The 115,682-nt window shown below is 55.3% G+C and overlaps 2 protein-coding genes across 10 annotated transcripts; both read left to right on the forward strand.

The window, feature by feature from the left end:
• Positions 1 to 868: 868 nt before the first annotated feature.
• Positions 869 to 99,491, forward strand: RGS12 (regulator of G protein signaling 12). 9 transcript variants are annotated; one of them, XM_089911443.1, is made up of 21 exons: positions 869 to 994; positions 3,241 to 5,218; positions 19,733 to 19,849; positions 51,441 to 51,462; positions 54,291 to 54,385; positions 77,617 to 77,758; positions 77,943 to 78,112; positions 78,558 to 78,650; positions 79,366 to 79,509; positions 80,265 to 80,444; positions 80,796 to 80,949; positions 81,372 to 81,431; positions 82,731 to 82,807; positions 84,698 to 84,892; positions 85,256 to 85,329; positions 85,767 to 85,893; positions 87,762 to 87,858; positions 89,283 to 89,362; positions 89,708 to 89,861; positions 91,201 to 91,641; positions 99,265 to 99,491. In XM_089911443.1, the coding sequence occupies exons 2-21, from the start codon at positions 3,341 to 3,343 to the stop codon at positions 99,489 to 99,491; spliced, it is 4,527 nt and encodes a 1,508-aa protein (XP_089767569.1). In that variant the 5' UTR covers positions 869 to 994; positions 3,241 to 3,340. The 9 variants fall into 9 exon arrangements, with proteins under 9 accessions (XP_089767569.1, XP_089767570.1, XP_089767571.1 ...); XM_089911444.1 differs by having other exon boundaries at positions 80,796 to 80,934; XM_089911445.1 differs by lacking the exon at positions 81,372 to 81,431.
• A 2,102-nt stretch (positions 99,492 to 101,593) lies between these two features.
• HGFAC (HGF activator) lies at positions 101,594 to 110,509 on the forward strand. Its single transcript, XM_022554755.2, has 14 exons — positions 101,594 to 101,793; positions 102,352 to 102,535; positions 102,684 to 102,780; positions 103,008 to 103,087; positions 103,734 to 103,856; positions 103,936 to 104,067; positions 104,206 to 104,316; positions 104,393 to 104,567; positions 104,812 to 104,897; positions 105,632 to 105,896; positions 107,471 to 107,610; positions 107,990 to 108,130; positions 108,232 to 108,380; positions 109,270 to 110,509. The coding sequence occupies exons 1-14, from the start codon at positions 101,683 to 101,685 to the stop codon at positions 109,450 to 109,452; spliced, it is 1,977 nt and encodes a 658-aa protein (XP_022410463.1). The 5' UTR covers positions 101,594 to 101,682; the 3' UTR covers positions 109,453 to 110,509.
• The last annotated feature ends 5,173 nt before the right edge of the window (positions 110,510 to 115,682 follow it).

The following is a 115,682-nucleotide window of genomic DNA, read 5'->3' on the forward strand; positions in this document are numbered from 1 at the left end:
TGGCTGATTAGATGATGTCTTCGTCTGCTCCGCTGCTGTAGCAGAATCCCCTACACCGAGGGGCTTAAACCACAGGCGTTTATTTCTCCTAGTTCTGGGGCTGGAAGTCCGAAATCAAGGCGCTGGCAGATCCGGAGTCTGGTGAGACCCACTTCCTGGTTTCTCACATGGTGAAGAGCAGAGCGCAGGGGCTCCCGTGTCTCCTCTGGAGCCACAAGGACACTAGTCCCATCGTGGGGGCTCCACCCTCATGACCTCATCCAACCTGATCGCTGTCAAAGGCCCCGCCTCCAGATCATCCCACTGGGTTAGCATCTCCACGTATGAATTTGGGGACACAAACATTCAGCCCGTAGCAGACGGTCTCAAGTCGGGGTGTTGCAAGTGCTGTCACCCACGTGTGGATCACCTGGGCCGTGCGCAGTGGGTCGGGGCTGGCCTCTGCTCAGAGCTCGGAAGCCGGGGCCTCTGAGCGCAGGAGCGAGAGCGGGAGCCCGGGTGGCAGACGTGCTGGGTGAGGTTGGAAACTAGCACCCAGGGGTTTCTTCTGAATTTCACTGTCTGTTCCACCAGTTTTACTATTAACTGATACAGTTTAAGGAAAAATTAACCTGTAGGTTGGATTACAAAATGTGATTATTAGGTATCAAGATATTACTAGTATGAATTAGAAACTATTTTTAATCGATAGAAGAACATGACAGTAAGAGTCTAATAGAAATGTTTGGGTAAACCACCTACAAGACTGTCATTGAATATTGTGTCACACAGTGTTGTGACTCCATGGTGGTCGGATGAATCATGGAGTAATTCTGCATATAAAACGGGGAAATTATTTTTTTCATACAGGCAACATCTGTTACTGTTTGGAAGAGAAAGCCGGGGGTTTTCTGTTCCTGGAGGAACCAGGAGGGCCTCGCTAACCCTGTCCCAGTGAGTTCACGGTGACAGCCTACACTGCCGGGAGCCAGACGCTGTTGTGAGCATTTTTCAGGTGGGATGTGTCACGCGTGCACCGCATCCCCTCTCCCCACCAATAGGGCGATTCCCCTTTTGCGAGTTTTCCAGTGGTTGCTGAAACAAGTGACCACAAACTCAGTGGCTTGAAACAACTCAGATTTACGCCCTTACAGTCTGGGACCAGGAGTCCAGAATCAGTGTCGTGGGCGGAGGCCGGGTGCGGGCAAGGCTGGTTCCTCCTGGAGGCCCCCGGGGAGGCCCCTTCCCCCACTTCCAGGCCCGTTGCTCTGCTCTCTGACTCCCCCCTCCCACCGCCCTCCCATCTCCCTCTGCCAGGACCCTGTGATCACAGCCCCCTCCCCGCCCCCGGCGAATCCAGGGTGACCTCCCATCTCGGGACCCTTCACTCCATCACATCTGTAAGGTCCCCTTGGCCACGTGAGGTGACAGGTTCCAGGGATCTGGACGTGGCGTCTCTGGGGTGTTGTGTAGCCCACACCCCTTTAGAAGATCCAATGAGAAGACCCTAAAGCATAGTTCATGGCAGACTTTAATATACACATTTTTAATGGTGAATATTAAATAGTTAAATTCCAGTCCTAATATTTAAATGATTAATTTAGCATCACTTAGATATTGAATAACACGGTAGTTTATAAATAAATTGTCTTTCCACTCTTATTGTCGTGAAATAATTCTACTCAAGCGTGCGTCCTGCATGTCAGTGTTTTGTCACTTGCAGCTGCTGCTGGAGTCATCGAATAGCATACTGTCCATTTCGTCCAGTTCTTTCACTTTTTGGTGTGCATACATCAGTTACTCTGAGTTACGCTTCTGTTACTGGAAACTTTATCCCAAGACGTGAGAATTTCTCCTGACAACTTTAAAACAATTATTTAAAAAACATATACTCTTTAAAAAACATGTTCTCTTATGTTTTGGATCTTCACGATACAATCACTGTATTGCTTTTCAAAGTGATCTCTAAAGGGTTTTGTGGGGAGAGGAGTCCTCCCAGCGGGCCTGGCTGCTGCCCTCTGCGAGGCCTGCGTGCGGGGCTGGCCCTGGGCTGGCGTCCGGGAGCTGGGGTGTTGGGATGGGGGGCTCCCTGGGCCTCCCCTGCTGTGTCTGTGCTGACACCCTTCCCCCCTCCCCGGGGCTGGAGTTCGGTGTGTGCCCGGCAGAGGGGCCTGCGGAGCCTGCGGGCCCGCAATGAGAGCCCCGGTTCTGAGTCTCTGACGAGCTTCCCTGGGGACAGCGTGTCGCTCGGGGGTGGAGTGTGGCCCGCGTGACTCCACGGGACGGGGTTCTGGAAGCTAGTGCCTGTTTCCTCTGGACCTTGCCCCCAGGCCCTCTCCCTTCAGTGGTTCTGCTTCACAGCTTTTCACTGTGATGGATCAGAGCCTTGAGTATACGTGAGCCCTGCGTGTCCTCCTGCTGGAAACCCAGCGGTGGTCTTGGGGATCCCGACATGGGTTTTTTTTCAGTGACAACCAGTACTTTCTATTGTGAAGTCATCCCCCTGGAACAGTTAAGTTTAAATTCCTTTGCTCTTTTTGGTTGTTTCCTCTGTGCTGTCAGGCAGCCTCTATAGTATCAGGTTGGCCAAAAAGTTCCTTTGTGTTTTTCTGTAACATCTTATGGGAAAACCCAAACGAACTTTTTTGGCCAACCCAATATTTCAGACTAATGTGTTTTCTCCACACGGTGCTTTGTTCAAAATAAATTACTTGAGCGAGGGTGGTGGATATGAGGGAAAACAAGCTGACAACCCTTCCTGGGGGAGAACTTCGCGTGGAGGGAGCTTGTGATCAAAGACGGGGCTGGACTAGGGGTCACGCAGCTGCCTTTCCACCCTCGGCTCTGCCCCTGGCTCAGTGCATGGCAGGGAGCTCCGGGGAGCTGGGCACTGGTCCTTGGACCACACCCTTGAGTGATTAGGGTCCAAGGGCTCTCCTCTTTCCATCCAGACAGGGAGGAAGCAGATTCTGCGGGAGTCCTGTGTTCCTCAAACCCGGGGTGGGATTAGCCTTGGCGAGATCAGAGTTGGGGAGGATACCAGCCCTGGGAAAGGCCTTCTGCTCTGGAAGATTTCTTAGGCTGACTTTAAGATTTGCTGCACAGAGGTAGTGTGTCTCCTTCACGTTGACATTTGTGTGGCAACGAGAGACTCTTCCTGTGATGGTTTTGTTGTGAGTTATCTTTTTATGTTTGGGTAGTAGCAGTAAGCAGTATAAATATGAGATCTTTAACAACGAGCTCTTTATTCTTCTTCCTTAGGGCATTATTTCAAGGAGAACTATGGTAGCTTCCAGCATTCCCTGAACCACGGATCCGCCGGTGTAGTGAGCTATGCTCCTGGTCTCGGAAGCACTTTGAGATGTACAGAGCAGGGGACCTGGGGGAGCGGCCGCTGCTCGGGACGGCGCCCCCCCGGATGCGGAGCGTGGAGGTGGCCAGAGGAAGGGCAGGGTACGGATTTGCGCTTTCCGGGCAGGCGCCCTGTGTGCTCAGCTGTGTCATGAGAGGCAGCCCTGCGGATTTTGTGGGCCTCCGTGCTGGCGACCAGATACTTGCTGTCAATGAGATCAACGTGAAGACAGCATCCCATGAGGACGTGGTGAAGTTAATTGGGAAATGTTCTGGTGTCCTGCACATGGTGATTGGTGAGGGCATCGGCCACCTGGAGTCCTGCTCCAGTGATGAAGAGGTTGGATTTTATGAAGGAAAAGGCTGGCTGAAGCCCAAGCTCGACTCTAAGGCGTTAGGTATAAACAGAGCAGAGAGAGTCGTTGAGGAAATGCAGTCCGGAGGAATTCTCAACATGATCTTTGAAAACCCCGGTCTTCGAGCAAGCAGTTCAGAGCCCTTGAAGTTGAAACAAAGATCCCTTTCAGAATCAGCCACTGGGCGATTTGACCTTGGCCATGAAAGTGTAAATAATCCAAATACCAGCCTGCTATCTAAGGAGGAGATACCGGGAGTTGTGAATGATGATTCTGTTTTCAGCGTTGGGCTGGAGACTCATGAAGACTTTGGGGTGGACGCGAGCATTTTGAACGTGGCCATGGTTGTGGGCTACTTGGGCTCCATCGAGCTGCCGTCCACCAGCTGCAGCCTGGAATCGGACAGCGTGCAGGCCATCCGGGGCTGCCTGCGGCGCCTGCGGGCCGAGCAGAAGATCCATTCGCTGGTGACCATGCAGATCATGCACGACTGCGTGCAGCTCTGCACGGACAAGGCCGCTGTCGTGGCCCGATACCCGGCCGAGAGGCTGGCATTCAGCGCCGTGTGCCCAGACGACAGGAGGTTTTTCGGGCTGGTGACCATGCAGGCGGCCGACGACGGGAGCCTGGCGCAGGAGGAGGAGGGCGCTTTGCGGACATCCTGCCACGTGTTCATGGTGGACCCGGACCTGTTCAGTCACAAGATCCACCAGGGCATCGCCCGGCGCTTCGGGTTTGAGTGCACAGCCGACCCTGACACCAACGGCTGCCTGGAGTTCCCTGCGTCCTCGCTTCCAGTCCTGCAGTTCATCTCCGTGCTGTACCGGGACATGGGCGAACTGATTGAGGGCGTGCGGGCCCGGGCCTTTGCGGACGGGGACGCAGACGCTCACCAGAACACCAGCAACAGCAGCAACAGCGACAGCGGCATCGGGAACTTCACCCACGAGGACAGAAGCAGCCGGGTGCTCGTGCTGGACCTGGGCGCCAGCTCGAGCAGGCACGGCCCCAGCGGCAGCGCCTGGGAGGGTGTGGTCGGGCGGGGCTCCCAGCCCTGGGGCGGCCCCTGGAACGGGGCCTTCGGCCACGACCCCGAGGGGGCCCCGTTTGAGGCCACTCCGCAGGCCGACAGGTGCCGGGACCTCGGTAAGCACCTGGGGCCCACTCCTCACGTGGAAGGCCCCCCGGCATCCTTGCGGTGCTCGGTTCCTCCTTCCAAGAGGGGCGCTGCGGGCCCCGGTGGTGGCTTTGGCCAGCGGTGGCTCCCGGTCCACGTCCTGCAGGAGTGGCAGTGCGGGCACACCAGCGACCAGGAGTCTTACACGGACTCCACCGACGGCTGGTCCAGCATCAACTGTGGCACGCTGCCCCCTCCCATGAGCAAGATTCCCGCTGACCGCTACCGGCTGGAGGGCAGCCCCGCGCAGCCCGTGCCCAGCACCCAGAAAAGGGACTGGGCCAGGAAGGCTCTCGGGATGCAGAACATTTTCGGCCCCCATCGAAATGTTAGAAAGACTAAGGAAGACAAAAAGGTAAGCCTGTTAGGGGAGGGTCAGGAAAGGTGAGCGTGCTCTCATAACTCGGTCAGTTACTGATGTGCGACGGCACCTTCATTGCCCAGTTCCCAGTCCTGCCTTCCTCTGGCTGCCCTGGCGGCCTATGTTGGCTTCAGGGCACGTCTGCCTGGATTTGCCCTGGCTCTGGGTGGGGCGGGGCGGGACGTCAGGTGGGACAGGTGGTGGTGGAAGAGATGGTGACCTCCTGGCCAGGGGGAGGCCCTCCTCCCCGCTGCCCACCCTTTCCTGCTGCCGTGGGTGCTGGAGGGGCCTGTTCCGGCAGCCCCTTTGAAGCCCACTTCGTCTCTGGCCCCAGTGGCTGAGGCCTCAGGCCCTTTTGAAGCGAGAAAATTCTGAAGCACAGAGACTGGTCGCTTCAGGACGGGGAGCTTCACCTTGGTGTTTCCTTCATTGAGAAAGTCCTTCATTGAGAAAGTCCTGCTACGAGAAAAACGCCAGCTGAAGTTGGCAGTGGCTCGTGGCTTGAGCATCAGACAGCTGGGGGCGGGGCCAGGAGCTTGGTTCGGAGTCGGGGGAGGGACTCAGCACAGCAGGAGGGCTGGCCCTGGCAGGCTGGGGCGGTGCTGGCATCTGTGCTGGCAGGGCAGGCTGAGACGCAGCCGCGGGTGAGAGGAGGGCTGGCCCTCAGCTCGGCTGGCTTGGAAGGAACCGTTCTCAGAGGACCTTTGTGATTTAAAACACCTTTTCTGCGTTTGTTCACATTTTTGTTCCCAGCAGCTGAAAATCCCACAGGAAAGCCCTCCAAAGACTGGAGGAGTGCTGTGGCCTGGGCTGTGGAGTTTGTTGAACGTTTTGTTCAGGATCCGTCCCCTTCCCAAGTCTTACTATTTTTCATCGTAGAACACATCAGAGAAAACTTAAAGACGAAGGAAAGGACAGGTCTCCCATAGTTTTAGCTCCCCTAAACGACCATGTAACACTGTGATGTATCTAAGCATAGATTTGTGCTTTTGTATAAAACACAGTTGTAGTCACGCAGGTTTTGACTGAATTCCTACAGTGGCCGGGCTAGCGGGACTTCTGCCCTTGTGCGCACCTTCCCTCCCGTTCCCTCGGTGGAACTGCATGGGCTGGGGTCTCCTTTCACCTGCGGTGTGGGCAGTGTGGGCGGCGTGGGCGGCAGCTTTGGCCTGGGCTTCCCTGGCTGGGGGAGGGCTTAGGGAGGGAAGGCCCTGGAAGGTGGCTAAAATGTTATCAGAAATTGGGGAATTCACCACCTCTTTTAACATAACCCACAAATGGGTTTTCTCCATTGCCACTGTGCATGTGAATTGTTACACTGGCAGGAATAAATGGTGTTTGTCTGGCAGACTGCGGTGCACCCTCATGCCCGTTCACTTGGTGGCAAGTCTTAGACTCCCCACAGGGCCTCTGACCTCAGGAGACCCAGAGACAGGGTGCCGTGCTCCCTGCTCTCCAGGCGAGGTGACCAGTCCTTGAGGGCTAAGTGACTTGTCTAAGGCTCAGCAGTCAGGACGAAGCAGGTTCATGAGTCAAACCTTGCGCTTCGTCGTCTCTCTTGACTTAAAGACTTTATTTTTAAGAGCAGTTTTAGGTTTATAATGAAATTGAGAGGAAGGCACAGAGAGTTCTCTCTACCCTCAAAGGCGTGCAGCCTTGCCACCATCAGCATCCCTCACCAGAGGGTACCTTTGTCACAGTCAGTAACCCCGGAGTCCATAGTTTATGTTAGGGTCGCTGTCGCTGGTGCGCATTCTGTGGGCTTGAACAGATTATAGTGACGTGTATTCACCATTGTAGAATCAGACAGGGTGGTTTCACTGCCCTAAAAGTCCTCCGTGCTCTGCCTGTTCAGCCCTCCCCTGCTCTCCCCCAGCAACCACTGATTTTTTTCCCTGTCTCCGTAGTTTTGCCTTTTCCAGCTGTCGTATAGTTGGAATCATACAGTCTGTAGCCTTTTCAGATTGGCTTCTTTCACTTCGTGATATGCATTGAAGGTTCCTCCATGTCTTTTCATGGCTTGATAGCTCATTTCTCTTTAGCACTGAGTACTATTCCGTTATCTGGAGGTACCACAGTTTATGTATCCGTTCACCTTCTGAAGGACACCTTGGTGGCTTCCAAGTTCCGGCAACTTGAGTAAAACTGTTATAAACATCTGTGTGCATGCAGGTTTTGGTGTGGACATAAGTTTTCAGCTCCTCTGGGTAAGTACCAAGGAGTGGGGTTGCTGGCTCGTGTGGTGAGAGAATGTTTAGCTTTGTAAGAAACTGTCTTCCAAAGTGACTGCGCCATTTTGCATTCCCACCAGCAGTGATGAAAGTTTCTGTGGCTTCACATTTGGGCCCCAGTTTGGTGGTGTCAGTGTTCAGCGTTTTTGCCGTCCTGACACGTAGGTAGTGGCATCTCACTGTTGTTTTACTTTGCATCTCCCCTGATGACATGTGAGGTTGAGCATCTTTTCATATGCTTACTTGTCATCTGTATATTTTCTTTGGTGAGGTGTCTGTTGAGATCTTAGACCTATTTTTAACAGATTGTTTGTTTTCTTACTGTTGAGTTTTTTTTTTTAAGAAATAGGCCTTTAGTTCCTTTTTTTAATATAAATTTATTTATTTGTTTTTATTTTTGGCTGCGTTGGGTCTTTGTTGTTGTGTGCGGGCTTTCTCTAGTTGCGGCGAGCGGGGGCTACTCTTCGTTGTGGTGCGCGGGCTTCTTATTGCGGTGGCTTCTCTTATTGCGGAGCACGGGCTCTAGGTGTGTGGGCTTCAGTAGTTGTGGCACGCAGGCTTCAGTTGTTGTGGCACACGGGCTCAGTAGTTGTGGCTCGTGGGTTCTAGAGCGCAGACTCAGTAGTTGTGGCGCACGGGCTTCGTTGCTCCACGGCATGTGGGATCTTCCCGGGCCAGGGATTGAACCCGTGTCCCCTGCATTGGCAGGCGGATTCTTAACCACTGCGCCACCTAAGTTCTTTGTTTATTTTGAGTAGCAGTCCTTCATCAGATGTGTCTTTTGCAAATATTTTCTCCCATTCTGTGGCTTGTCTTTTCATTCTCTTGATATTGTTTTTCACAGAGTAGAAGTTTTAAATTTTAATGAAGTCCAGCTTATCAATTCTTTCTTTGGTGGATCGTGCCTTTGGTGTTGTACCAAAAAGGCATCACTAAACCCACGGTCATCTGGGTTTCCTCCTGTTCTATCTTCTAGGAGTTTTATGGTTTTTTATTTTACATCCGGGTCTATGATCCGTTTTGAGTTAAAGGTCTGTATCTAGATTCACTTTTTTTTTTGCATGCGGATATCTCTTGTTCCAGCACCGTTTGTAGAAAAGACAATCATTGCTCCCTTGTATTGTCTTTGCCCCTTTGTCAGAGAGCAGTGGACTATGCTTAGGAGGGCCTTGGGCTTCTTTTTAATGTTCTTTAACCTTCAACAAAAATGTAGTGAAAACGAAGGTATTGGCTGTTATTGCTTATACTGTAACAAAAGAATGAAGTACTGGACGTGGGACTGATACCGGTGCTGGAAAGTAGCAGTGTAGCGTTCAGTGTTTGCAGCGTGCTTTATTTCCTTATTTGCCCTATGACCTCATTATCTTACTGACAAGGAGAGTAGGGTTTATACCCATCGAGCGACTTGCCCACAGTCAGGTGGTGTTCCTTTCGTGACGTGATGGGACACATGATTTATCTAAAAATAAGTAGTAATAAATTGTATTGTATTGTGTTCCAGCTCTAATCTCTGGAAGTGTATCCATTGGTCTTTGCTAACTGGGTTCCCCTGCATTATTAGTGCAGTCTAATCCCACAGCCCCTGCTGGAGCGGCAGAAGCTTCCAGGGTCCTAAGGTGGGCCTCCTGGTGTCCCTCCTGGCCTGGCTCGAGCTGGCTGGAGGCTTGTCAGGATGAGCGGAGGACAGGCCAGGAAGGGATGAGGAAGGAAGTGCTGGAAATGCGAAGAGGAAGAGGCGTTAGGAGTAGGATGGGGAGGGGCCAGAGGCTGTGGAAGGTCGAGCAATCGGTGTCCGGAGTTACTGTCAGTTCCTCTCCGTGGTGACAGTGGCTTCAGTGTCTTACTCTGTGCAAAATCAGGCTGTGTCCGCCAGGATCTGGCCAGGAGACAGAAAACACACCAGCGATTTGAACAGGGAGACGTTAGCCTGAAGAATCGGTAGCCAGACCAGAGGTGGCCCACTGCCAAGCGAGCGCTAACGGAACCCCAGGGAGGAAGCGGCAGAGGGGCAAGGGTGGCAACAAGGCGGAGGCTTAGCACCAAGGGGAGGAGGCCGTGGGGCTGCAGCCAGGGCTGCCCGGGGAACAGGCTGCCGGAGAACGATGGCCCTGAGCAGGATGCGGGCACAGCCTGCTCCCGCCGCCCGGAAAACAGCCCGACGGGAACCAGCGCAGCCCCGCTGGCAGAGCCGGCCGTCGAGCCCGCGCCGGCAGAGCACCGTCTGCAAGGCCCAGCTCCAGGGTCCGGCGCTGGCAAAGAGGTGTGCGCTGGGCGCTAAGAGGCGAGAGACTCGGCCGCCTGGCTCAGCCCAGCATCTGGCGCCCTCTGCACACAACATCTGATCTTCGCGCAACCCAGAAACTCAGCAGGGCGCCCCGCGCAGCATGCAGCTGTCCTGGGAGCGGAGATGCGCTCTCCCCTCCTTGCTGTTTGTTGTTGTTTGTTTAGGGGCTTTTCTGAGCAAATTCTGTCCGGTGCATTCTTTGTTGTGTGTGGCCACGAGGTCTCGGCTTGGTTCGCTTAGAGGTCAGCTAGTGACGGACGGGGCAGAGATCTCCTTCGATGCCTGGAGCCGGTCCGTCTCGGTCTTTGCCAAGCGGCCTGTGTGTGTGGAGCCTTCAGTGCTCAGCCAGGCAGCTGATGGCCCCGCTTGGGCCTCCACTCCTGCCGGTGCAGCCGCAGCGCTGCGCATGGGCACAGCCCTCCATGGCCTTGTGGGTTCTGGGGAAACCTTGGAGCTTTTCACACCCCTAGTGGACTTCTCACCCCCCGCCCCCAGCTTCTCCTTTTAAGCCAGCCTTGGCCGCCTGTGCCCCTGAGGGGTGTTGCTTGTGACCAGTGAGGGGCAAGCGCACCTGATCCCAGGCCTGGGGAGCGGCCACTGCCAGGACGCCCTCCCCATAGCGCCCTCTCTCTCTTCTCTGTTTTTGTCTCTGTCTCTCTTGCAGCCCTAGGATGGTCTTTAGTGGTCTCTGTGTTTATGATTGCTTCCATGTTATACTTGACAGCTCTTTGTATTAAATGTTCCCTTTGAAAGTCTGGCACGCAGCCTTTCTGTTGTGTATGCACGAAGCAAGCCAGCTCTTAGAGGGGCTACACCACTGCACTCAGTCACCAGCTGGTCTCTGAGTCCTACCAGTTCTCTGTCCAGTCAGTCATCTTTGCAGGATGCTCCTTTACGAGGGCTTTGTCACTGTCTTCTTGGTCCTTTATACCCTAGCTCAGTCCAGATCCCGGCTTTCTGGGACCCCTCAGTCCTGTGGAAGCCTGGAGGGAAACCGGCCAAAGAGAAGGCCCACTTTTGCCACCTCCTCCCAGTCACATCCAATGCTCTGACTCCTAGTGCGCTGACCCGGGCAACGCTCCTGAACTGTTTCCTCCTTGGGGAGCCCTGAGATACTGGGCTGGGGACTGGGAGGGCATCACTTGTAGACTTAGCCGAGTGTATGACATTGGTGACGAGAGTTAAATAATGTTTATAAATGGATGCTTTTCCATTTTATTAAGTTTGTTAAGAGTTTGGGTGGGGCTGCCCAGGGCTGGTGTGGAGGCTCCCCGTTCATCAGGAGCCAGGTTCCCCGGCTGTGCCTCCACTTGAAGGTGCAGACGGAGACACAGCTTCCGCTACATTCCAACCTGCAGGAGGGGGGAGCCTGCAGGAGGAGGGGGGAGCCTCAGGAGGAGGGGGGAGCCTGCAGGAGGAGGGGGGAGCCTGCAGGAGGTGGGGGGAGCCTGCAGGAGGAGGGGGGAGCCTGCAGGAGGAGGGGGAGCCTCAGGAGGTGGGGGGAGCCTGCAGGAGGAGGGGGGAGCCTGCAGGAGGAGGGGGGAGCCTGCAGGAGGTGGGGGGAGCCTGCAGGAGGGGGGAGCCTGCAGGAGGGGGGAGGGAGTGGTGGAGGGGGGAGCCTGCAGGAGCGGGGAGGGAGCAGTGGAGCCCCAGCAGAAGCTGCACAAGCTCTTGCTGCTTCTCATTGTCCAGGCCTCGTCACGTGACTGCACCCTGCTGCAAGGGGGGCTGGGAAGTGTGGCTGCACAGGCAGGTGTGCAGCCCAGATGTCCATCACTGAGAGGGGACTGTGGCTCTGGGCTCTGCCATGGTGGGTGGCGTGGGGTATTACCCATGTGGAAAGCTCCCCAAGACGCCCGAAGCAAAAAAGCAGGTCACATGTACATATTTACTATGATCCCGCTTTTGTGTAACGTATTTCAATACCCTCCAAATAAACCTATGACATTTTAAAGCACGCATGTATTTATATGTAAGTATACAGAAACAATTAAAAGGAACTCCAAACAGACAGTAGTAGTTACCTCAGGTTAGTAAGTGAAAACTGGGAAGCGTCCAGGACACTATAATTTTATTTTGTGTTGTTTTGATTTTTTTATTATGGGAATCTGAACATATTTTACTTACTAAAAATAATGCCTTCGGAGAAACAAATGAAAATTACTTTCTTAATTCTTTTAATGAGAGCAAAGTGAGGATTGGTACTGGAAGCTGTAGCGGTATTTCTATGGCATTGCTAATGACCATCAGCTATCCAGCCAGGAGAGTATTGGATTCAACAGACAGGTCTTGCGCAGTTTTTCTGGTACAATGAGAGGAAGTTTTAAAATAGATTCTAAAAAAATTCTGGAGAATACTAAAAAGGCCAGGTTAGGGCCCCATGATGTAATTCCCTCTAAGAGCAGCAGCTTTGATCTTCGCGCCTTGTAAACAATGCCCTTGGGCAACATTGCATCACTATCTGCCCAGGCGAGAGGCAAAGACGAGGAGAACAGTGGAGAGAGAGCCAGCGGTCTGGGGAGACAGCACCACCGGGCAGGGGGCCGGGGCCGGGCTGGGAAGGGCGCTCTGGGCCCCTTAGCTCCCTATGGGCTCGCTCTGCGCAAGGCCTTCCTTCTGACCGTGTGCACTGAGCGCTCTCTGGGGGGCTCGGTGCTGCGTGTGGACCTTGAGACCCAGGCCGGTGGAGGCGCTAGGGGGAGCAGGGGAGAAGCGCTTGGGCCCTCCTGGAATAGGCAGGGCAGGGCTTCCCAGAGCTGGACGCAGTCTGTAGGACGGAGAGTGGGGGACACTGAGGTGAAGGAAACGGGAGCAAAGGAGCAGAGACACAAAGCAATGCCACCCCTTACTGTTCTTTGGTTTTGTATAGTTTCCAGGAAAAGGGAGAATATTCAGAGCTAAGTGGCCACTGCCAGAATCAGAAGTGTTTGAAGTGCTTGAAGCCCTTATTGATTAGTTTTGCTGTTTCTTCAGCTTTATAAAAATGGCTTTATAACACAGTCTCATGCAACCTGTTTTGAAATCACTGAATATCATTTCAAAGATTTATCCATGATACCATCTGCAGCTGCAGTTCATCATTCTAACTATGTAACATTCCATCGTGTGAGCATACCACCATCACACACCCACGCGTGTGCGCGCGCGCACACACACAGAGCCATTAACAAAATGACTATGATGCGTTGGTGAACATTCTCGCACACGTCTCCAGGCGTGTATATGAAGGCATTTCTCAGGGTCTATCCAAAGAATGGAATGGCTGGTTTGTATCAGGGCCGGGTGTTAAGCTTTTGGTCTCTGTATCCGTTCATATTGACAGCAGACAGGTCTCTGGAGCAGACACAGCTTTAATTACTGATGTACAACACGACAGTGGTTCCCCCGTGCCCAGTCCTTGCCCTGGACTGGAGCAATGAGAACCACATTGGGTATCACCCCTCAACTCCCCAAACAGGGATCCAGGAGATTATACACGTGCTGCCCCCTTCCCCTCCTTAAGGGGGAGAGAAACCGTTACTCTAAGCAAATCCTCTTTCTAGACAGGGGAAAAATCCTGGGACTCTCCTCTCACCCTTTGCAGTGCAGGTGGGTGTCTTCAGGAGGGACAGAAGATCAGCCTCTTTGGGAGGTGTTCCAGGCCTCATTCCTTTGAAATGTCAGTCTCACCTGGAGTTCTCACCATCTCTTTGGTCATAATTTAACTGCTGAGTCCCAGGACGTGGAAACTTTTAGTACAGGTCCCAAGTCTCAGTAAAATTTGCTCAGAATGCTGTAACTGTGCAGGAACATGCTGTTTTCCTGGCAGTCCCGTACCAGCTACTGTAAGAACTCAGATCGCTCCACATCCTTGGCGAAGCTTGCCTTCGCCAGACTCCTCCAATTTTTGCCAATCTATTAGTTGTAAAATGGTATCTTGTTGCGGCTTTAGTTTGCATTCCCTCGAGCACAGAGATTTGATTTCCTCTTTGTGAGGGACCTACTGAAAACTTTGCCCATTTTTCTGTTGGGTTGTCTTTCTCTCTAATTGGTAGGAGTTACAGATTTTGGCTATTAACCTTTGCCGATTGCAAGCGTTCCATGAATGCCCTTTCCATGTTCCGTGTGCTGTGGCATTTTTTTTTTTTTTTTTTGCGGTACGCGGGCCTCTCACTGTTGTGGCCTCTCCCGTTGCGGAGCACAGGCTCCGGACGCACAGGCTCAGCGGCCATGGCTCACGGGCCCAGCCGCTCCGCGGCATGTGGGATCCTCCTGCACCGGGGCACGAACCCGTGTCCCCTGCATCGGCAGGCGGACTCTCAATCACCGCGCCACCAGGGAAGCCCTGCTGTGGCATTTTGATGAACAGAAGTTATTCACTTTAATGTCATCCAGCTTGTCAGCCTTTATCTTGCACTTTTGACATAACACATTCACTACTACCCTGAGGACAGAAAGATTTTCTCCTTTTTTTTCCCCTAAAATTTTTTGGAGTTGATTTTTGTGAATGGAATAAGGTGGGTGGCAAGTACATTTTTTCCTCTATGTGGACGACCAGTTGTTGGAGCACTAAATTCAGGCTCTCACGAGGCCCAGTGGTGCCCTCTGCCGTGTGCTGTGTGTTCACATACGTGGGTCTCAGTTCTCTGTCCTCCACTGTCAATACCCCAACTGCACTTTACCTTCAAAATTGTACCTTTGTAGTAAGTCTTCGTATCTGATAGGCCAAATCACCTTATCTGATCTTGGCTTTGCTTGAGCCTTGCTCTTTCATATAGATTTTACAATCAGCTAATAAATTCTCCAAAAAATAAAATGCTGTTGACTTTTTTATTGGGAGAACTGACATATGTAGGATATTGAGTCTTCCTATCCATGAAAATGGTACCTCTCTTCATTTATTTAGGTTTTCTTTATTTTCGTTCAGTAAAGTTTTATAGCTACCTTCATAAATGTTGTTAATTAGATTCTTTTCTTAGATTATTTGGCCAGATTTAGTCCTAGGTACCTTATACATTTTCTTACTATTGTAAATGGGTACCTACTTAAAAATTGTAAATGTTAACTTTTGTGATATATAAAAGTACAATTGATTCACTGCTTTCTTTGTGCAGCTGCCTTGCCAGGATTACTTCTGTTCGTATTTGTTAATACTTGTCATCATGAATGGGTGTTGAATTTTGGCCTTTCTTTTTTGGTTCTTTTTGTGTTCATTGGGACAATCAAATGGGCTTCCTCCTTTAAAATGCTAATGTGGTATATTACACTGATAGAGTTTTGAATATTGAACCATGCTTGCATTCCTGAGATAAGCCTAACTTGTGCTTATCTTTTTATACACTAATGGGTTTGGTTTGCTAATATTTTTGTAAAATTTTTGAATCTGTCTTTATGAGTAAAACTGTCTTATAGTGTTCCCTTCTCTCATTGTTTTTGTCTGGTTTTGATATCAAGTTTATTCTAACCTCATAAAGTTATAAAATCAATGGTGGCATTTTTCTCCCCCTTTTCCTCCTCTTATTCCTCACTTTCTTCCTTTTTGGTGTATTGAATCTCTTATTTAAAAGCCCTATTAGGGATGAGATCTATTTTGTCTGTTATTAACATAGCTACACAGGCTTTCTCTGAGTCAGCATTTTCTGTCCTTTTCTTTAAACTTTTCCATTTCTCCATGTTCTAGGATTGTTACTATGAGTGGCAGGTAGTTGGATGTTTTTCCTGATCCAATTTGACATTCTGAGATTCAAGAGTAACACTGTAATAAATTGGCAAATTTAGTCCATTTATATTTATTGGGATTACTGGCATGTGTAGTTTTGGTTCCATGAGGTTACTGTGCACTTTCTGTAAGTCTGTTTTTTCCTAGACTCTCTCCTCCTTTCCTGCCTTTGTTTGTGTTTTGTTTTCAAGGCTGTTGTTGGTTTTCCTGCTTTCTTCATCACCTCCTTTATTGGCTTGGAAGTTTTGCCACGCACCTTGTTTCTGTCTTTTTAAGGTTTTCACTCTTGATGACTGCCTGGCTCTTAGATATTTATTGAATAAACAAACATATTCCTTAATTTTCTGTCTCGAGTTGGATGTCCTTTCCTACATACTCACCCTTTTCTTCCTTGAGCAGGACACCCAGTCTTGGCTTCTTTCTCGAGAAGGTGATTCACTGTGACCAGGAGCCCTTCTTCAGCCCCCACACGTTATTCCAGAGTCACCGCTCTGTGTTTGTCCAGTGTTGTGTTGGAAATGGAATTTTGTTGATTTTAAAATTGATTTGATTTGGGGCTTAGAATTCTTCCTGATATGGAGAGTTTTGTAGCAACCAGATCTCACAAGCTGTGCTTGTTACTCAGCTGTTGTCCCTCAGCCCCAAGCCCGCCTTCTGTGATGGGCTCTGGGAAGGGGGTCTGTGCCCTCTTCCCCTTGCCAGCTGGGTCCCCACCTGGCTCTGCTCCCAGCGGCCAGGTGAGAGGAGGAGGGTCCTCCTGCCGCTGCCGCTGAGTCCAGTTTGCGGTTTCCCCGCCTTGTCCGGGGCCTTGTCACCCCCCCAGACACCAGCCGTTGCCTGTACCCCCTCTGAGGTCCGAGGTCCGGGTCCCACCTGCCCCTCATCTGGCTGCAGAGTTAAAATAAGTCCTCCTCTTCCCATACTGTCCCAGCCCCGGGGGTGCAGCCGCTTCCCGTCCTGGCATCTTGGAGTCTCTTTCTGCCCTTTCAGTTCTCTGACTCCTGGTTAGTAGTTCTTTGTGGGAAATTCTCTGTGGACCAGTTGCTGTGGTTTTGCTTTCTGACTGATATGACGGGAGAAGTAAGTATGTCAGCGGGAAATCCTACCCCTCGGCTTCTCTTGGGCAGCCTTCAGACGGTCTGGCCTCTGTTGTAAGCTAAATGGCATCCTTGGTTAATTTGTTCAGTAAGTGTTTACTGAGCACCTGCTGTGTGCCAGGCACTGTTGAGGGGGGACACAGCCCTTGCCCCACTAGGGCTTCTGGTCTAGTGTTTATACCCTTAAGTTAGGAGTTTCTGGTTCTGACTGTGCTGCAACGAGATCTGGGTCTGGACCCTGCTGGCCGTGTGGGCCCGAGCAGGCCCTTCACTGGCTGCCGGGCTCTCATCTGTAGGTTGAGGAGGCTGGACTGGCTGGTCCAGGTCACTGCTTGTGCTAAAATGAGACCTCTCCCTGGGCGGTGGGCAGGCGGGCAGGCGTCAGCGGCCCAGTTCTGCCCTCACTCCATCTGCTGGCTGTTTCTCGTCTCGAAGGCTTCCCGCAGGGGCCCCCTGCCCTCCTGTTCTGAGTTGACCATCCAGAGCAGGGTACCGGAGCGCGAGGGGCTCACGCTGAGGTCCATGCCGGCAGCTGGCCCTCGTACGGGGCGCTTGCGGGCAGAGAGGCGGAGCTGGGGCAGCCCTCAGCCCCTCGCCTTCCCAAGCAGTTAAGATGAGTTGTTTGCGATTTAAGAAGTGGAGTTGACTTTGAAGAAAGCGGATTTGTGGCCATTTTTGCCTAATCGCTACTGTTTAGTTCTGTCTGGGGAGAGTGAGTGATGTAGTGCCAGCAGGGGGCGCCAGATCAGCGGGAATTTTCCAGCAGTTTATTGATGCACAGCCGTCTGCATACACCGGGGTGGGGGGCAGGGACTCTCGCTGAGGAGCAGCCGGAGAAGAGCTGAAGCTTCTCCCTGTTGGTGAAATGTCACCACAGGGTCGATTCACACCTCTGTAGGCGTTATTCCTCCTCTGAGGCCCCAGTCCCGCAACGCGCCCGTGCACGGCCACGTGTAGACGGCTGCTTTCCTTCCAGCCGCGTGGACCCCCTGTCCCCAGTGATGGGCTCCCTGTTACTGGGCGCCCAGGCCCCCACGCAGTTTTGCTCTGGTGCGTTCTCTGAGCAGATGCCACCCGGCCAGGCAGGTGGTCCCAGAAGGGAGCACACACAGAGCAAAGGCCCCTGCTGCTCCCAGGGCTTCCAGGCAGCTGGGGAGATGGTGCAGGGGGGTGGTGCTGGGGATCTGTGGTTCCAGTTCCTGCTGAGAGTGGAAGCCTCGGGACCCCCCCCCCCCCACAGCAAGGGGCTGAAGCGGGCTCTTGAAGGGGGCTCTTGAAGGGGCACACCGTGCGGCAAGGAGGGGCCCTGGGGCAGGGGTGAGGGTTTCGAGAGAGATCGCTGGGCTCCAGGTACATTTTACACATAGACTCAGCTTTGGGCATATTTTTTGAAAAAGATATTTCTTAGACAAATCTTTCTCGAGAATATGTCAAATTTAGTAACTTGCTAACAAGGCCCCGCAGTGAGCAGAGGGTGCTGCTCGCGGGGGGTGGGGTGGGGGCGGAGAAGGGGGACTTGGACACAGATGTGGGGAAGGGTGTGGGTCTTGACAAGGCCTGAGTGGGCTTGCCAGTGGTCACAGAGCAGCCCTGTGGGGCGGGGCCTGGGGCGCCTGTCCCCGGGAGTGGAGGCACAACTGGAACCACAGGCTCACCCAGCTCGGGGCAGGGGTGGGGTTCTCGGAGGCCAGGCTCCGAGCCACACTCGCTCTGTAAACAGGCTTTTCCTCAGCTTTCGAGCGGCAGTGTGACCGTCCCCCGGGCCCATTTGGGGACAGGCAGGTCGTCTGTGCAACTTGATTTCTTAGAGGCATCCCGGCCGAGCCCTAGCCCAGGTGCAGCTTCACCTCTGCACGGCTCCGTGGCCATTGTCCCTTTCAGAGTGACGCTCTCGAGCCCGTGGGGGTCTGGCTGTGGCCAGGCACCCTCACTGCCTTCTTCCCTCCAGTGGCCCCCGCCTGCCCTTAGCCCCAGCTCCATGGCAGCCCCGTGGGGCGTCTGTGTTGCCCTCTGTGCTCCCAGCACCCTCTGTGTCACCCTTGTTTTCCGCCACCGGCCTGGGGACTGCGGGTGGGCAGGCTGGCGGCACATCACCGCCTGGTGTGGACACGCGGAGACAGAGGATGCGTTTGCTGGGACAGTGTGCACACGGCTTCTCTCTTGGGCTCTTGCTGGAATGCTAGGGTTTGCTGAACACATGTGGTGACGTGATACTACGCCCGGGGAGCCCTTTGCTGGTGGTGACGACGCATCTGAGATGGAGCCTTGGCTTGTCTCTGTGTCTTCTCTCCCTGAGTCAGCTCCTTTCTCCCTGTGTCTACCGCTCTCTGTGTCTCTGTGTCTCCCTCCCTCCCTCTCTTTCCCTGTTAGTTCTTCTGGATCTTTCTCTCCCTCCGCTTGCTCTGCAGGGGGTGGTGTCTGCGAGGTTGGCTGTGCAGAAGCTTAGCCCAGAGAGCTTTATAAGGGAGTGCTGCAAGGTTTTGTCTTTCTGCAAGATGCCCGGGTCCCTATGCAGGTGGGGAGCAGAGAATGCCTGAGGCCTCGCAGTCTTTAGAAACCCCCGTAGCTTCCTTTATGCCTGAAGCCGGTCATTTAGGATTCTGAGTACCCAGGAAGTCAAAGATTTTCAGCTGTGATGCTTTTTATTTTTAAAATGTGATGACATTTGCTGGAACCACATTTGGGGAGATGTCTGGCATAATGACAGTGAATTAATTCTGGTCGTTTCCCAGAGAAAGAATAAGATGTTTTAATGGCTGGTTATTTCATGCATTTGGGTTGGTTTGGTCTTCAGACACCAGCTGAATGTCTAGAGATTCTTTAATTTCCTAAAATGCTTCTAAAATTATGTGAAAGCACGAGCTTGCTGAAAACCAGCCTTTATATTACTAATGATTTCCTCCGCCCACTTGTGCGTTCCCAGACATGCGCACATGTTTTTCCGTTGCCCTTGGACGAGGAGTTTGAGGCTGGGGTTGTCCTCTGGACACATAGTTGGAAGTGGCACAGCAAACACTCGGGGGCCCTGGGATGACTCTTTTTTTCAACTTTGCGTTTTTGGTTGTGGTGACTCGTTCGTAATGTGAGGTTGACCTGGACGACCTTGAGGCCTCCTCTCCTCCGGTCTCTCCAGGCGGTGTGTCAGGCAGAACTAGTGTCTCCTTCCAAGAGGGTAATGACGTCTTTTTCTTGTTTTAGGGCTCAAAGTTTGGGCGGGGCATTGGACTCCTGCCACCGGCTCAGCGTACCTCTGCCCGGAGATCTTTCGGGAGGTCCAGGAGGCTGAGCATCACCCGCTCCCTCGATGATCTTGAGGTAACTTCATTTTAGGGTTTCTTCTTTCATTCTCCAGGTTTTAAAAAATGATACATCTGAATCTCCCTTGAATCCCACCCATTTTCTACCACCTCTCCCTCTCCTGTAAACTCAGTCTTCAAGTGGGGCTTCTATGCACACCCAGCCCCTCCCCTGCCCCACCCGCTCCTGCCGCATCCGGACCCTCTTCCTCTGCTCCTTGGTCTACAAAGCATCACGGTGTGTCCCGTCCTCTCTTACGTGCCAGATGCCGTAATAGACACAAGAACCCTCTGGGGGCCTATCATTGCCTGTTACCAAATCAAACTTGGGTCCGTTTGCCCAACGCACAGAAAAGCTAATCTACTGACACTGGGTTGTGGGGAAGGAAAGTACAGGTACCAGACAAGGAGAACGGGTAGCTCATGCTCAAAAGACCCAAACTCCCCAATGGATTTCAGGGAAGGGCTTTTAAAGACAGTGTGAGATGGGGGGTCATGGGGTATGTGGTCGGCTTGTGCACAGTTCTCTGACTGGTTGGTGGTGAGGTAACTGGGTGATGTTTCAGGAAGCTCAGCCATCAACCTTCCAGCCGGTTGGGGGTCTACATGCTGGTGGGCAGCCTGCATAACTTCTTCCACCTGGTGGGGGTTTTCGTATCTGCAAAACAGCTCAAGGACACAGCTCAGATGTTATCTAGAGCCCTCGAGGAGGAGCTAGAGGTCCTTGACACTGTTCAGTGGCTAAACTGTTATTGTTTTGTCTTGCTCGACTGTTTTCTTTTGATTCTGCATTTTCTCACTTCTCTGGTTACATTTGCAGTTTGAAATTTGGGGAGGGCCTAGGAGGCTAAAGCTTTGCTACAAACAAGAGGTAGGGGGAGGTACTGGGGGATATGTCCCCAGGAGGCCCCCCAGGGACCTGCTCTGTTTCATACCCACTTTATTTTTTTTATTATTTAAAAAATATTTATTAATTAATTTATTTATTTTTGGCTGCGTTGGGTCTTCGTTGCTGCGCGTGGGCTTTCTCTAGTTGCGGCAAGCGGGGGCTGCTCTTCGTTATGGTGCGCGGGCTTCTCTTTGTGGTGGCTTCTCTTGTTGCGGAGCATGGGCTCTAGGTGTGTGGACTTCAGTAGTTGTGGCATGTGGGCTCAGTAGCTGTGGCTTTTGGGCTCTAGAGCGCAGGCTCAGTAGTTGTGGTGCACGGGCTTAGTTGCTCCACAGCATGTGGGATCTTCCCGGACCAAGGCCCAGATCTGTGTCCCCTGCATTGGCAGGTGGATTCTTAACCACTGTGCCACCAGGGAAGCCCCATACCCCCTTTAAAGATATTATATTGATCCACACATATTGAGAGTATCCTCTTGTGTGGTTCTCTTCTTTGATCTGTAATCCTTAAAAAATTAATAGACTTTACTCTCAGAGCAGTTTGGGGTTTACAGAAAAGCTAAGCAGGAAGTACAGAGAGTTCCCATGTGCCACTGTGCTGGGTACATGATTAGTTTAGGTTGCATGGAGGCCACTCCTTGTGCTGTACATTCTAAAGGTTTGGACAGATGGATTGAGGTCACACAGCCACCATCACAGTGTCACACAGAACATCTCAGTGCCCTAAAATCCTAGGTGCCCGCCTGGTTGTCCCTCCCGGCTCACCCTGGACCTTGGCAGCCGTGGTCCTTTCACTGGTTCATTTTGTGTGTTTTAAAATTTTATACACCGATGTAATCATACTGCATGTCTTATTCTGCCACTTTTATAACGTATTATACTTTCAAGCTTTACCTTGTAGTTTTAGTTTATTTTACTTGTTAAGTAGCATTCCATTATGAATATGTCACACAGTTTTATCCGTTCTGCTGTTCCGGCCACGCGATAAAAGGTTGGGAACAGACCCCTCAGGGCGGAGCTGCAGCGGACAGTGCCATGCAGGTGCCCGTGTGCACAGCCGGGGCTGTGAGAGCGTGTTCTGGGGAGTCAGTTGCTGTGACAGTCTCATCCGAGCCTCACCCAGGCTCTGGCCGGCAGCAGGACCAGGGGCCTTGCTACCCTGCTCACCGACACTTGGTACTGTCAAACTGAAATTTTCCCTGTTTCAATAAAATGCCAACTCATTTTAATTTGCATCTCACTGATTGTGAGTGAGACTGAGCATTGCATCACGGGCTCTTTGGCTGTTCAGGTTTTCTCTTTTATTTATTTATTTATTTATTTTTGCGGTACGCGGGCCTCTCACTGTTGTGGCCTCTCCTGCCGCGGAGCACAGGCTCTGGACGCGCAGGCTCAGCGGCCATGGCTCAGGGGCCCAGCCGCTCCACGGCATGTGGGATCTTCCCGGACCGGGGCACGAACCCGCGCCCCCTGCATCGGCAGGCGGACTCCCAACCACTGCGCCACCAGGGAAGCCCAGGTTTTCTCATTTTTGAATTAGTAGCCTATTCATGTCCTTCTTGTAGTTTTTAAATTTTTATTTTATTTATTTTATTATTTTTAAAATAGATTTTGTAGTAGTTCTTTACATTTTGGGGATACAAATCCTTTGTCAGATAAAGGTTTTGAAAATATCTTCTTTGTGGCTTTTTTCTGCCTTTGTCTAGGGTGTCAGTAGATATATATTTTAATTGTAGTAAAATAGAGCATAAAATTTACCATTTTTAAGTGTCCAGTTTGGAGCAATAAGTACATTCACATCATTTTGCAAAAATCACCCGTCAACTCCGGAAGGCTCCTACCTCCTACAGCTGAAACTCGGTGCCCATCACTCACTCCCTCCCCTCCCCTCCCTCAGCCCCTGGCACCCACTGTCCTGCTTTCTGCCTTCAGGAATTTGACTTTTGTGTCTGGCTTTTTTCACTTAGTAGAGTATCTTTGCAGTTCACCCATGTTGTAGCAGGTGTCAGAATTTTTTTCCTTTTAAAGGCTGAATAATATTCCACTGTATGGATGGACCACATTGTATTTATCCGTCTGTCTGATGATGGACACTTGGGTAGCTCCCACCTCTTGGCTAATTGGCTAATGCTGCTGTGAGCATGAGTTTGCAAATACCTGAGTTCAGTAATGTTTTAAAAATTAACCATAAATTCTTACAAACTCAATAACAATTTTCTGGAATAAATTGACTTCGGGTTTTTTTTGCTTAAAACAGTAAGTTCATTTGTGTTCTGTTGCTAAGCTGGACCCTTTGGCTGTTAGAGCTGGAAAGGGCCTTGAGGTCACCTCATTATCCACATGAGAAGGGGGCTGATTCCAGAGGGTTTCTCTTTGGCTGTTAGAGCTGGAGAGGGCCTTGAGATCACCTCATTATCCACATGAGAAGGGAGCTGATTCCAGAGGGTTTCCCTTTGGCTGTTAGAGCTAGAAAGGGCCTTGAGGTCACCTCATTATCCACATGAGAAGGGGGCTGATTCCAGAGGGTTTCTCTTTGGCTGTTAGAGCTAGAAAGGGCCTTGAGGTCACCTCATTATCCACATGAGAAGGGAGCTGATTCCAGAGGGTTTCCCTTTGGCTGTTAGAGCTGGAGAGGGCCTTGAGGTCACCTCATTATCCACATGAGAAGGGGGCTGATTCCAGAGGGTTTCCCTTTGGCTGTTAGAGCTAGAAAGGGCCTTGAGATCACCTCATTATCCACATGAGAAGGGGGCTGATTCCAGAGGGTTTCCCTTTGGCTGTTAGAGCTAGAGAGGGCCTTGAGGTCACCTCATTATCCACATGAGAAGGGGGCTGATTCCAGAGGGTTTCTCTTTGGCTGTTAGAGCTAGAAAGGGCCTTGAGATCACCTCATTATCCACATGAGAAGGGCGCTGATTCCAGAGGGTTTCTCTTTGGCTGTTAGAGCTGGAAAGGGCCTTGAGGTCACCTCATTATCCACATGAGAAGGGGGCTGATTCCAGAGGGTTTCCCTTTGGCTGTTAGAGCTAGAAAGGGCCTTGAGGTCACCTCATTATCCACATGAGAAGGGGGCTGATTCCAGAGGGTTTCCCTTTGGCTGTTAGAGCTAGAAAGGGCCTTGAGGTCACCTCATTATCCACATGAGAAGGGGGCTGATTCCAGAGGGTTTCTCTTTGGCTGTTAGAGCTAGAAAGGGCCTTGAGGTCACCTCATTATCCACATGAGAAGGGGGCTGACTCCAGAGGGTTTCTCTTTGGCTGTTAGAGCTGGAAAGGGCCTTGAGGTCACCTCATTATCCACATGAGAAGGGGGCTGATTCCAGAGGGTTTCCCTTTGGCTGTTAGAGCTAGAAAGGGCCTTGAGGTCACCTCATTATCCACATGAGAAGGGGGCTGATTCCAGAGGGTTTCTCTTTGGCTGTTAGAGCTAGAAAGGGCCTTGAGATCACCTCATTATCCACAAGAGAAGGGCGCTGATTCCAGAGGGTTTCTCTTTGGCTGTTAGAGCTGGAAAGGGCCTTGAGATCACCTCATTATCCACATGAGAAGGGGGCTGATTCCAGAGGGTTTCTCTTTGGCTGTTAGAGCTGGAGAGGGCCTTGAGATCACCTCATTATCCACATGAGAAGGGAGCTGATTCCAGAGGGTTTCCCTTTGGCTGTTAGAGCTAGAAAGGGCCTTGAGGTCACCTCATTATCCACATGAGAAGGGCGCTGATTCCAGAGGGTTTCCCTTTGGCTGTTAGAGCTGGAAAGGGCCTTGAGGTCACCTCATTATCCACATGAGAAGGGGGCTGATTCCAGAGGGATTCTCTTTGGCTGTTAGAGCTAGAAAGGGCCTTGAGATCACCTCATTATCCACATGAGAAGGGAGCTGATTCCAGAGGGTTTCTCTTTGACTGTTAGAGCTGGAAAGGGCCTTGAGGTCACCTCATTATCCACATGAGAAGGGAGCTGATTCCAGAGGGTTTCCCTTTGGCTGTTAGAGCTAGAAAGGGCCTTGAGGTCACCTCATTATCCACATGAGAAGGGGGCTGATTCCAGAGGGTTTCTCTTTGGCTGTTAGAGCTAGAAAGGGCCTTGAGATCACCTCATTATCCACATGAGAAGGGCGCTGATTCCAGAGGGTTTCTCTTTGGCTGTTAGAGCTGGAAAGGGCCTTGAGATCACCTCATTATCCACATGAGAAGGGGGCTGATTCCAGAGGGTTTCTCTTTGGCTGTTAGAGCTGGAGAGGGCCTTGAGATCACCTCATTATCCACATGAGAAGGGAGCTGATTCCAGAGGGTTTCCCTTTGGCTGTTAGAGCTAGAAAGGGCCTTGAGGTCACCTCATTATCCACATGAGAAGGGGGCTGATTCCAGAGGGTTTCTCTTTGGCTGTTAGAGCTAGAAAGGGCCTTGAGGTCACCTCATTATCCACATGAGAAGGGGGCTGATTCCAGAGGGTTTCCCTTTGGCTGTTAGAGCTGGAGAGGGCCTTGAGATCACCTCATTATCCACATGAGAAGGGGGCTGATTCCAGAGGGTTTCTCTTTGGCTGTTAGAGCTAGAAAGGGCCTTGAGGTCACCTCATTATCCACATGAGAAGGGGGCTGATTCCAGAGGGTTTCTCTTTGGCTGTTAGAGCTAGAAAGGGCCTTGAGGTCACCTCATTATCCACATGAGAAGGGCGCTGATTCCAGAGGGTTTCTCTTTGGCTGTTAGAGCTGGAAAGGGCCTTGAGATCACCTCATTATCCACATGAGAAGGGGGCTGATTCCAGAGGGATTCTCTTTGGCTGTTAGAGCTAGAAAGGGCCTTGAGGTCACCTCATTATCCACATGAGAAGGGCGCTGATTCCAGAGGGTTTCTCTTTGGCTGTTAGAGCTGGAGAGGGCCTTGAGGTCACCTCATTATCCACATGAGAAGGGGGCTGATTCCAGAGGGTTTCTCTTTGGCTGTTAGAGCTGGAGAGGGCCTTGAGGTCACCTCATTATCCACATGAGAAGGGGGCTGATTCCAGAGGGTTTCTCTTTGGCTGTTAGAGCTAGAAAGGGCCTTGAGGTCACCTCATTATCCACATGAGAAGGGGGCTGATTCCAGAGGGATTCTCTTTGGCTGTTAGAGCTAGAAAGGGCCTTGAGGTCACCTCATTATCCACATGAGAAGGGGGCTGATTCCAGAGGGTTTCTCTTTGGCTGTTAGAGCTAGAAAGGGCCTTGAGATCACCTCATTATCCACATGAGAAGGGGGCTGATTCCAGAGGGTTTCTCTTTGGCTGTTAGAGCTAGAAAGGGCCTTGAGGTCACCTCATTATCCACATGAGAAGGGCGCTGATTCCAGAGGGTTTCTCTTTGGCTGTTAGAGCTAGAAAGGGCCTTGAGGTCACCTCATTATCCACATGAGAAGGGGGCTGATTCCAGAGGGTTTCTCTTTGGCTGTTAGAGCTAGAAAGGGCCTTGAGATCACCTCATTATCCACATGAGAAGGGGGCTGATTCCAGAGGGTTTCTCTTTGGCTGTTAGAGCTGGAGAGGGCCTTGAGATCACCTCATTATCCACATGAGAAGGGGGCTGATTCCAGAGGGTTTCTCTTTGGCTGTTAGAGCTGGAGAGGGCCTTGAGGTCACCTCATTATCCACATGAGAAGGGGGCTGATTCCAGAGGGTTTCTCTTTGGCTGTTAGAGCTAGAAAGGGCCTTGAGGTCACCTCATTATCCACATGAGAAGGGGGCTGATTCCAGAGGGTTTCCCTTTGGCTGTTAGAGCTAGAGAGGGCCTTGAGGTCACCTCATTATCCACATGAGAAGGGAGCTGATTCCAGAGGGTTTCCCTTTGGCTGTTAGAGCTAGAAAGGGCCTTGAGGTCACCTCATTATCCACATGAGAAGGGGGCTGATTCCAGAGGGTTTCCCTTTGGCTGTTAGAGCTAGAAAGGGCCTTGAGATCACCTCATTATCCACATGAGAAGGGAGCTGATTCCAGAGGGTTTCCCTTTGGCTGTTAGAGCTAGAAAGGGCCTTGAGGTCACCTCATTATCCACATGAGAAGGGGGCTGATTCCAGAGGGTTTCTCTTTGGCTCTTAGAGCTAGAAAGGGCCTTGAGATCACCTCATTATCCACATGAGAAGGGCGCTGATTCCAGAGGGTTTCTCTTTGGCTGTTAGAGCTGGAAAGGGCCTTGAGATCACCTCATTATCCACATGAGAAGGGGGCTGATTCCAGAGGGTTTCTCTTTGGCTGTTAGAGCTGGAGAGGGCCTTGAGGTCACCTCATTATCCACATGAGAAGGGGGCTGATTCCAGAGGGTTTCCCTTTGGCTGTTAGAGCTAGAAAGGGCCTTGAGGTCACCTCATTATCCACATGAGAAGGGGGCTGATTCCAGAGGGTTTCTCTTTGGCTGTTAGAGCTAGAAAGGGCCTTGAGGTCACCTCATTATCCACATGAGAAGGGGGCTGATTCCAGAGGGTTTCCCTTTGGCTGTTAGAGCTGGAGAGGGCCTTGAGGTCACCTCATTATCCACATGAGAAGGGGGCTGATTCCAGAGGGTTTCTCTTTGGCTGTTAGAGCTAGAAAGGGCCTTGAGGTCACCTCATTATCCACATGAGAAGGGGGCTGATTCCAGAGGGTTTCTCTTTGGCTGTTAGAGCTAGAAAGGGCCTTGAGGTCACCTCATTATCCACATGAGAAGGGCGCTGATTCCAGAGCGTTTCTCTTTGGCTGTTAGAGCTGGAAAGGGCCTTGAGATCACCTCATTATCCACATGAGAAGGGGGCTGATTCCAGAGGGATTCTCTTTGGCTGTTAGAGCTAGAAAGGGCCTTGAGGTCACCTCATTATCCACATGAGAAGGGCGCTGATTCCAGAGGGTTTCTCTTTGGCTGTTAGAGCTGGAGAGGGCCTTGAGGTCACCTCATTATCCACATGAGAAGGGGGCTGATTCCAGAGGGTTTCTCTTTGGCTGTTAGAGCTGGAGAGGGCCTTGAGGTCACCTCATTATCCACATGAGAAGGGGGCTGATTCCAGAGGGTTTCTCTTTGGCTGTTAGAGCTAGAAAGGGCCTTGAGGTCACCTCATTATCCACATGAGAAGGGGGCTGATTCCAGAGGGATTCTCTTTGGCTGTTAGAGCTAGAAAGGGCCTTGAGGTCACCTCATTATCCACATGAGAAGGGAGCTGATTCCAGAGGGTTTCCCTTTGGCTGTTAGAGCTAGAAAGGGCCTTGAGGTCACCTCATTATCCACATGAGAAGGGAGCTGATTCCAGAGGGTTTCTCTTTGGCTGTTAGAGCTAGAAAGGGCCTTGAGGTCACCTCATTATCCACATGAGAAGGGGGCTGATTCCAGAGGGTTTCCCTTTGGCTGTTAGAGCTAGAGAGGGCCTTGAGGTCACCTCATTATCCACATGAGAAGGGAGCTGATTCCAGAGGGTTTCCCTTTGGCTGTTAGAGCTAGAAAGGGCCTTGAGGTCACCTCATTATCCACATGAGAAGGGGGCTGATTCCAGAGGGTTTCCCTTTGGCTGTTAGAGCTAGAAAGGGCCTTGAGATCACCTCATTATCCACATGAGAAGGGAGCTGATTCCAGAGGGTTTCCCTTTGGCTGTTAGAGCTAGAAAGGGCCTTGAGGTCACCTCATTATCCACATGAGAAGGGGGCTGATTCCAGAGGGTTTCTCTTTGGCTGTTAGAGCTAGAAAGGGCCTTGAGATCACCTCATTATCCACATGAGAAGGGCGCTGATTCCAGAGGGTTTCTCTTTGGCTGTTAGAGCTGGAAAGGGCCTTGAGATCACCTCATTATCCACATGAGAAGGGGGCTGATTCCAGAGGGTTTCTCTTTGGCTGTTAGAGCTGGAGAGGGCCTTGAGGTCACCTCATTATCCACATGAGAAGGGGGCTGATTCCAGAGGGTTTCCCTTTGGCTGTTAGAGCTAGAAAGGGCCTTGAGGTCACCTCATTATCCACATGAGAAGGGGGCTGATTCCAGAGGGTTTCTCTTTGGCTGTTAGAGCTAGAAAGGGCCTTGAGGTCACCTCATTATCCACATGAGAAGGGGGCTGATTCCAGAGGGTTTCCCTTTGGCTGTTAGAGCTGGAGAGGGCCTTGAGATCACCTCATTATCCACATGAGAAGGGGGCTGATTCCAGAGGGTTTCTCTTTGGCTGTTAGAGCTAGAAAGGGCCTTGAGGTCACCTCATTATCCACATGAGAAGGGGGCTGATTCCAGAGGGTTTCTCTTTGGCTGTTAGAGCTAGAAAGGGCCTTGAGGTCACCTCATTATCCACATGAGAAGGGCGCTGATTCCAGAGGGTTTCTCTTTGGCTGTTAGAGCTGGAAAGGGCCTTGAGATCACCTCATTATCCACATGAGAAGGGGGCTGATTCCAGAGGGATTCTCTTTGGCTGTTAGAGCTAGAAAGGGCCTTGAGGTCACCTCATTATCCACATGAGAAGGGCGCTGATTCCAGAGGGTTTCTCTTTGGCTGTTAGAGCTGGAGAGGGCCTTGAGGTCACCTCATTATCCACATGAGAAGGGGGCTGATTCCAGAGGGTTTCTCTTTGGCTGTTAGAGCTGGAGAGGGCCTTGAGGTCACCTCATTATCCACATGAGAAGGGGGCTGATTCCAGAGGGTTTCTCTTTGGCTGTTAGAGCTAGAAAGGGCCTTGAGGTCACCTCATTATCCACATGAGAAGGGGGCTGATTCCAGAGGGATTCTCTTTGGCTGTTAGAGCTAGAAAGGGCCTTGAGGTCACCTCATTATCCACATGAGAAGGGGGCTGATTCCAGAGGGTTTCTCTTTGGCTGTTAGAGCTAGAAAGGGCCTTGAGATCACCTCATTATCCACATGAGAAGGGGGCTGATTCCAGAGGGTTTCTCTTTGGCTGTTAGAGCTAGAAAGGGCCTTGAGGTCACCTCATTATCCACATGAGAAGGGCGCTGATTCCAGAGGGTTTCTCTTTGGCTGTTAGAGCTAGAAAGGGCCTTGAGGTCACCTCATTATCCACATGAGAAGGGGGCTGATTCCAGAGGGTTTCTCTTTGGCTGTTAGAGCTAGAAAGGGCCTTGAGGTCACCTCATTATCCACATGAGAAGGGGGCTGATTCCAGAGGGTTTCTCTTTGGCTGTTAGAGCTAGAAAGGGCCTTGAGGTCACCTCATTATCCACATGAGAAGGGGGCTGATTCCAGAGGGTTTCTCTTTGGCTGTTAGAGCTAGAAAGGGCCTTGAGGTCACCTCATTATCCACATGAGAAGGGGGCTGATTCCAGAGGGTTTCTCTTTGGCTGTTAGAGCTAGAAAGGGCCTTGAGATCACCTCATTATCCACATGAGAAGGGGGCTGATTCCAGAGGGTTTTCAGAGAGTCCTGGGTGGGTGTTTTTGTTTTTTCTTGCAGTACGCGGGCCTCTCACTGCTGTGGCCTCTCCCGTTGAGGAGCACGGGCTCCAGACGCGCAGGCTCAGCGGCCATGGCTCATGGGCCCAGCCGCTCCACGGCATGTGGGATCTTCCCGGACCGGGGCACGAACCCGTGTCCCCTGCATCGGCTGGCGGACTCTCAACCACTGCGCCACCAGGGAAGCCCCCTGGGTGGGTTTTGGGGCGGCGGGGCACATGGTACTGGGAGGTGGGAGCGGGAGCGGCCGTGGGGCAGCCCCCGGGGGCCCTGAGGCCGGAACTGGCCCCTGCTCAGGGCCTTGGGGGTCCGGGGTGCCAAGAAGGGGGGTCCCCGCCAAGCCTGCATTCTCCCTCTGGGAGTTTGGCCAGGTGTCGTCTCTGCATCGTCCTGGGAGAAGGGTCTCTGCAGGGGCCTGAGCCCCCGGGGACCCTGAGCCAGCACGTGTGGCTTGGTGGTGGCTCGAGGTCTGCTTCCGGACAAGCGCTCCAGGCCCTGCGGTCACCGCTTACTTCTCGTCACGGCAGACACCAGGGGCCTTCTGTTACCTGCGTGGCTGATTGAGAGCAGGCCGGACCTCCCCTCCCCTTTCCCTCTGAGTGTCCCCATTTCACAGATGAGAAGCCACGTGCAGGCACAGTGTTCTTTAGACCACGGACTGCAGGGCACACGATCTTTCTATCACCTGTGAACCTCTTTTGTCTAAATAGTATGTTAGAGACATGGGACTCAATCTTTGCGACCTTTTTGCCTGAAGATTTCAAAATGTAGAAGCACAAATAACTTTAACACTCGCCTTTGGGAGGCCTGTTGAACTCCCTGTCTGTCTGTTCTTCCCTCTGTTCCACACTCTTCGGCAGGTGTGCTAGGCGGCCTCTGGGCCATCCCCGTTCCTGGGCCTCACACCCTTGTTTGGCCCCCTCCCCAGAGGCACCAGCTTTCACATCTTGCCTTTAATTGTCCCTGCCGGGGCCTCTGCATGCGGCTGCCACCAGCCTGACTCCTCTGCACGAGGCCAGTTCCGAGTCCATTTCCTGGGCCCTCGGGACACCGTGTCTTAGGCTGAGCCCCTGGAGCAGACTCAGACGGAGGGCCCTCTAAACGCTGGGCAAGGAGGACCCAGGAAGGACCACACAGGACAGGGCGAAAAAGTGGTGAATGTATCAGTCAATCCAAATGAGTGGTGACTGTAAAACAAGAGGAATTGTGTTTTGTTTGGTTTGAAAGTACATGAAATTAAATTACAGCACGGCAGGATGAGCACTGGCAGAGGGGAATGGAGGTCAGCTGTTTCTGGGAGCTTATCTCCACTAGGAAGAGGACAAAGGTGTGATGAAAATTTGAGTTTTATAAGGTAAGGATGCATGTTGTAATCTCCAGGGTAACCTAAGACAATAAAATAATAAGTAAATTTTAAATTAATAGAAGGAAGAAATGGAATAATAAAAAATGTTGAATTTGAAAGAAGGTGAGACAGGAGGAAAGGAGAGACAAAGGGCGGAGAGCAGGAAGGACAAGTAGGCAGCCTCCGTGAGGGGGTTCAGTCCAGCTGTGCTGGTAGTTACAATAACAGTAAAGGGGTCAAATATCCCAGTTAGAAAGGAGAGACTGTCAGGGCAGCACTGAAAGTCTGGTTACGCTGTTTGCTAGGGACACATCAAACGCGAATGGAGGAACGGAAGAGGAGACAATGTGCAGTACTACTCAGAAGGCTGGTAGCGGGGCTGCACTGATCGCAAAGTGGCCTCCCAGGCAGAGCGCCCCACGGGTAGACAGGAGCCTTCGTCATAGTGAGGCAGCAGGGAGCTGCAGTTATAAACTTTGTCTGCATTCAGTTCCACAGTCTCAACATGTCTACAGCAGAAACTGACAGAAGTAGGAACAGAGCTGGACTAACCTGTACTCACAGCAGGAGATTTTTTAACTCCTTCCTCAGTAACTGGCAGACTGAGCAGGAGAAGTTCAGTAAGAGGTAAAGGATCTGAGCAGCTTGACCTGCTGGACTCATGTGTGCGGCACCCAGTAAATTCATCCTTTCCTCCTCGTGGAACATGTAGGGAAGCTGACCATGTGCTGGGCCATAAAGCAAGTCTCAACAGGTATGGACGTCTCTTCACCCAGAGTCTGTCCTTGGCCACAGGCAGGTGTAGCAGAAACCAGTGGCAAAGAGGAGATACCGCACTCACATCCAGAGTGAGAGGCTGAGTGATCTAGAGTTCAAAGAATCACTGGGGAAATTAGAATATATTCTGAATGATAAAGAAAATACATCTAAGCCTGTGGGATGTAGCTAAAAGTGAGCTCAGAGGAATATTTGTAGCTTTACGAGCGAATGTTAGACATGAAGGAAAGTAGGAAGTCACCTCAAGAGGTTAGAAAAAGAACTGTAAAACAGACACAAAGGACGTAGAAGCTGGACAGTGATGAAGGTCACAGCAGAAATTAACGAAACAAACCTATCAAAACAATCAGTAAAGAGGCATTACTTCCTAACTCATTTTATGAGGCCTCGAAAACCTTGGCACCAAAACTGAGACACCTTAGAGGAAAGGAGGGTTATGGGGCAGCTCGCTGCCGAGAGAGGTGGGAGGTCCTAAACTACATGATGTCTCCTGGGTCCAGCTGTTCATGTTTGTTCCAAGGACAGTGCTTTTCTAACATTTGAAAATCAGTCAGTGTAATTCACCACATTAACCAAGTAGAAAGGTCATATATCATCTTAACAGAAGCAGGAAAGGCACTTGGTAAATTCAATATCTGTTCATGGCTAAACACCTTAACACGGTCGGGGTTAAGGGGAGCGCCCTAACCTGATAAGGACATGGAGAAGCCTACTGCATGTGTCAGACTTAAGCTTCCCTTTGAGATCGAGCGAGGAAAGATGTCTGCTGTTACCATGTCCATTTAAATGTTTACTGCAAGTCCTAGTCAGTGTACTAAGAAAGTAGAACAATGGAAGTTAAAAAACGGGGCTTCCCTGGTGGCGCAGTGGTTGAGAGTCCGCCTGCCGATGCAGGGGACACGGGTTCGTGCCCCGGTCCGGGAAGATCCCACATGCCGCGGAGCAGCGGGGCCCGTGAGCCATGGTCGCTGCGGCTGCGTGTCCGGAGCCTGTGCTCCGCAACGGGAGAGGCCACAGCAGTGAGAGGCCCGCATACCACAAACAAACAAACAAACAAAAATGTGCAAAGGAAAATTCTCCCATGATGTGATCGTAACATGGAAAAATGCAAAAGAATCTATGGATTCTTAAAATTAATGACTACGTTTAGCAAGGTTGCTGGATATATGGTCACTATACAAAAATCAGTTGTGGACACAGTTTGAAAATGACATGTAGGTTCAATGTAATTTTAACCAAAATCCCAACAGCTGTTTTGTGGAACTTAAGATGATTCTAAAAATTTTGTGGAAATGCAAAGGGCCAAGTGTAGCCAAGATATTCTTGAAGAAGAATAAGGTAGGAAGACTTCCTCTATGAGCTGCTGAAACTTATTATAAAGTTAGAGAAACGTAAAACTGTGGAAGTGGCGGCACACAGATAGATGGATAGACAGATAGACAGCGGAGTAGGAGAGAGAGCAAGAAACAGACCCAGCACCTGTGGACGTCAGGCCGTGTGTGCAGAGCAGGGGTGAGTGTGGTCTTTTCAGTGGTGCTGGGGTAAGTAGGGGTCTACGTGGAAAAAGAGAGTGAAAGAGAACCTGATTCTCCCTCACGCCGTGCAAACGCAGTTAATCCAGCTGTGCCGCAGATCTCCCTGGGAAGGGCAAAACGCGAGTTAGTAGGGGTTAAAGTAGATGCACATGTCCGTGGTGTTGGGGAGGGAAAGACTTTTTAAGCTGAACACAAAAAGCACTAACCATAAAGACCAAGGCTGACTCTGACTCAGCGAATACTCGGAACCTATGTTCATGCAAGCGCACCTTCCCTCGAGGGCAAGGACGGGGCGGGGGGACACGAGTGCGGTGACCCACGGAGGCTCCTCACAACACCTACCAAAGCAAAGTGGGCAAGAGATTCAAACAGGCCTCTGATGAGAGATGATCCACAGTGGCAAATGCGGCCTTGGAAAGGCTTCCAACCACATTAGTCACTAGGGGGGGCAAGTTGCAGCCAGTGAGGTCCACATCCCAGGAGGTCTGGAGTGGAAGAGACTGGCGGACGGCGTGAATGTTGGTGCAGACGTGAAGCAGCCGGACTCTTGCCAAGCACGGGGGAGTGTTTGCTGTCACTAGGGACACTGAAGACATAGGTGTCCCGAGACTCAGCATCCCTCGTGTCTGAGACGGCACCGTGTGGACCAGGAGACAGGCAGCAATTCAAGGCGGCGTTGTCGTGAGGCTCCCAGACGAGGCCACCTCTCCTACCCACAGTGTGATTGGCTCGTGCTAGAACGCCCTGCGGCTGCCTCGTGGTGTGCAGGTGTCACGGGAGCAGATGGACACCAGAGAGCGCGTCTGCACAGTTCCATCTGTGTGGCCGTGGCTCGTGGTGGCATGTCCAGTGCAGAACCGTGGAGAGAAGCGGCGACATGGCTACGCTTTCCCTGTGACTTGGTGGGGCAGCGTCGCGGGGGACGAAAGGGGAGGGAGGGGAGGTGAGCTGGTGACAGGTGGGGGGAGGTGGGGGCCGTGGGGGGCGTCCTCCCTGGAGGGCTCTCGAGACGGGAGGTGTGCAAGCGTCGGGTGGGTTTCTGTGAGTTTTGGTCCTGCTCACGGCGGACGGTCGCCAAGGAGGGCGGGACCTGAGAGGCGGGGCAGGAAGAGTGGAGTCTGCACTGCAGGCCCGCCTCTGCCTGCAGTGTGTAGAGCCGGTCTCAGAAAGAGCGCCTTGCGTTTGTGGGACATCTTCAAGGCTCCCAGGGCCTCGAAGTGGGACCTGGGTGCAGGGGTCCCAAGCTGAGCAGTGCAGGCCTAAAAGGGAACAGTGCCCCAGCCCAGTTTCCGGGAGCTGCCCCTCCCCGTCACCCACTGGAGGCTGTTGACCCATGTTGTGCGTGGAGCTGTCTGAGCCACTGCTGGCCGTTGGCAGGAGTTTCTCCGTGCCTGCCTGCTCCGGCCGTCAAAGGCAGCCTGTGCTGGTTGCTCTCACCTGAGCGGGCCCAGGGGTTGTTAGCAGAACTGGCAGTGCCCGGCCTGGACAGCAGGGGGCGCTGAGGCCACGCGGTTCCCTCCCTGGCCACTTGTCCAGACTTCTCTGCTCTGGAGGGAGAGGGGGCTTTGGGGGGTAGGGGACTTCGCCTGGTCCCTCTGATGCTGAGGCTGAGGTCGAGTGAGCTGCTTTGCACCAGCTCCCTGAGCTGTGCTGGGCTGGCCCCTGAGACTGACCCCCTACAGCAAAGGCAGCAGGACCCCAAGCTGGGCCTCAGACCTGAGACTGAGAGCCCGGTTGCCGGCTGTGGCCACTTGTCTGGTTTGGTTCACTCCTTCCCACCTCTGGCTCACCTTTGGGACACTCTGGGCGATTTCCAGAAGTCCCATTATCCAGGGTGAAATCTACTCAGACATTTCAAAACAAGCTCTTTTTACCCCTTTCTTACTTTTGCTGTTTTCCTATTTCTAGGGGAATTTAACTTTGAAGTTTTTGCTTATTTTTAAAAAAATTTTATTTAGTTTTTTGTTTTTGGTTTTTTTTTGTTTTTTTTTTGGCTACACTGTGCAGCGTGTGGGATCTTAGTTCCCCAACCAGGGATTGAACCTGCTCCCTCTGCATTGGACGCGCGGAGTCTTAACCACTGGACCGCCAGTTTTTGCTTTTTTTGGTTTTTGACATGCTAGTCTACTCTTTAAACTATGCACATAGGAAATTATCTTAATTCTCTTTAAGATCCTATTAACTCAGGGCCATATACTAGGTTTTCTCAGTACCTTGAGTGTCTCCTCATTCGGTGACTGGTTTTTGAACGCCTACCGTGTGCTGACGTTATTCTGGCTCTGTGGACAGCACTGGACAAAACTGACACCAACCCCTGCCCCGGAGGAGCTGGCCTCCCAGCAGGGATGGATGGACATGAGGGGCGGGAGGTGGGGCACAGGTGCTGCGGGTGAGTAGGAGGTGGGCAGGGCAGCTTCAGGGTTTGGAAAGGGTCCCACTGGCTGCTAAGCCGAGAATGAACAGTAGGGGTGTCGGGGCAGGAAGGGGGACAGTTAGGATTACCCTTTGGGCCGCATGGTGGTTCGGGTGAGGGGAGGGGTTGGGGAGTGGGGGGCTTGGGCCAGGTAGATGGCGCATGGTCAGACTTCTCACCTCGGCAGTGCTGTGGGGAGACTCGAGGGTCCCCATCCACAGGGGTCACAGCCGAGGCCCTGAGGCGGCCGCGGGAGGCCTGGGGTGAGGAGCTGGGATGGCAGGTGAGGCCGCGTTTCCTGAGCATCTCCCCATGGCGGTCACCACGGTCGCTGTGCACCCTCCTCCGGTTGTGCCTTTTACCCACTTAGCCTCTTCCTGGGGAAGTCTGGGCATCCCCGAGTGAGGGTGGTCTGGCCCTCGCCGGCCTCCTTGCCCTCGTGAAGGGGCGAGGGGCCGGGCAGGCTGACACAGGCCTGTCTCTGAGCTTGTCTGCGCTCATCTCCCTTGGTTACTTTGAACCTTGAGTAAAGCGTGTGTCTGTCCCCTCCAGGTCCAACTGTGCCCGGGGCTGGGCGGAAGCCTCGGGAAGCCCTGGGGGGTCCAGGGTATTAAGGAGAATGTGCCCTCCCTTTTCCAGCACTGGCGTGGGGCGGGGGATGGTGACTGGTGAGAGGCTCCTGGGGAGACAGGTGACTCTGCAAGGAACCCACAACAAAGAAGGAGCTCTTTGGCCCTGAGACCCCACCTGCAGCCCCTGGCCCTGGGATGCAGCTCGCCAGGGTCCCCAGTTCCCGCTGGATGCCCTCCCCTGCCTCTCATCTGTCCCTTCTGGCTGGAACCCCTCCCCAGCATACTCCCTGAGCTGCCCTGACCCGGGTCTGCGCACCCCACAGGGACTCTCATGCCATTTTTAGCTCAGGACGGACCCCCGGGCAGGTGCGGCCCCAGGGAATAGAGGCCTCTGTGTTCCTCCAGCTGCAGGACTCGCCCGCGGGTGTTGTCATCGGGCTTCCAGGCCGGGGTGCCCCCCAGACCCCCCTGCTTTCCGGCCATTTGCTCTCTTGTGGAGGTGCCAACAGGATGGCTGGCCTCAGCTCACAGAGGGGGCTGTCCTGTCAAGGCCGAGCTGGGCAGCTCCACGCCGTCCGCTGCCACCAGCCTTTTCTTCTCCTGCCCGAACCAGCACTTGCTGGGTTTGTCAGGGGCTGTGCTGGGCTTTGTGGCCCCGGGTCTGAAGCCGCCGCCCCTTGGCCCCAGGTCAACACTCCCACCAGAATAAGGAGGATGCAATGGTGGGTGTGGTTGGTGCTCAGAATGTCCTGGTCGCTTGTTCCAGGAGCTCCAGGCACCTCTCTTTCCCCAGGAAGTGAGCTGAGCTCTGGGCTGCCCAGGACACCATCTAGTACCGGGGATTCTGTGGCCAGATTCTCGCCCCACCCCTTCCTCTCCTTGCCTTACGGACAGCAAAGGAGGAGACAGAGAAAGCCTGAGGGACAGAAGAGCCCAGAGGGGACAGCTGCACCTGGACCCTGATGGTCCTGGGCTGCTTTCTGGGCTGAACGTGATAAACACGCCAAGTGAAATTGTTCTGCTTCTGCAGGGACACATATATTTCTGTCTGAAATGATTAGAATAAAGACAAGTTTGACACCAAAGTGGTAACCTGGGCGGCCCAGCACCTGGGTGCTAGGTTTTCCCAGGGTCACAGGAGGTCCTTTGCTTGCCCTGTGGGCGTGGCCTGTCCTGCAGCCTGTTTCCCGTCTTGGTCCCTGGTGGTCATCTCCAGGGTCTGTCTGGTGGGCCTTTGGGGCTAGGATGCTGCTGCCCCCCGCTCTGGCTGGGAGGCCAGCACCTCCGCCAAAACCCTGGGAATCGGAAATCAGCGAGGAGGATAATCAGGTCAGAGTCACGGGCTCAACTGATCACTGAAGACCCCATGGTTGTCTTTCCAGAGCCCTCCAGCGGGTTTTTCTCTGGACATGTGCTTGTGTGCACGTGTGCATGTGGATGGGTGTGTGTGTGCAGGTGTGCACGTGGATGGGTGCGTGCACGTGGATGGGTGCGTGTGTGCAGGTGTGCATGTGGATGGGTGTGTGTGCGTGTGTGAAGGTGTGCACGTGGATGGGTGCGTGTGTGCGTGTGTGAAGGTGTGCACGTAGATGGGTGCGTGTGTGCGTGTGTGCGTGCTGGAAGGGGAGGCTGGGCAGTGGAAAGGATGTCGCTGTGTCTAGCCCCGTGTTTCAGCCCTGCAGGCCTGCAGCGCGTACCTCACAGCTCCTCCCGCCATGACGTCTGTGTGCCCAGAGGGCCTCGTTTGTAAGGGCACCCCCCCTTTCTTTAAAGATGAGGTCCTGCCAAGGAGAGGGTTCGAAGCCCCTCCAGGCCAGGCGGGCACCGGGGACCCCGGGAGCTGGAAGGAGTGGCTTCTTATGTCCTGGAGCCCCCCTCCCGGGGTGGGGGCAGCTGCACAGAGGGAGAGGCGGGGCTGTGGGTCCCCTCCCTGCCCCTCCACACAGCCCTCCCCCCCTGTCCGCCAGCCGGCGAGGTCTCCCCCACCCCCCTCGCTGGCTCATCACAGCCCCCGGCATCCCCCATTGGCCTGTTCCTGTGCTCCGTGGTGGCGGAGAGGGTGACCGTGGCAGCCTCTGCTCCTTCCCCTCTCCTGCTTCCGTACATTTATTGTGTGAGAAAGCCTGTCTGAGGAAGCCCGAGCCAGTGCCCGCTGGTTATCTCGGAGAGTTCTGCCCGTGCAAAGAACACTCACGCTGGCCGTGTGCGAGTTTCTCCCACGGAAACAGAGTAAGGTGGGCTCGGCGCGTTCCGGCTGGCGGCCTGACCCCCAGCCCCAGGCCATCATCCCCGCCCGCTGGCCCATGGGCACCACTGCGCCCACAGCCCTGGACAGGATGTGTGCCGAGGTCCTCCCGGTCTAACACGCCAGGAGCGAGGGCCGTTCCTGGAGCCCCTCAGACGAGACCCCGGGCACCTGCTGAGGAGAGGTTTTGACAGGGAAGCACCTTGGGGAGAGCAGTTTATCCCGAATGTCCAGAAAGCTAGCAGGTAGCTCTGCAGTGATGCCTAGGTTCTGGAAACAGTTTTCTTTTTCTTTCCTTCTTGCCTTTTAAAACCAGGACCTGCCATGGCCCCCTCGTGTTCAGGTTGTGTCAGGTGTTGGGAGGCAGACGGCAGATCGTGGAGCGGGGACCGAGACCCCGAGACAGGTCTTAGGAACACGGCAGGTTCCCGGGGCTGGCCCTGCACACGCGTGCACGTGGAGCTCACAATAGACTCGTGAGCCTCTGTAATTAGCCGGCGCACTGCACCACGCTGCTAAAAACAAATTCTCTGCAGCTGCTCTGCCGGCTGAGCCATTACCCCTATCAGCTGAAGGTTTATTCTTCTGATTTGGTAGAGGAAATAGTTTTAAAATGATCTCACAGCGTGATTTATGTAAACGGATTTTTTTTTTGTTTGTACGAGACAATTGAGATAGAGTCTGAATCCCTGGCAAACCACAGCTTCCTGCAGTGTCCTGTTGCCATGGGTTACGGAGGGAGCGGGATGGAACTTCATCTGAAATGTCTTTAAACTTTCTGACGTGCACAGGCGTGTGGCGGGGCTGCATGGTGTGTTTTAGAGCTGCGTGCCTGGTGCGGGTCAGAAGTTCTCCTGTCTTAAGATGAATTTGGAAAAAGGGTTGCCAAAGGAGACTCACGTTTTAAACAGTCAGCAGGTAAGCTACTCCAGATGTTTCTTGTCACTTAAACGGAATTGTTTAAAGGAAACTTGGCATCTTGGTTACTGCTTTATTTTCAGCCTGTTTAGAGAATGGTAGCTTTTAAGTGTAAACTTTGAAAATGTCTTTCTTGTGTCTACATCATGGAGCCTGAAGTGAGTCCCGTGGAGGTAAAAGCCCGGCTCTGGGACCACAGACCAACACCCAGAGCGAGGCTGGGTTGGGGGTCGGTCACACCGGGTTCCCCCCGCAACCTTTTGGGGGGACGCTGCCCGCATCCTAAGTCAGCCTTACAGAGAGCATCCATGTTTCCTTGCCCTTACCATCGTGATTGTAATAGATTTTGAAGATGAGTGAATTAATTTTGTTGAGATATTCAATTTCGACCAGATACCTGTATTACAATTTTTCTTACTCTTTAAATTACTGTTTCGTAGCTAACATTTTCTCTTGTTTAAAATTGAAGTGTAGTTTTCTTTTTTTAAATGGATTTACAACGTGTTAGTGTCGGCTGTACAGCAAAGTGGTTTGGTTGCATATATCTAGCATTTTAAAATGTAATGAGCTGGTTCTGCTTCATATACATACATGGGGAACTACTTACTGGCAATCGTGTGGAATGATTGATTAGTATCTAAGCTTATAGAGTTGAACTTACTATAAAATGTTTTTAAAAGATTTGAGATTAAATTAAAAAAATAATTTTTAATTTCCTCTCGTGGCTGTGCTGTGTTGATGTAAAGGCAAACATAAATTTAAATTATTTACGAAAGATTGTTCCCAGTTACTGGGTACCAGTTTAAATTCATTCTTTTCTGAGAGTTGTTTCATCTTAAAATGTTCTCCTGATGTCTAGTTAGAGCCTTCTGTAGAGAACAGCAGGAGGAACTCCTTGCTCAGAAGTGACTGGTTTGGGTGTTGGGTTTAGGAAAATGACTGCATCATTCCCTTTAAATAGAAAATAGAAGTAGGTCTGCTGGACAGGCCAAGAGTCCTGCCTGTGAAGGAAGTGCAGATTTTAATGGATTTTAAAAATATTTACTATGTATTTTGAAAACTCCTTGTACTGATAAAACTCACTTGAGAGGGTGGGCTGGTGGCTTCGATGTTTACGGGAGAGCCTGCTGCCTGCCTGCCTCTGGCCCTCTCTGCAGGAGTACTGACGTTTCCTGTCCATTCCATTTCACGTCCTGGTGGAAGAGGGAACTTTGGATACACTGTGTCCGATATATGCACCAATTGACCAGTTACTAACTTGTACATATATGTAGGCTGCATTTTCGTTCCCATGGTATATAGAAGCAAGTTTTAGAAAATGTTTTTTGAGTGAAAAAAAACATCACTAGGAATCTGCCTTTTCCTTGCCTACATAAATGATTTGGATTCATTTTGAAATTTTGCAAATGCTCAACCCAGCAAATAACAAAATCTGGTTGGTAAGGTCATATTTTAAGCAATAGGAAATGGGCTGGAAGGTGGTAGGGCAGTGTGCAGTCCTCCGGCTCTGGCCGGCTCTGCCCGCGGGCCGGTGGGAAAGGGGGCAGAAAGCACCATGGCCTCCAGGTCAGTCCTAGTGAGAGACGTCTTGGGGTGAAGGGCAGTAGGGCTGGGGGGCCTGTGTGGGAAGGCCGCCCTCCCCTTGCCAGCTCTGTGCCTCCCCCGAGCCTCAGATTGTCCATTTCTACCGTGGGTGTGTCACGGGAACCCTAGGGCCCCGTCCACAGTGTGCACGTGCTCAAGGAAAGCCATGACTTGTGAAGGGCGCTGTGTCTCTTGTAGCGCCTTTCATCTTGGAGAGGAGAACCCGTGAGCCTTGAGAGGAGACATCTCCCGTAGCCATCTAAGAAGCGCACAGGGAAGCTGATGGATGCGGACCCGGCAGGAACGCAAGGCCCTCACTGGCCAGATGAACCTGTTGGTTTCCCCATCTTTTTTTTTTTTTTTTTGCGGTACGCGGGCCTCTCACTGCTGTGGCCTCTCCCGCTGCGGAGCACAGGCTCCGGACGCGCAGGCTCAGCGGCCATGGCTCACGGGCCCAGCCGCTCCACGGCATGTGGGATCTTCCCGGACGGGGGCACGAACCCGTGTCCCCTGCATCGGCAGGCGGACTCTCAACCACTGCGCCACCAGGGAAGCCCTCCCCATCTTTTAGGAATGAGGTCCAACATGAGTAGACTTTGAAATGTACCTGCCCCTTTGCCAAAACAACGCGATCTATCATATTTAAACCACACTACGATGGGCTGTTACAGCCTCAGGGGCTAGTAAGATCGCATATTGAGGAGGCACAAGAAATTGTTGCGGGAAGAAGGAAAGCTTAGTGGGCTCCCTCTCTGGACCCCCTTGCGGACCTTGGAGCGGTGCCCGAGCGCCCCTGCCGTGTCTGACTGGCTCACTGGGGTGGGGGGCCGCGGCGGTGCTCCGTGCTGTGGCCGGGCTGCGGCCCAGGAGGGCTGCGACAGAATTGGCCAAGTGCCGTCCGGCGAGGCAGCCCTACCAAGCAGAGGGCCGGGCCGGAGAGCTTGGTGACCCCGCGCCACCGCAGCCCGCGGCAGGCTCCACACCACCTTCTGGGCTGTGGGAGCAGCCCCCCGTGAGGTCGGGGCCCCGGGCACCGCCGTGGGCACCACCTCGGCCGACCTGACCCTGCGTCCCCGCTCTGCTCTCACTGTGCCAGACCCACAGTCCGCGTCCACAGCACCCAGTGCCGCTGGGCGGAGATGTCTGGCCTGCTTGGGCATCCACTCCGGTGGCCCGGCTGCTCCGGGAGGGCGCTCAGCCCTGTGGGTCCCGGGCGTGCATACAGGTTCTGCCGCGTCGCACTTGGGCGGTCTTTGGGAGAGTCGGGTGTGGCAGCTCCGTGCGGCCTTCCCTCTGCCCAGGCAGGTGCCTCTGGGCTCTGGAGTCCCGGGGAGAGAGCTTGCCTGACACCAGGGGCTTTACCCCTGCATGCGCTGGGCTCTGGATGGGATTTGAAAATAAAGGCTGCCCTGTAAAAAACGGTACAATAGTCTTTTCTGGGCGGCGCTGAGCAGGGAGGTGTCAGGACCGGCCGCAGCGGGCGGGCTGCATGGCGGTCAAGGCTGCGGGCGCCCGCTGAGGGGATGGCGCAGTCCAGGCCCAGCTGAGAGGATGCGATGCTGAGCAGTGCGTCCCAGGGAGGAGCCCTGGAGGAAGGCAGCTCCGTGTGCTGGGGCAGTGAGGACCTAAAGCGGGAGGCGCAGGGTGGCCAGGCGTGGGCCGCTGCTCCCTTCCCTGCAGAGCGCACGCCAGGACCCCGGCTGGCCCTCTGCTGGTTGCGGGCGGCGTGGGCAGGGGCAGATCTGAGCTCGCGCCCTTCTGTGGGCTGGCATGTCTGAGGCGCGGGGCCCGCTCTCTCTGAACCTCTCCGGGAGAAGCTTGATGGGTTGTCAGGGAGCCCTTCAGTTGACCGAGTTTCTTTTTAGCTCAGATGAGCTGACTTGTGCTCACTGGCCTCTCCCCCCACGTCGGCTTCTCCTGCTTCTGCCACCCTGGGTGGTCCTGACCAGAGCCGGGGTGGCACCGGGCTGCGTGCCCAGCGGTCTTTGCCAGCGGGCATCCCGTCGTGCTGGGTGCACCCCAGTCGCTCAGGCCTGCTCTGCCCCAGGCCTCTTCACCTGAAAACTGCATGGGGCAGTGGCTTCGGTCTGTCCAGGACCGTCCACTGTACCCCACTTGATCTGTGGGCTGCACAAATTCTTTTCTCCCTTTTTAACGCTCTGATTCTTGTTATCTGTAGAAGAAGAAGGCCTCCTAGTATACTTGAAGGAAATGATCATCTTCCCTTTTGTTCACATCTTCCTTTTCTTCTGTAAGGGGCTGGGTCACCTGGAACTGGGCTTCCCCTGCGTCCTGTCCCTCCTTTCTCTTGTTTGTTTGCGTGGCCGCAGGCGGCTCCTTTCTCCCGGGTCCCCTCAGTGAGCGCTTCTCCCCTCGACTCTGAGCACACGGTTCTCATCTGGCAGGTGTGGAAGCTGGGCCCACCCCCTCCTGAAACAGCAGAACCTGTCTGCATCCCAGCATCCCGCTGCTACTTCGAGGCTGCCCTCCCCACTCCACCTCTGCAGATCTGGAGATGCGTCCCTTAGGACGTGCGGGAGGCCTGGGGGAAGGGCCCAGCCCTGCTCCTGCCGGGGTCCCCGACCCCGGAGCCCTGCGGTCAGCAGGCCCCTGGGCTCGACCCTCCGAGACCTTCCAAGTCTGTCTGACCTTATACTTCCTCACCCGCTGGCTCTCCCACCTGGGGCCTTGGGGGCCCTGCTCGCTCTGCCCCACGTCGGCCCCCTTCTGTGCCATGCGCTCCGGGACACCTGCCTCCCCGGGATGGCGGGGACTTGACTTTCTGGATTAATCTCCAGCCCCTCGCATAAGCTCCTGGGTTGCAGGTTTGTGGTAGGCACCCTGCGTCTGGAGGAGTGCGCGTTTTGTTGAGTGAGTGGAAGCCGTCCCAGCGCGTTCCCCACTTCCCATGCTCCCTGACCCCCAGGGCCGGCGCCCCCTGCCACTGCCCCTGGCCCGCCTGGGGAGCAGGGGCTCCAGCTCTGCCGAGTAGAGGTTTTCAAGCGGTGGCTGCATCTTGGCCTCCATGAGAAAACGTTTCAAACGTTTCCTGGGTTTGGGCTCCAAGTTCAGAAGAGAGGGGGCTTCGGATTCTGTGGACTCTTTATCCAGAAGGAGCTCCCGGTGAGCGAGCCTGTCTGAGGCTATACTCAGTGCCACTTCCTGCCCAGGACATCCCAGGAGGCCAGCGTTTACGTTAACTTGACTTGTAGGAGTCCGGCTGTCCTGTGGGGATGCAGACATGAAAGTTGTCCCAGACCCTCTGAGACTTCCCGCCCTGTCTACACAGTGGGGATGCGGGTCTTTCTTCCGCTGGGCTGGCCAGTGTGGAGGGGGTCTTCGTCTTCATTTCAGCAGTGAGGCCAGAGGGTTCTCGTGTAAAGTTGGATGCTCACCCCAAACCCCTAGCGTTGGTGTGGCACCCGTGTGCTACCTCGTCCGTGTTCCTTTGGGCTTTTAAGTTTTTGTAGTGAATGATCTGAGGCTTCTCCAAGGGCACAGTGGAAATACTTGCCGTTAAATTCTTAGGAAAATGCTGTGATTGGGGGTTTTCGGTTTCTTCTGATTTTACTGGAGATTGAAGAGCTCTTTGGGGCACACACACACACAGGAGACGCATAGATTGTATTCTGAGCCGGGGCCCCTGCGCCCTCCGACTGCAGGCCCCCACTGCCTGTCCCCACCCCTCACAGGAAGCGCTGTGAGCTGCCTGGTGAGCCCCGGCCCGCCTTGTGTCCGGCCACCCCGCTGGTCGCTGGGCAGCGCTGAACACACCTGTGGTGCTGTCGTCCTGCTGTCACCACAGCCTCTGGATCGCAGAGACCCTCTGCTGTGAAGTCGTGGTTTGAATCTAGAACTCTTCCTTGCTGCACGTGAGCCTTGAGTCCAGCTATCTCTGGCTGAAACTGCTGGGAAGGAACAGTGCGGGGTGTGTGTGTGCACAGTGTGTGTGCAATGCTGTGGATCCTGGGTGGGCTGGGGCGCGGGCACTGCCCCTTTGGTTCGGGCCCCTCGAGGTCTATGGGAGGTCACCCCTGTGTCCTGTATGTAACCGGAGTACTGGGCGTCGTGGCTGTGGAAGGCTTCTCTGGAGAAGGCGTGGGTGAAGCTGCAGCCCAGGTAGTGGGCTCTCCAGGTGAGGCTGCAGGTGAGCGCTAGGGACCGGTTGGGGTGCTCCAGGCCAAGGGGAGGGAGAGGTTGCCTCTCTGCTCTCAGAGCCGTTCACACACGGCTTCCCCACGTTTGCACAGGTGCTCTCCACGCACCACCCCAGGACTACAGCCTGCGCAGGAGATGCGTGTCACATCAGGACACACGGGGTGTGTGTGCTCGCGTGCACGTGAGGCCGGGCTCTAAAACAGCGGAGACCCCGGGGCATTCGTGGTGTTTTGCTTTCACATTGTTCTATCCCATCTTATCTCATTTCTTCACAAATGCTGCTAACGATGCGCTGAATTGATTTGATAGCTCCTTGGAGGGTCGTGGCCTGCTGTGAAGGCCCCTGAGCTCTCGGAGCAGAGGGCGGGCTGGCATGTGGGTGGGACCAGCAGAGTGGCCCTCCATCCCTTGTCCGATGGCCCTTCATCCCGCCCCTTGTGGTCTTCCTGCCCCATACCACCTGCTGTCTTCTGTGCTCTGTCCAGCGAGCAGTCGCTTTAAAACTTAGACGATCGGGACTTCCCTGGTGGTCCATTGGCTAAGACTCCGCGCTCCCAGTGCAGGGGGTCTGGGTTCGATCCCTGGTCAGGGAACTAGATCCCACATGCTGCAACTAAGGGTTCTCATGCCGCAACTAAAGATCTCGCATGCCGCAACTAAGACCCGGTGTGGCCAAATAAAAATCAAATAAATAAATATTAAAAAAAAACAACTAAGAGGATCAAGCTTTTAAAAGGCCAAATAAATATAACTTAGATGCAAATTGAATTGTTAGATTCTTAAGGCTTTTCATCATTGGGATTATCTCTTTTTTCAAAATGTTTAGGCAAGTTACAAGCCTTTGGTCTCTTATTTTAAGAACCAGAGATGGTTATTTAATATTTCTTATGTTCAAAGTAGGAAATTTTGTCAGTAGCTCAAAATTGAAAATATATATCTGTATATTACTATGTATTGCGTCATTAGAAAATGATATATTCTCATAACTGCTATTGTCAAATGTTACTGACAGACTCGGTCTTGATAAACCAGAATCATATAGCACTCTTCATAGAAATTATCTAGAACGTTCAAAACATTAATTAAAAAGAAAATATCTGTGCACATGTGTGGCCCAGACACCTTTCCTGCTGGGAATAGATCCAAATCAGCTAACACTGAACTATCAGGTTTAAGAGGCTGACCTGAGGTATGGAGATTGTTTGAACTTAAATTACGTATCGAAAATACTTTGTAAGCTTTTAAAAGCAAATGTATTTACGTTAGTGTAAACCCCGGTCTTGGAGACATATCATAGACCTTTTTAGAGCTGTTTAGTTATGGTATGGGTTTAAGCTGCAAGCACAGAAAAATGCTCACTTTCCGGCACCTTTTAACCGGCAGCTTGTTTTCTGCAGCTGCACTTCTTATAAGAAGAGCGTGTGATATGGGAATGTGGGAAGAACCCAAGAAGTACAGGCTAATGAAAGCACGTTGATACAAATTATACTGAGTAACAGAACAAACGTTAGGCGAGTTAAGTGTTAGTTTGTGAAAATGTTTATAGCGGCCTAAGCAGGCCAGGAAATCAGGGGATGCCTAACGTTAAAAGTCACGGCGAGCTGCAGTTACGCCCTCTCACCCTTCGTGGGGGATCTTCTTTGGGAATTATCTGTGGGGGTTTCTGAACGTTTGCCATTTTCGATGCTTCCCCCGTCAACCAGGATGTGCTTGAAAAGTGCAAGCCAGGCTCAACAAGGGTAATTGGATCAGAATTGGACGTGCCGATCCCAAGGTCAATAGAAACGATTTGGGGGTGGCCTGCCTTTCCCCCAAGGCTGTTGTCGGCAGGTTGCTTGCCTGCACCGTCTCATCTGCCCCTACGCCAGGCACTGGCCCCCTCCCCCGCCCCCTCCCGTGACAGCACCTGTCGCCCTGTGCTGCGCTGTGTCACCTCTTTCAGCCTCACCTCCTCTGATATTGAAGCCCCTGCGATGTGCTCCGTAGCCTGCTTCCGTATCCTTCTCAAAACGGCCAAGGAATCAGACGCTGACTAGGGATCCAGCGGGCCCTTTTGGGGGATATCTCATGTCGGTTCACGTGATGGCCCAGCTCTGTCACTCCCAGGTGTGTGCTTATAAATAGAATAAATATTAGAGAGTAAATGGGAGAATTAGGTTAATGATAATTATACATTATTTGCAAATTAAGTAATCTGGTCAGGAAGTCATCATCGACTTCTCCAAAAGTATGGAAACTTGGAGGGGGCAGTAGTTTTGTGTCCAGGTGATATTAAGGTGCGTCTCCATAGAGCTCTACTTTCGGATTAACGTCTGGTTGGGATGGAGACAGTTGCCAGGATAACAAGTCGCGAATAGAGAAGGTGGGAGACGCGAGGCAGGGCTGCGTACCTAGTTCCGGTGATTCTTCTGCATTGATTCGTGTCAGGAGCCATCCCAGAGCAAACTTGCCTCTCGTCAAGGATTTCTGTGCAGAGCTTAGGGCCTTGGGTGGGCGGGGATATCCGGCCGCTCGGGGAGAACCCTCAGCACACAGAGGCCACCAGCCTGTGGCTCCACAGATGCCTAGTACTTGGAAGGCACTCTTGGCACAGCTACCCAAAGTGGGGAAAGGGAAGGAAGTACATCCTCTGAGGCTGTGGCTTGTAGACTTTGAGTCCCTCCTGGAAAATGCGGAACAACTGAGACTTGGACCCAGGATGCCTCTTCCTGGTGGGCATCGTGGAGAAGTTCCCGGAGGGATGGCCTGTGGGCAGAGCAGCTCTCACTCCTGAGGGGGTTTCGCTGGCCCTGCTGCAGGCTGGCCAGGATTTCCTCTCTGTGCACCCTCCCAGTGCAGCCTAGTCTCTGCTGCTTGTTTCCTGTGCCTCCTCTCTGTGCTGCCATCCGTGTGATTTCTTTCAGGTCTGTCTTCCAATCCCCAAATTTTCTCTTCAACCTCTAATCTCTGTTAACCTCTCTACTGAGTGTTTAATTTCAGCAGTTGTAGTTTTCATTGTCAATCATTCTGTTGGGTTATTTTTCATATCTACCACCTTACTTCCTCTTTTCTTTATTGCAACTTTTATTTCTTCACAATTTCAGATGGTTATTTGACATCTGTATTAGAACCTTCCAGTGTCTGAGATTCTGTTAATTGCTATTTCTGCTGGTTCTTTCTTGTGGTGGGGTTTCCTTGGGTTTGGGAGGGGGGAGTTTTGAATTGTGAGCTCACGTCTGGGCAGGCTCACACTCTTGGAACTCCTGTGGGCCTTCCTGGAGGATTTGGTTTGTGGCTGCCGGAGTTGGGGCTCTTTGCCCCACGAGCGTCCGAGTGAGTGGACACGCGCCGCTCAGCCCTGCGTCCTGCCTGGCGGCCTTGGCGTCTGCCGGCTGCTCTCTGTTCCCTCCCCCTCTCTCCTCCCTCAGGGGTTCCCCTTGCTTCTGTGGAGCAGCAGTATGTAAGAAAGCATGTTTGTTTCTGTGCTAGCTTCACAATGTGTCTATAAATCTAAAACTGCTCTAAAAGCACGTTTGGGGAACTTTACCTGGATCTGTTCACACTGCACCAGAGGGTCCCCCACGCTGGAGTCTGGTGGTCCCCCACGCTGGAATCTGGCAGCCCCCCAGCTGGAGCCTCTTCAGATGCGCTGAGCCCGCCCTGCTCGCCGTGTCCACGCTCCCCAGCCCATCCCGCCTCCCCGTGGGCTGCCTGCACTCAGCTGCCACCTCCTTCTTGGCTTCAGGCACACTCCTGTTTCCTGGATCTTGAGTTCAGTTCATTTTGGGGATACGTGTGAGATTTTTTACTGCATTTTGTTCAGTCTGCTAAAGCCTGAGACTTTAGATTTAGTCATGATTGTAACACGAAGTGAGCCACGTCCTTCACATTCGTGGATTTTGCATTTTATGACTTATTTTTCAAAATTATTATTGATAGTATTTCTGCTTTTGTGTATGGCCTTGCAGATTTTCTTCTCATAATCTCAAGGGAGTAATTTGCCTTTGATATTATTTAATTTACAACACGTTTGTAGGTGATTTGTTGTGAGCATGGGCAGCAGGACAGCCTCCCACAGTGCACTCATCCACCCTGGGAAGGAGACTCACCCTGCGCTTCTCGGGTGAAAACCAGACCCTTGGCGTGTGAGGGCTGGTGGTTCGCTGGGGCCTGCTCACTGCCTGCCTGTCTGGCAAGATGAAGGTTTCAAAGCTGGACCCACAATAGCCTGTGTGTTTACTATTGAAAAATATACGGATAAGGTACCAGGTTATAGTTCCAGAGTATTTCTGACCGAGGGCTCATGATGGTATGAAACGCTGACGAGCCCCATCCTAAAACCGTCAGGAAGCCTCTTCTTCTCGCTGTCAGAGGACAGACCCTTGGGGGCAGGAGGGTAGGTGTAAGTCCCACAAGGTGAGGGGCTGCGACCAAGAGGGTCCCTTGTCTTCCGTGAAGTCGAGGAGGCAAGGTCTGGGGGGCCCTGGCGCTGGCGACGGGAGGGCCAAACAGTGAGTAGGGGATGCAGTTGACGTGGTGGCTCTTTTCAAAATTCGGCCACAAATACATGCTTTCTGTCCCCCGGGGGGATGGGGCTTCCACCGGAAGCAGCTAATCTGGGGCATCTCTGTCCTCACTTGTTTGGCTTTGGCCTTAGGGGTCTTAAAACATGACCTCTGCTTGTTGGGGGTGCCCAGAACTTGGGAAGGGGCTCCCCGTTCACCCCCGACGCCATGCACTCCAGTCTCCCTTCCCTCTGCAGAGAGGAAGGCGTGCAAGGCCTGGGGGCTCTGCAGTGGGTTTATCCTTAGGGCGTGGCTTGGAGGTTTCCTTGCGCCCAGCCCAGCACTGGGCAAAGACGCAGAGGGCAGCACGCCCGCTCCGGTGCCCGGCACCGCACCAACGGCCCGCTGGCCCCTGTCCCTGCCTTGGGGCCCTGCCTGCCCGCTGCTCTCGGAGCTGTGCCTGTGCTGTGACCAGGACATGTCAACAAGGCAGCAGGTTGCCCTGCACTGAACCCACTCCCCTTCCCGCGATGAAGGCTCCCTGGTGTCTGTGCCACCGACACCCTCTCCTGCCTCCGCCCAGCTTTTCCCTTTCCCGACTCCTTCTCTGGAGCCCTCTCCCTCCATGTCCCAGGTGACCTTCCCTAGGTTGCAACCTCAGAACTGTTGACCCGCAGGTGGGTCCCCAGGGGGCCTTGCTCAGCTGTCCCCATCGGAGGATTGCTCAGAGCTCTTTGGGAGCCCAGCCCGCCTGTCGTTCCAGGACCTCCCTTGACGGCCTCCTCCCTCCAGTCCTGGCCTGTCCCCATCTGTCTGCTCAGGGTGGCTGGGCCTGGTGGTCGGGGTTGGCTGTGGGCGAGCCCCCACTCTGCTACCACCGGGGCCGTTTCACCCCTGCGCGGGCCGGGCCTCGGCGTGAGAGCGCCAAGCAGGGCTGTGGTGTGCCCAGGGCAGCGCCTGGCCCTGGACGGACAGTGGGCAGGGTGCCTGCCTCCTGGACCTGGGTGCGCCTCACGGACTCCAGCCCGGGCTGATCAGACTGAAGTTTGTAACGCTGTTCTCACTGAGGTTGTTACTAAGACGGCGATGTCAAACGTGTTGGGATTTGTCCCCAAGTGGAGATGGGCTGCTTCCGCCCGGCCTGCTCCCCGGCTCGCCCAGGAAGCGCAGGGACGCGCCCCAGTGAGGCGGCTGGTCTCCTGGACACCCGCTCCCAGAACGGGGACGGCCAGAGTCTGCTTTTGCTCCTCACGTGGTCGTGCTATCATCTCCTGACCTGTCATGAGGCCCAATTAACTCATGTCTCTCTCTCTTTTCTTTCAGTCTGCAACTGTGTCTGATGGTGGTAAGTCACAATTTCTGATGTATATTTTTATTATTTTTAACGAAGTTTTCAAATGTGGAGTGTATTTGCTGTTGGCTCACTCGTAACGATGTTTTCTTGGCCCTTCTGCATCCCTGGGTGGGGGGAGGGTTTAGTCGGGGCGAGTTTGGGGGCAGCGCTCCATTCCTCCCAGTGGCTGCCACCTGGGGTTTGGAAGCAGTTTATTGCAGGGACGTGCTGGGTGTGACAGCACCCTCGCCCGTCCCCTCGCATTCCTGTGCCAGCAAGTAAAGACCTGCTGCCTGCCTTGTAGAACTAGCTTGTAAACCAGCAAGTGGAGATTGTAGAGCTCTCGCTGAATTTGAGCAATTCTGCAAATTCGGGTGAGACGCTCAGTTGCTAAACTTCCCTTTCTTAGGAAAAGTTTAGTAGATAATTGGAGAGGTGTGGGATGAAGAGGAAGCTTACTTTCTGCCTTTAAATGATTTTGTTCAGGGGATTCTTTTAATGGGACTTCCCCGAAAAGCAGATGGCCAGAGATGTCCTACTTCACTTGAGATACTTCTCGATGTAACCCTTAGCATTTTAGTTCCGTGAGTTTTAAAAACCCTCCAAAATGATTTGGAGAGTTTCTTCCAAATGTTCCTTATTTCTTATAATACTCATAAAAGTCCTATGCTCACAGTTTTGGTTTTTTTTACTTGTTTTTAATTACTCTGTTCTGTCTATTGAGAGTTGAATTTTATAATTTGTCAAAATGTATCAGCACTTTATTTTCATTTATTTGCTGGCTGTGGGTCCCAAGTACTGCCAGAGCTGGGGAGTCACGGGGTTCAACGTTACCCTCTTTATTGTAAGCTAAAGAGAAACCAAGGGTTTCTGTTGTCCAACAACTACAGACTTCAGTCATGAGCCTTAGACAGGGTGGCAGATATGTGGCGGGGCTCGGCCTGGAAGGTGACGCCAGTCACCGTTCGCCGGCTGGGGTCAGTCCAGCCGTGGGAAGTACAAGAAATGTGCGCAGATACCTAAAGCTGAGGCCAGACAGATCCTAAAGTTTGTGTCTGGGGATTTATTTTTTTAATAAAAGGAATTATGTTACCTGTCTTATGTACAACAATAATCATGTCATTTAATCACCTTAAGCTAGGAGTGGGAAAAGCTTCCCTAATGAAAGGAAATAGGACCTGTGACCAACTCCAGGATAAAGTGAGTGGTTTTCACAGTGCTCTGTTCATGTTCACCTTTCTCCTGTGCGCTCATTTATCTTTTCTGCTAGAAGGCATTCATTTCTGCAGGACATTTATACATTTGAGAAGTTTATTTAAAATGTCCAATTTAATCATAATTATTAAGCTTTAATCATCTCTAAAGTTTTCTTCTGTCAGCGGTAGATGCAGGAACCCCGGGGAGTTTTATTATATGCTTCATTTTACAATTTTTGGAAAGTTAAACTTCCCAAGTGTGGGAAGCCCCAGACTCACAGCCCTGTGTCCTTTCTGAGGAAGTGGTGTCCTGGCTGGTGGCAGTGGTTCCCCTGCCCTGCTGGGGCTCCCCACCCCCAAGTCCCTACTTCTCTTCCTGCCTCAGGCCCCGGGCCACTCAGGATGGGCCCCTCCCTCATGAGTCCCTCTGCGGCAGAGCAGGGAGGGGGCAAGGTCGCTATTTCTTGAGCACGCCTTCAATTTCAGGGACTGCACCAGACAGTTGTATGTGTCCTATTGAGTTTTTCCATGCTTTTATTATTTTCCATCTTCAATTTCTTTTCTGATTACAAATAAGAAGAAAAAGTGATCTCATTTATTTTGCACGTTAGTTCCAGGAGGTATGTATTATATTCAGCCATCTTTACAGGTAAAAGCACGCAGGCAGAAAGAGGGTCACATAGACACCAAGTTAAGAGGCTGGGGCCCAGGCTCTGAGGTCTGCCTCACTGCAGATCCAGGCTCACGGTGCCCTGCTCCGCATCTCAGCCCTGGACCCTCCAGTTCCTGACACATGCTTCCTGGGGTCACCTTACCCCATCTGCGGTCGGGGCTGCTGAGAGGATCCAGGCACAAACTCAGAACGTGTGTCCACAGAGATGTTTCATGTTTGTGCTGAGCAGGAGATTCCGGCTCCTGGGGGCCTGGGAGCTCCAGGAACAAACTGTTTCTATGGGAAACGAGTCCTGCAGTGACTCAGGACCGGCTTTGGGGAGCAGCCTTTTCACAAGCTGCGCAGCCTCCACCTAGTCGTCGGCCTAGTTTGAGTGACTAATAGATCACCATTCAGAAATATTTTGTGTTCAGTTAACCTTGTCGGTGAGATCATTTGGACTCATTTAACTGTTGGACTCATTTCACACTTTATACTTTTATTATGTGTGTTCTCACCATATAGTTAGTTTTGTGGCTTTATTTTAAGGAAGTTGGACAATGCTACTTTCGCAATCTTTGTCAACCAGAAGTGTGTCTTTTCGATTTCTCAGGAGAGTGGCCCAAAGCCAGAGACCACTCTGTGAAGGAAGGATTAGAGGTCAGTCTCTGTGGAGGGCAAACCAGGACCAGGAGTGAGTCCAGGGAGGCAGATTCTACCTCAAGAAAAGGAAGAACATCCTAGCACGTGAGAGAGGCTTAAAAATGCAATGACCTGCCTTGTGGCAAATTGTCCAAACGCTTATTCACACCGGATCCCCCAGTGTGGGAACGGAACCCTGGGGAGCTGGTGGCCATAGCTTGGTGGCATTGTAAGGCCTTCCCGAGCAGAGGGGAGAGAGCCTTCTGGTCCCTGAACCGGGGGTTTGGCACAAGGCAGCTTTATTGTAATTAAAGTTTACTCTCTTATTTTCTTTCTTTTTTACTTTGTAGTACCAAGCAGCTTCGCCAGGACTTCCCCTCCCACCCAGCTCCCACACCCTGGAAGGGCCAGGCTGTCTCTGCCGATACTGGACCCGCCCTTTGAGGTTGGGAAGTTGGGGCATTAGGGAGCTTTCGAGTAAACGCCTGCACCTGCAGGCACGTGTCGGGCTGTGACCATGGGGGACGTGGCTCTGGCTCCTGGGGTCTGGGGTCTGGGGTCTGGGGTCTGGGGCCTGGGGCACGTCCTCTCTAGCTGCTTCATACACATACCAACCTAGCCTTTCCAACCTCGCTCGCTCTTTGCAAGCATGCTGTGGCCCCAGGGTCTCCCCGTGACCTTCCTCCGTCTCCGCCCCCTGCATCCCGGCCCCTCCCACTTCCTCCGTCTAAACTCCGCCCCTCGCGGTTCGCTCCGCCCCCCGGGCTGGCAGGCTTCCTCCCCTAGTCTCCCGCGGCCCCTCAGACGCATGGGGTCTCGGTGGGCTCCCACAGCACTGTCCACTGCCAGCGTGGTCTCCCCGGCCTGGGGCAGCGCCCCCCGGAGCCCTGCGCTGACCACCGCGGCCTTCACTTGAGCGTCAGCCTAGGCTTCATCTCCTTCTGACACTGCTGACGAGGTACCATCATTTTAATTATTTATCGGTGTCACTGGCTTGTCTGCTCCCTCCACCCACTGTGACCTTCGCGCGGTGGCTTCAGCACAGCGATGGCACGGAGGTGTTTGTCAAGTGAATATTGAATTCGGGCATTTACAGTATGGCAGACAGCAGCCAGGGCCTCGGGGCTAAGACCTGCGTTAGGCCGTTAGGGCGGTGGCTTTCAGTTTTTCCTTCTTCGTGAAACCCTCTCAAAAAACAAGCAAGCAAGCTTAGTAGAATCCCATTCTGTGAAACATGGCAGCAGAACTGTCTGCTGGACTCGTGGGGTGTGGCCAGGGCTGTAGGATGCTTCTGCATCCGAGGCCCAAGTGTCCACGGGGACACGTGTGCGGTTTCTTTCGTCTGACAAATCGTTTTGAAGTAGATTTTAAACTCTGTTGCCATAAATTAATAAGCAGTACTTTGTAATATTTCTGATTATTGTTCTAACATAAAAACCGGGACCTTTTGAAATCAGAAATAATATCTGAGATGAAAGACGTGCATTCTTTAATTGTTGTTTGTTTTCTGAATGGAGACGGCCTTTGATTTTATATCTACTGTCTGCCCTGCTTTTCTCCGTCTGCCCCTTTCCAACGAAGTACAACTTCAGCCAAGCGATAGGACATGAGGAAGGGGGCTGGCAGGTTAGGAAGTGACAGGGAAGGCCGAGCGGTGGGGCTCCTTGTCACCTGGCAGCTGAGGAGCCCTGGCCACCGAGCCTGGGTGTCACCAGCCTGGGGCACTGACGTTGGCTCCATAAACTCTGGGCCTTGCCTGAGCCGGCTCAGTCCCGGGACTCAGTACTGGGAGAGGGGGACGGGGGTCTGGTGGAGGCTCTGCGCTTGCTGGCTAGTTCCTTTGTAACTGGTAGCTGAGAGATGTGCTGGCAGGTTAGGATCATCAGTAGTTACAGTCAACGTGGAGAGCAGCTGAGTATGTGGTGTCGAGCCAATGGTCCTTTAGTGACCAGGACTACGTCGTAAGCCTGGGCTGTGGGATGCAGCCAAAGAGAAACTGGTTATAGGCGAGGTCAGCGCCCTAGGTCGTGCTCGGTACCCACCCGTGCGTGTTGTTCGGACTCACTTCTGATATCAGTAACCGCTTCCTACGCGAGGCTTTCTTTTTCCCTTTTAAAAATTATTTTACTTTTTCCAGCTTTATGGAGGTATAATTGATAAAACAATTGTATGTGTTTAAGGTGTATGGTGTGATATTTTCATGTGCATACACACTGTACACTGTGGCATGATGACCACAATCAAGCTAGTTAACACATCTGTCACTTCACATAGGCACCTTTTGTGTGTGTCGTGAGAACACTGAGATCGACTCTCTTCTCAAATGTCAAGTGCACAAAACACTGCGATTATAGTCACTGCGCTGTACTTACTCATCCCACAGCTGACACTTTTCATGCCTTGACCCATGTCTCCCCGTGTCCCCCTCCCCCCAGTCCCTGGCAACCACCGTTCTACTCCCTGCTTCTATGAATTGGACTATTTTAGATCCCACATAGAAGTGAGATCATACAGTTTTTGTCTTTCTGTGTCTGGCTTATTTCATTTAGCATGTCCTCCAGATTCATCTATGGTGCTGCAAAGGCAGGATTTCCTTCTTTTTTTTTAAGACAATAATATTCCATTATATGTAATATATATATATATATATATATGTATATATATACACACACCATAATTTCCTTATCCGTTCCCCCATGGGCACTTAACTGGTTTCCATATCTTGTCTATTGTGAATAACACTGCAGTGAACATGGCGATGCATATATCTTTTGAGACCCTGTTTCCTCTGGATGAATAACCAGGAATGGAGTTTCTGGATCCTATGGTAGTTCTAGTTTTAATTCTTTTGAGGACCCTCCATACTGTTTTCCACAGCAGCTACAGCAATATACATTCCTACCCACAGTGTAGGAGGGTTTCCTTTTCTCCATACCCTCTGCAGCACTCACCTCTTGTCTCTGATAATAGACAAGGCTGTCGACTAATGGGTGTGAGGTGACATCTCATTGTGGCTTTGGTTTGCATTTCCTTGAGATCAGTGATGTTGAGCATCTTTTCATGTACCTGTTGGCCATTTGTATGTCTTCTGTGTCTAAGTATATATTCACCTCAGGTCTTTTGCCCGTTTTTTAACCTGCTTATTTGGGATTTTGTTACTGAGTTGTATGAGCTCCTTGTATATTATGTTTATTAATCCTTTATCAGATAGGTTTGCAAATCTTCGGAAGGAGTTCTGACCATGTGGCCACCGTTAAGCAGGTTAGACCCTCGGCCTCTTTGCTCTCACTCACCAGGGAGGTTTCTTCTCCTTCTTTGAGAAAGTCAGTCAGTTATACTCAAAGGCAATTTAGTTGGAAAAGGTTTTTTTCTATGTTATTAATTTGATTTTTCAGACATATCTTGCCTCTTCTTTTACTTTTTATTCATTTTGTAATAGTATTGATTTTGTCCTCAATCTGTTTCATCAACTGTGCTTTCTCCCCTTTCTCTCATAGAACATGAAGAATTTCTAAAGCTTTTTAGGCTGCGTTTTCTTCCAGACCAGACTTTGTGTTTGCTTTTTTCACATTCTATACCTTCTTTCCTCTGTCCGCCCACTCATCTACACATCCATCTACCTACCCATCCATCCACCCACCCACCCACCCATCCATCCGTCCATCTGTCCATCCACCCACCCACCCATTTACCCATCTATCACGTCATCCTCCCATCTGTGGATGTCAGCAGTCCCCATGGCCCTTATCACTGTGCTTTCTGGCACTGACATTCTTGAGCCCAGAGAGACCACAGTGCTGAGCTCCCGTGTCCTTCCTGCCTGAGCTGACACCCTCAGCACTCGTTGGGCTCTACCCACAAGGGTGTAATCCTTGACTTTCCCTGTTTTGTCGGTGCACCTTCCTTCCCCAGGACACCTGCTGGGGACTCAGGGATGGGTTAGACTCAGAACCTGTCAAAACGTTTTCATTTTTTCTCTTTTCTTGGCTTCTTTTCTTCCTCTTTTTCTTGTTTGAAGCTTATGGCATCAGACTGTACCGTCTTTTTTGGTTGCGTTTGCTAAGTTTGTGGCTGATTTTTAATCCCCCTGTCCCGCCCCCGCCTGTGCTGGACGTGGGGAGAGGAGAGTCGGTGGCTCGTCTTCACTTTGCCCACACTTACCTGGGCAGCTGCCATGTGCCGGTTTGTTTTGTCTTGTTTTGAAATAACTTTCAGTAGGAAACGAAAGAGCAAAGTAGGTCGTCACAGACTAGAGCCTCCAGTCCTCTCCACCCGTTCCTCCAGGTGCTGGGTGGTGAGTGGTCTCAGGCCCAGCAGATCGCTTCGCAGGGCCCACCAGGGCTCTTTTCCCAAAAGTTTGTACACACCTGGCCAGGTCTGAGCGTAGCTCAGTGGGCATGGCTGCGGGCCCACATCTCCCGGTTCTGCCCGCTCCGTGACCCTGCTGGACACCCGGGGAGCCATGGTGAGCACAATCTGGGTCATCTCCAGCCGAGGGTCCTCATTCCCCACCTCCAGCCTTGGGACCCCTCCCGCCTCTCGCCTAAGTCCAACCCTCAGCCCTCCATCCCGGCCTGCCTCTCAGCTCTGTTTCCCTCACGCTTTACTAAAGTTCACAGTAAACTTTGGTTTCCAGAAGTGACTCTTACTGCTTCAGGTGTTTGGGGTTTAGAGGGTCTCTCCTTTAACACCGTCGTGTGTGAGAGAATACATCAAGGCACAGAAAAACTCCTGTTGCTTTGGTCATTCTCTGGAAAGAGCTGACTCCCCCCGGGCAGCTCTTGGCTAGCCGCCCGCCCCCAATCCGCTCACACCGTGCGCTCCGCGGCCATGGAGGGAAGCTCACAGGCCGCCGTCCTCTCTCTCTCTGTGTCTTGTCTTTTCTCGAGGCCTGATGGCACCTTCTCTGCCTGCCTGGTGGGGTCGCGGTGCAGGAGTGGGCCCTGCGGTGCAGGAGCGGGCCCTGCGCGTCAGGCCGCTTCCGGGGCTCTTACAGCAGCTGCCTGGTGGTGAGGGTTACGTGCCTGTTAATTGAGGGAGTTAAACTGCACCCTTCTTTAAAATACTAGGTATTGGGTCTTCCTGGTGGTCCAGTGGCTAAGACTTCGCCTTCCAGTGCAGGGGGTGTGGGTTCGATCCCTGGTCGCGGAGCTAAGATCCCACATGCCTCGCGGCCAAAAATCCAAAACATAAAACAGAAGCAATATTGTAACAAATTCAGTAAAGACTTTAAAATTGGTCCACATCAAAAAAAAATCTTTAAAAATGAAATATGAGGTACTATAATCTCTAGTATTTTTGGCAATGAATTTGCATCCTGTAAAATTATGAAAGAGAAGGAGAAATGTAAAGGTTTCAGAGTGGTGTCATGGGTATTTGTACAGAATTCTGGTGAAGCCGTATCTTCCTCATCAGAAGAACAGTGCAGCCTAATTGCACATTTTCAAAAATGTTTGCTAACTAGTAGAGATGGAATGTTAATTTGTTATTTGCTGTGTGAGAGGGTTGTTTTAACCAGAAGTCTTTATTTCGGTTTAATATATTGTAACATACCTTATGGTTTGCTTTGAACCTAAAAATTATACCCAGAGTTGCATAGTGTATTTATAGGGTACGAAGTACTAAGTATTTTGTAAACACTAGTCAGACTTGGAGTTTAGTTTTTGGAAGGATAGAGACTTGATTTCTGCCAAGATTCTTTGCAGAGTGCTGATTTCTTTCCAGTTCTACAAGATATTTGGAGAGAGTTTTTATTAGTAATTATTTATACTGTGAAATTTTTTTCAAGCAAACAGAAGTTCAAAAGTAATAAACCAGTGACCATGTACCTTCCTCCTAGAAGCCACGCCGGCTAACATTGGGGCGTATTTGCCTGAGGCCTTTCCTCCAAAGCACTGCAGTCACTGTGGAGGGGGGGGGTCCCCTTTGTGACCCCCTCCTGTGTGCGTTCCTCATCCTCCCCCCAGAGGCCCCACCTGGAAGCCTTCCACTCCAAGGGGATTGATTAGTTTGATTCTTGGGGGGAAAGCGTCTCTTAGGAAACCGTAGCATGCAGAGCAGTGTAAGGACTGGTCTAGTAAGCCGTGTGTCCCGTCAGGGGAGCAGTCACCCTGAGGCAGCTCCCGCCAGAGCCCGTGTTCTGCCTCTCACACGAGTGTTCACTCATGATTTGTGCCCTTTTTTGGTATGTATTACACTTCAATGAAGAGTTTACTAAAATAATTAATATCGTTTTAAATGCTTGAAGCTTTTTACCTAAGGACTTGCCAAATGGCTTGAACATTTTATTAGATTCACTCTCAGGAGAATAGGTATAAAGCTGCTCAGAGAAAGTATTACACAGATTGGGTTGAAAATCTGATTGGCCAAAATAATTTAGGGGAAAGGTCTAGAAGTCAACCTTGAGGTTGGGGAGGGCTCAGTGGCTTTTTGCAAGAGCTCTACCTAAGCAGCTTTTATGCAGATTAAGAAAACTGAGGAGAGAAAGTAGATGCCTTTGGGCCTGCCTTCTCAGCTTGTAAGATTTTCTCTCTCGCTGGTTTTCAGCAACTTAATTATGATGAGTCTTGGGTTGGTTTTGTTGTGTATCTGCCATTTGGGGCGTGTTGAGTGTCAGATACTGTTTACCCCTCTCCCACTCTGGGGACTTGGGTTTTTCCTACAGGCCACTGAGACTTGTTCATTTTCAGTCTTTTTTTTTCTTTTTTTCTCCATACGCTTCATAGTTTCTTTTGTTCTGTGTTTAAGTTCACCGATCTATTCTTCTACAGTGTTTAATATGCTGTTAATTCCATCCTGTGGACTATTCATTTCAGAGGTTTATTTTTCACCTCTAGAAGTTCCTTTCAGATCTTTTAGAACCCTTCACTTCTCTCCTGACATATTCACGCTTTCCTTTAAACTCTAGAGCGTGTTTACAACATCTTTAAGCGTCTTCAAGTCTCTCACTGCTCACGTATCCTCGCTGTCACTCCTGGGTCTGTTCTACTGCCTAATTTTTCTCCTGGTCGTGGGTCACATTTCTGCATCTTCTCATGTCTAGTGATTTTCGACTGGCTGCAGGATTTTGTTGTCTTCCCTTGAAGAGTATAGGGCTTTGTTTTAATTGGCAGTTAAGCTACTTGGGGCTTGGCTTGGCCCCTTTGAGGCTTGTTTTTCCGCGTTTTTTTCTAAGTAGCTTCCACTGTAAGCTAGCTTAGCCCACTACTGCAGCCTGACACGTGTGGGGTCTCCTTTGAAGGCCAGGCATTCAAGCAGAGCTAGTGGGGACTCAGAAATCTCACAACCCTGTGTGAGTTCTGGGAACGTTCATCCTGCAGCTCCCAGCTCTTCTTTGCCTGGCCTCATGGGTTTCGCCCCGTGTGCACACACCTTAGAATTCAGCAACAGACTCCAGGGGTCTCTTTTGAGATTTCTGGAGCTCTTTCTTCACTAGCTTTCCTCCTGGCACCTGCAAATTCCAGCCTGGCCTGGCCTCATTCTAATCTCTGTCTCTTCGACTCAGTGCTCATGCAAGACTTCTGCCCATTTTCCTGCTAGATCATCTACTTTTCCTTATTGGTATGTAGGAAATTTGAAAAATAGATCCTGGAAATGATTCTTACATTGGATTTATGTATTCAGGTGAGCTCCCCCACAGCTTACCTGTTCATTCTCTTCGTGGTCTCTCTTTTTTTTTTTTTTAATTTAGGCTGCAACTGTCTTCGTTGCTGTGTGCAGGCTTTCTCTAGTTGCGGCGAGCAGGGGCTACTCTTCATTGAGGTGCTCAGGCTTCTCATGGTGGTGGCTTCTCTTGTTGCGGAGCACGGGCTCTAGGAGCGCGGGCTTCAGTAGTTGTGGCACGTGGGCTCAGTAGTTTTGGCTCGCGAGCTCTAGAGCGCAGGCTCAGTAGTTGTGGCGCACGGGCTTAGTTGCTCCGCGGCATGTGGGATCTTCCTGGACCAGGGTTCGAACCCATGTCCCCTGCATTGGCAGGTGGATTCTTAACCACCGCGCCACCAGGGAAGCCCTCTTCGTGGTCTCTTTTGATGACCAAGAGTTTTTAATCTTTGTATCATCCAATTTATCATTTTCCCTTTCTGTGATGCTTTTTATATCCTTTTAGAGCAGGCGTTGCCCTTCCCAAGTTCATGAAGGTAGAGCCATCATTGTCTTATCTTCTGCATTGGAAGCTCTGATGACCCGCAGCTGATACTTGTGTAGGATGTGAGTTAGGGGACAAGATTCATTCTTCCCGTCTGGGACCCAGTTGATCCAGCTCCATTTATTGAAAAGGCGATCCTCTGCCCACTGAAAGGAAGCAGCACCTTTATCAGGTAATCGTATATTTGTGGGTCTGTTTCTGGCTTCCAGCTTCTGTTCCATTGGTCTCTCTGTCATTGGATCAGCACCTTGTGTCGTCATTACTGTCGTTCTGTCGTGCGTTCAGAGATCTGGTTGTGTAGCCTCAGGATGGTTTTGCTTATTCCAGGCCTTTTGCATTTTCTTATACATTTTGGAGCTACTCTGTGAGTCACTGCCAGTTTTCCAGAGTCACCTTTGCTTCTTCCCGTCTGAGCTGTGGAGACACAGCACTTTTGGAATTTGTGTACGATGCTGTCACTGGAAGCGTAGCACAGGCCACTAACAGCCATTGATATTAGGGCAGTTGGGTTTTTTCATTGTTTTGTGACTGTACATTTGTGATCTTCATTATGTAGATCTTGCTCTTTAAAAATCTTCAGGTCATTCCCCCAGGAATAAATACTAAATCTGGCTTTGTTTGCCTTTTAAAAAACTGTTTCTTTTAGATGAGTGACCTCTATCAGTATCTAAGACCAGCATTAATCGAGATTACTTCAGGCCAACGTGTCACCCTCAAACAGATGCTGTTGTTCAGAGAAGGGAGGGAAAGCCTTGTAACGTACAAGGCTTTGCAGGGACTTGCGTGTAAGGTGACCCGAGCATCCGAGAGAGGCTGGTGGACAGGCCGTGCTCGCCTCTGAGAGACGGTGGATTGTCGCGGGATGTGCTGCTGCTGGTGGTGGGAGAGATGGAGGCGGGCGGCAGGGCCTGGTCCAGCCAGAGGCCCGCGAGTCCAGCGGAGCCGAGCCCTGAGGTGAGAGCCCAGGCTGTCCCTCATGTGAGTTTGGGGAGATGGGAAGAGCCAGGAAAAAGCCGAGAAGGAGCATCCGGGGTAGTGGAGACCTGAGAGAGGACGACTCTGTGTCTGTGAGGAGAGCGCAGGGTGAGGAGACCCCCACTGGGGGGCGGTCACCATGTCGGCAGGGGTGGGAAGGAGCAGGGTCGGGAGATACAGATAACAGGGCAATAACAAGAGCTCTGCTTTGGACCTGTGACTTTTGAGATGGTTCGCAATTTCCAGGTGGAGATGTGGTGTAGACAGTTGGGTAACTGAGTGTGGATGCCAGAGACGGTTGGGCCTGGAAAGCATGAGCTTAAGGGTCATCAATCCACCAGTGGACTTTAGTGCCTTGGCAAGCTTGAGTAATTAGAGATGATGCAGAAAAGAGAAGTCTCAAACCTATGAGACAAGTGGGAACTGGAAGACGGCGGGAGACGTGAGAGGTGACAAGACACACAACGAGTCAGAGCATGGACTGGGTTAAACCCTGACTCTGCCACCAGCTGGCCACCTCAGTTCTCTGTCTGTAAGATGGGTACCAGGACCCATCTTACAGTGCTACTGTGAGAATGACAGGAACTGATACCTGTGATGCATTTAGAACAGTACGTGGCACATAATGAAAAGCTACGCAAATGATAGCTGCCATTATTATTGTCAATATCACTGTTGCTGTTTTAATTGCATTTCCAATATAAATGGTACTAGGAGTGGATAAAATTGCCTAGAAGAACTACATAGAGAAAAGAGCCTAGGACAGGCCCTGAAGAAGATTATAAGAGCAGTGGAAGAGAAAGGACATCAAAGGAGAAAACTCTCCATTTAGATTGTTTAAAATTCAATTTTGAAACAAAAGGACACAGGAAGATTGAAAAAATTAAATGAAATTAATTATTTTCTTAGGTAGATACTAAGGAAAAGGAAATTGGTATGGCAATATTAACACCAGACAAAATAATTCAAGTGAAAAAACAATAAAAAAAGAGGAAAGCAGGCAGTGTGCACCAAAAATAGAGTCTCTCACTTGCAAACAAAGTTAGATGAACTACAGTAAAAGTGGACAGGTATTCTTAGGGGAAGACTATAATATACCTTTTCAGAAACTAAGAAATCAAGTGATAAGAAATAGAGTAAGATCACAGAATGTTTGAGTTATGAAACAGACAACTTAAATTTTATATATATAAAATTTTACATCCAATAGAGAGTACACTTTTTTCCCAAAGATACATGAAGTATTTACCAATGTTGACAATATTCTACTCCAGAAATGCAGTTGCTACAAATTAAAAATATATTTATAGCATACAGATCACATCTACTGTCTGCAGGGTAATTAAATAGAAGTCAATTACAAAAAGACAATACAAAATAAACTGTACATTTGAAAGTTTAAAACTATATTTCTAAATAATTCATGGGTCAAGGAGAAAATTAAGATGGAAATTATAATACAGTTTAGAACTGTTCAGTAATTATAGTGCTACATATTAACACCAGTGGGATATAGTCAAAGTGGTTTTCAGAGAAAATTTTGTAGCATTAAATGTGTATATTATAGAAAAGAAAAGTTGGGAAATACAGCAAATAAGCTTTCAAAATAAGGTAGGGAAAAACATAAAGTAGAAATTAACAAAATGGAAAACAAAACAAGCGGTATATAACTGATTAGTAAAACAAAAAAATAAGTCTTCAGTACGTGTGATCAAGAAAAAGAGGGAAAAAACATTAAGAATGAAGAAGAAAGAAGACAAAGATGACTTTAAAGATAACAGAGAACTAAAGTTATAAGAAAATTCTACGAATAACTTTATACTAATGCATCTGATTACCAGGTCAATTGGACAACGTTTAGGAAAATGTGGTTGGCCTAAGAAGAAAAGGAAACTTTGGTTAGATAAATCAACATAAACAAAAATGATTTGGAAGTCAAAGATCTACACCGCAAAAGGCAACATGCCCAAACCAATTTATAGGTGAGTATATCGATCAGCTTGGGATAAATGATGTTGCAAATAACAAATAACTCTAAAATCACAGTGGCTCTAAGAAAGCAAAATTTCTTTTTTACTTACATTATACACCCACTGAAGTTTGGCCTTGTTTTACTTTGCGTGTTTTCGCTGTTGCAGCAGTTCCTCTATGGGACACTGTGAGTCTTGTGGCAGAGCCGGGCAGTGCTTCCTTCCCAAGCACTACGTGCTGTGCTCTCTCACATCACAAGGCCAAGCCTGACACTGAGGTGGGGGGCACGGGTAACCCTCCCACAAGCAGGGGCAGCAAATATTTTGGACTTAACGTGGTTTACCACACAGGGTATAGAAGATGGGAAGCTACCCTACCCTGCTCGTATCAAGCCAGCATAACCTTGATACCAAAACCGGACAAGGATGGCACAAAATTGAATTATTGGCCAATTTAACTTAGTGAACAAATATGGAAACTTCCTAAATAAAATTTTAGCAAATTGAGTCCAGCAGTGTTTTCATTTTTTAAATGCATCCTTATGAAGTGAGGTTTATTCAAGGAGTGCAAGGATAATTTAACATTAGAGGATTTTCCACTCAAGTCACCATTTATTCATTCGACAGTTATTTTTAGAACTCCTACTTTCTTCTAAAAACTGTTACAGGCACTGGGGATACATTGGTGAACAAAGCAGAGTCCCTGCCTTCATGGCGCTTACACCTCAATAAAGGAATATCACGGTCGCATAAGCAGATTGTATTATATTAATAGATTAAAGGGGTAAAACTGTATGATTATTACAGTGGAGGCAAAGGAGTATCTAATAAGATTAAGTCCCCATTCCTTTTTTTTAAAAAAATTGAAGTATAGTTGATGTACAATATTATATAAGTTACAGGTGCAATATAGTAGTTCACAGTTTTTAAAGGTCATACGCCATTTATAGTTGTTATAAAACATTGGCTATATTACCTGTGTTGTACATTATATCCTGTAGCTTATTTTATACACAGTAGTTTGTACCTCTTAATCCCCTACCCCTATATTGCACCCCCCTTCCCTCTCCTCACTGGTAACCACTAGTTTGTTTTCTATACCTGTGAGTCTGCTTCTACCCATTTCATTTTTTTAAAGTTATACTTAATAGTTAAACATTAGACCCAGGAATAAGGCAAAGATGTTTCATATCTTAGCAACTATTTAACATTATATTGGAGATTCTGGCCAACACTATAAGGCAAGAAAAAGAAATTTTAAAACTTGTAAAGGAAGAAACGAAATAATCATTATTTACAAATGACATTCTCATCTAACTAGAAAACCCACAGCATATCAGTCACATGGCCAGGCCTGACTTTTAGAGCTAATGGAGTTCAGGAAGATGAAAAGTAGTAGCTTTCCTAAACAATATACATTGTTTTGATACGAACATATATATGTTCGTAAAAGCATAACAAAAAATTTGGATCAACACCAAATTAATAAGGTGGGTTTCCTCTAGGGAGGGGAGATAGGACTAGAATTTTAGGTAATGATCAATAAGGGATTTTATTTTTTATGTTTAAAATTTTTAAGTAGAAAATATTTTATGAATTGTGCATTAAAACTGCAAGATGTTTATAATTTGAAGTTATATGCCTTTCAGCCTTTCAGCCATCTCATTAGCTTGTATTTGGAACACGTGATCTATTTATCCAACCAGTATTATTGAATGCCTACTATGTGCCTGGTACTACTTGTCACAATACTCTTAGGATGCCAGTATACAGTTACTACTGTGGCTTTATAGAAAGGTGAGGTGACTTGGTGAGGAGTGGAGTTCTCACAGCATCCCTGTGACATTAGTACACGGTTGTTACTGCAGCATTACAGAATGGGGAGGACAGTGTGACTCCAGAACCCACACCGTGAACCACCACAGCTGTGCCAGGTAGAGCCGGGCTGGAGGCTCTGGCTCCCAGGACAGAGCTTGCCACAAAGTAGACCTTCAACAGATGTATGTTGAGAAATGAGGAGGAGGGGGTGGCCCCGTTTACCTCTTACTCATCTTAACGGCCCGTCCAGTTTGAGGAGGAGAACATGGAGGATGTTGGGTTCCCCCGTGTAGTGGAGCCCTGATCTATTATTCCATAGAAGAGTCAGGCTCGGCAGATCCTCAGGGCAGGCGGGGGGAGAGAGGGCGCACCTTTATTTTTATTTATTTTTTGCACCATGTAATTTGTTTTCAGTCTGAAACTATATCAGACTTTCAAAAATTGCAGCTGTAGGACAAAGAACTTTTCCTGTACCATTTGAAAGTAAGTTGCTGATATGATACCCTTACCATCTTGAATACTTTAGAGTGAATTTCTTACAAATGAATACATTTTCCTGCATAACCAAAATACAGCCATCAAAATTAGGAAATTAACACCGATACATTGCTACCGTCTTATCCTCACACTCTGTTCATTTCACCAATTCATAGTAAATGTCATCTTTATGGTAAAAGGATCCAGTTCAGAATTACATTTGGCTTTTAGTTGTCATGGTTCTTTTATCTCCTTCAATGGAACAGTTCCTCCTTCTTCACTTGTTTTTCGCATTCACGCCGCTTTTGAAGATTGCAGACCCCTTAGTTTGTCGATGCTACCTCAATTTGGGTCACCTCTGCCTTGAGCGCCACCCACTGGAGACATCCAGACCAGGGGTGGGGCTTTGGGAGCCCCACCACTCAGCACCGCCTCCTGCAGGAGAAGGGGCAGGAGAGCTGCCTGCCTTCTTTGGGGGTGAGGTGGGGGTGAGGTGGGGGCGAGGTGAGGACCCCTCAGGAGCCAGCCTGGTGACCAGAATTTTGGAGCCCAGTCTGGGACAAATGACTTTCTGAATTTGATTGCTTTATTTGGAAGTCACATAAAAGACACAGGTATTACATTCGTTTAGTTTTGCACCTGACATATTATCTTCATTATTAAAATTATGTGAAATCATAACTGTTCCAGAATCCCAGGCTATGGATGCCATAGCCAGAAAGTACAGTTTACACCTGACATAAAAGTAAGTCTCTCTTGTGTCTCGGTATTACCTCTTTTCCACTGACAGGAGTGACCTCCCAGTGCCATCCCTGATGAAGGTGGTGCCTGCCCCGTGCGTCCTTGATAATCTCATCCCCTTGATCCTTTTCCTTCTCTCATGGTCAGCCCACTAGCCCCCTGTCCTGTTGGGGAGGGTGCCCGTTGCCTGCCCCCCCACCTACATGGTCTCAGTGCAGGCCTGGCACCTGCAGCTGTGCCTTTAGTCTCATGTGCCTCGTCTGCAGGCAGGGGTGAGCACCAGTTTTGAGTCTTCCTTGTGGAGCCTCCATTTGGGGTCCTTGGGCTTCTGCACTGAGCAGTGGCCTCCAGACAGGGTCAGGCCACAGCTGGAGGGTTCACACTTCACGTGCGGCTCTTGGCCCCAGAATAAAACGAGGTCTTCACAGAGTGTATGTATTTTATTCACTGAGATGAAATACACTAATTCACTAAGGAATTAGTAAGTGAATAATGTGAATTTTTTTCATTCAAATCAGCATAATAAATGAATTTGATTAGGGCTAATCTTTGAAAAGCGTCCCGCGTCCCTTTCTGGTGAGTCCTGGAGGCCCCCTGTGGTCAGATGCCGGCTAGTGGGCAGCCCACGTGTGGTCACAGTTGCTAGCACTGTGCCTTGAATCCTGAGCACTCATGTGACAAGTGACACGTCCCCTTTGCATGTCGCGTTACTTCCCACGCTGACCCTTTTTGGCTACGGTTCTGCCCACTCACACGGCCTCGCGAGCTCTCCCAGCATCTCACCCCCATCTGCTTGGCATTTCAGTCTCCAGAAGGACTTGTGTCATTTCAGACACGGAAAGTTTGTTCTGCTCTGCTCTGCCAGAACAGTTATAAATCGACTCTCTGGTAGTGTCTCCAGGAAAGACTCAGCATTTAGGTTTCTGGTGTTTGGGCCCACATTTCCTGTGGCCCTGGGAAGTATATGGAAGGATACTGTACACTGAGTGCTGCCCTGTAGACCTGGGAGGCGTTTGCCTGCTCTCCAGGGCTGTGACATCTGGCCAGGAGCTCATGAACGGTGACACTGGGAGCGTCCCTTGGAGCACATGGACGCTGTCTCAGCACCTTCACCAGCTAATCTCAGGCTGGTCATAGGAGGGCTTCACACTTCAGCAACTTCCTTTGTAAAATGGGCTGATGGATCAATAGTTTGTAGACTCTGTGCCGAGGAGGTGCTGTCAGCCTCCATAGACATTTCATTCTCATCGTCAGAAGGGCTCTGTAAATAGTGGCAGATCTTTCATGAAGGAGGTGCTAGGCTGCCTGCCCAAGGCCGCACCAGGTCAAGCAGAGCGCGGCCGAGGTCTGTCCCACCTGTTCTTGTCTGTATCTTCTTCCTTCCCAGTGGCCCAGCCCACACACAGGGATTCCATATGCGATTGCTTTGAGAAAAAAAAAGGCCTGCTGCTTTAAATTTGTAAAACGTGCCAGGGCTGCAGCTGGGGAATGAAGTGAATACTCTCAGGGAGCCTACTGTGCGGCGTGGGCAGGACGTGGCAGACTTGGACGTGCAGCTGAGCCGGGTAGGGCGGGGGTGGGGGGAGGGCCGGGCAGCCCTCCCTGTGCATCCACCTTTCAGTGCAGAACTCGGGCAAGTTCCAGAATTCTAAGTTCAAGCCTAGACTTCCAGGGCGTTTGAAGAGAGGAGAATGGAATATATCTTACTTAACAGCATGTTAGCTTCTTTGATATTTTTTCAGTATTTAGATGCGTGTTGTAGAGATCTTAACTTGTACTCTTGTGCCAAGCCCTGCAATTGTTAATTTCTCCCCTAATGAGAAAACCAAGACATAAAGATATCCAGGCCCATGCAGTCTATTGCATTATGCCACCCAGAGCCAGAATGACCATCATGGGCCTGAGTCTCCACCTGGGTTTTCCCCCAGAACTGAATTTTACCGTTGAAATGGCCATATGGCAGATATTCTCAAGGCCTGGTTCGAAAGGTGGACCAGTTCACTTGATGAGCAAGTACAGGCTTTAAAAAGTAAATGACGTGGGCTTCCCTGGTGGCGCAGTGGTTGAGAGTCCGCCTGCTGATGCAGGGGACACGGGTTCGTGCCCCGGTCCGGGAAGATCCCACATGCCGCGGAGCGGCTGGGCCCGTGAGCCATGGCCACTGAGCCTGTGCTCCGCAATGGGAGAGGCCACAACAGTAAGAGGCCCGCGTACTGCAAAAAAAAAGTAAATGACGTGATGCTAAAACTCATGGAATCCTGAACCTAAGACTGTATATTTCACTGTATGTGGATTTTATCTCAAAAAGAACTGTAAACAAAGATTAAAGTCTAGTTAGTGGTTTTGTTTTTGGCAGTGTATGCATTATCAGTTCTTTTTTTAAAATAACTTTATTTATCTATCTATTTATTTATGGCTGCGTTGGGTCTTCGTTGCTGAGCGTGGCTTTCTCTAGTTGCGGTGAGCAGGGGCTGCTCTTTGTTGCGGTGCGCGAGCTTCTCACTGCGGTGGCTTCTCTTGTTGCGGAGCACGGGCTCTAGGCACATGGGCTTCAGTAGTTGTGGCTCGCGGGCTCAGTAGTTGTGGCGCACGGGCTTAGTTGCTCCGCAGCACGTGGGATCTTCCCGGAACAGGGCTCGAACCCACGTCCCCTGCATTGGCAGGCGGATTCGTAACCACCGCACCACTAAGGGAAGCCCCAGGCCGGGAGCTTTTAAAGAGACACAACCACTAAGCGATCCTGAATTGGACCCTGGACGGGGAAATAGCCAGAAAGGACATCGTTGGTGAAACTGGAACTCGGACTGTGTCACTTTCTCCAGTTTTGATGGCTGTGCTGTGGTCGTGAAAGAAAATGTCCCCGTACTTCAGAAATTCACACTGAAGTATTCAGGGGTGAAGAGGTATGCTGTCTCCACCTTAATCTCAAATAGTTTGGGAAAAGTTACTGGCGTGTGTGTTTAGAGAAGGAGACTGGGAGGAAGGGAGTGAAGGGGAGAGGAGAGAGGATGACACGGCCGGTAGAGCAAGATGTAGACGGCCAGTGAATCTGGGAAAGGGTGTATGGGAGTTCCTTTAACTGTTTTTGTAATTTTCTGCAAGGTTAATTTATATCAAAATTAAAAGCTGCCCCCAAAGGATGGCACGTGTGGCTCTAAGAAAGGGGCAGCTTTAGGTCCAGTGGAGGTGTTTTCGGACCTCGTTCAAAGTCCTGTCTCCCCAGTTTATCAGCTGTGCTAGTAGCTCTGCCTTTCTGAGCACTGCCTGAGTCCCTGGGCAGATGAGGGGCCCGACGCAGAGGGACTGGGACCCCACGTCCCGGCCTGACTCTGCCTCTGTGCGCCCTGAGCTCTGCTGCCTCATTGGCAGATGGCTGCACTTCAGAAACGTGAGGTCAGAAAGGACATTGATAGGAAAGTGGGACCCACTGGGGCTCTGCTGCATCGTTAAACACTTTTCCTGCATTGTTTTCTTGGAAAATGTTGAGATTGATTTAACACCTTTTGAACAGAACTGTCACCTAGTTGTAGCTGTTTATGCAGCAGTGTCCATCCAAGGATCTATGGCCGCCGGCTCAGCCTGAGAGCCAGATCCAGCCCCCGCCAGTTTTTATAAACAAAGCTTTCATGGAACAGCCACGTGCATGCTTTGCTTTGACCTCAAAGTGCTCCTTGCGGTTTAAAAGTGGTTCAGTTTGGGGTAGTTGCTTATTACTTAGTGAATACTTATTCCTGATACTATGCTATTTTGGTGATCACCTTCTCATTAAAAAGATAAGTTTTATGTTTATGGGATTACAATTTTTTAAATAGGGAAATTAAGAGTTCTATTATAAAAAGTTTTTTTTTTTTCCTTTGCCACTGCTAGTTTAACAGAAAACAAATGCCCAGAGGCCCCCGGGGCTTCAGCCTCAGCATTTGTGCCTCTGAGAACAGCTTCTGGAGCTGTGCTCTGCCTGCTAAATAATTCACATCCGTCGGCAGCAGCAGGCTAAAGGTCTGCTCTAAATTATGGATGCGTCTTCTGTGATGCTTTGTGTTAAGTATACTGGTGGCTCCTTCTCCGTGAGCTCCAAGGGAGAGACTCGCCTTTGTCAGCCTGTGGCCTGGGATCTCTGGAGAAAGTGCACTAATTTACCTCTTTGGGGAGCGTGAGCTAAGCAACAATGTCTCTGTGTGTGGCCCGAGCCTGGGGCCCCGGGGGCTGTGCTGGCTGACCCTGGTATGGATTCAGAGGGGTGGTTTGCGGTGAATGGTTGGAAGTATTTGGTTAAATGGCATCACAGTGGCTCTTATCGGCTCTGCCCAGGTAAAGTCCCTCTGGTCTGTGCCTTGTCGTGGTTGGCGGGGGCAGGCAGACTGCGCGGTCTCCAGGTATGTGTGCCGAGGGGGCCCGTCCGCTTGGAGGCCGGTGGCAGTTAGCCCTATTACCTGACCTTGAGTTGTGATTTAAATATTTAAAGTGCTGGAGGTTATGGTTTGGATGAGATATTCTGGTGAGATAATGATGGGTGAAAGCCTTGAGTTAGAGAATTATCTATAAAATGTTAATAGTAAGGCATTCTTCAAGTTATTTGCAACACGGTAACCTGCATGTTTGTCCAGCCAATGTAAAGGTGGTGGCTTTCCTAGTTTTCAGCAGGTCTGAAACAGACTTCAAAAACTTCCTCACCAGGAAAGCATTTCTCTGACTTAAACTGGTGAATTGAAAGGAAAAAAAGAAAACCAACTGCGACAACAGAAACCAGGAAACGTTCTCTAAAGTGAAGCTGTAAGGTGGGATGTGGGGTGTCTTCCATGGACGCCTTTTTCTTTGGCTGGAGGATGAGTGTGTTGTTTTCCAAGCACCTGACACCCCAGAGAGACTCAGGCAGTGGCTTAGACACAGTGGGGTTTCTTCCATCACCTGTTCTGGCCTTGGAGTTGGGGTAGGAATCCTGGCGTTCGAAGGAATTTCATTTGTGTTCAAGGGCAGTCCTCCCACACATGTGCACTGTTTTCTGTGTCGAGAGCAATTCCAGAGTGAGTTTAAAGGTGGCGTGAATTATGAAATTCAGAACTTGACAATGGCTGTCAAGGCCCAGGTGACTCTCCGGTGTCATGGACACACGGAAGTGCTAGGATCTTGTCATCCCCGAGGGGCTCTGCACCCACCACATGGCTCTCCACATTCTTCTGCAAGAACCTGCCACCTAGAGATTCACCAGGAGATCTCACGATGACAAGAGCTGTGTACTGACGTGCTTTACGCAGCCAGGCATTGTCTCTAGTTTTCCCACTCTGAGGGGTGTGCACATTCCCAGAGATCTGGCCGAGGTGGAGGGAAACGGCCGGGGCCGCGGCCTCAGGCAGCGTGGTCTGGCCCTGGAGCTGCTCCTGCAGGGTCACTGCTGTCCCCTCTCGAAGCTCCTGGTGCCTGAGTTGAGGCCCAGGGAGCAGGCATTCAGGTCCCAGAAGCAACAGTGTGGGTGTGTCGGGCAGAAGAAACAAAAGGAGCCTGTGGGGAGGCCCGGGGAGCCAGCGCACGATAACTTTCTGACTTCGTGGGTCAGATGAGAGCTGGGGTCCCGGGCCTGCGTCCCCAGCTGAAATGACTCTTCCCAGGAGAGGCTCTGTCTGCAGGCAGAGCCCAGCCCAGCCCTCCACACCCCCCAACACCCCCGCCCCTTCTCAGGCCCAGCGCATCTTTCTGTGCAGGACACCAGTGCCCCTAAGACTCCACGGCAGGAACCGCCTTGCTCCCACCAAGGCATCAGAAAAGGCAGGCCTCAGGGTGTGCCTGCCGCTGGCCGGCTGAGCCGCGCAGCCCACAATGAGCGGCCAGGGGGGTCCTTTCTGTTTTTAATTGTAATGTTTAATGTTTCTTTATCGATTAGACTTTTAAAGTGTCAGTTATTGATCTGTGAGTCTTCAAAAATAATTCATATTGGCTAAATCTTATAAAAATGAATTGGTATATGGGTCATCTTTCCCTTAACACGTGTATTCGGTCAGCGTTCATTTTTCCTTCACTCAATCCCTCCACAAACTTGCAGCGTTGGGCAGGGCAGGGGTGGGCGCCTGGGAAGCCTGCCCACACCCCCCCCCGCCTCCCTCGTGTCCTGTGTGCACTGGTCTACATCGCTCTGCCTGTTGCGTGTTGGAATCCACACACCTTTTGTTTGACAAGTAAAAGCTGCAACACCCTTGATGGGTTCAGCTGCTGTGTCTGCAGTTTGCCCCCCACCCTGTCCTCACCACCCAGCCTCAGCCGGACCTCTGCTGGCCGCTCTCCACGTGCAGCCAGAAGGACAAAAAGTCCCTTCTTTTTTATTATTATTATTAACGGAATGTTTTATTTTTAGCATAGATGTGATGGCTTTTTTTTCAATATTTTTTATTAAAGTATAGTTGACTTACAATGTCATGTTAATTTCTGCTGTACAGCAAAGCAATTCAGTTATACATACATATATATATATATATATATATATATATATATACATTCTTTTTTTAAAATATTCTTTCCCGTTATGGCTTATCCTAGAATATTGACTACAGTTCCCTGTGCTGTACAGTAGAACCTTGTTGTTTATCCATTCTCTATATAATAGCTTACATCTGCTCATCCCAAACTCCCACTCCATCCCTCCCCTTTGGCAACCACAAGTCTGTTCTTGTGTCTGTGAGTCTGTTTCTGTTTTGTAGATAAGTTCATCTGTGTCATACTTTAGATTCCACATGTAAGTGATATCGTATGGTATTTGTCTCTCCGTCTGGCTTACTTCACTCAGTATGATCGTCTCTAGGTCCGTTGATGTTACCGCAAATGGCATGGTTTCACTCTTCCTTATGGCTGAGCAGTATTCCAGTGTGTATATATGTACCACATCTTTATCCATTCATCTGTCGATGGACATTTAGGTTGTTTCCATGTCCTGGCTATTGTGAATAGTGCTGCTCTGAACATAGGGGTGCATGCATCTTTTCGAATTATAGTTTTGTCTGGATATATGCCCAGGAGTGGGATTGCTGGATCATATGGTAATTCTATTTTTAGTTTTTTGAGGAACCTCCATACTGTTTTCCACAGTGGCTGCACCAACTTACATTCCCACCAACCGTGTAGGAGGGTTTCCTTTTCTCCACACCCTCTCTAGCATTTATTGTTTGTAGACTTTCTAGTCTGACCAGTGTGAGATGGTACCTAATTGTAGTTTTGAAGTGCATCTTTCTAATAATTAGTGATGTTGAGCATCTTTTCATGTGCCTATTAGCCATCTGTATTTCTTCTTTGGAGAAATGTCTATTTAGGTCTTCTGCCCGTTTTTTGTTTGTTTGTTTGTTTGTTTTTTTGCGGTACGCGGGCCTCTCACTGCTGTGGCCTCTCCCGTTGTGGAGCACAGGCTCCGGACGCGCAGGATCCGCGGCCATGGCTCACAGGCCCAGCCGCTCCGCGGCATGTGGGATCTTCCCAGACTGGGGCACGAACCCGTGTCCCCTGCATCGGCAGGCGGACTCTCAACCACTGCGCCACCAGGGAAGCCCTGCCCGTGTTTTGATTGGGTTGTTTGTTTTTCTGTTGCTGAGTTGTATGAGCTGCTTATATATTTTGGAAATTAAGCCCTTGTCGGTTGCATTGTTTGCAAATATTTTCTCCCATCTTGACATTCCCTTGTTTATCGCTGTCCTCCAGGGTGAAATTCACACAGCTTGGGTGCCCACCTCCCGGCCGCACTGGCCTTGCCTGCCAGCTCTCACAGCCACACGGGCTGTGAGCCGTGTTTATTCTGCCACAGGGCCTTTGCACGTGCTTGTCCCCTTGTGGAAGGCTTTTCCCGCTTTCCTGAGGTCGGTTAAGTTCTGTTCATCCCTCAACTCTCAGTTCAGCCATTATTGCCTTAAGGGGAAAAAGCTGGAGGAAAATGTTTTGGTGCTCATACTTTACCGAGTGTTTTTAAAATAGACTGTTTCATCTTTTGAGGATGACCCTGTTTATCAGCATGAAACGTAGCAGGGAAGCTTCTCTGCTCGGCCCCTGATGCTGCCCCGGACGCTGGTTCATGGTTCACATTCTCTTTGGCTCCGTGTGGGGGTCCCCGGGGCTGGGGCATCTTAAGCCTCTACTTAGTGACAGATCATACTCTTCCTCCACTTTCCTTTGGTTTATTGATCTTTTTTTTTATTGATGTGTAGGTGCTCTTAAATATAAAGAAAATTAGTCCTTCAGCTGTGTAGCGTGTTACATGTATTTCCCATAGTTTCTTATTTGTCTTTTGCCTTAGCTCACAGTGTTTTTTACAGAGATTTGATTTTATTTTTTTGAGGTGTAGTTGACGTACAACATTTTGTTAGTTTCAGATGTACAACATAGTGTTTCAAAATTTGTATATATTGTGAAATGATTGCCACAGTGAGTCTAGCTGACTTCCCTCACCGGGCACAGATGCAGAATTCTTTCTTGTGATGAGAACTTCCAAGGTCTCCTCTCTTAGCTCCTTTCATGCGCGCGACGCAGTGTCGTTGCTTACACTCGCCGTGCCGTGCCGTCCGTCCCCAGGACCTGTTTCTCTTATGTCTGGACGTTTGTACCCGCTGATCCCTCCACCCACATTGCCCCCCACCCCGCCCACTGCCTCTGGCACCAGCCGTCTGCTCTCACACACAGAGGCTTCAAGTCTGTCTCTGACGGCTCTGGGCGGGAGGCTGCCGGATGCCCTCACTCAGGTATCTCAGAGAACTGTCCCATGCTTTCTTCTAGTATTTCTCTGACTTCACTGTTTACGTTTAAATCTTTGGTCCATGTGGCGTTTATTCTAGTGCGTATTGCAAGACCCCCAACTTGGTCACTCTCCAGCTGGTCACAGTTGACCCTGTAGCATGTATTGAGTGATCCGGCTGTGTCCTGTCCCAGTGGCGCGTCTGATTCTGCAGCGGCATCGTTCAGGATGCGGCGTGCGACGTATGTAACATTGGGTGGGGCTGGCCCTGCCTCCGTGCTTTTGTTTTGTGTAGTTTTCCAGCATTTCGTGTTTGGTTTTCCACGTGAACCTTTACACTCAGTTTGTCTGGTTCTAATAGAACGTGTACTGGGAAGTGTGTTGGGAGGAGAGGTTAATTTGGGGGGATGGGAGTCTGTGGTGTTTAGTCCTTTGTTGCCTCTGTTACTGGACACAAATCACACGTGAAGACGTGGGGTCTTCCAGGACCCCAGCCCCAAGGAGAGAGAGGAGGAGAGTGTGAGCGTGTGCCTGCCTGTGAGCGTGTCAGGGTGCGTGTGTGAGCGTGTGTGAGCATGTGCCTGCCTGTGAGCGTGTGTGAGCGTGTGTGAGTGTGCGCCTGCCTCTGAGTGTGTCAGCGCGCGTTGAGGAGCGGGTTTCCAGTCACATACGCACAAAACCGAGAGCTGTTCTCGCAGGGAAGTTTTGTGTGTCGGGGTCTAAGCAGAGCATTTCCAGATGGTTCCGTGTGCCCTGGTCCTCAGCTCCCTGCCTGGGCACTGCGGCGCACCTAGCGACAGTGCGTGTTTCTCCGGGTCCTGGGAACCCCACCGTGCCCCTTTCTCTCTGCTCAGCCCACCTGTCACCCAGCCCTGGCTCCTGGCCCGTCCCGACCTCAGGTGGACTCACTTGGAGCCCCTGCTGTGCCCGCGGCCAGGGCGGCCGCGACCTGTGACAAGCATCCTTGTCGGGTGTGTGCGTGCGCGGCCTCAGGAGGTGGGTTCGGTCTCGTTCCCACTCGGCCCAGTACCCAGGGTGCCCAGAACGATGCGGCCACAGTGTGGGCACTCGCCTCACTGTGTCGGCTGAACGCACCTCCTGTAGAAGACAGATGGTGAGGGCCCCGTGGGCGGGAGGGGGACAGGCCCGCAGGTGAGTGAGGTCTGTGCTGGCCCCACAGAGCTGAACGGCGCCGACCTGAAGGACTGCGTGAGCAACCACAGCCTGAGCAGCAATGCCAGCCTCCCCAGCGTGCAGAGCTGCCGGCGCCTGCGTGAGCGGAGGGTTGCCAGCTGGGCCGTGTCCTTCGAACGGCTTCTGCAGGACCCGCTCGGAGTTCGCTACTTTTCTGTGAGTCTGATGGGCAGCGGGCACCTCCTGCAGCTGGCCCCAGGGCAGGGCTGGGCAGGGCAGACGTCTCGTCCTCCTGCTTCTACCCCGGGCGCTCAGGCCCAGGGGCTGGAGGGCGCCTCTCTCTGCTGTGAGGGGCATCAGAGCTTCTTGTGAGCCCTTGGAAGCAGCTGCCTGCTAGCCAGGCCGGCTACTAGGAAGGCTTGCTCAGCTTCTAAGGAAACAGCTGGGAAGGCCCAAGTGGTCCCAGTGAGGGCAGCTTTTAAGTTCGCTCCCAGGTAAATTCTGGAGAGGCGCTTGGCACCCCTGGTTTCTGTGAAAGATGAAAATAAGAATAAAGTGGGAATAATGAAACAGAGCACAAGAGGAGGGAGGTCCCACCGCCACTACTGACGTACCCTTTTCCAAGGATTGTGTGAAGGTTAATCTATGGTGTTTTTCTTAGGATTTTCTAAGGAAGGAATTCAGTGAAGAAAACATTTTATTCTGGCAGGCCTGTGAATATTTTCATCATGTTCCCGCACACGACAAAAAAGAGGTACGTTTCTTCCGGCTGGGAAGTGGGAGTGGTTAAAGGGCAGGGTGATTTGAGCGTAGGTTCACACATAGTGCAGTTTGAAAAGTCCGTGTAAAAATATTTTCACACGATTAAAAAAAATTTTTTTCAGAATGTTTCTTAATATATATGATATTTAATTTTGCCTAAACATAGCTTGCATAAATGGCCCTAAAACTTTCAGCACATGTGCTGCCACTCCGTGTGTGGAAGGGGATTTAAGAGAAAATCCTGGGCCATCCTAAGGATGCCCATCCGTACGGCCCCCCCTTGCAGGCTGTGCGGGGGCAGGTGAGCCCCCGCTGGTGTGGGTGCTGACCCGCGGCGTGACCCGCTCTGAGGCAGCCTGTGCCCCTCCCTCAGAGGAGGCCTCTTCTCTGCTTCTCACGCTCCGTGCTGCCCGGACCTCCCTCCCACTTTGGCGAGACCACACCATGCGACAGCACCCGCGCCGCCCGCACCCGGATGCCCCCGTAGCAGCAGCACAGCCTTGGTCTTTGGAACATTCAGATTGCGCTTTGACAAAATTTGGAGAGGAGCTGATTTATCGAAAAGTTTCATACTGGCTGGTACTTTTAGTTATTATCCAAGCAAGAAATATTTATTAGGCCCCAAGAAAATGTGTCTCCATTGCCTGGACCCGTGTCAGAAAACACGTGTGTGGTCTGCATGTCCCACTCACGCGCTGTCCCGTCAGCTCTCCTACAGGGCCCGCGAGATCTTCAGTAAGTTCCTGAGCAGCAAAGCCACCATGCCGGTCAACATCGACAGCCAAGCCCAGCTGGCGGACGACATCCTCAGCGCCCCGCACCCCGACATGTTCAAGGAGCAGCAGCTCCAGGTGACTGCCCGGGGCACGGGCAGAGGACTCGGGTCCCGGAGAGCAGCCCCCGCAGGCACCAGACTGCGAGGAGAGTGCTGGTGGGACCCCCACCCCTACCCCGCCCAACTCCAGCCCCTGGGCTCCATCTCAGAGCCAGGGTTCAGCAGGGCCCTGGAGCAGGACGTCCCCACCGCGGTGTACCTGACTGTTGACACTCTCCCTTATGCATCTGTGTATCATCACGGGTTCATGGGTGGTGATATACATAGAGATCGATGGACGTTTGGATTTTTTTCAGTTTTAGGACATCACTGTGATGAAAAGTGTGCATTGGACTTAATGTGTTTTAGAGCACATGTCCACTGGCCTTAGCCAGGGGTTACTTCTGTTGCTGAGTCATATGAATGAGGTTTAAGAAAATGGAGGAAGGTATTTTCAAGACAGGTCTCACTTCCTTTAGGTTTCCAGTTGCCTTTGGTTTCATTCTTATTTAACAAAGTAAAGATTCTCCAAGATTGCACCTTGGCTGTCCTGAGGCCGCTCAGACGCTGGCTTTATGTGGGTTGTTGGAACTGGCTGATCATAAGCACGGCCCCCGAGGGCTGGCGTGTTATAAGTGTGATCAGACATAATGGAGCCTGGGCAACAACTCTAGGGGCGATGAGGGACTTTGGGAACAGGCCCTGCTGCGCGTGCGGCCTGGCGCCGCCCCGCACCTTCAGGGCCAAGTGTCCGGTTCCGTGTGTCACTGGACAGTGCTGTTTCCTCGGCAGATCTTCAACCTGATGAAGTTCGACAGCTACACTCGCTTTCTGAAATCGCCGCTATACCAAGAGTGCATCCTGGCGGAGGTGGAGGGCCGCCCACTGCCCGACGCGCAGCAGGTCCCCAGCAGTCCCACCTCCAAGCACAGCGTCAGCTCCGACCACTCAAACGCGTCCACGCCAAAGAAGGTGCCTGTCCCGGCCGCGCTGGCCCCCCCCAGATGAAAGCTGTTCTGCAGAGATGACAGCAGATGCCCCTGTTGATGCCCCTGTTGGCTTATCCCCTCACCCGCAGGGAATGCAAGGCCCTCTTAGCACTCGCACCTCCCGTGCGTCTTGTCCGAGGCTCTGGTCAGGGCGGGGGGCTCCAGCTGCCATTTCTGGAAAGGCTGGTGGGGCTGCGCCTCTGGCCTTGAGGGACCTGGACCCTCCCGCGGAGCACGTGTCTTGGTGGCCTGCTCCAGCTCCCTTCCCCATGCATTTCATGTGATATTAAATTAACTTCACACTGTTTTAACGACGTTTTCCGTTTGACGGCAGTTGAATGGAAAATCGAAATCAGGACGGTCCCTGAATGAAGAGTTGGGAGATGAGGACAGCGAGAAGAAACGAAAAGGAGCGTTTTTCTCTTGGTCAAGGACCAGGAGCGCCGGGCGGTCCCAGAAGAGGAAGGACCAAGGTGACCGTCCAAGCGGTTCGTGGTTTGTCGTGTGGGGGGGGGGGGGGCGAGGCCCTCTCGGGGACAAATGAGGACGTGTGGGCTGTGCTTGTGACGTGGCCCTTTGGGGCGGCCTGGCTGGGGAAGCGGGGGCTGTAGGGCCCTCTGAGAGGGGGCATGGTGCATTCTAACCCCCCAGGCTAGGGCGCCCGACGGGTACCACCCTCTTCTTGCTTGAGCAGTAATGGGTGCTCTTGGTAGAAAATTTGGAAAATACAACCAAGTGAAAAGCAGAAAATACAGGTGTCCTGCCCTCTGTCCACCCAGACTGCCTCTTGCTTTTCTGCCGTGTGCAGAGAGGTACACGAGCTTTTGTAATTTCTTCAAGAAAATGTGACACCATAGTTTGGGTACCAAGCATTTTCAAAATTGTAATTTTATTATTGTAAATTTTAAAGGTTGCCATCCTAGATCTTCTCTCCCTTGGTTTCTTTCTTGGATGTGGCTGAGAAGACAGTGTGAGAGGGACAGGGACGAGGGCTGGGGCGCCCCGGGAGGGAGGTGGGTGGGCGGGTAGCAGCCTGGGCGGGGAGGGGGTGGACGGGGCAGAGAAGGGCGGGGCGCACACTGGGCGCGGGAAGCACGCGCGGGAGGGTTTGGCGGCCTTTTCTTCTCCACAGGCTGTCAGGAAAGGGATTATTTTCTGGGAAATAACCTGCAGGCTCCAGACCCGGGCCCCAAGATTAGGTTGGGCAGCCTACCGAGGGAGCTTGGAGCACCTGAGGGGGTGGTGCCTGTGCTGTGCCAGGCACTTTAGAGGGTTCATCTCCTGCTCAGAGCCGGCCGCAGGCAGGTCTTATGCCCACTTTGCAGAGGGCAGTGTAGGGAGGCTGTGGGCCTCTGCCAGTGCCCTGAGGCTCCAGGGCCCTGCCTGGGGTGGCCCGTACAGCTATTCTTCCACAAGGAAGGGCAGCCGGAGCTGGGGGTGGGAGCAGTGTCGTCAGTGTGGCCAGGGACCCCCGAGGACCGGAGATGGGGGAGTGCCTGCCTCTCTAGGTCTGTGTCTCCGAGCGGGACCCCAGGAGACCGGGGTACCCATACCTGGCACGTCTTTAGAGAGCCACCCGGAAAGGCCCTAAGTCCTGACTCCGGGACGCTCCCAGGCACCCTGACTCTCTGGCCTGGCAGTCGGTTGCTTTGGCAGGTGGGTCAGTGGGGCCTGGGGGCCTCCGTGTAATCGGGCCCCCTGCTCCACCCCCAGGCCCCGGCACAGCGGCATGATCGGGGCCCTAGGCCCTGTGTTTTAAAGGTCCTTTTTCTATGTCAGAGTTCTTGCGAGTTTTAGATTGCGGTTAGCTCAGTCAGTGGCATCGGATGGCGCGATTGTCAGCTCGTTCAGGACTTTACAGGAAGACGGGACGTGAGCCGTCGGTAAAAGATGCCGTAACCGGCTGGCATGTGAAGCCGCGTGTTGAGATGACAATTCCAGATTAAATGGAGGGCAGGGAGGCCCTACACTTGCTTCCGTTTTGACCTGCGATGAGGCAGCAGGAGCCGGGGGGCTGCGCGGCCGCCAGCAGAGCAGAGCACGGGCCTGGGCGGTGGCTCCCGGCTCCGGCTGCGTGCCAGGGGCGAGGCTGCGCCGCCGAAGGGCCTCCGAGCCTGGCTCCCGTCCTTCGAGCGTGTCTGTTCAGCCTAAAGGAGGTGTGGGGCTGTGGGGGACGTGACCACACTCGGGGGGTTTCTGCGCTTCTGCGTTAAGCGAGCAAGCGTGAAGCTGGTGCCGTTGGGTGTTCTGAGTCCCTATGTCCCTGCAGACCCCGTGCACACCAACGGAGGCCTGGGCCGCCGGGAGTCGCAGGGCTCCATGACCTCGGCCGGGAGCCTGGACCTGGTGAGTCCCCGCAAAGCCGTGTCCCTCGTAAGGGAGCTGTTGCATGGATGGGGAGGGCGCCCCTTGAGCTCTAAGAATATCTCTGGGTTCATTTCTGAGACCTTTAGTTCCCGTTCAGGCACGTTTCTCTGGACGCCCACGGGAGCAGGCAGGTACTCCTCTTCGTCTCAGCACCTGCACGTCCCGTGAGCTCAGACACCCCTGTGTCTCTGCCTGTGCACTGGGGGCTGTGCCGACAGGGCTCTTCCCCGCCGGCCCCTGCTGTGGGCCGGGGGCCCGGGTCCTGCCTGGCCCTGCGCTCTCTCCTCACGCCCCGCTGAGTTGCTTGTCTGGCCCAGTTTCCAGTTAGGTGGAGGAGGCACTGGGCTCACCTGCTAGCTGCTTAGCTGTCGCCTGATGGCAATTCTGGAAAACCCTATTGTCGCCGGCCTCCTAGTCACTTGAGGCGGCCAGGCAGTAGTGAATGTGGATGTCATTCTTCTTCAGTTACAACAGCACCAGTTAGAGCCGCGAGGGTGGGCCACGCACCAGTCAGCCACTGATGCCTGAACGAGCACCCCAAAGCCCAGTGGCTTAAGACAAAGGACATTTATTATTGCCCGTGCCTCTGTGGGAAGGGCATATTTGGGGCCATTTTGCAATCAGTCTACCACCTGCAAACTAGTTTTCTGAAGTAATATTTGGGAGAAAGAGATTTTCAGACCCTCGGAGGACAGAGTGGTAAGGAAGTGACAACCAGGGCAAGTCGGGCATTAGAAGGAGGCATGCGGGGAGCCGTCTGTAGCCAGGAAGCAGTGCTGTAACTCAGGGACCCAGAGGTCTGGCACGGGGCGCGTGGCCGCGGGCTGGCCCCGGTCCGGCTCCTGCCCCGAGCACGTGGGAGCCCTGCTCCGCGCAGTGGGGAGGGGCCGCCTCCCGCTCCTGCCCAGTCCACCCGCAGCGCAGGCATCACGTCGCAGGTGCTGCCGCGCTGGAAGGCTCGCTTCCCCATCCTGCAGGCGTGTCCCCCGCCTCAGGGCCTGGCAGTGGGACAGGTGGGCTGGGCCACATCCCCCGCGCCGGGCAGAGGTGGTGGGCGTTCTCTGGGCAGAGGGCACCCCAGGCTGCAGGCTGCCTGCAGGGCGCACCCCCTGGCAGCCCCGCGGAGGAAGGAGCTGAGACTCCCCCGTGCCCCTCACACCCGGCGTCCCCATGCCGCCAGCTCCTCGTGACCTGGGGGCCAGGGTCTGAGGGGCCTCACACCCTCAGGTGTGTGCCGCTGCCTCTGAGCCTTGGCCTGGCCGTCCCGGCCCCTCTCCCAGCCTCTTCCCTCCGGTCCACCTGCTGTCTGTCCGTCCATTCCTCTCGGAAAGGCCTTGGGCCTGTGAGGTCGGGCAGAAAGAGCCAGAAAGGTGACCAGAAGCAGCAGAGGCTGCCTGCCTTGTCCGTCCCCGGCTCCTAGTCTGAGAGATAGGCGAGGCAGCTCCTGGTCCCCAGATGGCCTCAGTGGGCTCTGCAGGGTGACTCCACGTGCTTCCGGGTCAGGGAGGCCAAGACCGGACCCCCGAAAACAAAAGTGGGAAGGCCCATCCTATTCTAGTAGGAAAGCTAGTTAGCGTGGCCCTTGTAAAAGTTTAGACTCAGAGGTTGGAGGCTGGGACTGCAAGGACGGTGCCTGTAGTTGAGAGGGGGTGGCTCTCTCTGTCAACTAGCAGCCCCACAACGTCGCGGCCGTGTGCGCACAGCGCACTGTGCCTTTATCGGCACGTGTCTGCATTGTGGAGCTGGGTGTGCACAGGGAGCCGCACTGCTGGGCCCCCCACGCGTGTGCAAGCTACAAGGGCCCTTCCCTGGGGCCTCCCTGCACTTTCCCTGACCTTTTGCCCGCTCCCATGTCTCCCTGCCCCCCAGCCAGAGGCCTGCAGGACCCTGGCGCCCGAGAAGGACAAGGCCGCCAAGCACTGCAGCATCCAGCTCCCCGACGGGACGGCCTGCGTGGTGCTCGTCAGGGCGGGGCTCTCCATCAAGGAAGTCCTGGCCGGGCTCTGCGAGCGACATGGCATCAGCGGGGCTGCCGTGGACCTCTTCCTGGTGGGCGGGGACAAGGTACAGGGCTGCAGAGACCGAGGGCTTCTCCTTTGGGGGCGTCTGCCCTGTGGGAGATCCTGCCGGTGGGGGAGCCGGCTAACCTGTGTGTGTTTACCTGAGCCTGCGGGTTCCCTGCCGCCTTGGCCTGTGTTGGGCCTCACGGCTGACTCTGCTCTGTGCTCCATGCATGTGGCGGAGGTGGGTCCCGAGAGCGCCGTCTCGCTGCGCAGAACCCTTTGCGGGCTCACAGCAGCTGGTCAGAGAGCTGAGGCCTTCTCTCCGGCTATGGTGGGCCGCGTTTGAAGCTGCACTTTGCTCCGTGCAGCTGTGCGCCCTGGCTCCCACTGACGCCCATCTCTCTTCCTTTCATGTGTTCCGTAGCCTCTGGTGCTGCACCAGGACAGTAGCATCTTGGAGTCTAGGGACCTGCGCCTAGAAAAACGCACTTTATTTCGGTAAGAGAAATGCAATTGCCATTTTCATGAGGTTTCCAGAGCCACAGGCTGTTTCTGACCACTTGCCCCGCTGGCCTCCGCTCTACTGGGGGTGCCGGCACCCCCACTGTGAGCTCAGAGGGGCAGCCGCACGTGGCCCCAGGCACCCCGGGGGCCAGAGGGTCACGCTCCCCGCCTGCCGGCGACCACGGCAGGGCTACACCCGGGGCAGGGTCGACCCGTGGGGAGGGGCCGCTCCTTGTCGGGTGTGACAGTCCTGGCTCAGCCCCACGAGACCCTAAAGAAGCCCCCTGTGGGCTCTCTTCTCGTGCAGAACCTGGGGCTGCCTTGGTGATGCCCGTGGGTGCCATGCTGCTCTGCTTTTGAGACGGAACGTCCACATGACAGTTACCACGTGTTTGTGGCAAACGTGCTCCTGTTTCTCCCCCTCCAACCAGGCTGGATCTGGTGCCGATTAACCGGTCTGTGGGACTCAAGGCCAAGCCCAGCAAGCCAGTCGCGGAGGTGCTGCGGCCCGTGGCGGCCAAGTACGGCCTGCGCCTGAGTGAGCTGGTGGCCCGGCTGGTGAGTGAGCGACATGGGGCCCCTGGGCCCCCGAGCCGCCCGCAAGCTCAGCGCTGCCTGCTGGGGCCCAGCCTGCCCCCGTTGTCCGCGAAGCGAGCTGTGGCTGGCGAAACGGGAGGACGCCGTGGGGCCGACCCAGCGCCTGTGTGCGGCTTCTCCACCCAGCAGGCCCTGGGGAGGACGTTGCCACTGCCCTCCTGTTTCCCACCCTTTGGTGGAAATGCTTGCTGCTTCTTCGTACCGTGGTCGTGCCCTCTGGGATTTGGGTTGGTATTTGAGATTTGGGGGTTTGGGCCCAGGGAAACCAAGAAGAGAAAGAAATGAAAACCTTGCAGCCTCCCACCGTTTGCAAATCTGATCGGATGACGGCACGCGGTGGCGTGCGTGACCCGATCTGCAACAGCCTGTCGGGCATCCGCTGCTTCACCGTGCAGCTTCCCATAGGCCGTGGGTCTGACAGCTCTCTCTGGTGTTTCGGAGCCGGGCCGTCGGGTTCCTCCGTGCATGGGTGAAGCAGGGATGAGAGCAGAGTCCCCGTTCCTACAGCCGGAGGGTGGTCCCGCACCTCCACACGTTTGCTTTGAAATGCGGTGACTTATGACCCATTGGCCTGTGTTCTCCTTTCTTTAGAAATTATACTTTATCAGGGCTACGATTTCAAGTATTTTTAGGATTTTTATTTTCTCTGAAATGGGCTCCAGAATTGTTCAAGACTTTGACGTGAACAAGAGGACCAGTTAAATTGTTTTCAGACTCCCCGAGGGTAACCCGAAGCCCTCCACCCAGCTCACTGGGGGATGGGGGTGCCGTCCTAAAGTCTAGAATATGCCGAATGGAGAGGGACGTGGCCTGGGTTCCATGTGGCCTCCCTGCTCATACTCTGTTGAGATCCTAAGCGATCCTTAGTCCCTGTGCCTGTTTCCCCATCTGTAAAGTGGGGTGAGTCATGGAAGCGTGCTCGTGGGGTCGCTGGGGGGCCTCAGTCCCAAAGGGCTGGCCAGTGGTCGGGGCTCCTTCCCCCCTGGGCTGCTGAGGCCTGACCGGGAAGAGTGGTCCAGCTGTCTCAGGGCTCGGGGCCGGGAGAGTCATGGAGGGTGGTACGGGGCGTCCTGTGGATGGGCTGTGAGCATGTGGCTTTCCTTGGACCCTCCTGCTGACCCTCCTTAGTGAACTGTGGGCTGCGAAGTCGTGAGCCAGGCAGGACCCTGCTAGCCTTGGTCCGTTCCGCACTCGGCCAGAGCTCTGTCTGGGCGTTTGGCCGCTTAGCAATTTAAGAGCCAGGCTACAAGTTCAGATTCTTTCTTCGACAGAGGATGTGGGTCCTGAACAGCAAGATAGTCTCCCCAGGAGAGAAGGGCAGGATCCCGGGCCTCAGATGCGCCTGCTTCCCGCCCACAGGGAGGCATCTCCCCCGACTCCCGCGCCTCCTAGTGCACTGAGGACCAGTGAGGTGGGCTTGAGGCCCCTCCTCCAGGTTGGAGGTAATGCTGAGACTTAGGCCAGCTTGACTTAACGCCCAAAAGCACCCAACTTGTGGACGCAGGTGGTACCGGCTCCCACCAAGCGCTCCTCCAGCCCCGGGGCCTCGACTCGGCCCAGTGCTGCCAGCAGCCATCACTTGGGTGACGGCCCCGTCCCGCGGGCTCCTCCCGGCGCCTGCGTTCCGGGCAGGCCTGCTGGCGCTTGGGATCCTGGTTGTTGCATGTCAGGCGTCTGCGGCTGGCCCTGCCGAGGTGACAGGACCTGGGGTCACCTGGCGCGTGACTCCATCAAGCCTGGGATGGTCCTGCTGGCCGATGCGCCACACGCAGTTGTTCCGGAAAGCTCCAGCCTGGGTGAGCCGCTCATTGCACCATCTCTGCCTCTAGAGTGGAGAGAAGGAGCCCCTGGACCTCGGAGCCCCCATCTCGAGTCTGGACGGACAGCGGGTCATCTTGGAGGAGAAGGAGCCCTCCCGAGGGAAAGGTGAGCAGGGTGACGCTGCCCTGGTCCTTCCGGCCTCCTGGGTCCCTGGGCTCGGCCCCCCGAAAGCTCCCGGCCCTGCTGCCCCGTGATCTCAGAGTGACACTGCAGATGGCCTCACTTGGGTTTAGGGTCTCACGGGGCCCGGCGACCCCCTGCCATGTCCGAGTCCAGCCGTGGCTGGGCGTCTGTCTGCGGGCAGGAGGCCCTGGGACCGGGAGCACGAGGGCCTCTGGCTGGGACCCACGCACGTCTTCTCTGCCATAAGAAGGGGCGCGGGTCCTGCGAACGCCCTGCGGTCGCTCCGAGGGTCCAGCATGCCCTGGAAAGTGCTCTCTTCCTGGGAGGCCTCCCCATCCCTCTGCACAGGGACCCGGGACCCTGGGGCGTCGCTGCCCCATGTCGGCCCAGCAGCGGCTGAGGTCGGGGGCTGGGGCCCCCTGTGCCTAGTGCACAAGGAATCGGTGGTTTACAGGGCCCTTTCCCATATGCTGCCTCAGCCCCGCAGCCCTGCCCTGGGGACGGGGACCTGCACTCCCAGGTGGGGGCAGCGGGGGCGTGCCTCCTGGAGAGAGCCTTCTGGAGCCTACTGAACAGGGCAGGGAGGTGGCCGTGTCAGGAGCCGCCCTTCCCTTCCCCGGGCTGGCTCAGCTCTGAAAGGGGCTACCCATCACTCGTCTCCATCCCCAAGGGTGACCCGGGCTGCGGTCGCCCCTCTGCCCTCGGGCTCCCGTGCCTGCTTCCTGTCCCCCTGTGGGCCCACCTGGGTTCTAGAGGACGCTGTGTGCGCTTCTCCCGCACGGTAACCGGCCTCAGGGGCCGAGCGGCCTGAGCGGGGCATGGGTGCTCAGCACCTCCCTCCAGGGTCTGATAAGGTCGGACCTCCCGGCCCGCTTGTGCGCAGGTGAGTCTGAAGGCACAGCTGCGGGCAGGTGCGTGCAGTGTGTTTGGGACGCTGCTCACAGGCAGGAGGGCTGGGACTCCGCCAGCCCATCCTGGGCCAGGGAAGTGGTCTGTGGACCACAAGGGCCAGCGGGGGCCAGCCTGCAGCCCTGACTTGGGGCAATGGCCGTATTTGAAGATACATAATAAATGTGAGACTCTCGTACTTTCTAAAGACATTCGTGCCAAATAGTACCCGAGAGGCACTTTCGCTCACCACGGGACCACAGAGTCCCCGTGGGCACAGTCAGCCGCGAGCCTTCTCCCCGTCGCCGTCATGCACAGCTCGCCCAGACGCGGCGGGTGGAGGAGGCTGGTCCTCTGTCCCTTGACCCCGCATGGGTGCTCAGGCCTGAGCGCGCATGTAGATAAGGGGCCTCTGATACCTTTGGCTTCTGTACAGCTTTGATCTGGTGATTGTGTTAAATGTTGAGACGGGTCTGCGATTCACTGCAGTTTTATAAAGCTTGTCTCACTATGTTCAGTACCCACAGATAAGCAGAAAAGTGGGCCCACCAAACAGAGCGCAGCCGTAAACGCCAGCTCCAGAAACCACTCGGCGATGGTAATTCCCCTCCTCACCCCGCCTCGCTCCTTGCCTGCAAAGCTCAGGGGCGCGCGGCCCCAGTGGCTCTCTGCCCTGGTTGGGCCTGCACCCTGGGTTGGGGGGGTCTTCTCAGGGTCCCTTTGTGGTGCCTGCTCCCACTAGCCTGGGAATCGCTGGGTGGGTGGGTGTGCCTTACGTGCTGTTCTTTTTGCAATCCTTATCATTGCGATTGATGTTTCTGCCACGCATGTGAAGTCCAAATCAATGCAATCTGTGTTTCAAAGGCCCTTTTTATATAACTGATGAACTGTGTTGTCATGTGTCTGAAATGTGAGTGGAACTTTGACTTTCCTTCTGACGCAGGGAGAGGAAAGAACACTAGGCAAGTCTAATTCTATTAAAATTAAAGGAGAAAATGGAAAGAATGCTAGGGATCCCCGGCTTTCAAAGAGAGAAGAATCTATTGCAAAGATTGGGAAAAAAAAATATCAGAAAATTAATTTGGACGAAGCAGAGGGTATGTGTACTTTTTAAAACTTGCACGTTTTTCGTGAATGCAGTGTCAGTTTTCCAGTCCAGTCACTAGAAGCTTGTCTGAGTTACTGACATTGGGGAGGCCGTGGCCCGTCACACTGAGCACTCGGCCCTGTGTCTGCCCGCAGCTATCGGTGTAACTCTAGTAAAGCCCCGTTTTCAGACCGAGAGCCGGGCCCTAGGGGTCAGGGAGCCCCGTGCGGGCTGCGGCAGGAGGTCTCTGTCCCCCTCACAGCCGGGTCCCGGCTCAGAGAGGGGCTCGGGACCGGGGTCCACGTCCCTGAGGGTCCTCGCCAGGAGGAGGCCGGTGGGAGGGCCCGGGCCTCGGTGGCCTCTGCTGCTGGGGCCCCGAGGAAAGGCTGTGCGTTCGGCCGTGGGGGCCGGACACCCGAGCCGCCCCTGGGCCTGCAGGACAGAAGAAGGATGGCATGAGAGACGGAGAGGAGGCGTGGGGGACTTCCTTTTCTTCTGAAAGCTTGTGACAGAGGGAAGCTCTAGGAGCTGTTCTGTGCCCTGAGCTGTAACCCAGGGAGCACTTCCTGGGCAGGTCAGCTGGGCTAGTCGCTGCTCCCTGTGGCGTCCGGCCACGGGCCAGAGTAAAACACACGCCTGCTCTGAAGTTCTCGCGTTTCTGAGAGCCGTTAAGATTTGAGCTTTTAAGCTCCTTGCTGGTCAGAAGCTCAGAGTGTAACTTAAGCCTCGAGAAGGCTCAGTGTAGACACCATCTATTTTGGATGGTGAACTCGAGTTACAACTGAGAATCCACCCAGGTAAGAAAAAGAAGAGCTCTGGGGAGCCAGCGAAGAATCTGGACGTCCCCGGCAGGGCGGAGGTGCCGGGAGGGGGCGGCCTGGGGGGCCGTGGAGCTCCCGGGGCGGGGTGTGCGGCGGGGAGAGGGGTCGAGGGCCGGGCGCTGATCACAGGCCCCATCAGGACCGCCCTCTGCCCCGGCGTGGTGCCCCCGAGAGGCCTCCCACACACGGGTCTAGGCTGGTTCACCAGCTCCGGGCACCAGGGGCTCCTGGCTGTGTCAGGCCGTGGCGCCTGGTCAGCGGCCTCCCTCCTGCTCAGAAGGTGGTAGGCTTCAAACGCGGGCGGAGCGCAGACATGGGCCGCGGGCCGTGGCGGCCCGGAGCCGGTCCAGGAAGGAGCGCAGCTGTTCGCGTGGCCCGCGGCCTCCCTGTGGCTGTGGGGGGGGGGGGGGAAGAGGAGGAAGGAGGGGGCCTGGGGCGGCGGGACAGGGCTTTCCAGATGCGCTTTTGCTGTGCCTGCCGGAGGGTAAACGCGATAACACTTGGTCAACGTGGGTTTTCTTCCAACAGAGTTTTTTGAGCTCATTTCCAAAGCTCAGAGCAACAGAGCAGACGACCAGCGCGGGCTGCTGAGGAAGGAGGACCTGGTGCTGCCCGAGTTCCTGCGTCTGCCACCTGGACCCCCGGGGCTCGCCCTCTCCCCCTTGGCCGCCCCCAAGGTCTTCTGCACGAGACCTGCGACGGGCCACAGCGAGGAGAGCGCTCCCCGGCCCCGCGAGAGCCCGGCCACCAGCCCTGGCTCTGCCGACAGCCCGCCTCTCTGCTCCCCCGGGACCCCTGGGACCCCCAGCCCCCCGGCGCAGGCGGCGGGGGCCGGGGGCCTCCAGACCGTGGAGGGCGAGCACGTGGCCGACCTGACGCTCACGGGGGAGGGGCACCTCAGCAGCCCTAACAGCACGTTCCTGCCGCCGCCCCCCACCCCGCCGGGCTCGGCCGCACCTCCGAGACCAGGTACCTCCGGGCGCGACGCCCCTGCTCCTCTCTGACCCCCCTCCTCCCTGCCCGCCCGCCCGGGGTCGCCTGCCGGTGCTGTCCACCCACTTAGAAAGCGTCAGCGGTGCAAAGTTACCCCCTCCGCCCCTTAATCCCTCTAAGGAGGTTTCAGCGTGCCAGCCCCCTCAGGTACTGTGTTGGTCGTGGCGGCCTCTGCCTTCTCGAAAAGGACCCTGCGGCCGCTGAGGTCAGGGTGTGGCCAGGATGGGCGGCGGGGGTCTCGGAGGGGGTGTCGCCCCGTGGCGTGACGCTCGTGAGCGGTGCCCGCACTGGGCCCGGCGGTGCCCTCCCGCCGTCTTTCCCTGGGTCCCCGGCAGTAATGCCACCAAGCAAGGCCCTGGGAATTTCTGCAAAATGTATGTGTTACTTTTATTACAATCTGGATAGCTAGCGGTTTTAGTATTTTCATCTCAAGGCTGAAAACAACAGTGTTTGTCTTGAGCAAGTGGGTGAAGCCCGTGTGATTTAGAGCAGGACGGCTGCGCTGACCCTGCAGGGAGGGTGTTCACCCTCCGCCCATCGGTCAGACAGCAGGTGGGGGCCCTGCGTGCTGGGCGCCGGGATCCGCATGGGGTTCCCTGACCCTGGGTGGTCACAGGCGGCCCTCCAAACGGAGGCGCGAGTGTGTCAAGGTGAGCAGGGCTGGTGGTGGAGCTGCTCCTTAGCCGCGTGTGTGTTAATAGCAGGTAAAGCGAGGCCCCCGGCCTCCCGGGAAAGCGGCTCCCGCCCCGCACTCGGGCCACGGCCTGTGTGCCCGGCCCCGAGGTGTAGGGGAGGAGCCTTGTCCGCGCAGGCCTGTGCCCGTGGAGCCCCTGGGTGCCGCCGTCCTCTCTGGCGGGCTCCGTGGTGGGCAGACACTAGCTGTGGCTGCTGTTGGGGGTGGCGGGAGGCCCCCTCTGGTCTGAGTCCTGCCCCAGGACTGGGTTCTGTCGGACCTGCAGCCGCATCTCCGTGGGGACCCAGGGCGGCTCTGTACCTCTGGCTGTGTACCCGTGGGGTACTGGCACTTCGGGGACTGGCTCTGCGGGCCGGGCTCCCGGCGCCCTCCCCACGGAGACAGCCCGCGGACGTGAAGCCGGGAGAAGCCGCGGCCTTCCTTGCATGTCTCCTGCACTTCGATCCGACTTCCCCTCTGATCTGCCCGTAGACACCTGTGTGTAGTTTCACCTGTGTTTTGAGTCTGTGCTCTTCCGGGAGAAATAAACTCTGCATCTCCTCACTGGACTGGTTTAAAGCGCTTTCCTTTCTCCCCTGAACCTGTTTCCTCTTTAGAAAACTACAGGTGTATTTTAACCCGGGAAAACATTGCACATCTTAATGGAATTCATTGGGTTTACTTTAATGTACTGGCTTTCGAAAGCAGACCTTCACTCACCAGACGTTCTTGAGCACCTCATGCACACCCGCAGACACAGCTGTGTAAGGGCGGCAGTAACAAGCTCCACCGGGAGGCTGGGTGTGACAGTGGGGACACCGCGAGGGGCTGGCATGGAGCGCTCGGGGCCATGGCTCTCCCCTCCCTGAGAGTTCCGGGGTCGGGGGCCGGGTGGGGTGCCAGGTGGTGGTGGGTGAGCCGGCCGGGCCGGATCCCTCCCACTCGTTCCCCGTAAACCCGGAGCCCCGGCTCGCTGGCTGCCCGCTGTCCAGCCGTTTCCTCCGAGCTCCCGCTGGGCTTCTCCAGCTCCACATTCCGGGCTTGGGGCATTGGGCCCACGTGGCTTACCCAGTGCGGGGCTCGGCCTTCCCACCTGTGGCCCGGCAGCGTGGGCAGTGTGACCGGCGAGTTCTTGCATTTCCGGGGTGTGTCGCCGTTGGTGCCCCCCACCGTGCACTCGTTGTCCCTGATGAGTAGGAGCCCAGGTGGAGACCCTGGATGCTTGGCTCCGTGGGTGTCCTGAGCAGGGAGGACGGCGGGGGGGCCGTGAGGGTCTGTGATCAGCCGCGTCCTCCTGGAGCTGGGAAGGGCCTCCGCTCCTCCTGTGCGGTGCCCGTTCGCCCTGCGAGGCCCTCGGTGGGACGGCCTCCACCTTGGGCTCGCCGGACGGATCCTCTGCTCGTCCTGTGAACCTTGCGTCCACCTTTGTGACGCGGAACCGGACCCGAGGTTCCCCCGCCAGCGTAGGGCGCCGCAGACACCCTTGGGCCAGCGCGCGTCTGGACCCGGCGCTGAGCTGTATCCTCGGGGCCCAGAGGGCAGGTCTCATCCACACCTCCTGCTGATTCTAGCTGCCGGGAGCTGTTTCCTAGGTGGTGGCCACCGTGGCCCCTCCGTTCAGGGCGAGAGACACAGCGTGCGGATGCCGCCGGACCCTGGGGCGGGGAGCCGGGGCCACGTCTGGGCCGTGCAGCCCGGGGCAGGTGGGGGGCTGCCCGCAACGCGTCCCCATGTGCGGAGGGTCCCCTCAGAGCCATGCTGCGCCTGCACCCTGGCCCTTGGTCCCCGGCACCCTTGTACGGGGAGGCCTGTGAGTGCCCGATGCGGCCGAGGGATGGAGGTCTTTGAACGGCCGTGTGGCCCAGGCATGGAGCCTCCGCTGCGGGACGCAGTCTTCCAGTGTAGCCTGCCGTGGATTTGGTCCTAATCCGGGCCACCTTCCCCACTGTTACCTGTTTGGTTTCCAGCAAAACTCTGGGCATTGGTGGGCGTTGGTGGGCATTTCCCGTCCCGGGGAGGACCAGCTGGGTGGCGGTGTGAGTCCTCTGTCCCAGCAGCGCGAGCGTCAGGTTCCGAGGTCAGCGTCCACGGCCCTGCAGAGGGCGGAGCCAGCCTCAGGGCTCACTCGCCCAGCAGGCGAAGACCCCGCGTCCACATAGGCAGACGTGGAGAGGGCGTGGGAGTCGCCCCCAAAGGGCACCTGCTTCCCAGGGAGAGAGAGGAGCTGTCTTCAGGGCTGACCAGCGGGCGGGCGGGTGGACGGGCGGCCCCGGCCCAGCAGTCCCCCTCCCCCGGCCCCCAGGTGTCCTTGGGCTGGACGGGTCCTCACCTTGGCCCCCGGCTGAGCACTCAGATGGACACGGGAACCCCAGGTGCAGGGCTTGACCTTGTGGGACCTGCTGTCCCAGGAGGTGTCTGGTGCCCTTCCCAGGCCCTCCCTCGCCGGCCCTCCCTCTGTCCAGTGGGTGACCGCAGCCCCTCAGCCAGGCACTGGGCAGGCTTTCCATCCCTCTCACTGCCGCCTGGCCGTGCTGGTGTTGGACGCCCGGGTCAGGGTCCTGGCCGGGCCTCTCCCGTCCCCCTCCTGCAGGAACGCGGCTGCCGGCAGGGCCACCCGCCCCTCCCTAGGAGTCCTCGCCACCAGTCCTGGCCTGGGGTCCCGGGGCCTCAGTGTCCAGGGTCCCCAGAGGCACGTCCAGTTACCAGAGTGGGGTCAGGAGCCCTCAGCTCGCTTCCTAGCAGGTGCGTGGAGCTGTCCCGCTTGCCAGGGGTCGCTGTAGCCTAGTAAGTTGGTTTCCATGGGAACGGGGCTGGAGTGTTAACCAGAGGCCACAAGCCCAGATAAGGGCCACACCGTTCACCTTGGCAGTGAAGGCAGCCAGACCACGTGACCTTGCTTTGGCCGTGAGTCCCAGGAGCCCCTCTGCACCTGGCTGCTCAGTGGTCAGCCACCCCGCCTTCGCCCCCAGCCTGGACCCCCAGCCGGTCTCGGCGTGTCACACCTGCTCAGTCCCAGGTGAGGCGGAAGCCCTGGGCTGGGGACAGTAGGGGAAGTGCAGCTGTGCACGGGACAGCAGCCACAGTGGGGATCCAGCTGCCCGTCCCCTGGGGCGTCAGGGCCTCCCGGGACAGCCGTGCGGATCTCCCCAGCCCGGGCCCCAGCCTCTTGAACCTGCATCGCCACCCCACCACTGCCAAGTTTGCACTTGTCCCTTCAGATGTCCCCTCTCTCCAGCAGAGCCCTGGCCCTTCTGTCTGGGCGGCAGGGGGACACCTCCACCGCGCACACCTGCCTTCCAGGAGGATGGGCCAGCCTCCCCAGTGCAAACCGTGATGTGCATGTGGGGGGGCTGCCTGGCCTCCTCGGGGTCACGTTGGTGCCGGGGGTCCCGGCGAAGGCAGCCCTCTGCCAGGGCTCTCTCCAGAACCCCCCTTCCAGCGGAGCATGTTCTGGCGCTCTGGCCTTGCCCTGGCTAGAATGCACCTGAGTCCTGCTAGATGTCTGGGGGCTTCTGCCTGCACCCGGCCCACTCCACAGGCCTCCACGGGCTTCCCAGAGCTGACCCAGCTGGCCCAGCACCCCTCCCCAGACCCCAGCACGGGTTGCAACAGCTCCATCCTCCTGGCTGCTCAGGCCGACGGCCCCGGGTCTCCCCTCGCGCGTCCATCCTCCTCGTGTCCCCTTCTCCGTATGTCTCCCCCATGTGCCCTGCGGCTGGTCTGCTCCACCCGGCCCCTGGGTCTCTCAGAGTGGAAGCCACGGGCCGCCAGTGGCTGGCAGTGTGACCTCCCACACCCTGACCTGGGGCCGGCACTGCTGCAGCCGCTGCCCACGTACCCTCCCCAGGCTCCGCCCATCTGCACGCCTGCACTCGGTATGGCCGTGACTGCCCGGTCACCGCTCCCCTCTTTTACCCTGTACTGCCATGAGCGGGAGTCCTGGCATCCATTAGGTGCTTAGTACAGATCTGCTGGATGAGGAGCTTTGCTTCAGCACCCAGGGAGAACTGCAGATGGACAAGGGCTCAGGCTGCACCCACTGCCCTGGCTCCACCCGTGCAGCCCTGCACCCGCCGGCCCCAGGAGGAGGGTCCTGACTCGGCCTGCACCTTCTCCCGTTGTGGAGCCTTGAGGGCCAGAGCAGACCTGGCCGCTGGCAAGGGGCTGATAGGTGGGCTCTCGGGAGGGGTTCTTGGGGTCCCGATTGCCACGAGGCTCCAGCAGGGCACCCTGTGGGAGGGCCTGACTGTGCAGAGTCGGAATCAGCCGGGGGGCAGGGCCCGTGGTCCCTGGGGAGACGAGGGGTCAGCAGGGCAGCCTGAGGGGCGGGGGATGCGGCGCTGGCTCCGGCCCCGCGTGCGCGTGTCCGAGGGACGTGGCACAGAGGCCCAGGGGGCGACCCTCATGAACAGGGCAGACCCGGCTCCCTTCGGAATCGGCGGCCCCTGAGCCCTGCAGGGTCCCCCGTGCTGCTGCCCCCGCCAGGAGAGCCAAGGGGAGCCTCGGGAAGCTGGGAGGGCAGCCGCCCCGGGCAGGCCCTGTCACGGAGGCCGTGACGCCCGCCCGCCCGCCGCGCGGGGCTGGGTCCCTGACACTGAGTCACAGGCCTGGGGCTGCCACTTCCTCAGGAGAGCGAGTCTGGGCGGGCAGGCAGGAAGGGCCTGGACTGCAGCCACCCTCCCTGTGACACGCCCGTCCCTGGCCCGGGGACGAGCTTCCCGTCCACAGAGGCAGGCGGCCCTCCGCATCCTGAGCGCACCCGAGCTGCCCAGGCGTCAGACGGGCCGTGGCTGAGGCCCCTTCCCCTCGCCGGCCTCTGTCCTCCTGGGGGGTCCAAACGGGGCTGGACAGGAAAGGGCCGTGCCCCTCAACCTGCGTGGGGTCACGGGCCTCTTAATGCTCCAGACAAATGCCCCAGATGGGGACGAGCGGTTGGGGAGCAAAGCCCTGCCTCGCTGCCCAGCCCCCGCCCAAGCGCAGACCGGCCCCACCCCATCACCTGCTGGCCCTGCGAAGCCGCCGACAAGCGGGGGAGGGGTGGGTCCCGCGGGCGCCGGGGAAGGCTCCTTCTGCCGCCTCTGTTAGCTCAGAGGACGCAAGGCCCCCTCGCAGGCTTGGACCTGCCCCGGGGGTTCTGGGGGCCACAGAGCAGCTCCTGCAAGGGGAGGCGAGGCTCCTGACCCCCACGGCCGTCCCCACTCCCGCACGTAGGCCTCGGACCCACGCAGGGAGCAGGGTCTTCGCCTCCACCGGCAAGGCCCGGGAGGGGCGGTCACCAGAGGGGGTGTCCCTGCGCCTGGACTCCTCCAGCCTGTCCACTGGGAACCTGGGGCTGGGGCTCCCCCTGCACCCCAGGCACCTGAGGGTCCCTGGCTCCCGGGCTCACTGAGAGCACCCCACGGGCATGCTAGCCTCCTGGCTCCACCTGCCCACACCAGGGCCTGGGGCTCTGCCTGGCCCCTGGCCCCGGGGTGAGCCCTGGGGGGGCTCGGTGGAGGGAGCCGAGGCTGAGGGCGCCTGCCGAGCGCCCTGTGCCCTGCCCACAGCGACCTGGTTCCTGGGGACTGCACCTCTGTCCCCCAGGGCCCACCCCCGGGACCAGCCAGGGTGACAGCGCAGTGACAGCCTGCTGGGGTGGTTGGCAGGGAGATGTGGCTGCCCAGCCTGGGATCAAAAGCTTCCAAGGCAGTTTCAGGCAGCCTGGAACTCCTGGGGCCTAGGTGGGGACTTGAAGACAGAGGCCTGGCTGACCACTGAGCAGCCTGGAAGGGGGCAGGCGGCAGGGTAGGGTGGAGGAAGGGGCACTCGGCTTGGGGTGTTGCTGATGGGGTAGGAGAGCGTGAAGGACTCAGAGTTTGTGTGGCTGAAGAGGTAGGCCCGGGTCGACGGGCAGGTGGACAACTGCGTGGCCAGGTCGCGAGGGCCCTGGCGGGCATCGGCGGTGGGGCTCAGGCCCCTGCCCCACTGGGAGCCGCAGCCCTTAGAGACGCCGGGCAGTGAGCTCTGTGGATGGAGACCCAGAGTGCCCTGAGGGTCCAGCCCCGTCTGGGTCAACCCACACCCAGTGCTTGGTCCTCCCTCAGCCCAGCAGCATGCCTCCCCCTGGAGCCCCTCCCTGACGGCCCCTCGGCTGCGGACAGCCCCCCGAGGAGGAGTGGAGGCCCGGCCCTGAACCTGAGCCGCAGTGGGGTGCGGGACGGGCTGTGGGGGTGTCTGAGAGGCGCAGCGGAGGTGGCTGGGAGGCTTCCCACGAGACCGTCCCCCATGTGGCCCTCCTCGGCCACCCCCCACCCCAGGGGCGGCTGCATCCCGCTGAGGGGCCCTGGGACCGCCCCCCCCCCCCGCCCCAGCTCCTCCGCCATCTCAGCACCCACCGAGGGGCACCACGTGCTCCTTCCCATGACGCAAACCCACACACAGGCACGCACGTCCCACCCTGGCGAGGGGCAGCGCGGTGTCGTCTGGGGGCGGGTGCCCCTGATGCCCCCAGGGCATCAGTGGGGAGCTGCAGGGGCTCGGGTGCCGGGCTTCTCCCCAGAGGGGGCCCCAGCTGGGCGGACAGCACCCTAGTGGGTGGGCCGTCCCCACTGTCCTGGCTGCGCCGGGTGAGGACAGGGTGCAGGGTGTACCCGTGACAAATGAGGGGCCGCGCCGGTCCCACCACACGGAACCTGGGCCCTGCGCCCCCAGACCCCTCCCCCAGCTTGCTCCTGTGCAGCCTGCAGCTCCCTCGGCCTGGGACCCTCCCCACTGCAGAGGGCTCCCTGCGCCAGGCCTGGGGGCCCCAGGTCAGAAGTTGCCTGCCCCTGGGATGCACGTGGGGGTCTCAGGAGCCCCTTGCCACCATCTGTGCCAGGAGGGTGGGGTGGGGTCTCCAGCCCAGGGTGGGCAGATGGGTGACAGACTCTCTCTTCTCCCCGCGGCAGGAGGTGGGGCCCGAGGCAGCCGAGGCCTCCCAGTCAGCACGATCGTCGACGTGGACCGTGTGGCTGGCTCAGCACCTGGGCCGGGCAGCAGCATCCCGGGGGTGTGGACGGGCCCCTGGAGGTCACGGGCCGGCGGGACCCTGACATCAGACCGCCCCGGCCTGAGCCCCGGCCTGGGGGGACCTGCCAAGCCCAAGGCGGGCCCACACCACGCCACCTTCGTCTGAGGCTGCCGCCCGCGCACCCGACCCAGCTGGCCGGCCCTCCCTCCCGTCCCGGCGTCCCAGCCGCCTGCCTGGACACACATGTGGAGAGCAGAGATCCTGAGGGAGCCGCTGAGCCTATCTCGAGGGCCTCGGACGGGCCTCCTCAGCCACCCCTGGGGGCCGAACCAGCAGAGGGCGGGGAGGGTCCTGGCCCCGGGCACCCGCCAGCGTTGGCTCAGGGCTCCCTGGCCCCCGCCCCAGCTCCCGCTCGGCGTCCAGCCTTCCCGCAATAAAGCGTCTTTGAGGACCAGATTGTCGGCCTCGTGCCTGGTCCTGGGGCCTGGACCCTGCCCTCAGGGAGCCGTTGTTCCTGTGGCCCTGTGCGTGTACCGGCAGGGGGCTGGGGAGAACCGGCTCTCGGGGGTGAGGTCGGAGGTGAGCAGGGAAATAAGGCTGGCCTCGCGGGGCGCGAGGCTTAGCCTGTGGGCAGTGGGACGTGGTCCTGCCCCCTCCAGGGCCCTGGTCTTGTCCACGTCACAGCGCCTCGTGCAGCTTGGTACAGGGTCTCCTCTTGGGGTGGCCACCGGTGGGGGGAGAGCTTGGCCTGGGGACCCTTCAGGCCACTCTGACCCAATCCCTCGCCCTTGGCCTCATTTAGGGAGGTGGTCTGGCAGGGCCTGTCTCTGGAGGGACCACCTCAGGGGAAGCCTGACTGCCCTGCCCGGAAGGCCTGGGAAAGAGTGTCAGCCTGTGCAGAGGTCCTGAGGCTTGAGCGAGCCGGGAGGGGACGGGGTAGCAGGCCAGGCCAGTGGGCAGGGCTGCCGTGTGATGCTGGGTGGGCAGGACAGATAGAGACGGCGCCATCAGCCCGGGTGCCTTGGCAGAACCCCGGCGCTGAGCAGCTGAGGGGCCCCCAGCACCCCTCCCTCCTCCGAGATGCATGTCAGGTTTGTCAGAAGGGCCCTAGGCCTGAGTGTGCCCTGGGCCGCTGGGCTGCTCTGGATCCTCCCAGGGAGCTGTGCTCTGAGCTGGGGGTGCCCGCGTGGAAGAGAGGGCCCGGCACCCACCGCGTGCCAAGCTGGGTACCCACTCGGTTTCTGCTCTCGCTCCGTCTGCACAGAGGGAAAAACGGGGGCCCAGAGAGAGTGCGATTTGGGGGTGCACAGTGAGACAGCTGCAGTGCCAGGCCCATCCCCCGGCCAGCCCTTCTCTCCGCCCCATGCAGGCAGCTGAGCTGACTCATGGGGACCAGGCCACCCACCACCACCACCCCTGCCGCCTCCGCGGCCCCTCAAATTGCAGAAGAGGTTCCCGTGGCAGCTCTGCCTGCAGCTGCAGTCATGAACCAGGGGCCAGCTGGGGCGACAACTGTGGCCGCGTCTGGGGGCGACACCCCAGTGTCCGTTCACAGACCTGGGCAGGACCCCAAGCCAGGTCTCTGTGGCCCTGGTGCCTGGCCGGGGCTTGGGATGGGAAGGAGGGCAGCCCAGGACAGAGGCGGGATGGCACGGGTGGTCCCGGCTACGAGGGGAAGCCCAGGGGCGAGAGGGCTTCCTGAGGGGGTGCCCAAGCGGGTCCAGGAGCAGTGGGGGCGGGGAGCTAGGACAGCAGGCAGGGCCTCTGGTATTGCCCACCTCCTCTGCTCCACTCCGCCTCCCCCTGGAGGCCCCACCCCAGGCTCGTCCTGGGAGGCACAGGCAGAAGTGCTGTAGAGAAGGGCAGCAGAGGTCTCTGTCCCAGGGGGCGTTGTGTGCAGCGGTGCACACACCCTCCTCTCTGTGCCTGGCCTCTTGCAGGCCAGGGGCCACATCCCATGCTCCAGGCCTGGGCCCTCAAAAGGGCTCAGCATGTGTAGGTGCTCTGGTTGGTATAGCTCACAAAGAGACAGTGGCCAGCCCTGTGGCCAGGTAGGAACCGGAAGCTTGGGCTGTGGGGGTCCAGGCCCCTTCCTGCCGTGTCATCCTGGAAGAATTCCTGGAGGAGGCGTCGTAGCTGAGACTCGAGGACATTGTCAGGTCCAGGACCAGCATGGCTGAGGCCAGAGGGGCCGGCTGGCTCAGGCTGGGTGAGCTGGGCAGCAGACATGGGGGATGTGCAGGCCTGGCACGGGAGGCAGCCAGGGTTAATCATTTCCAGGCGGCCTTGACCCCCACCTGCCCTGGCCACTCTGCTCCCGCCTCCTGCTGCTCCTCACGCCAGCCCAGGAGGAGCCATGGGGCGCTGGGCCTGGGTCCCCAGCCCCTGCCCCCCACTTGGGCTGTCCCTGCTCCTGCTGCTGCTGCTGCTGCTGGTGCCTCGAGGGGCTCAGCCCCAGGCTGGCAGGGTGAGCACTGACCCCACTGCACTGTGATCATGGGCTCTCCGTGCCCACTCCGGGTCCTGGGGCTGAGGCCAGGGCAGGGTGTGGGGTGGGTGAAGGGCCCGGAGTGGCGACGGCCAGCCTTCCGGGGGTGAGGTGGGCGTGCTGGGCTGGCCTGGGGGACGGGGGGCCTGGGGATCCAGCCTGCTGGCCCCCACCCAGGGGCATGGAGACTGTTCACCTCTCTGGGCCTCTGCTGGGTCCACGTGTTTGAGGTGGGGGCGGGGGGGGGGCTCTGAAGGCCTCGCAGCTGCTTTCGTCTGTCCCCCAGAACAGACCCCCAGGGTTCGAGCCTGGAGGGCAGTGGTGCCAGCCTGGCAGACCCTGAGCCAGCTCAGCCTGACTCCTTGGACTCGGTGGGAGGGGAGGGGACAGGGTCCAGCTGAGGCCATGGGAGAGCCAGTGTCCCCTGGTCCCTACTCCAAGACCTCAGGGCCCCAATATGGAAACTGAGTCAGGGCCTGAGTGTGAGTGGGGTCCATCCCACACCGACCCCATCACAGGCCTCTCGGCTCTTCCTAGAACCCAACGGAACCCCCAGAATGTAACGCCACAGTGATCCCTGGGACTCCCGCGATCCCCGTAACCTCGGTGACCCCCAGGACCCCAGCCACAGCGACAGCACCCAGGGCAGAGGGACCCCATGGTGGAGGGCTTACCCACCTGCCCAGGGCAGCCCCCTCCAATAGCAGCCCTGGGGGCACAGGTGGGTCAGGAAGGCTTCTTGGAGGTGGCAGGCTATACCTAGATGGGGGGTCTGGAGGAACACAGCAGCACTTAGGGAGTGGGGTATGTGATGGGGGTTGGGAGGTGACCAGTGCGGGAGCCCTTGATCCCTGTGTCTCCTCTAGCAGTGCTCACCGAGGCCGGGCAGCCCTGCAGGTTCCCCTTCCGCTATGGCGGCCGCATGGTCCACTCCTGCACTACAGAGGGAAGTGCCCACAGGAAGTGGTGGGTCCCAGTCCCTGTGCCCCGTGCCCGCCCTGGAGACGCTTCCGCTCCCTGCCCTCCGTACTCCACACTGAGCCTGGCACACAGCAGATGTAGTGAATGAATGAATGAGGGAGTGAATGGGAGAAAGCCCCAGAGTGGTCAGCGTGGGTCCCTGCGTGAGTTGGGGTTAGGGTGGGCGGGTCTCTGGCCTGGGACCCCCGCGTCACCGCATGCGTCACCCCCAGGTGTGCCACGACTCACAACTATGACCGGGACAGGGCCTGGGGCTACTGTGTGCAGGCTTCCACTCCCCGGGAGGGCCCAGGTGGGTGCCGGGGGTCTGGGCCCGAGCGCAAGCTAGGAGGGGGCTGGGCCGGTGGTGGCGGTGAGCTTGAGGGGCGTCAGAGCTGACCTGGGGCTGGGGTCCTGCCTGGTGTGCAGGAGGGGGCTTCGGGGTTCATCCCACTGCAGGCCTCGGGGCCTGCAGGAGTGGGGAGTGGGGAACACCCTGCCCCGCAGGTCCTGCCCTCTCGGGGGGCCACATAACTGCTTTGGCCATTGCCGGGGGTCATAGCGCCCCCTGGTGGTCAGGCTGGGCCCTGCGGCTGCACAGGAAGAGCGCTGGACGTGGAGGGGGCCCAAGGGGTCTGCAGGGTGTGGTGCTGGCAGCCCCGCCTACAAGGGTCCCAGGGCACACGGAAAAGGACTGCGCTGCCCGATGGGGGTCGGGCTTTCAGGGTGCTGGATGCAGAGCCAGAGGCCCACTTGCCCAGGGTCTGAGAGCTGGGCAAAGGATGTGGTGAGGGGGAAGACCTGTGCTCACTCCCAGGGCACGTACACACCACGGAACTCAGGAGGGGCAGCTTTAAGGTGGTGGGCCCTCGGCAATGAGAGAGAGTCACGGCGTGGGGAGGGAGTCATGAGGCCTGGCCGGGCTCTCAGACACACCCCTCCCTGCTGCGTGTGCCCAGCTGCTCTGGACCCATGTGCCTCTGGCCCCTGCCTCAACGGGGGCTCATGCTCCAGCACCCAGGACCCCGAGTCGTACCACTGCACCTGCCCCGTGGCCTTCACTGGCAAGGACTGCGGCACGGGTGAGCAGGGTGGGGGCTGCAGGGCAGGGGGGCGCCAGCCGCACGCGCGGGGAGCAGCGGCTCACTGTGCCACCCCCAGAGAAATGCTTTGACGAGAGCCGCTACGAGTACCTGGAGGTGGGCGATCGCTGGGCCCGCGTGCACCGGGGCCAAGTGGAACAGTGCGAGTGTGCGGGGGGCCAGGTCCGGTGCCAGGGCACCCGCCACACAGGTACGGGGGGGCGGGCCGTATCGCTGGGGCTCCCACCCGGGGAAGGGGCTCGTCCAGGGCCACCCAGAGACGGGCACTGGGTGGGAACCAGGCCCTGCCCCTGCCCCTCAAGGCCCAGCTTCTGAGCCCTCCCCCCAGCTTGTCTGAGCAGCCCCTGCTTGAATGGGGGCACCTGTCACCTGATCGTGGCCACCGGGACCACTGTATGCGCCTGCCCCCCAGACCACGCCGGGCGGCTCTGCAACATTGGTGAGTCGCTCGACTTCAGAGCTGTGTGGCCCCGCGTCCTGGGGCCCAGGCTCACCACGCACCGTGCCGCCCGCAGTGCCGGCCCAGCCCTGCTTTGTGGGGAGTGGCACCGAGTACCGAGGCGTGGCCAGCACGGCGGCCTCGGGCCTCAGCTGCCTGGCCTGGAACTCCGACCTGCTCTACCAGGAGCTGCACGTGGACTCTGTGGGCGCCGCGGCCCTCCTCGGCCTAGGGCCCCACGCCTACTGCCGGTCAGCACCGGGCGGGCAGGGCCTGTCCCTGAGTCCTGACCCCTCGGCTTGGGAGGCTGTGTGGCGAGAGGAGCCCAGGGCCAGGGATTGGAACCACCTGCAGAAGGGGCCAAAGGCTGTGGGGTGGGGGTGGGCAGAGTGCCAGGAGCCGCACCCAGCTAGGGGTCCCCAGCTCTCTCCTCCCACCCGTCACTGAGGAGCCGTGACTGACTCCGCTGCCCACCTGCTTCTCCCTGCACCCCAGGAACCCGGACAAGGACGAGAGGCCCTGGTGCTACGTGGTGAAGGACAGCGCGCTCTCCTGGGAGTACTGCCGCCTGGCAGCCTGCGGTGCGCGCAGCTAGTGGCTGGGTGGGAAGCAGCAGGGTGGGGGCAGCACTGGCCCCGCCCCCGCTGAGATCACCGTGGTTTCCCCGTGGCCCAACCCACTCCACCTGCATGCCAGGCCTCCTCTCTCCGGAGGACCACGGCCCCATCGGAGAGATGGGGAAACTGAGGCTCACCAGAGCAGGGCTGGTCCAAGGCCACGCAGTGGGTTGACACCAGAGGTCAGAGCAGGCGAGCTGGTCACCGGGTCCTTTGGGTGGTCCAGCCGGGCTGCACTGTGCCAGGACGGTCCCCAGAGACAGGGAAGTGTGGGTGCATGTGGATAATGTGAGTACCCTGGAGTCAGACCCTGGCAGTGGGCTGCTCCATGAGGCCAGCCCGCCCCCTGGCCCCGTGCTCCAGGCCTCTCTGACCATCCCGAGTTGGCTCTGGGGTTCCAGGCTGCTGGGAAGGACATGAATACCTGCCAGGTGTGCCAGGCCACCCTGGTTCCCACAAAGCCTTGTGGCTGGGTGCGGCTCTCACCATCCTGCAGATGAGGGAACTGAGGCTCAGAGTAAGTCATGTGCCCACAGGGGCAGAGCTGGGGACCCTCTTTCAGACGAGCTGCCTAGGCTGGGTCAGGAGGCAGGTGAACCACGGGGGACCTGAGGATGGTGGACGCAGCCAGTACCCTCTCTGGCCTGGGGTGTGCAGAAGGGACCCGGGGTGTGTGAGCGGGTAACCTGTGTTCCCAGGATCCCTTGCCAGAATTCAGCCCCCGCCCACCGAGGCCCTGCTGAGCCTGCCTGGGCCCGCGGCAGCTGGACCAGCCGGACGCCAGACCTGTGGCAAGAGGCACAAGAAGAGGAGCTTCCTACGGCCACGCATCATTGGTGGCTCGTCCTCGCTGCCCGGCTCCCACCCCTGGCTGGCCGCCATCTACATCGGGAACAGCTTCTGTGCCGGGAGCCTTGTCCATACCTGCTGGGTGGTGTCTGCCGCCCACTGCTTCTCCAACAGGTGAGCGGTTCTGGCCCCCGTGTCCACGACCCCTGCGCCATCCTTCAAGCCATCCACCTCTCCGCCCACCGCTATCTAGGCCTCCGCGCCCCCACCCGGCCATACACCCATCATCCACTCTCTACCCGCTACCCATCTACGCACCCACCCGCCTGTCCTAACCATCACCCATGTGTCCCCACGTTCTGCCACCTACCCGTGTAAACCCCGTCCTTTGGTCCCTCCGTTCCCCGTTGCCCCTCTGACTCAGGTGGGACTCAGCGCTCAGCCCAGTGCTGGGCGTGGAGACTGCCGAGACCCGCCCCATTCCTGCCCCGGGGTGCTGTCCCTGTCCCTGTCCCTGCCCGTGTGGCCGCGCAGCCCTGGTCCTCGCCCCGGGAGCTCCAGCTCTCCCCGCTCAGGGAGGGGCGGGGCGGGGCGGCCAGCGCGTGCGCGGCAGGGTGGTGGGTGTGGCCCGTGCCTCGCAGGGCCCGCCCCTTCCGGCCCCGCTACCCCGGCCCAGACCGAGCTGGTGGCACCGTGGGGCGCAGGGAGCCCGAGGCCCCGCCCACTCGGCGGGCTACCGGAGCGGAGGGCCGGCTGGGGCTGGCGGCTGGGGGAAGGGTCAGGGGTGCGAGGCCCACTACCACGCCCCAGGGTGGGGGACAGCGAGCTCAGAGCAAGAAAGGCCAACCCGTCCCCCGCTTCTCACGGCTGTGATGGGAACAAGGCTCTGCCGTGGGGAGTGGGGGGCTCTCTCTGGGGGGGGTTCAGTGGGAGGGAACGGGCCTGACAGCGGCATCCCAGGGAGTGGGATGTGAGAGGCGGCTGGGGGCTTGGCAGCGTGAGAGTCCGACGGTGAGTCCCCATCAGTCACCCCAGGGACTACAGCGTAGGGGTGGGGGGCAGTGGGCATACGTCCTGCCCTGTGCTGACCACTGTGCGACCTGTGAAACAGGACTCCTGAGGCCTCCCCAGTATGGATGGGATGGGGGTGGTTAAGAGGCTGGAGAAGGGGAGCAGGCATTCTCTGCTCACGTCCAGGGAGGGGCTGGGGAGGGCCAAGCTGGATGGAGGGGCCCGTCCCCTGTGGGCTGGACTCCAGCACCCTGGTCCCTGGCCTGGGCCAAGCAGGGCTGGAGGAGGTGGGTGGGACAGGGCATTCGTGTGCAGGTGCGGGGGGTGAGGGGAGTACTCAGGCTCCTGGCCCCACGGGTGACTTCACAGGAGGCCTGCCCCTGTAGCAGGGGCGTGGGGCAGAACCGGTGCCCAGAGCTGGGATCCGCAGCAACGTGGGTGCATGTCAGCGCAGACCCCACCTAGACCTGCACAAGGTCCCCCAGGGTCATTCATGCCACTGCCTTAGAGGCGGTGCTGCCAGGACGGGGGCTGTGGCCCTAGCTCCGCACTCCCTACTGCACTACGGCCCACACCCCAGCCCCTGCTCAGGTCTCTCCCAGGGCCTGGTGGGGGTGGGGGCCCTGCACAGCGTCACCCTCCTGGGATCGTCTACCGGATGCTCTGTCCCCGTGGGTAGGGGGCGAGCTGACCTCAGGGGCCCGAGAGTCATGCTGCCACCAGCTCCCACTGCACAGCCCCCCCAGGGAAAGTGTCTCTGTGGTGCTTGGCCAACACTTCTTCAACCGCACGACGGCCGTGACGCAGACGTTCGGCATAGAGAAGTACATCCCGTACCCCCTGTACTCAGTGTTCAACCCCAGTGACCATGACCTCGGTGAGGCTCGGGACCGGTGCTGTGTGCTCTGTGCACACCCAGGGCCAGAGCCAGGAGAGAGGCTGGGAGTGGGTGCCAGGCAGGGGAGGGTCCTCAGACACTCAGGGGACGGGTGGGAGGGAGGGGGAGGGGAAGGAGAGACAGAGCGGGGAAGGGCGGGGGGAGGGCAGTGAGAGCAGCTGGTGTGGCCGAGTGGCCTCGGCGCGGCTGGAGGAAACCCTGGCTGGCCAGCATTGCTGGCCCTCCTGTCGCCTCCTGGGCCTCCCAGGCCGCAGCCCCTCTGCCCGGTGGGGCTGGACCCCGTGTGACTCAGCAGCCACCTTCGGCCCATCGTGGGCCCCCAGGCCGCAGGCTGACCCCCTGCCTCTCTCCCGTCCAGTTCTCATCCGGCTGGAGAAGAAGGGGGAGCGCTGTGCTGTCCGCTCCCAGTTCGTCCAGCCCATCTGCCTGCCCGAGCCCGGCAGCACCTTCCCCGCTGGGCACAAGTGCCAGATAGCGGGCTGGGGCCACCAGGATGAGAGTAAGTGGGGTGGGCGCGAGGGGCCAGCGTCGTGCCCCCCGGGAGCAGCGGCCCGGCCCTGCAAGCCTCGCCCAGGCTGAGTGCCCCCTGTCGGCCGTCAGATGTGAGTAGCTACTCCAGCTTGCTGCGGGAGGCCCTGGTCCCCTTGGTCGCCGACCACAAATGCAGCAGCCCGGAGGTGTACGGGGCAGACGTCAGCCCCAACATGCTCTGCGCCGGCTACTTCGACTGCAGGTCTGACGCCTGCCAGGTGAGCCGGGATGGCCGCCCTGGGAGCGCAGGGCCGGCCGGGAGCACCCCCAGGATGGGCGCTCACTGTTGCTGGAGGCCCGGGGGCCAGGAGTGGGGTCCCTGCTCACAGGGGGCGGGGATTGAGGCCCGGGAGGGGCCGGCTCCCAAAGCCCAGGCTCGGGCCAGCTGTCCAGCCAAGGGCAGGGCTGTCCACGTGACGTCGAAGGCCAAACCCCTTTTCACCCAGAGTTCTCCCAAATGGGCTCAAGCGATCGGCCGATCCCAGTGTCCCGTTTCTCAAGGGCTCCTCGGGTCTGCACATCAGTGCTGAGTTGGAGAAGCTGCTTTACTCCCCACTTTTATAGGTGGGGAGACTGAGGCCCAGAGAGGTCTGCTCACTCTTCCCAGGTCACACAACTCACAGGTGGCAAAGGGTGGGGGGCTCGGCACTCAACCCCGTGGTACAGCAAGCGCCCTGGGGGAAGCCAAGGGTGGCTTCATGGAGGAAGGGGCGCTGGCACTTGTCCCAGGGGGTGAACAGGGGTTTGCCAGGTCTGCTGGAGCGCGGGGCCGCCTGGTGCACATGGTGGGCGGAGGGGGGACCCAGATGGAGGAGGGCTCTGCTGGTTGTGGAGGCGAGAGGGGGCCGCAGCAGCCCACTATTGGGAGGGCGCCCTGCCTATGCGGTTGGGGGAAGGGGGGCAGCCCCCTTACTTGGAATACCCATGTCATCTGTGCCCAAGCTCTCGGGAAGCCCACCTCGAGGGTTGACCCCTCTGGAGGCATGTTCCGGGTTGGGGCGAGGGAGCCTGGGGTGAGGGGCTGGTGGACTATTTCATGGGTGTCGAGGAGCTGAGCCGTGAGTCTCCTGGGCCAGGCCCCAGGCTCTGACCGGCCGCCCTGCGCAGGGGGACTCAGGCGGGCCCCTGGCCTGCGAGAAGAATGGCGTGGCCTACCTGTACGGCGTCATCAGCTGGGGTGACGGCTGCGGGCAGTTCAACAAGCCCGGCGTCTACACCCGCGTGACCCGTTACGTGGACTGGATCAGCGACCGGATTCGGCCCCCCAAGCGGCCCGTGAATCCCTCCTGAGACCACCCCTGGGGACATCGTGCCTCCTGCCGTTCCCTCCTCACTGTCAATAAACATGTTTCCAAAAAGACCCCGGCCCACACTGCCTGTCCCGCTGCCGCCAGCTCAGCCTTCCCCGCCCCCAGGCCGTGACCCCCGACCCAGCTTTGTGGATGCTGTGGCTTCAGGGCTGGGGGCCCCAAGCCAGCACCCCAGCTGCTCAGAGGAGAAGGGAGCCTGTGACCCCACAGGGAGGGTCTGGCCTCATGGCCTGGGCAGTCAGGATGGGGATCCAGACTAGACCTTCTCCAGAGCAGGAGCTGTGCCCAGCCAGACCCCTCTCAGACCCTCCCCCAGGCAAGTGGGGCTTGGGTCCGGGCACCTTGGGCTGTCCCACGGCAGCGGACGCTAGAACTTAAGACAGGTTATTTGGGAAAACCTCTGGCTATCATTTTGCTTCAAGGAGGCAGCCTGCCCGACTGCAGCTCTCCCTCAGCCGTGTTTTCTAGGCGGGGAGAACTGGAGACTTCCTCTGAAGGAAGCCAGGGGAAGGGAGGAGCCCCAGTGCCAGGGTGAGTGGAGGGTAGTGGGTTGCACCAGCCATGCAAGACACTGTGGGCACGGGATCTGAGATGCCCAAAGGGCCCAGAATCCTGGGCCAGAGGAAGCAGCACATGCAAAGGTCCTGAGACAGGAGGCTGATGGTGGCTTATTTATTTATTTATTTTTATAAATTTGTTTATTTATGTATTTATTGGCTGTGTTGAGTCTCCGTTGCTGCGCGTGGGCTTCCTCTGGTTGCAGCGAGCGGGGGCTGCTCTTCGTCGCAGAGCACGGGCTCTAGGTGCGTGGGCTTCAGTAGTTGCGGCACGCGGGCTCAGTAGTTGTGGCTCGTGGGCTCTAGAGCGCAGGCTCAGTAGTTGTGGCGCATGGGCTTCGTTGCTCCGCGGCATGTGGGATCTTCCCGGACCAGGGCTCGAACGCGTGTCCCCTGAATTGGCAGGTGGACTCTTAACCACTGTGCCACCGGGGAAGCCCCTGGTAGTGGCTTATTTGAATCAAAGTAGGGAAGTGTGGCTGAGGCCAAAGAGGGTGGGATTGTGTGTGTGGGGGGGGGTGGGCTGTAGTGAGGTGCTGGGGGTGTCCCAAGTGCCCCTGATGGGACAGCAGGGTGGGGATGTGATGACATTTGTGGTCAGGAGAAGAGGCCTGGGTATATGGGGGTGGGTCAGAGCGGTGCCCGGTGCTGGGACCCCTGGTCTCAGGGAGGGTCAGGAAGAGGGTGGCATTCAGCACATCCAGCCCCAGCCCCACCCATCCTGCTCTGGGCATGGGGCTCCTGCCCAGAGCAGCCCAGAGGGTGGGGTCCTTCTCCCCACAGTCCCTACTCCCCTCTGCTGTCATCTCCACAGCTCCACCTGGACCGGGTCTCGCCGCCTGTCCTGGTGACACGCCAGGGCTTCCTCCATGTCACCCCTCCCATCTGGGAGCCTACCCCCAGTCTCTGTGTGGTCTGACTCCACCTGCCTCCAGCCCCTCTTCTGCCCCCACAACTGCACTCTGACCACTCGGGCCTCCTTGTGTTCGTGAAACTGACCAGGGCCCTTGTGGGCGGTGCTCCCACTGCTGCCTAGAACATTCCCTCCCGTACCGCCCCTCCCCCTTCACTCAGCCTTTGGACCGCTGAGAGGCCTGACCAAGGGGGCCTGAATGGGGTCCTGTGGCCACACCCAGCTGCAGAGGAAGCTGGGAGGGCAGGGAACAGGGTTGTCATGACAGGACCAGACAAATCACCAGGGACGTGCACTGCCCCCAGCAAAGCCGGAGGAAGAGAGACGGGCACTGGGAGGACAGCAGTGTGTGTGCCCATCGCCCCAAATGCCGGGGGTGGGGCTCAGAGCCCTTGAGCGGACCGGGACGTGCTGCTGAAGCCCCAGCACGCTGACTGCAGCCAGGACAGTGGAGGCTGGTGCTGGTGCCCCAGGAGCGTGGAGGGTGGAGCGGCTCCCACTCGTGAATCTCGGACCTCCGACCACCTGTTCTCGGCCTCCAGGAAGCGTGTTGCTTCAGTCCCACTGCACCCCTGCCTGATGTGAGCTCTCCCTGACCTCCTCCCCTGTGAGTGCTGAGCGTGGATCTGTTAAAGAGGTGACGTGCATTTATAGATGGTCTAACGTCAAGCCAGCCTTGCATTCCTGTAGTGAGCCGTGCTGGGTCAGGGTGGGAGCCCGCTACCTTCCGTCGGCTTCTCCAGATTTATTCCCCACCTTGCCCTGTGCCCCATAGGCTGCTCTTGATGGGCTGTGTCAGTGGGCTCCTGTGCCCTTTGGGGGAGCCCCAGCAGAAGGTCAGAGGGGGGAGGAGTGTGAGGTTGGGGTGTTGATTTCCCTGGCTCCCTCTTCTGGGGTCGCCTCAGTGTTATAGGTTGGATTGTGTCCTCCCCAAGCTCGTATATTGGAATCCTAACCCCTAGGACCTCAGAATGTGACCTGATGTGGAAAGAGGATCTTTAGAGAGTGTGGGGCCTGATCCAATATGACCGCGTTCCCCTAAGAAGGGGAAATTTGGACGCAGAGACATGCATAGAAGGAAGATTATGTGAAGAGACGCAGGGGGGAGATGGCCCCTCAACAAGGCAAGGACAGAGCCTGGAGCAGGTTCTCAACCGTCAGAAGGACCCAGCCCTGCTGGCCTCCAGAATGGTGAGACGATTTCTGTTGGTTAAGCCCCCGGTCTGTGGTGCTTTGTGACGGTACCCCAGCAAGGGATACACCCAGATCCCTTAACTGAAGGCCGTGACCCTCCCAAGATGTAAATGACGCCCCTTCATGGTTCAGGGAACCCCCCACCTCAGGTCTAGAGGTGGTTCCACGGCTCTCTGACTGGCCGGGGGCTACACAGTCACGTACTGTGCCCCTTACGTACAAAGGTGTGGTTCCTTCCAAGAGCACACCTTTGTGAATAATCCCTCCTTGAATTGTCCTAATGTAGTGTCAGCTGCTGGGGCCCTGGCTTACACATTCTGTCATACTTGTTATAAGCTTTTCTTGGATTGACTTAAAGTTTGTTTAGGGTTTTACATTTACGTTCCTGCGTGACACTGGCCTGTAATTTTCCTCTCCTATACTCTTGGAATGACTGTCTTATACTCTTTGAATGGCTGTACTGATCTCATAGAAAGAGTTCAAGAATGTCCCTTCTTTCCTGATCCACTGGAGGGCTGCAGAAAGCTGGAATGATCTGTGTTTTGAAAGTTTGGTAGAATCTCCTATAAAATTCCCTGGGCCCGGTGTTTTCTTTGCAGGATGTTATTTAACTACAGAGCCATTTTCTCACGCTCTGGGACTTGTGGAGAACACTGTTTCTCCTTGAGCTAGCTTTAGGAAGTTACACTTCCGTGAGTGTATCTGTCTCCGTTTCCACGTCTGTTGCCGTAAAGCTGTTCGCTTGGCATTGCACCTCACACATCAGCAGTTACTGGCTGTCAGCACTTGGGTGGCGTTCCGCTGTCTGCTGAGAAATCTGCTTTAAGTCGAACTGTTGCTCTCTTGCCATGACTCCGCCCCCCCCAACCCCATCCGGCAGCCTTCGTGCCTTTTGTCTTTGCTGTGCTGCGGCCTCACCACAACACGTGCGGGTGGGGGCGTCTCCCCGACTCATCCCGCCTGCTGTGTGCGGACTCCTGTTCAGCTTGGATGTTTGCCGGTGCCCTTGGCCGTGGCGACTCGGCGGGGTCCAGGCTCCTTCTCTGCAGAGCTTCCGGACATTGTGTACCAGAGTGCTGCTGCGATGACACAGATGACATCCAAACGCAGCGACGTACAAGCAGCCACGTACTGAGCTCACGACGCCGGGCGGGTTGGTAACGTGGCCTTGCTTGGCGGGGTGCTTCTCGCCGCCTGGGCTGGCTCCGCCACGTACCTGGGTCGTCAGTGGGTCTTAGGCGGTTCTGCCCCCGGGGGCTGGCTGGCTCTTGGCTGGGGCTGTGGGGTGACCGGGCCACACGTCTTCTGTCATCCGGCAGGCTAGCCTGGGCCCGTTCACATGGTGGTGGCCGGGTTCCAAAGAAAGAGTGGACGTGAGCTGCTCAAAGTGGATTCCGGGGTAGAGCCGGATTCCGGGGTAGAGAGGCAGGCTCCACCTCTCGGTGGGAGGAGGTCACATTTCAAGGGGTGTGGGTGCAGGTGAGGGGAATTTGCAGCCATTTACTCAATCTTCCACACTGTCTGTACCAGTCTGCTCGGGCTGCCTTAACAGAAGGCCACAGACTGCGGGCTTACACAACAGAAATTTCTCGTGGTTCTGGAGGCAGAAGTTCAAGATGAAGATCCAGTAAGGTTGATCTCTGGGGAGGCCTCTCCTCCAGGCTTGCAGACGGCCGCTGTCCTGCTGTGTCCTCACGTGGCCTTGCCCTGTGTGTGTGCTGAGAGACAGAGAGAGCTCTGGTGTTTCTCCCTGTGTTTTAAGGCCACAGTCCTACGGGATTAGGGGCCCACCCTTATGACCTCATTTAACCTTAATTACCTCCTTAAAGATCCTATCTCCAGGGACTTCCCTGGTGGTCCAGTGGTTAAGACTCTGCACTTCGATCCCTGGTCAGGAAACTAGATGCCGCATGTCACAACTAAAAGATCCTGCGTGCCACAAGTAAGAGCTGGCGCAGCCAAGTAAATAAATAAATAGATACTTAAATATTAAAAAAAACCTCATCTCCAAATACAGTCATAGTGGGGGTTAGGGCTTCAACAGATGGATTAGCGGGGACACAGTTGGGTCCATAATACCCCATCTCGCCATGCAGTGGATGAGGAGGGTGGCAGACATGCAGGGCTGGGAGGTGGCGGTCATCACCTCCTCCCACTCTTCCATCCAGAGCCCCTTCATGTGGCCCCACCTGACCGAGGGGAGCTGGGAATTGTGAAGGAGTGACACAGGGTATCGCTCGGGTGGACACAGGCATAGAGTTTGCCACGATCAGCTGGTGTGTGTCCTTCTCCAGCCTCACTGAGCACCTGAAGATACAAGACAAGGCGGCCTGGCCCTGGTCCCCATCATTCCCTTGTGTTTGTAAAACCCGTGATCATTTTGAGAGACCCTCACATACATCATCTCATTTGGGGGCTCATCATAATAACATCAGGCTGGGAGAGGAAACAGGCCAGAAAAGTCGTGTGATGGTTAAAGTTCATTTGGGTGGTGGACGGCAGGTGCAGCGTCTGACGGCAGATCCCTCGGCTGCAGAGCCACTGATGGGGTGACACTGCCCTGGGGCCATGGAGTCTGGCAGTGGTGGCAGTGTCCTTGGCAGTGATGTCCAGCAGCAGTGCCCGTGGCTGTGTGGCCAGCCGGTGGTACAGCTCTGACCCACGGTCGGGGGGCTTCTTGGAAGGCGGCTGTGGAGTCCGGCAGGGCAGTGGCGCAGGGCGGGCGTGGCGTCCGGTCTCACGAGCGTGGCTGTGCTCCCCTGGTGCCCTATCTCCTGCAGCTCCCGCTGGATCCCCACCTCCCCTGGGTTCTACTCAACACCTGACATTCTTCCAGCAGATTCCTTCCTGCTTCAGTGGCCAGAGTCAGCTTCTGCCACTTGCAACCAGCAACTCTGGCTGCAACAGCTGGGGAAACTGTCTTAGTCCGCTCGGGCTGCTATAACAAAAACACCGTAGACCGCGAGGCTAAAACAACAGGTTCATTTCTCACAGGTCTGGAGGCCGGAAGTCAGAGATCAGGATGCCAGGCTGGGGTCAGGTGAGAGCCCTCTTCCAGGCGTGAAGATGCCTGCTTTCTGGCTGTGTCCTCAGTGCTGGGTGAGGAGAAGGAACTTGTCCCTCATGCCTCTTCTTATAAGGACAGTAATCCAGTCCTGGGGACCCCACCCTCGTGACCTCATCACCTCCCAAAGGCCTCACCTCTTCATACCATCCCCTTGGGGGTTGGGCTTCAACGTGAATTTGGGGGGTGGGGACACAAACGTTCGGTCCACAGCAGGAACTTAGGAGAGAGAGGCCAGGAGCCCAGCCAGGGTCTGGGAGTGGGAGCCAGGCAGGCAGATCCCACCTCTAAGTAGCCGGCGTGAGGCGGGGGGAGCCGTCTGTCCCCACGGCGGCCCGCATTCTCTCGGGCCAGTGTCGGAGCAGGTGCAGCTTCCAGGCACGGCAGGAGCCTGGGTCAGGTCCAGCGCTCGGGAATGCAGCGGGGCACTGACCCTCCCTGCAGGGATGACCAAGTGCCAGGCGCCTGGGGCGGCGGATGCG

This window comes from Delphinapterus leucas, chromosome 5, assembly GCF_059928025.1.
Source record: "Delphinapterus leucas isolate spDelLeu-1000000601 "Yukka" chromosome 5, BTC_Dleu_Yukka2, whole genome shotgun sequence".
NCBI lineage: Eukaryota > Metazoa > Chordata > Mammalia > Artiodactyla > Monodontidae > Delphinapterus > Delphinapterus leucas.

Bases quoted from the DNA above. Each gene is read 5' to 3' on its own strand.
- RGS12 (XM_089911443.1), top strand. From the start codon at position 3,341: ATGTACAGAGCAGGGGACCTGGGGGAGCGGCCGCTGCTCGGGACGGCG. The intron at 85,894-87,761 runs GTGAGTGAGCGA...CTCTGCCTCTAG, and splicing joins GTGAGCTGGTGGCCCGGCTG to AGTGGAGAGAAGGAGCCCCT. The intron at 89,862-91,200 runs GTATGTGTACTT...TTCTTCCAACAG, and splicing joins TAATTTGGACGAAGCAGAGG to AGTTTTTTGAGCTCATTTCC.
- HGFAC (XM_022554755.2), top strand. From the start codon at position 101,683: ATGGGGCGCTGGGCCTGGGTCCCCAGCCCCTGCCCCCCACTTGGGCTG. The intron at 103,857-103,935 runs GTGAGCAGGGTG...TGCCACCCCCAG, and splicing joins TGGCAAGGACTGCGGCACGG to AGAAATGCTTTGACGAGAGC. The intron at 104,068-104,205 runs GTACGGGGGGGC...CCCTCCCCCCAG, and splicing joins CCAGGGCACCCGCCACACAG to CTTGTCTGAGCAGCCCCTGC.